Below are 144,179 nucleotides of genomic sequence, written 5' to 3' on the forward strand. Positions count from 1 at the left end.
CCAGTCTGTATTTCCCTAGATCTTCCTTTTTCCCTTTCTTAAATATGGGTACTATATTTACCCTTTTCCACTCATCTAGGACCTCTCCCAATCACCACAAGTTTTCAAAGATGATGGCCAGTGGCTCTACAATCACATCAGGCACCTCCCTCAGCACCCTTAGGTGCATCCTGTCTAGCCTTACAGACCTGAACATGTCCAGCTTTTCTAAATAGTCCCTAACCTGCTCTTTTGCCACAGTTGGCTGCTCACCTCCTCTCTAAACTGCGCTGCTAGGTGTAGTAGTCTGGGAGCTGACCTTGCCTGTGAAGACTGAGGTAAAAAAGGTATTGAGCACTTCAGCCTTTTCTGCATCCTCTGTCACAAGGTTGGCTCCCCCATTGAGTAAGGGACCAACACTTTCCCTGATCTTCCTTTTGTTACTGATATACTTGTAGAAACCCTTCTTGTTCACCTTCACGTCCCTTGCTGCCTGCAACTCCAATTGCAGTTTGGCCTTCCTTACTTCAGCCCTGTATGCCCAAGCAATACTCTTATACTCTTCCTTAGTTGTTTGTCCAATCTTCCACTTTTTATGAGCTTCCTTTTTGTGATTTACTTTACTGAAGAGTTCCCTGCTAAGCCAAGCTGGTCTTCTGCAACACTTGCTAGTCTAATTAGCATGCTTCAGCAGCCTCTGTTTTGCGTGTATCCAGCGTCCCCATGCTTTGAAATGGTGGTGGAGGCGCTTTAATTAAAGCTCATCAAACAAGCTTCAGTTAAAGCACCCCTGCCATCAATTTGAAACATGGGACACTGAATATACAAGAGGCTCTCAGAGCCACTCTAATTAAAGTGCTCCCCTCCCCACCCCTAAAGTATGTGTAAAGATGCCCTCAAATAGCAGATGCCATTAAAATCAATTCAATATTTAGACTTTCAGAAACCCATATTTAAGTTTTATAATTTTCTTTATAAATTTAATTATTCAGTTTCCTCATTATTGTGTAGATACAAATATTTTATTGTTTTATCCCTAATGATTTTCCTTTCTAATTTAACTACTTGTTCTATTTGTTTATAACCAGTATTACCAGGCTGACATTTTCAGGAGATTGGGCAGGGAGTAGGGAGGAGGAGGAAATAGGTGCAGGCAATTCAATAGAATTTGGACACCAAAGTATCTGAAAATCTCAACTGTAGAAAATGTTACCACTTGTTTCTGTTTAGCACAAACATAAACTACTCAGTAAATAAAGTATTTCATATATATAGATATACAGTTTGTATGCAGATGACCAGCTTTCATATAGATATAACATGCCTCCATTTCTGTTAAAGAATGTATCAATGTGCAAAATGTACCCAAACCTTAATTGAGATATACATTTTCTTTTAAAAGAAAAAACACAACCAACCAACCAAACTTCACCATTTGTATCAGGCATTAGAATTTCATCGTTCTTTGTCTCTTTTGGTTTTTTAATTAAAATGGCTTCCTCTAAAATGTAGCACAGCCCTAATGTAAATAGCCACTCTGTTTTAGTGCACTTATGGAAGTGGAGGTGGTGGTTGAATGAGAGTATTCTATTACCTGTGTGCAAGACATAGTAGTAGCTAGTAGTAGTAGCTAGTCACTTAATTCGAACTCACAAACATGCACAAGACAAATGCACCAAGAGCATCTGAAATTCTCTCTCTTTCTCTCTCTCTCTCTCAAATAGACCTGTACTCTTTGAATTCTCTGTGTGGGTGAAATCAAAGCACAGAACAAACACTGTTTTGATATGGCTTTGAAGGTGATAACAGCTTCTAACCGAGAAAAAGGAGGCTTTGGGTCTGCAAGAAAGCGATGATTGACATGACACAGCCCAAGAAAAGTTTACCTTTTAATGAGCATGCAGTAAGAACCTCTCAAAGAATGTTTTACTGAACAGAAGCATTCTAGTTACAGTAGTTTGCAATCCTTTCTTGCAGTCATCCACAGACCAACACCCATTCTTTTAAGCTACGGCATCTTTTGAACCAAATGAGCACACTTTCTGATCAAGATCCCTACAGAAGCAATTTTAGTTTGTCTAAGGATTATAACTTTTTATCCCTAGTACAAAGCTCTCTAGTAAATTCCTGTACTACTTTCCTCGGGTAGCAAAGCTTAGCTATGCATTCTTAGTAAACACTGAGATAAAGTGGGTAGGAGGGTTAAGTCAAATTTCAACAGGCTTTTTTTATTATATCTTTGCATTTCATAACCACTTGTGTGTGGTAGAAAACTTCAACATTGTCTGCGCAGTTATAAATCAAGCTTATGGAAAGAAAAGTGTATGCTCAAAATGCCATATATACTGTCCTGTTATGGAGAACAAGCTGCAAAAAATGGAAACGTTCATATTATTGTTTTAAAGGAACCTTGCACATATTCTATAATCTCTGCTTTGTGCACCTTTAGCTGATTTAGTACAACACAGACACTAAAGTAAAAAAAAAAAATGAAAAAGGATATTTCTGTCTTTTATAAAATGTTCTTCAAAAATATGAAAATAATTTTTCTAAGAATTTTAGCTTGTCCTGATTCCACTAGAAAAGGCAAAGAAACTTTTTCTCTGATAAGTAACCACTTTTTGCCCTTAATAGAGCAGATGACCCAGGTGGTGTCAGCAGTTTGCTAACTGGAAAAGGTAAAAAGTACCATGTGCATCGAGTTGCATAAAGAGGCACTCAAGGCATGTGCTTCCATAGAAGTCAAAGTAAGGACCTTCTTCAGTTCTCATTAAGTCCAGTTGGACTCTTTCAACTGGAGCTGGTCCTAGCTCTCTGATATAGTAATATTAATCTTACTCACAGATTTACCCTTTTGACACAGAATCCAAGAGGATAGTAAATTATTTTTTTAAATACTTGCAGTTATTTCCACTCTTCACATTTACATAGCAAATGTGGTTTGTAGAAACCTTTTGCACTCGGTGGAATAGAAGCTAAAGTACATGGGAGCTGCTCCATTTCCTTCAAAACATGGAGGAATGGGAAGATGCACGATGCTTCATATGAGGAACCTTTCATTCAAATAAAACACATCCATTGCTGGTTAGATGATGATTCAGGAAGAATGCTTAGATGCACATGTGTACACATTATAAGTGTTTCATTAGCAGTGACCACTGTTTGACCTGTATTTTAAACTGGGCATTAATATATTTTGCATATTTGGACACAACCCTGGTTCTCTGCCACATTTTCTTCATCTCTGAAATGGGGATAATGACACTGATTTGACAATGAACTACCCACAATAGTTGATAGTTGTAAGGCATGTTAAGTAAGACATTTTATAAGTGATGCTATGCTGGTTCCAGTGACAAAAACCATGGATTTAAAACTTAAAGTAGTTTTTGCAGTTGTGAAATACACTATCCAGCCCATTGCAGTTGTAAACCAACTGATATGGGACATAAACTGTTTCACAGCAGGTGTGTATACAGATGCCTATTAATGCACAGCAATAAGATCCAGAGCTTATCACTGCTGGGAGCATATCTGTATGTGAACTTGAGATTGCAGCACATTGAGCTGGGGTGGAGCAGCCCTGCCTGGCAGGTGACCCTGGGGGTCAGCCTTTCAGCCTGGGGCTGCTCCCTCTGGCTCAACACACTGTGGAGGGGCTGGCTGGGGCATGGGGGTGCTTCAGTGTGGGGCTAGCTGGCAGGCATCTCTCACGCAGAAGCACCCTCATGCCCCAGTCAGCTCCTTCTAGCTGTGCTGAAGCATCCTCATGCCCCATTTAGCCCCTCCAGAGTCTACACATATGCTGCTGTGGGGTTTTTCACTCCTCAGTAGGATAGTGCTTATAAATACAAGTACTGTTGGCTACAAATGTCCAACTCGGGATCCTTAAAATTCTAGTTTATTAGGCAGATTGAAACACTGTAATCATAAACCTTGGGGCTGGTCCCCCCACACACACACGCACACACATACACACACACACAGTAGCAGGCTACAGAGTCAGGTATACCTATCCTACAAGCGCTGGAGTCTGCCGTCGATGGCCAGTTGAGGCTTCTTTCAGCGTGGTGTTATCCTCCAGAAGGGGGTCACCGGCTGGTCCTTCTGGCTGGACAGGTCTGGTCGAGTTGGAGATCGAGATCAAGAGGGCGCCACTGAGGGTCACTTTTCACTGCCTTTTATCTGTCCCTGGCAGACTTGGGTGACTCCCCAGTTTTCAGGTTTGCCCAATCCAGGGGTCATTGACCCTCGTGGGACTTCCCCCCCCCCCTCGGTGGCTACTGGACAGCATCTGTCAGCCCCAGGGGTCGTCCGCATGTACGTGCAGGTTTGGGAGTCCGTTGATGAATTTAGAATAGGGCTCTGGGAGTGGTCGATCTGGAGATATTCAGCCCAAAAGTTGGTCTCTGGCATTGATTAACTCAGGCCAGGGCTTCTAGCCCTTGATCAGTGACGTTTAGAGATTTCCCAGTTGTTACATTGTCTTCTATTGAGTTCTTCCGTTGGTTGAGCTGCAGCTTCCAGGTGATAATTGCTGCCTGCTACTATGTTACACATTCAATCACTGATTCACTCGCTCTTTCAGGGGCCAGCCTAATACAGGGAAGAGCAGTTTGATTCCTGCCCTTGTTAACATTGTTACAATGTATAATTTACTTATGAAACTAAACATATTCAGTTGAAAGTTAAAAGGTGAGGAGTATAAAATATAAGCTACAAATGCCATGGCACACAAATAGATAAAAATACCAAACTACAAGGGGAGATACAAAATGCACACATACAAATTTTAAAATCTTGAAGTGAAAGAGAGAGGAAGGAAGAAAAGGTAGAAAAAGAGAAACATATCCAAAGAGGGGAGAGCAAATGCAGGCAGGAGGAAAAGGGGGCTTTCTGCTACAGTACTATCCTGCTGCGGAGTAAATTAGTTTACTCCAGCCTAATAGGGCTGCACATGTAAATGCCTAGTTGTTTACTGTACAGCTGATTAGTCTACTGCACAGTAAACATCTTGTGTAGATGTGCCCAACATCTCTCATTTTCAAAATGGGACATGCTTTGCTAACACAGAGCATCTATGGTTTTATTAAGTTTTCTGTCATGCCACAATCTTAATAAGGTCATTCTTTCCTTTATATGCAAAAACTTATTGTTCTCATTTGGGATGGACAAAGTCTTTTGAACGTTGCCAGATAAACTGGCAATTCCTCTAAGGATAATTTGGTGTTGAAACTCTGTCCATTTAGAAATTCAAAGGTGGAGGCAGGTTTGTTCCCTATTTTGACAAAGTACATAGATTGCCTTTCAGTAATCTTCTTGAACTGAAGCATTCATTAAGCATCTAAACTTCAATCTGGCATACAGCACTATTTCCAGTCTATGATAAGGTGTCAAAGATATTGTGAATTTCCTCTCCAGCATGTCTTATATTCTGACAATGCCTGAAAATGATAGATTGTCTTCAACTGCTTGCTCTGTTGTATGTTTTTCCCCATTTGAGTCATAGAAAGGGAAAAGTGTCATTGTGGTTTTTGCTGCACAGTAGTGTTCACAGTATATTAGTGAATTTTGCTTTTCTTTTGTATTCTCAGCTCTTTCTTTTATTTCAGTTGCTTTTTTAGCTTCCACGCTTAAAGGGTTTTACACTCCCTTTGAAATGTATGCACACAAGTGCCATTGAGGTTGAGAGATGTGCTTATACATGGAGAGCAGGATGGACAGAGGGCTGGAAACACAAAACAGTTTTTTCATACAGAAGTAGAGTTTTTCTTTTACTTTAACCACTCTCTTACTGCAAACCTATGTCCTATTAACAATAGCGTTATTGTGACCTTCTCCTTCTCCTGGCTTATATTTCCACTGGAGATGGAAAAACATTTTGTCCACAAAACATTTTTTTAGCAAACAAAATATATTGGATTTTGGGAATGTGTGCCAATTGGACCAAAGGTTTTGCTTTGGAAAATAATATTTAAAATGTGAAATGGCCAGTTTCAGTACCTTCTAAAAGCAAACATTGTCAGTTTTGTTTGAAATTACATTTTTTTTAAATTAAAAAGATAAAAGCTTAACATTAAAAATAAAATATGTAATAGAAGTGATAGAACATTGGATTCCCAGCTGCTGACTGTTATACCAGCTGTGCCCCAAAATACCTCTTACATGCTGCTGGTGGCTAGGACCTGAGATTTTTTGCTTTTCAATACAGACCTTCCTACCATAGTTCAGGGTTTTGTCAACTCAAGACTGGATCAGTGCAATGCACACTGGTGGTGTATTTCAATCAATCCAAAATAAAATCTTTTTCAAATTTGTATTTGTTGAAAAATTCAGGTTTTTATGGGCTTACATTCCAAAAATGCATATATTTTTTTATTTTAATTTTGAAATATCCCACTTCAATTCCCACTGATAATAGCATGACTCTGCACAGAACTGGGGCCCAATATGCTATAAATTGATTTTAATTTATGAGTAGTACAATGATCTACCACTGTGGAGGGATGAAAGAGTACTTTGTTGCCAGGTACCTTATGATAAATATGGATTGGGTTGCATAATTAATTATATGTAGTTTGTTGTGGGCAAGGAGCCCCATGAGGATGCTGGCACCCCACTGATACCTTATTTTAATGAGCACTCTTATATTCTCAGAGAAGGCTTCTAACTTGAATATAACTTTTTCCCTGATATAATTTTTTTTTTTTTTTACTACTCTATGGGTCAAAGGCTGCCCTTTCTCCTCATGTGTGCAGAAGGTCAAAAATGTCCAGGGACAGCTGTGGTAGTATCACATAGTGGGAACACTGAAAAAAAAATTCTGTGCAAGAATATTCCACATCTCTAGCATGAAGCAGTTTGATACATAGTCCCCATCTTTGATGCAGTAGGAAAAGGGTTTCAGGAATCCTTGGAATGTATATTCAGTTATATGAATAAACTGTTGGCAGGTAACTTGCTCTTGGCAGCAGTTCTCCTATAGAGGGGAGTAAACCTGGAGAGCAGCTGGTAAGATGGAGAGTAAATCCATGAGGTTTGCTCACACTTTGATGAGAAACCCCTGGGCCCTTCATCTGAGATTTCTCGCAGGAAGAAAATCCTCATAGCTAGCAAAGCACTAGGAAACTTTGGGATGAACTTGGGAAGTTTTTCACTTCTTTGTTTAGAAGGAGAATATAATCCATGGTGCCTGCAAAAAGTCTTGAGATTGATAGATGCTAAATTTCCTATATGTGCAAATTGTTATTAGTAGTAGTAATTGCTGATGATAATCAGGGTGAATAATAATTTTCATTATCCTACAAGGTCATAATGGAGAATGAAGGACACACAAATAGATGGTTGAAAGCAGGAGGAGGAGTGAAAATGGGTTTTCTCCATCCTATTAAATTAAATTTCCTGAAAGTGATAGAACATCGGATGCCCAGCTGCTGACTGTATACCAGCTGTGCCCAGGAATACCTCTTAGTCTGCTGTTGACTGGGAAGTGAGAATTGTTTCTTTTCAATACAGACCTTCCTGCCATGGTCCATGCTTTTGTCACCTCAAGATTGGATCAGTGCAATGCACTCTGGTGGTATGATGTTAGTAAATCTTGCAAATTAAGCAGGTTCAGAGGGCTTCAGTCCAACTAATAAGCAATCTTTTTAGTGTTCTGTGGTTTCTAGACTGGCTGGTTTCTAGGTTTATTTCAGGAACTGGATTTTTAGCCAGTATAGTCCTACACAGTATAGATCCTCTCGGCTTGAGAAACTATTTTTCACTTTGTGCCTCAGTAAAGGCACTTGAGTTGGATCTGTACCAGTTTAGAAGATAGGAGTCTGTGGTAAAATATTCTCTGTGAGGGGCTCAAACAAGCTACCTGTCCTGGTTGGACATAACCTTATTTGCTGATCTTCAGAGAACGCTTCCAGGGGTGTCATTAGAATTGGCTTCTGAGAGGGGAGCTGATGGGGATTACATCTGTTGGTGAAAAGGGTTATATTGTGCTGAATACTTACATTTTGTTGTTGTTTGTTTTTCTTGTAATACATGGCATCAAAACCCAAAGTCTGAGAGAGACTAGCCTTTGTTAGTTTCCTAGAAATCTACATTGACTTTAAAAAAACCCTTATTCCTTCTCTGCTTTTATTCCCCCCTCCACCTTTTTTTTACTCCATTCCTCCTTTCCCTCACACATTGAACTATTCTTCATAGATCATTTAGCAGGGTGAGCTCTTTTGTCTGCTCATAAGCTATTGCAGAAATTTGATGAAGATGTTCCTAAAGCTGTCGATTGTTCATAATTGTTTTTGAGTATTTTAAATGACTCTGTAGGGGCTGCGCAATCTTTTTGAAATATATTGCTTTGTGTTGGATGCTTTGAATTCTGTGTTTTCACTTGTGTATTTGGTCATTTAACCTAGCTTTTGCTTTTTTGCATAGATAAAACTAGAAGGAAGTTTTAATCAGAAATCTTCTCAGATGTTGTTTTTGTTCTCATTCCAGAGTGAATAAACTCTGCTTATTTTTTGAAATAGCCAATGAGCCAAAAAAAGAAAAAAGTAAAAGACAAATCTGTTTTTTGGGTTTTTCCCCCTAACTCTAACTGCCATTGATGCCCCTGTGAGACTGTACAGATTCCATGACAGGATCAGGGCCTCTTGCACCACAAGGCACGGATAGAAATCATGTTCAAATTCCAACCTAATTATCTGTAGCCATTCAGTCTTGTGACACTGTTGTTTTTCAGACTGAAAAGCTCTGCTTCCTCCCTAAGATTGCTTTGCATTCACACGATTACACAAGGAATCTCCCAAATCACCAACTCAACCCTAACTTAGGTGGATAAAAAACATTTCCAATGTGCTAAAGGAGTTGCTATTTGATGGACCAATTCTTTCAATATTCTAGAATGGAGATTATCCATTTTGTGATAGTAAATACTCTAAGTTTTTTTTACATATCAAATGTAGTATTTTCTTTAATCATGTTCTCATTGCATTTTGTACCCTACCAGTATGCTCAGTTACATCTTCATCGTTATTGAAGATGTATTCAGTTCTTAAATCATGCCTAGATTGACCTTTTTATTTCAGCACCCCATCTTCAGCATAAAGTGTCCTCTTCCTTCCTTGTTTTCCACTTCTTCCTTCCTTGTTTTCCTTTCTGACCAGAGGTGTTGTGCTATTTGTTTTAACACTCTTCACAAGATCAAGCTCAACTAAGCCTTTGGCCATTTTCACTTTATTCCTGCATTGCTTGACAATAGGAAGATCCTTACTGATCAGAAGGGAACCTGGTTTTCTCTGTTAAAAAAATCCCAAATTCTCTGATAAAACCCCCAAAACCTGTGTTTTTCTGCAATTAAAATGAAATGCCACTATATATATAGGTATCAGCTGAACACAATGTTTCATTGATATATTTACAATTTTAAAACAATATAAAAGCCTACCAGTGCCTCAATCACTATAATAAAATAAACCCTATCTGTTTTAGTATTTATTTTGGTTCTTGCATCAGGGAAAATCAGAGCTCCCCCTACTCACTTCCCTCACCATGATGCAGGTCCAGCTGCGGCTGTCTACTGCTTTGTGGTCCTAAGCTGCCCTGATATGCTCATGCCCTACCCATGCCCATGATGTTGCTCCTCACTCTCAAGTCACAGTCCCCTAAAGCCCCCCTGCCAGTGCCCATCACTCCTGACCCACAGTCCCCTAACCCCCCCCAGCCATGCTGGTACAGCTCACTTCCAACCTAGAGCCCCCTGGCCTTGCCAGTGCCCCTCTGTCCCAAGTCACAGTCCCCCACCCTGCTAGCTCTGCTGGTGCCCCTAACTCCCAACTGGCAGCTCCCCATCCTGACCAGTGCCCCTCACTCCCAAAGCAAACCTCCCCATCCCTGCCACCCCCATCCCCATTGGTGCCCCTCACTCCCAACCCCCTGGCCCTGCTGATGCCCGTCACTCCCAACTCACAGCCCCCCACCCCGCGCCGTGCTGGTGGCCCTCACTCCCAATCCACTGCCATCATTCCTACTGGTGCCCCTCACTCTCAATCCACAGGCCCCTGGCCCTGCCAGTGCCCCTCACTGCTGAACCCCAGCCCTCCATCTCCTCCATCCCTGTCAGTGCCCTGCACTGCTGACCCACAGCCCCAATCCCCACTGGTGCCTTTCACTCCCAACCCTCAGCCCCTTGCCCCCACCAGTACCCCTCCCAACCCCAACCACAGCCCTCCACCCCCCTCTCCCTTCCAGTGTCCCTCACTCCTGACCTGCAGCCCTTTGCCCCTCATGCCATGCCAGAGGGGGACTCCATCTGTTCCCCACCCCACTTGGCCCCCATGGACTCACAAGATGGTGGTCTATGGCAACATGGCAGGGATGGCCTGCAGCATGAGATGCATTCAGCGCACTGCTTCAAAGGGGAAAATCCATGTTTTCCATGAGAAAACGGAAAACCCAGATCCATGCTGATCAGTCCCATTTTCCATTACCTGTAGGTACTCTGCTTATTTCTCATGGCCTGTTTGAGATGCTTGTTCATCTATAGTGGCCTGTAGCCATCCCTAATATTTTTTTCCTAATTGGGATACAAACTCCTGTATATGTGCTTTTGCCATTTCAGATTGTTTATCTTGAATTTCATAAAATCAGGGTATAAAAATAGGTCATTGGCCTTTGGATATCTCACAAAGAAAGAAGATACATGTGAATGGGAATGAAGAGTTAACTGTAGCAGAAATAGTGAGTCCTTGGACAGTTTGGTATTCAGAACATGGGTGAAGGGATGTCTCTCACGAAACTCTGGAATAATTGGAAACAAAGATTTTAAAAGAGTCAGTCTCATTCCTACTCAGAGTTCAATGGCTGGTTGCAATGGGAACAAGCTTTTAGGGAACACAGTTTCAAGATTCTGTCTGCTTGTTGCCCAGAAAAGCCAGCGCTGGCCCTGATAAGCCTGGATGGGATCGGCTGCCAGCTGCTGGGTGCCTGAATGCTCTCAGCTGGCCCCCATTAGAGCATTTGTCATGCTGACTGCATCTAAGCAACAGCCCTTGTAGTGCCTAGTGGGCTTGCATCAAGACAGGGGCCCAAGAAGGATACAAATATTGCAAACTGTAGGCTAAATTATTATGTTTTTAAATCTGTAGTAATCCTTTTAATCCAGTTCTGATCCCTGCTGGCCTACAAGTCTGAACTACAATAAATCTTTGTTGGTGTTAGGTATGGGCAAACACATAGCAAATGGCAGTCCTTACTCCAATTTGTGCATCTGTTATAGGGAAGACTTTTGCAGATATTCTACTTATAAAGGGTGCTTAACATTTCATGGAAGATTCCTTTCAGTATCACATGCAGGGTTTCTACAGCATAATGTGCCATTTAATTACATTTAAAATAGTTCCACACTGTGTACCCCAGACTGAAATAATCTGAAGTACACCATCACATAGGCCCCAATGTCTATATCCCTCTCCATAATGGGCTGGCAATGGCAGAGTCCACCCACATAATTCTGGCCAGTGCTATCACAATTTCTTCCTGTGGCTATTTCCCTTTCTAAACCATTGCTCCCTGTCTTCAGGGGAGTTTTTTGCTTTTTTCTTTTTTATGAAGCTACACGATTGCTTATGCCCAGCTTCCTCCGTGTCTATAAATGTAAATCCCAAACTTAATAGGATGGTTTTAAAAATCAAACAGTTCTCATGACTCAGGTCAGGTTAGTAGAAGTTCTCCATCATGGGGGAAAATATGTCACAGTGGTTTTACCATTTATTTTATATTTTATAAAAGTGCAAATGAACAAACATATGAAATAATGGAGCAACATTGTAAATTAATTGCTATTCAAGAATAGACTTTAGGGAAATATTGCTTGGTTTCATGGATCTATTTATGAATAACAAAGATGGTAAAGAAAGAAGTAAACAAGTTGGCAAAGCTGTAAACTCTAGGAAGAGATAACATGCCTTATAATTCCGCATGAACTTTGATAAGTACACTACATCTAAACATGGCCTGAAGAGAAATGAAGAAAACAGTAAGTGTGACCCTTTTCATGATGGGGAATAGATGCTTCAGGCTTACATTGTTATATGTTTTGGAGAACGTTACACTCTGCTAAATGATTCCTTCTTAAATGGATTCAACCAGAGCAGTTGTCCGAGGCTACCATTTCGGATTTTTTTTTCCCCCCCTATCCTTATGTTTCATCCCTCCAACACTATCCTTGTGTTTGGAATCCTACACAATTGCTGTTTTGCTTTCCATTTTGCCTTTCTGGTCTCCTCCTTTCAATGATCTGTGAGCCCCAGCAGCGCTCTAAGCTCCTATCAGGTTGGGAAATACAAGGAAATAAAAGCCACATTAAGTATGCAAGACACTTACAGAAAATAAAAGACATTATTTAAATTTAGGCCTTATACTTGATCATGCAAGCCACCAAAACAATCACATAGATGCTGATTTGGGAGTGATAATGATATCTGAAATCTCTCATTTGCTAAAATATAGGCTAGACATGAAAAGCTAGGCATATTTCATTTAGGCTGTGGCATAATTTTAGGTATATTCAGAAATGCTAGATCTTACAATTTTTTTGGAGGTAGAGACAGGTGAAATAAAAAATATTTTTGGGGGAGCTGCTTTGATGTTTATTGGTGGTCTGATGTAGTGAAGTGGAAGTACTGGCTCTCTTCAGCATGTTCCTCATTGATAGGTGATACACAATGGACAATGAAGTGCATGTTTAATGCTACTACTTTTTCCTTGTAATCTCCAGGAAATTCATCTAGGGGATGTTAATGACTAAGCCTTCTGCCTTGAAAACTGATGAATATAAGCTGCTTCCTGTCTCATATGACAAGCACAAAACAGGTATGAATGCACTTTCCTAATACCTGCACTCAGGTTTCTTCTTTACCATATTCTCCAAGAAGCAGAAATGGAACTTAGATATACCGGCCTGAGCAATCACCAAATGGGAGATGCAGTCGGGCTTGCTCATGTCCCTGTGAACGTGGACATCACCCTGAACTTAATGCTACAGAACCTTTAGGCTTCAGTGAGCATATGTGGCACAGACATAATGCAATGAGCTTTCCAGTGTTCCTGAGACATGGATACATTTCCAGGGTTTGATTCCTTCCTCATTCCCATGAGTTGAATGAAGAAGTCCATTTCTGTCTATCACAGAGGGTAGAGGGAATAAGGTCTCCAGTTTTTTTTAAATTTTTAATTAAAAGATGTGTAGAACCTTAATTCCTGGCACATATCATCAGTGCACATTTGCATAGAATATTAGTGGCTAGAAAATAATCTTATTAGCCTCTTGTGAATAGGAATATTATGGAGGGCAGAGCTGTTAAATTTTATTTATTCATATCAATATATATTTTTATTCCCATACACACATGCATATGTAAATACAGCGCCCCCCCCCCCCCCAACCCCTGCAGGTTCCTGGTACAAATTAGTACAACAAAAACATTAGGTAACAGCTAGCTAGTAAATCCAGCAAAACTTAGCTCCTTACACTTCATCTATAAAGCTCCCCTCCATGCAGATCTGACCCCTGCCAAACCACTTCCTCTATATCAGCCTGAGCAAATAGGTGCACTTCGCAGCATGCCCTTAAGGTCAATAGAATATGACTCATTTCAGTGTATTCTGCAGATTTGAAAATGGTAAATATTTTAGTTTTATCTGTGAATTAGGTCTTTATTAGCTGAACCCTCTGTCAATATATCCCTCAACAATCTCCTTCTGCTCATTTGAAATTTACTACCATAACTTTATTGAAGTATAATTTGCCATGTATCTAAATCCAAGGCAATACTGTACAACACTATTTGTCAAGCTGGAACTCAGCTGAAAAATTCAAATCCAGCTTTCAACACCCATTGCCTCAGCATTCACAGTCAGGAATTCTGGGGTACTTGGACTGAGATCTTGATTTAGAGCAGCCTCTAATTATTTGGTCACAACCAAAGGAAATTGGTAATTGGCATTATAGTCATTTTATAAATTATCCTGTGTTTTGACTTTATGGACAAGTGAACAAACATGATGATTATTATTTAGTTGTTCCCCATATCCATGTATAGGACAGTTTCCAGGCAATACAGAGGACTTGGGAAGTGCCCTCTGTTGGAAGGGCACAATCACAAACACTGTCAACAAGCAAGGCTGTACTGATTTACCAAGTGTACTTTAGCTTAATTATTTGTAACGCTTAGCATATCCCAGGAAATGTTCTGTTGTTTGTGTAACCCCTCTTGTGAGAGGGTGCAGGTGAATGGTGACTCAGTTTCCCCAAGAATCTCAGTTTAATGGGATGGTACAAACAAGTTTGATTTATTTACACGTGTAAGCAGCCAAACAGCAAGCTGTAACCTAGCAGGGAAACCTGATAACAACACGACCCATTTCAACATTACAGCTTAAAGCTCTAACACCAACAGTCTCACAAGGGCATTTTGGGGTGAGAGTCTTCATACCGTGCACAGCCCCAGATATCCTAGATGACACAGGGATTTTCACTGCTCCACATCCCTATTGACTGCATTAACTTCTACGGCATTTTAAACACAACTCATTCAGGCCCTGCTTTGTGACAGCAGTCAGATTATCTCCTCAGCTGGAAAGCTGATCCTTTTCTCTGCTTCAATCAGACCTGGCTCCTGCATAATCTCTCTGGGGCCCTTTCAATGGTGCATGGAGCATATCAGGGAGCAAGGTCTCTTCCTCTGCTCATTCAACACTGGCTGGGGCAAAAAGACTCCACTTTGCAGCTCCTTTTTCCCCCACTTCCCCTCTTGCTAATGCTCAAAGTAGTCTGAGGGCTATAGTTCAACCCATCTCTCTGGATCTGGTTTTTCTGGGCTTGGAGTGACCTGACCTCTATCTGCTTAGCCCCTCACAACCCAGGGTTGGGGGGTTACATCTGTATTGCAGAAGTAATAAAGTTTTACTAATATGGGACACTGCTAGAGCTCTCTGCATGTAAACCTGTCCGGAGAGGTGAGTATGAACAACTGTAGCTTGTGTTAAGCTATGGTGCGTGCATAGTAGGATGATGTTTTTAATAAGATTCAGCCATGTCTGAGAGATGGGGGGGAAAAAGAGGCCAGATGCTTTGAAGTTGTAATTCAGAGTGGTTCCATCAAGCCAATTTAAACCACCTGAGGATCTGACCACAGATTTGTATCATACTTAATTACTTTAATATTTTTCTAGGCCTAACTCAGAAGGGCTGGGTACATTTTACTGTGTGGAAGAATTTTTATAATGCTAGAGTTTGGTAGAGATAGGATTGTGCAGGTGGGACCCCTGGCACAGCTTTACGAGCACTCATGGTGCTCTGGTGAGGTGCTGGAGGACTGGAAAAGGGCCAATGTAGTCCCCTTTTTCAAAAAAGGGAGGAAGGAGGACTCAGGAAACTATAGGCCCGTTAGTCTTACCTCAGTTCTGGGGAAGCTCTTTGAGAAAATTATCCAGGAGCACATCTGCGAGGGACCAGCAGGGAACATCATGCTTAGGGGCAACCAACATGGGTTCATTTGAGGCAGGTCCTGTCAGACCAACCTGGTAGCCTTCTACGACCAGGCCACAAAATCCTTGGATGCAGCTGTCACAATGGACGTAGTCTTTCTGGACTTTAGGAAGGCCTTTGACACTGTCTCTCACCCCATCCTCATTAAGAAATTAGGCAACTGTGGCGTCGATGCCTACACGGTCAGATGGGTCGCAAATTGGCTGGAGGGCCACATCCAGAGAGTGGTGGTGGATGGATCTTTTTTGACCTGGAGGGATGTGAGCAGTGTGGTCCCCTAGGGCTCAGTCCTCAGGCCTGTGCTGTTCAATATCTTCATCAGCGACTTGGACGAGGGCATGAAAAGCACCTTGTTCAAATTTGCGGATGACACTAGAATGTGGGGAGAAGTGGGCACGCTGGAGGAGAGGGACAGGCTGCAACTAGATCTAGACAGGTTACAGGCATGGGTAGATGAGAACAGGATGGGATTCAATACTGACAAGTACAAGGTACTGCACCTGGGGAGGAAGAACCAGCAGCATACCTACAGGCTGGGGATCTCCCTTCTCATCAGCAAAGAGGCAGAAAAGGATCTTGGTGTCATTATTCATTACAAAATGAACATGGGCCACCAATGTGGGGACGCGGTCAGGAAGGCTAACTGCACCTTGTCATGCATCCACAGATGCATCACGAGCAGGTCCAACTGAATGAGGCTGCATGCTCTCAGTTCATGGTCATCATGGGAGACTTCAACTACCCAGACATCTCATGGGATGAGCCAAATCTGATCAGTGACAAAGCTTCCTTATGTGCATGGATGAGCTTTACCTGTCCCAAGAAGTTTATGGGCCAACAAGAGGCAAGGTGCTGCTCGAGCTGGTACTGGCCAAAGGGGATGATCTAATTAGCAACCTAAGAATTGAACGGGAAGTTGGGTGACAGTGACCACGATTTGATCACTTTCACTACCCATCGCAAAGCTGGCAAATCGGCCAGCAATGCAGTAGTCCTCGACTTCGGGAAAGATAACTTTCATAAGATCAGGAGGCTTATTCTTGAGGCCCTGAGAGCCCATGATTTCACAGGGAGGGGAGTTCATGATGAGTGGTTGCTCCTTAAGGAGGTGATCCTAGAAGCACAACTGGGGAGTCCATCCCCAACTGTAGGAAAGGTGGTAAAAGGGCACAACAACCCCTTGGCTCAACAGGCAACTCATGGACCTCCTACATCTAAAAAGAGAGGCGTGTAATGGGTGGAAGACAGAAAACACTACTAACAAAGAATATACTGCATTGTTCTGCACTGGCAGGGAGCGAACTAGAAAAGCCAAGGCTGCAACTGAACTCCATCTGGCTACATGAATCAAGGACAATAAAAAGTCATTCTTCAGATATTTGGGGAGTTGAAAGAAAAAAAAGGACAACATTGAACCCTGGCTAAACCAGCTGGAGCAGCTGACTACCAACACCCAGGAAAAAGCCAATCTGCTTAATGATTACTTTGCATCGGTTTTTCACCAGCCCAAAAGGACCACCCTGCCTAATATGATGTGGGATGACCAGAGTAAAGATGAAAATATGTCCACCATTGGTGTGGATCTTGTGAGGGAGGATATTGAGAGGCTGGACCCCCCACAAATCAGCTGGTCTGGATAGATTGCACCCAAGAGTGGTAAAGGAACTGGCTGACATCATAGCACAGCCACTGGAGAGGATATTCGAGATCTTATGGTACTTGGGCAAAGTACCTGAAGATTGGAAGAGGGTCAATGTGGTTCCCATCTTCAACAAAGGGAGGAAAGAAGACCCGGGAAACTACAGGCCAATCAGTTTGGCATCAATCCCTGGAAAGATCTTAGAAAAAATTATCAAGGAAACTGTGGCAATGTACTTGCAGTGCCTGCCACTTTTAGGGCTGAGTTAGGCAGCCGGCAGGTACTTGATTGTGGCAGCCATTTTAGAACACTGTCTGCCTATATAAACACAGCGGTTTGCTGCTGCCGGCCCAGGCAGAAACATCGCCTGGCTGAGCTGCATGGAACATCTAGCAGGTAGGAGCTGGACACTCTTGGTCCTGGGCATAACCTAAAACTGTACCCTGCTGGGGAAGGGTGGCCTGGTGGGGCTCCTGGTGGTGCGGGAGCTCCCAGAAAATGCCAGACCAGTTACCTCCCTGGTGAAAGGCGAGGAGGGGTGCCTTAACCTCAGCCCCAATCTTCGGGTAGGCTTTGGAGGTAGTAGAGGGGCCAGGCACAGCTGTGGCCACCTGAGCCCATGGGGGGAGGGGGTGTAAGACCCTGGGGAGTGAGTGTAGTGCGGCCAGGCATGCCAAACAGAGTGCCACCTGAGCCTATGGGGGAGGGGGGGGTTGACCCTGAGACCCTGAGAGAGGGTGGCGTAGTGAGGCCCTAGGGAAGAGGGTTGAGTAGGGCTGAGGGTCAGCCTGAAGGGCAGCCCAAGAGGGTGTGCTGAGTACAGCTGTGGGACAGCCTGGAGGGCAGCACATGTGCCAACCCCAAGAGAAGGAGTCAGTTGTGAAGATGATGAGAGGACTCCAGGGTGCGGTGTGGTGCAGAGGCCCTAGAGAGGGCATAGTAGGAACCCCATGTGAGAAGACTAGGCCAAGGTATGTCTTTGGATGCCTGAGGCCATTGTTTGGGCTAGAGGTCAAGTAAGGGGGCTCAGTCAGAAGAGATAGGGGCAAGTCCTAACCCCGGGAAGTCCTCCACTGCTGGGAGGCTGAGTGTGGGTCAAAAGTAAGACCTGTAATTGAGCACAATGACCTGCTGCTCCAGGGGAGGAGTGAGAGTCCCTGTGAGACCCTGAAGCACCAGTCATGGTGTGGGTTAAGAACATCAGGTGGATGCTGTCTGCGAGGCATGGGCTGTGGTGTAGGGAAGGTCAGAGCTGCAGATAGCACTCCCTGGCTTTGGGGCATGTAATGGGCAGTCTGTTGCATTTACCATCCATTTATGAGAACACCAAAGTCATGGAGGGTGAGACAGGGCGGGTTGCCCCATAGAGACAGGTGGGCAGGCTGGCATGGGACCTAGATTTCCCCCTGTCAGAGAAACCATTCTTGACAGGCTAACACAAGGCAACATTCTGAGGGATAGCCAGCATAGGTTTGTTGCAGGGAGGTCTTGCTTGACCACTCTCATTTCCTTCTATGACCAGGTGATGTACCACCTGGACAAAAGGGAAGAGGTTGATGTCATATATTTGAACTTTAAAAAAGACTTTGACCTGGTGTCCCATGAAGACCTCATGGAAAAATTGGGCAACTGCAGCCTCAACTACTCCACAGTCCAATGGCTGGGGAGCTGGCTCCAAGGTTGGACCCAGAGAGTGATAGTTGATGGAACTGAATCAACATGGTACTCGGTGACTAATGGCATCCCCCAAGGTTCCATTCTCAGACCTATATTTAATGTCTTCATAAATGATCTGGACACTGGTGTCAAAAGCAGATTGGCCAGGTTTGCTGACAATACCAAACTTTGGGGATGAGTGTCCACACTTGAGGATAGGCTGGTGATCCAGGCTGACCTTGATAGGTTTGCAAGGTGGGCGGATGAAAACCTGATGGCATTCAATATGGGGAAATACAAGGTGCTCCACCTTCGGAATAAAAACCTGCATTACACTTATAGTCTTGGCAATGCTACACTCACTAGCACCATGACCGAAAGAGATTTGGGGGTCATGATTTACCATAATATGAATATGAGCCACCAATGTGATACCGCAGCTGACAAAGTGAACAAAACTCTGGCTTGCATCTACTGATGCATCTCGAGCAAGACCCAGGATGTCATCCTCCCACTGTACTTAGCCTTAGTGAGGTCACAGCTAGAGTACTGCATCCAGTTCTGGGATGCACAATTTAGGAGGGACATGGAGAAGCTTGAAAGTATCCCAAGGCAAGCCATGCACATGATCAGAGGGCAAGAGAACAGACCTTATGAATTGAGGCTGTGAGCTATGGGACTGTTCTGCTTGGAGAAGTGCAGGCTCAGGGGTAACTTGGTGGCAACCTATAAATATATAAGGTGTGCATCAGGATCTGGGGGAACACTTTTAAGAAACATTTGGACAATTATCTTGCTGGGATCCTTAGACTGTAGCTGACTTCCTGCCTCTTAGGCAGGGAGTTGGACCCGATGATCTTACGAGGTCCCTTCCAGCCCTAATGTCTATGAAATCTATGAAGAAAAAAGCTGGGAGTTAGGTTATTTGAAAGCTCTAAACTGTGAACCTTGAACTTATTTTACAAATGTATTGCAAGAGCAACAGAATTTTCTCTTTCTAAATGCAAGTTAAAGTGGATTAACAGCAATTATCACTGCACCTTTGTTAACATTCAGACTGGAATCCTAGATGAGGGGCAAAGAAAGAGCTATATAAAAGTAAACACAGGCACCCTGTTATTCTTGTGTTGAATTGAGACAAGCAGTACATAAAAGATATTTAACAATTTCTAGTCTTGGCAGAAACCCAAGATAAACACATGTAACAATTTTTAAGAGAAATATCTGACATGCTAGACCACATTAAGGTATGTAGTAAATAATAGGATGTTTTTCTGTACGTCATTCTAAGACTGATATTACAATTAGCAGAAATATTTAACCACATCTTATTTGGAACTTAGCTGGAATGGTTCATAACCCAGATTCAATCCCAACATAGCAGAGAGGCAAGAATATACAGTGTCTGTATGTGCATATGTGTATTGTTTCTTAAAATTTGATGTGTGAAGCCAAGCAGAAGGTGGCTGGGGAAGATCAGAAACTGAACTGCTACAGTGAAGCTGTGACAGAGTAGTTTTAAAGGACAATAGTGCTTTCTTTACTCTAATGAATTTTTTGGTTCAGTGTTAAAAGAAAGCAATAGATTCTGTGGTTCTTTTCTTCACAGAACAATACAAATAGTAGCACAGTTCACAATCAGATTTGAAGAGACTGTCACTATAAGGTGCTGAGACTACAGTTTATTAACCTAGTCAAAATTGCTTTCCTGTTTATCTTGTCTTCCTTCCTCCTCCCTCCCCCCATAAACAAATTTATTTGTTTTATCTATATATTGTTGCCTAGTATATTTAAATTATAAATGCTTTGATGCATGCAGCACCTAGCACATTGAAACCCAGGCGCCCAATTATAGTTCGTAGGGGTACAAATAATAGAAAATAATAGTAATGATCCTACTTTACCTTCTGTAGAGCTCAGTAAGGAGTGTGATCAAATGTCATACTGGGACTGTTTATTAGGCCATATTTTCACAAGCTCTCAGGAAGATTTTCAAAAGAGCTCACCTGCCGCTGAGGCACCAAAATTAAATGGTAAGAACTGTAGAACTCAGAATGTGGGGTGCTCCAGGCTGAGTACTGAATGATCCTAAAAATCTCTCCCTAAGGCTACATATAGACATTCAGGGAGGTTAGGGGGAGGATAGATTGAGTTAAAAATGGCCACTGAATCTAAGGTAAGTTGGGATGGAAGGGCTAGTGTGGGAGGCTTGGGGGAATCAGGGGAACAAGCAGGCTCCAGGGAGAGATGGAGAGGAACACAGGGTGGCAATCAGGGGGGCAAGTAGGGGCCACAGGAGGGATCAAGAAATGGGGTCCATGGGTTGGATTGAGAGGTCAGGAGAGGCCTGCAGGTAAATTGAGGTTCAGAGGGACTTGTGAGGTACACAGTGTGGATGGTGGGGCAATTGGGATCAATGGGGGGTTGGTGGGGTCCTGATGGGTTTGACAGGATCAGGGGGGTTGTGGGAGGATGGGGGGGGGATATCTCCCCCACCCTCCAGGACCAGCAGTTATTTTTAACTCCCTGACTGCCCTCAAACCCCAAACAAACACCCACCCCAGCAAACCAATACCCAATATCCCTCCTGCCCCTCCCCCCACCATGATTACTTCCTCAGCTCGCAGCATCAGTAAAGCAGCACTGGGAGCAGATGGCAATATGGGAGCTTCCTGGGCTCAGGGGGAGGGGTTGATCCATAGGGGGTTGTCCATTGAGGGGTGGGGAGAAGGGTGGGGTAAAAATAGCCTGGTAAAAATAGCCTGGTACCAGCAGGGTAGGTAGGAAAAGTGCAGCCCTGAAAATGGGACCAGGGCTTTCCCAGCTCTAGGGCTGCACTGCAACTGCACTGAAGTTCTGTTAGAAGGCCTCACCAGACTAATCTAAATTATACTGGGTGAACCATTTTAGACTTATCTAACTATCCTGAACTTCTGTACAATTCACACTAACTAGGGATCTAAGTGTAAGGTCTGCACCTGGGACAAGTAAGTTAGATTGGGTGGCTATTTTTAACACAATCTAATCTCCCCAGATGTTTGTATACACCCAAAATGTTACAGTAGGAACTGCTGGATTCTGAGCATCTTTGAGAATTTGGCCTCATTTTGGTGTTTAAATGGTAGCTGAGCTCTTGTTTTTTTCCCCTATACTTCACTTGGGAATGGTAAATACTTGAAAATATGCAGTGATTACTGATGATGAGGTGGGAGAAATTATAGTTTTTCAAAGGACTGAGGTCTTTCTCAATGAACCAATTTCAATACATCAATGAAAGACCACGCTAAACCATTGTATAACACTCAAGCAGATCCTTTCATGAAGTTCTCAAAAATATGGTTGTAGTTTGATTAAGTTTTCTTTTAAATTTGATCTAACCAAAGATTTTCTCATTAATGAGGCTTCATGCAAGTTTTATAGACAAGTACCTACAGTAAATCAAGAGATCTAGAGAAACTTAACTGAAATGGAGTAAACCTTTATTCTTTTTAAGATTTTCTCATTCACTAATACAAATCATGGTGTTTACAGGTAAATTGATTAATTGATACTAGTCAAATATATCAGCTGATGGAAGCACCTTATGAACTCTTCAGGATTCTATAATGTGCTGCATGTACTCTCATAATTTGCTGCTTCTGTATAGCTAAAGCTATTTTTTTCTTATAAATTGATTTATTCAATTTATAGACAAGAGAACTCCACTTGTTTTAATTAATATTTTTATATTGTGATTGAACCTGCAGTATGAATGTAAAATTGCATCTTGTGTGTGTTCCATTTGTTTCCAGTTAACTTTCAGCCATTTATAACTCAGATCTTCAGAGGTATGAAAGTCAAGCTATATCTGTTCCTTCTCAAATATAATCTCCAGTAATCCTACAACAAATTTTGTGTATTACAGCTGTAGATATGTTCAAAATAGAGGTATGGATTCAGAGGGTCAGGTTCTGTATACATCTCAGCTACAATTTAACAGTATCACTGCTCGTGCTGGTGCCAGGATCTCAACTGTTGCATGTAAAGGAAGGCTTTTAAATCCCAGAATGAAAATTGGAAAATGCCATTTTTCATTTAGTTTTAAATTAATCAAATTTGGTCCAAAATTCATAATTTATACTAAAAAAAACAGAACACAATTTTTTGCAAAATCCCTTTCATGGCAAGTATTTTACTTGAATGGGCACCATTTTGTGAAATAATCTAGAAAATATAAATCATAGTTTCACTTAAGATAAGGATTTGTTCTTTCTTGTGATCTGTGCATACAGTGAAGCAGCAGCCAAATTCAGGTCTTAAAGTTGTGCAGTCCTACTGTGGCCAGTAAGGACCTTGTTAGATCTATAATCTAGTGTTGTTTGGCTTCATGGAGCAGTCACACAATAAGGTGAAAAACCTGCTCTGACTGTCCTTCACCTACACTAGAGGCTTGGTGAGCAGGAGCAGGCACCCGTTTGCTGCTCCAGTTGGGCAGAGAGCAGACCCACCACCATGTCATAGATTCCTAGATTCCTAGATGTTTGGGTTGGAAGGGACCTCAGTAGATCATCGAATCCAACCCCCTGTCATGGGCAGGAAAGAGCACTGGGGTTAGATGACCCTAGCCAGGTACATGTGTAGCTTCCTCTTAAAGACCCCCAAGGTAGGGGAGAGTACCACCTCCTGGGAAGCCCATTCCAGATGTCAGTTTAAGCAAAACCAGAAAGACCCAGGGAAGCAGCTTCCCTGAGGATCTCTAGCCTTGCACTGAGAGTGAGGCCACCAGGCATAACCCCTGACAGCCCTGCTCTCAGCACAGAACTGCTGTGTCCATTTTAGCAAGACCACAGAGCTCCAGAGCTGCAGCCCAGAGGCCCAATCCTTTTTTCTCTGGAGCTCAGGCAGAGCCTGCTCCCTGTACCGCCACTAGAAGAAGCAAAGCTGGTCTAGGCCACAGCAGAAGGCACTGCAGCCACTGGGAGCTCTTGGGGGAGGAAAAAGGATCCATCCCCTTGGAGCTCAGGTTGCACCCAGCCAGCTGGCAGCCTGGCTGGAGGTGCGCAGGCCGATGGCTGCTGCCTGAGCTCCAGAGGAAAATGAATAGGGCCCCTCAGGGCTTAGAGCATTCTGGGATACTGGAGGACTTCAACTTGGGTGGAATAGCTGTGGGAAGTGGCCACACAATAATGAAACAGGAACAAAATTTGGTGGATTGGAGATAATCCTGTCTCGGAGTGGTATAACTCTAAGCTGAATAGCAAGTGCTTTTAGCCACTTACAAGGTATTAACATGCAACTAGTCCAAGGGTGAAAAGCTCCAGAACCTGCCTAAACTTACCATGTAAGAAGGCCCTAAGTGTACATACAAAGAAAAGAGATAAGACCAAGAAAGACAGAACAACAGCTAGAGCAGTCTTGAGGATATAAACACCTGAAAGGGGTGCTGCCTGATGATCAGAATGTGGTCACTGAAGATTAGTGATGAAGAGGTGGGAAAGTATTGCTGATGGCTACCCACCTCCACACTAATCTCTCACTTTGCTGAGCTTGCTGAACATCATATTGTCTCAGCTCTTAGGCTTTTGCTTTCTCTCTGATGTGGTTCCATGTAAAAGATCCAGCATCTCCCATTCTGTGCATCTTTTTATCACTCTGTCTGATGACTCTTGAGCCTGCTATGCTGCCATGGGAACCTGCATGAGACAGTAGGCTCCCATTACATTTATTCCCTTTCATCCCTTTTTGAAAATGAATTAAATGTATTCTGTTGAGGTTGGCATGAAAATGTGTCCTGACTCAAAAGGTTTGAAATGTGCAAGTTCTGATGTTCAGATATAAATCTATAAGCCAAAAATATGTATCCATGAAGGTTGACAGCCATAAATGCTGGCTTTTCAAAACTCATTAATTTATAAATTTATAAATATTTACATATGTGTATGATCACTACTGTCAGTAATTCTTATTTGCAAATTTAAAATAGCCTGAGATTAAAATACCTTAACTGCTGGGTTATGTATTGATTATCATGAAATCATCAAAATTATAGATTGTTAAAATCTGCTACTGTGGATCACCAAGGCCGCCTCCTGCCAACAGCCTTGCCTTGTCCAAGCTTACGTTGCCCAGGATATCCTAGAAGATGGGCAAAAGACTGAAGCTTAGTTGAAGAAACCAAACTTATGACCATAGGAACAAACTACTATTCTTGCAGTTTCACCATGTGTCTGTAAGTACTGAAAATAAGTACTCCACTCTTTCTGTTCGTACGTGCATTAGATATTCTTTATTTGATAAAAATATCCAAAAATAATTTGGCCCCTTTAGCATTCAGTATGGCTGCAGTGATACGAAGGAAAATTCTGATGCTAGAAGAAATAAGGGAGGAAGAGGTGAAATGCAGCTGTGGTGTACCAGGGAGGACAGGATGTTAAAGTTGCTCTACAACCTTTTATTAATACAATCATCTTTTCTGTGATCTACCTGCATTAGGTGGAGGTTATATTGTACATGGTGTTGTCCTAAAATACTTCCGATATTTCAGCCATCATTCAGGAAGTCCCTGTTGTACAAGTTCTAGAAAGCACTTCAATATGTAGTAGGAAATCCTCATCTTGTTGAAATTTGCATTATGTCATTTTACATGTGGTTATGTCTTGTGTCTAGTGATGCAATGTAACCTGATATAACCCCACTTGACATTATGCAACAAAAATGTCTCTTCTGCCATTCACCAAAAAGAACTGAACTGCAAAAAGCGTATATTTTGAGCTGGGAGATGGATCTTTAAAGTGGTATTTTGGAGTAGATACTTACCATGCCTAATTAGTGCATTGCGCAAATACAACAGGAGTTTGACTAAGAAAATATAATTTTTCATTTGTACACATGTGGCTTTTGGAGTTCTGCCATTTATTGCGATAGGGAGTTTATACTGAAAAGTAAATAATAGAAGTTTGTGTTTTAGCTCCACCTCTAATATGTGTCTGGATTGGAGAATGCAATAAAATAATCAAACCAAAAAATGCTGACAGCATCAGCAAGCTTTTAAAAAATTAAGACAATATTTAAATGATGCCAGTAAAATAATATCATTGTTTGTACTGAAATGACAAGGGACTTAACATCTAACTGGTGTATCTGGCAAATTTTGATATACAAAGTGGATACTGATACTCCCAGATGTGTCCATTCCATTATGGTTGTTGGCTTCATTCTAATAAAACGTCCAACATTTCAAGCACAAACTAATCAAGTGGTCCATTTTTTTTCCTTTATATTAAAGCAAAGGTCTGTGATTTGTAAGTCATTCCCTATCCTGTGTTCCACTGTCCCAAGCTGCATAATGTTGCCATAGCTGATGTTTTATAAGAATATTTGGGTTGGTTACACAGCAAGGACTTCTATGTTTCAGTTCTTTTTCTTCATCTTTCTGAAAGTCAAAGATTTCTCAAATACAGTAAAACACTTTGGGTTTCGCTACATTGGCTAGGCCACCATGTAGACTTCTTAAGCATTTACCATTTCATACCTGACAATCTGCCTATTTCTTTCTGCCTCTTTAAAAGCCTGGCTCAACAAACTGACTGTTTTCTCCATGTCAATGTGCCATGTTAAATAGTGTGGAAAGGATTTCACAACTGGTGAAATAGGAAAACAGCCTACTGTATCAAATAAGCTTAAGTATACATGGCTTAAACTGGAACTTCATATCCAAATACTGTCACAAATTCTGGAAAGGCCTGTGTTTGGACCTTACCGTTCTGACCATAAGATGCATTTTAAATTGCTTGAAATATGAGAGAATGACAATCTGCTTAATGATGTACATTCTTCAAATGGATGCCATAAAACAAGATTCAGTAGGGTTGGAGTAATGTTGTAGCTGTGGCTGTCCAGGAAACATATAAAAAGAAAAGTTGATGATATCTTGTATTGGACTAACTGTTGGGAAAGCTATTAGACAAGCTTTTGGGCATAAACCTATAGAAGGCCACTTTGTGCCTGAAAGCTTACCTAACATCACTCCTATTTGTATAGTTGGTCCAATAAAGCACATCACAATATGTTCTTGCATAACAACAATTTTTTTCTCATGAAGGGAAAAAAAAGATGAAAGAGTGCAACCATGGTCTTGTGGCTAAGGCACCAGACTGAGAATATTGAGACTGGGGTTCAGCTTCAAGTTTTACTTCAAACTTCTTGCATGACCTTGGACATATCATTTCCCCACCTGAATGATCGAAGTCATAATGCTTCCCTAACTCACATGCATGTACTTATGTGAGGTGCTCAAGCACTGTGATGAGCTCCAAAGAAAAAAACTATAAATAAATAAATTAAAAATTAGAACAGCTTCTGATTATAAGGGACAAATCCATGTGCATCTTAATTACTGTAATTGGCTCTCAGTTACTATGGTGATTGGTGGGAGCCCTAGAAATACCTTGGATAGATGACAGATGTTTTATCATACATGTATTGCCACTATTAGAGTTACAGCAACCCTGTTACAAACTCAGCATTTATTCATAACTTGTTCTTGCAATAAGAAATAGTGAAAGGTTGAAAACTACTGTAAATAGTCAGATATTTCAAATTCCTATTCAGCATTACATGCAGAGATTCTGTCTATTGTATCTTTGCCTCATCTGCTTTTTACAGATAGCATGCTAAAAGATTGTGAAAATCACAAAGCTAGGGTGGCCAGTACTCTAATTAATACACACTGTGTTTTCTAAAAAACTGTCCACGCGTATCCATGCTGGGTTGAACACTTTTTATTTGCGGATATCAGAATAAATAATGATCAAGGCAATGTATTTTACTTTATTTTTATTTATTAATTTGTCCCCAAACCTCACTCCAAAAATATCACTAGCTCCATAGAAATTCTGTGTCGCTCATCTAGGACTCTCCTCAAATTCTTATGCAAAGAGATGGTAGCATTGGCTAACAAAATTTGACTCCAGCTAACCAGAAACTGAAGCAAACTTTAGAATCAAAGAATCTTCATAGGTAATGAAGACTTCTTCATTGCTGGCTACTCCCTACCTTATATGTTAAAACGAATCCTGCTCAAGTACCTCTGTGGACTGCATGTGCACCAGAAAGATGTGGAGAAAGAGGCCTTAAAGGATTCTGGATTATATTGATACGCATTCTAGTTTATATTTTAATATATGGTATAACAAGACTGCTGCAAAACTCACAGGCAGATAACTGGACCTACAGTCTAAAAAATCCTATAAGGTGGTGGGGGGGAATACCTTTGGTCTCTTAGCTTTACACCTAAAGATTTCTGTAGATGACTTTTCATGCAATGCATACTACAGTCTCAGACAAAATTCATACTAAAGTTTCTAAGGAACATAGAAAGAAATGCAGATTGGGTATGTGTAGTTTTGGAAGTATTACTACATTGAATCTGTGGTAATATGGAAAATAAGTTGGTCTGTGTTTAAGATGGCTTATATTTTAATCATACTATAACAAGAGTGCTAGGAAAAATAAACATATCCACAATGTACACACAAAATTTGTGTTTATCCTGAACTATACTGAGATTAACAAACTGCCACTAAAATATGATCTGTCTTTGGACACTGCAATGAAAACTTTGATTTGCAGTGTGTAGTATTTAACAGTGCGAGTATCAGCAGCTTCTAAGAAGAACTGCAGCTGGTTTCATTTGCAGTATCAGAGCTGATTAATTTGTGCTATAGCCACGAAAACCCATAAATAAATAATGCACAGAACCCTTTCCCCCTCCACCCGCCTCCTCGATTTACAGAATTAAACATGCTGTTTCAGGGAATCTTAACCCGAACCCTATGCCAGTTGGAATCAAAAGCTTTTAGTTTTATGACTTGTCATCTTGTTTTTAAGCCCTGCACAACCATTCTTTGCATTGTGTTCTTTTAGTCTGACTTTTAAAGAACCTCCATTTATCCTCACTTGTCAAGCAAATTTATGGAACATATTTGTATAGGTGACTAATAATAATTGCAGAAAAATCAATTTCATATTTTAATTCATTTACAAAGTTTTGAACAGATTCGTAGAAGATTTCTGGCAAGGAAAAAATTCTTGTTTAGAGCATAGCAAACTTGTTCAGAGCATGCAGCTGTTTGCATTGTTTGTTTCTGTAAGACATCAACTGGCATACTTTAGGATTTTTGATTGTATAACAGTCTGCACAACCCACCATGCTGATTGGTCACATTCATTCATGAAAAATGTTCTTGGTTTTAAAGACTCAAGTTAAACTGTGGGTGCAGGGGACAGCAGAAATATTTTGAGAGCAAGTAGTTGTTATTTTCTTAAATTAAAATTGACAGTACTATTATGGTAATAGAAAAGGAACTAATCAGAATTGACGGGATTCTTTTAAATACCTTTTAAATATATATTGTTGCACTATAAGTTTTCATATAAATAAAATTATAAATATTTTGGGACAGCAATGAGCTATATAATGAAAAAAGACAAGTTCTGAATATTAATTTGCAGGCTTAGCTGAGATGGCTATTCACATTTTTCTTTTATTAGGCAACTGATTAGGATCAGGATTTTTTGTTTACATGCTGCATGAAATGTACCTGACAATTCAAAACCATGTAGTTATTGTGGTATATATTGTTCCATATTTTTGCTTATACAAATGATTGCTAAAGAAAGTATCAAATAATTTGCTTCTATTTCAAAAGCTTGTTAACCTTGGTGATCTCAGCTGGGAGCTTGCAAGTTATATTTGGGTTGACACAACATGGGTGCTAAAATCATGTCAGAATAAGGGCCTATATTACTTCTAGGAACAGTTAAATAACGGGGAAGTGATCTCCATCTTTCTTTCTGTTCCTTTGTAAACATGACAATAAATCTTACCTTGTGAGGTTTTTTCCTTCCATATAATGACATAACTACTATAATCCTGTCTGAAGTTGGGGCTGATTTTTGCACCATATGCCATATATATTTAGACACTAGTAAATGAATCTGAGTTCCTGTGTGTAATCCTCGTTTGCCTTCATGCAAGGAACATTAACAAGAAATCTCTCTCTCTCCGTAACACACACTTCATCATTTAAAAGTTTATTCCAAAGGCTTAACTGCTGAAGTACCCCACCCTCTAGCACCCCAGGCCCTCGGTAATTAAGTTCTCTTTTTTGACAGTTGAAAACATAAATGTAAAGCATATGCTCAAAAACCTAAGGAAAAGCTTTATGCAGGGAGCTCTAAAAGACTCAAAGAGTTAAAATTACAAAGCACAAACTGGAAAACAAAAAATATTAAGAAGAACAAACAAATAAAGCTGCAGTTCTAGCCAGAAGGTGTGTACTGTAGCTGTATTACTCATTGTGTGCCAAAATAACTTGTATGAAATATTACTAAAACAAGAAATATTGTTTAGTGAGATTTATAATTATCATCACTGTCTGTGCCACCTGTGTGTATCTATACATACATATGCATGTGTATATACATATTTGTATTTTTGCAATATGTGCATATTGTGGTAAAAAGCTTTACTGTTTATTTTGATATCTTACTTATAACCAGGGGTAGACATAGTTATACTTGTCTATAATTGAAAATGAATTTTAGTTCAAATTTAACTGTGATTTTTTTAAAAGATGATTTAATCTTTGCATCTTCCTTTACAATGGGGAAAATACTATGTAATGACAACCCAGTCAAACAAAGCTACCATCGTGTTGTTCAGTGCATGCAAGAGAAAGAGTTCTCTGGCTTGCTGAACTGGTCATGCTGCTGTTCTAAAAAATAAAGATGAGCCTCTTTAGGAATGCCACTTAACTTGATTTATAATGTGAAGTGCTAATGGAACTGAATCATAAAAATATCATGTGTTATCCGTACACTATACCCTGTTACCCTGTAGTCTTTTTTTTCGCTTGGCTAGAACTCTGGGTACAGTTTAAAATATTAACATTCACCACTAAAAATCTGATGCACTTTATCTAGCATGGCTTTAGCATCTAAAAAAAGTTTTCCTTTAAAGACGGTCACTGATACATGGAAATAAAAGAACCCTCTGTTTTTTGGGGGGAGGGTTTTCCCCCAGAACAACAACTGCCAGAATATAGCAGGGAATGTTTTAAGGGAAAAAAATCCTGGCTGTAAATGTGCACAATATTCCACATTATATACATGTCATTTCTGAGTACTGTTGGAACGATGCAGTGTCAAATCTGTATGACAGATTGAGGTGAAAGCTGGGAAGAGAGAGCCTGCAAAGAAACAGCCTTGACTGAGTCAGGCACCCTATAGAATTTATCCTGCAGGCTATAAGTAACCAGTTTCATCACATAAAAGGAGGAGTGGAACAGGGATAATTGTCTACTAATTTAACTATCTCATTTGGTCCTACTGTTATTCAAATTCTATTTAAGTGTAACAATGCCATCTAGTGATGAAAATCATAAATGATGCTTTCAACCCCATCACAGAGTAGGATGCCAAGTTACAGTTAGATGCTTAACTATTATAGAGCTGTTCCATTTAACATTTTGATGGTTAATCAGCTGTAACATCTAGAATACAAAGCAAACAAACATGAAACCCTGAACAAGTTTCCTACCTTCAGTTTTTTGACAGAAGAGACACCTTTGTATATGCGTAAACTCATGTAAGTTAAAACACCCACTGAGTCACCATTAGCCTGAGTACAGAGCTTGCAGAAGAAGCACCTGATATTTGTTTATTCAAGAGAGCTTTCAAATCAGTTCCACCTAAAAGTACACTTGTTTGTTTGATCCTTACTTTTCAAAAATATACTTTATAAAAGTACCTCTACTTAGATTACATACTAGGCACTTGTGGCCTCACCTGCTTTCATATTCTGTAAAATGAACAGGAGATCATTTTCGACTCAGCCCGTTATGCTCCCCTGAAGTTCTCTTTTCCTTTGCTTCTGAAGCAAATACTCTCATATTTCTTAAGTGCCTAGTAGCTCCCACTGATTTTGTATAAAACACCCTTGGAGTAGACGTAGTAAATTCCTGAGTTTTTTAAATTAATAATCTCAAGCAATAATAAATGTGCTTTCTGTATTCTTTCTCCGGGTCAATTGGGTGTTTGCATTTTACTACTACTGAAAGTTGGCAAAAAGATTGATTTTTCTTTCAGGTAGACCATATGTAGTGATTATAATCAGGAATAAAGACAAGAAATTATTCTTCTAAAAAGAGCCAGAATGGTTTTTCCTTCTTTATTTAAGCATTATTCATAAAATCCGTGTCCTAAAGTACTTTCTATAATTCAATAGCATAATGTGATATTTAGCCTTGGCTTCAGAAAGCTATCTATTGTTTAAATATATTGGGCCAGTTACTTTATTTTAAAGTAACTCATGGAAGTTCACTTTCTAAAATCCTTACTATTTTATTTCTAAAACTATGCACTAATACTTTTTATTTGTAAAAAATGCAAGCTATAAGAATTCTAAATGATTGTTTGTCAGCATTATCTCTGCCTCATTCAAGAGAGGAGTGAACACACTCCTTATTCAGCTTTCCTCCATACCACTCAGTCATACCATTTAAAAAAAAGGGAAAAAAACATATACTTTGAAGTACAGCTTGCAAGTCACCTAGTCACGTAAATTGGACTAAGTGGGGAACAAGTGCTGACGGTCCTCTATCATGAGCTCAACCACTGAAAGATGTCAGGAGGAAGATTCTAAGATAGGAAGCAGGTGCTGGGTCTGGAGCATAGGTATGGTACTGTTTTAGGACCTGCCACCAACCATCTGGAAAACTGCTAATTCCAGGTGGTCTTGTGGTTTGAAACGAAGTAGAATGTGTTGAAATAACTGGGCCATGATATTATTCCATTATATCTGTCTCATCTGGAGACAGATATAATGGAATAAGCATCATCTAGCTAGCTGTCAGACTAAGCTCAACTTTAGGTAGGCACTGGGGAAACACTATTGACCATTGATGTCTGATGAAATGAGGCATATAGCTCACGTGAGTGACATTGATATACAGATGGCACCTCGACATGCTTTGAATTCCCCTGTGAAATTAGTGTTAGGGGCTGTTACTTTCTGATTGTAACTGCCATGTTGTTGAATTCCAGTTTTTGGATACTGCTGTCTGACATTTTATCAGATCTGTAGTATGTGAATTTGCATTCACTGGCACAAAGAAAAGGCAGCCACAAAAAGATGCCCCTCAGGAACTCTTGTAATAAGATGTCCCCACTGGGCTCTGCAACACAGGAGAGTCTCCCCACAGGTCATCTTGCAGCTTTAGAATTACAAGAAGGGTCATGCCAACTGCATCCCTACTAGCAGGCAGGTGGTATTTGCACAGCTCGATGGAGCCATAGGCCTCCATTAGGGTTTTCATAGATTCATAGATTCATAGATGTTAGGGTCGGAAGGGACCTCAATAGATCATCGAGTCCGACCCCCTGCATAAGCAGGAAAGAGTGCTGGGTCTAGATGGCCCCAGCTAGATACTCATCTAACCTCCTCTTGAAGACCCCCAGGGTAGGGGAGAGCACCACCTCCCTTGGGAGCCCATTCTAGACCTTGGCCACTCGAACTGTGAAGAAGTTCTTCCTAATGTCCAATCTAAATCTGCTCTCTGCTAGCTTGTGGCCATTGTTTCTTGTAACCCCCGGGGGCGCCTTGGTGAATAAAACCTCACCAATTCCCTTCTGTACCCCCATGATGAACTTATAGGCAGCCACAAGGTCGCCTCTCAACCTTCTCTTGCGGAGGCTGAAAAGGTCCAGTTTCTCTAGTCTCTCCTCGTAGGGCTTGGTCTGCAGGCCCTTAACCATACCAGTGGCCCTTCTCTGGACCCTCTCCAGGTTATCCGCATCCTTCTTGAAGTGTGGCACCCAGAATTGCACGCAGTACTCCAACTGCAGTCTGACCAGCGCCCGATACAGGGGAAGTATCACCTCCTTGGACCTATTCGTCATGCATCTGCTGATGCACAATAAAGTGCCATTGGCTTTTTTGATGGCTTCGTCACACTGCCGACTCATGTTCATCTTGGAGTCCACTAGGACTCCAAGATCCCTTTCCACCTCTGTGCCACCCAGCAGGTCATTTCCTAGGCTGTAGGTGTGCTGGACATTTTTCCTCCCTAGGTGCAGCACTTTGCATTTCTCCTTGTTGAACTGCATCCTGTTGTTTTCTGCCCACTTGTCCAACCTGTCCAGGTCTGTCTGCAGCTGTTCCCTGCCCTCTGGCGTGTCCACATCTCCCCATAGCTTTGTGTCATCTGCAAACTTGGACAGAGTACATTTCACTCCCTCGTCCAAGTCACTGATGAAGACATTAAAGAGTATCGGTCCAAGGACCGAGCCCTGCGGGACCCCACTGACCACACCCTTGGTCATGGAGGGGTCCCACACCCTCGGGATAGCCCACACCCTCGGATGGAGCTCATCCGGGCCTGCCGACTTAAAGGCATCCAGTTCTTCCAAGTGACTCTGCACCATCTCAGGGTCTACGCATGGAAGTATGGCACCTTGCTGCTGCCTCTCTACAACTCCATGTAGATTACATGGATGTAAGATAGCAGTCCTAGAGAAAGGTCTCTGGCCTTGGTTTCAGAGCACAGTGCAACTGCATCCATTCTAATACAGATGGGCTTGTATTAGAATAATACAATTGGGTTGTATGGGCCCCTGAACACAATTAGAGCTGTAAAAAGCAGGGGGAAATGTTGCCTTTACATGTGCCTTGCTCACTTTGCAGGAAATGAATCGTGTATTTCTAAGATAAGCCTTAGGGTCAGGCTGGCTTAGTGCATTTTGAATGTGCAAGACTTTTGAGTCTTATACAAATTGCCATGAGAAAACTGCCTAGTGTTTTTCAGAAGAATAAATGAAGTCAGCATGTTCCCATGCATGTTTCGTTTTGATCCAGATGGCATTACCCCACAGTAAAACATTCCATTGGAAATTTTCCAACTATCTCTATAAATAATAATATTTTACTAGAGCAACCCAAATTTATGCCACACAAATCCCTGAAAACATCACTGATGAACTTTGTATGCCAGTGTGGGGCAAACTGACTTTACAACCATGACTTAAATAGGTCTAAACAGTCACAATAATCTCTCATGCACTCTTGTCACTATAGATGAGTTCATCACCATATTACATGAAAATAGTACTCCTTGAAAGAATAAATCATTTAATCCATACTGAGATTAGGATAGGGTATAGAACCAAACCCAATATAATGGAGGCTAACCTCATCCTTTTCTCCAACCCACCAGCTGGAAATAGCTGAGACTTTCTTTTTGTCATTATTTATTATTTTAAGATCTGCAAGAAGTACAGCTTCCTTAGAGAGGTAGAGGGATAAAATTAATGAAGCTGTAATGATTTTTTTATAGAAGTAGAAAGCAGAAGGCTGATGAGAACCTTTGGTTGTTGAAGAACACCTAAGCCAGAGCTGTAACTGTTTATGTGAACACTGATCTTGACTACAGATTTGGATTTAACCCTCATCTGTTCTCATGATCAACTGTTCTCCAAGCTCCTGCAAAAAAAGTGCCATTGTCTTAAATGTGATCTTTGCTCCCAGTTTGCATTGTGGCCTAGCCAAATGATGAGGCTGGCAATGGCAGCTACATCCAGCATATTGAAAAATAGTGTCATTGGCCACCTGTTGACTTTCCTTCTGCAGGTGCTCTTATGGACTAAGTGGTCAAGGTTATCCACCCCACCCTTGTTTTTATTGTAGCCATGGATGATGTCCGGCTTTCTTTCCTCTCCACCCACTGACAGGTCATGGTGCATACTTGACAGCAACAGCACAACTTTGGACTTCTTTGGAACATAAGAAACTAGGGTGAGTTCCCCATCAAAAGCAAAAGCAGAATGAAGGATGGTCATCCATTAGTTACCATGGATACTTGAAGTGGACATGAATGAGGTGTGAATGAATGCTGACCTTTCAGATGCATCCAACCAAAGTGACCAAACAGGTCTAGGCCTGCCATTTATACAGAAATTGCACTGGGGTAACAACTTACCCCAATGCGTTAACATGGGCTTGGGGTAAGTTGGTACCCCATATGGAAAAACACATCCATGCCTGAGGTAACATGTTACCCTGGGCAGTTTTTCATTCACAGAGAGCAAACCATTCATGTAAGTTGGCTGTTCTTTGGGGATATTGTGCACTGCGGTGCCAGTGATAATGTCTTAAAAAGAAAAAAAATTTGAATGAATTAACTTTAAGATACTGCACAAAATATGCATTTGGTGTAGGAAATTACCCCATGGGAATGTATGAAGGTTAACTCAACTTTGCAGCAATCTCAAAAAAAAACTTGCATTTCTCTGGCTTCTGTCTTTCTGTTAAAGAACAGTAGAAAGATAAATCTTGTCTTCAGTCAAGTGAACAACCTGTAGATTGAGAAGGTAGAACCTTATCAGCGCATGCTAATTATCTTTTAGCAATTGTTCTCCTTTGTGATTACTTACACCAGAATATTCAATAAAGATCTAAGTGGGGATTTCATAGAAAATAGTTAATAGATTTGGGGGGAAATAATTATTTTGAGTCAGTCTCTGATACTGGTTAAGTGTAATAGACTGCTACATGAGATGTGTTAGGGACAGAGATAGGATCAGAAGTACTAGACCAATAGATATAAATATTGCATGCTGAAGATAAAGCTACTAAAACATGGAAGAATATTTCCGGTTAGATCTCACAAAAAACTAAGTGGCTTAGTTTCCAGGAGGGAAATTACACAGAGCATGCTAAGGAATTCAAATAGTTTTTAAAGCATAGTTTTACCAAGAACATAAGAGCAATAGTTCTGCTCTTCCAGTTACTCCTAAAATTTACTTTTCTGCTTTTCTCTAAACATGCTAGACTCTTTATGGTTCTTTTGTTTCCTCCTATGCCCCTGCATGGCCTTCCACTTTGCTGTTAGCTCTTTCATTAATGACTTCTTTACCCCTATCCCTCCCAACACTTTTGAACTCACCTGACCTGAAGTTGACAACTAGAACTGATTAAACATTTTTGGAGACATTAAAACAAAATTATTGACAATTTTGCTAAGTTTTGACTATGCAGTAGAGTGATCTACCTTTTTAAAAAGTTCTGCATAACATTTTCTAACCAGCTCTTATGAGTTTCATTGGTGTCACTGAAACTAATCATGAATGCAGGATCAAGCACATACGTTTCTGCAGGACTGAGCCACTCATTCCCATTTTTGTAATTGCTTATACATTGTCTTCTGTTTTTGGAACAGCTGCTTTCATTTCATTCATTAAACATCCAGCTATTTACTCAAATCTCAATGTAAAACTCATGTATTCTAGCTTCCCATATCCAGCCTCCCACTGGTCTATCTCTCAGACCTCATACTTTGGCTAGCTGTTTTGAAACCATCTAGATTTGACTGCATACCGTTTAGGCCTGGAACTGCCTCTTTTGTGGTGTTATAGGATATCATATGTACCAGTATTGCTTTATGAGAACTACTGATTATTAAGAAACATTTCCTAGTATCTAATGCATTTGATTTCTAATGATACTTTTAAGATAATTTCCATTTGTTCTGATAAAAACTCTTGTAAGACAGTTTTTGATAAAAATAAAGATGAGACATCCATGTAATCTGCAAAGTGAAAAAAGTGAAATATACTGTGTAGAAGTATATTTTTTATGCTCTAGCTCCATCTAGCAATAATTCTAGGAAACTCATGAAAAACTAAATGCCCATATCGACTCATACTAAAAAATCTCAAACATCTTTAAATACTTCGATGGATTTAAAAGGAAAAATAATACTTCAAATACCATTTTCCCCAGAGTTTTTCCCAAGTTTTGATGTGCTGCATCCAATGCAGAAAAATTTGCAAAAAACAAATGTCTTAATTATATATCCATCCAGAATCTGACATGAACTTTTACCAAGATTCAAAAAAGTCCGGTTTTCAAACTTTTTTTCCCCTGCCCTCTGTCACATCTCAGGATTCACAAATTATTTTTTTTACCAACTACTGAGTTTTATCTGAGTATTCAGGATTCAGAAATGAATGTATGTAGTCTTATCTAGCCATTCATTGTTGGCAGGTTTATAAAAGTGCCCAATCATATATATCTAATTTATATTATGTTCTTAATTGGTCTCATACTTAGCTGCAGATACTTTTTTTTCCTTTAAAAATGTATAAACAAGAGCAATACCACCCATAAAAAACTTGTCTCCAACATTGTCCATTAAAAATCTCTGTCTCTCTGAAGTAGATTATTTTAGTCGTGTTCAATTCATTCACAGATATTGTGAGTACACTAACAAGAACAGTAACCTAAACCTATTATACCCATTGTTGGGGGGGGGGGGGGTAGGAATCCAATGATTGTGCTCTAATTCTAAATGGGAAATCATGGCATTTAAATAATGATAAAATTGTCACTGGAGCTTTTGAATGACACTGAGGAGTGTATTCCTTTTTCTTTTTTTTTTTTGCAAAGAACTGCTTTCAGATTGTGAAGAGATTAAAAAATCTGACCTTTAGCAGGAAATGAGCACACATGGAGCAAGCACCTAAAATCATCTTATTTGTAGACATATAGGTAGTGCTCTTACAACATCAAGGGAAAATTTTACATCAGAAACTTCATATACAAAGTTGATAAGAATGCTGTTCCCACAAAGAAGGAAAATAAATGCTCAAGGAAGTACAGTAAATAGATAGTAGATATATTCAGTTTTTAATTTCCATTCTCCAAAAACTTCTTTTAAGGTTTACCACCTGCTAGTTTAGAGTTGATTATAATAAATAATCGGGTTTGACTCTAAGATTTATTGTAACTTCCTGTAAATTAAGTAATGTAATTCAGTTAAATGTCTGTTGCCAGATAATATCTGTTGTGCAGAGGCAACTGATGTGAGCTGATTGTGGTGAATTGCAGTTCACTCTTATTAATTATATTTGATTAATGTTGTCTGAGATATGACACATATTTTCACTGCCAACAGGTTTCTTCAATAGAGATTTGGTTTTAAGTTGTTTTCAAACCAATGTTTTGTGAGGAAATATCTCCCTCTAGTGTTTATAGCCAATCTTTTTTTTCTCAATCAAATGCCTCACATTTGAAATACACTGGTGGTTTTATTATAACAGGTTTGAAAAATTGCTGAGATCCTTTTTACTGCTATCTTCTCCTGTTTTCATACTTGAACTCTATGGTTCTCTAAGACAGAGCTGTGACTGCTCCAGAGAAGGCCATCATGTATTTAGACAGCCAGGAGAATGAAGGGGAAAGTTACTTTTGGCTAAAGGTGTGTATGATATATTGAAAGACAGACTGTGGCCGATGTTAAAAAAAGGATTAAAATTAATGTTACTGATATGACTTACAGTTTGGTGACAGAACTAAGACCTTGTGAAAAACATTTTATCTGAAGTTGTTAGCATTTCGGATCCAAAGTGGATCTTTGAATTTCACATCATGGCAGTTAGGCAACAATTTCCCTTGGTTAGACATAAGGTAGCCTGAGGTATTTCAGATATAGACTCAGCAAGGAGTGGGACCAAAAAGCTCTTTTGCCATAGTCTCCCTGGATGACTCCTAAATAAATAGGGGACAACAGATTCATAGATTCATAGATGCTAGGGTCGGAAAGGACCTCAATAGATCATTGAGTCCGACCCCCTGCATAGGCAGGAAAGAGTGCTGGGTTCAGATGACCCCAGCTAGATGCTTATCTAACCTCCTCTTGAAGACCCCCAGGGTAGGGGAGAGCACCACCTCCCTTGGGAGCCCGTTCCAGACCTTGGCCACGCTAACTGTGAAGAAGTTCTTCCTAATGTCTAGTCTAAATCTGCTCTCTGCTAGCTTGTGGCCATTATTTCTTGTAACCTCCGGGGGCGCCTTGTTGAATAAAACCTCACCAATTCCCTTCTGTGCCCCCGTGATGAACTTATAGGCAGCCACAAGGTCGCCACTCAACCTTCTCTTGCAGAGGCTGAAGAGGTCCAGGTGCCCCAGTCTCTCCTCATAGGGCTTGGTCTGCAAGCCCTTATCCATATGAGTGGCCCTTCTCTGGACCCTCTCCAGGTTCTGTACATCCCTCTTGAAGTGCAGCGCCCAAAATTGCAGGCAGTACTCCAACTGTGGTCTGACCAGCGCCCGATAGAGGGGAAGTATCACCTCCTTGGTTCTGTTTGTCATGCATCTGCTGATGCACGATAAAGTGCCATTAGCTTTTCTGATGGCTTTGTCACACTGCCGACTCATGTTCATCTTGGAGTCCACTAGGACTCCAAGATCCCTTTCTGCTTCCGTTCCATCAAGCAGGTCATTTCCTAGGCAGTAGGTATGCTGGACATTTTTCCTCACTAGGTGCAGCACTTTGCATTTCTCCTTGTTGAATTGCATTCTGTTGTTTTCTGCCCATATGTCCAACCTGTCCAGGTCTGCTTGTAGTTGTTCCGTGCCCTCCAGTGTGTCCACTTCTCCCCACAGTTTTGTGTCATCTGCAAACTTGGACAGAGTACACTTCATTCCCTCATCCAAGTCACTGATGAAGCTATTGAAGAGTATCGGTCCAAGGACCGAGCCCTGCAGGACCCCACTGCCCACACCCTTCCAGGTCGATACCGACCCACCCACTACGACTCTCTGGGTGCAACCCTCTAGCCAATTTGCCACCTACTGGACCGTGTAGTCATCCAAGTCATAGCCTCTTAACTAGTTTACCAGTATGGGGTGGGATACCGTATCGAAGGACTTCCTGAAGTCTAAGTATACGACATCCACCCCTCCTCCTGTGTCCAGGTGTTTTGTAACCTGGTCATAAAAAGAAACTAGATTAGTCAGGCATGATCTACCTGCTACGAACCCAAACTGGTTTCCCCTCAGCATAATTTGTCCTGCCGGGCTCTCGCAAATGTAAGCCTTGATAATTTTTTCAAAGACTTTGCTTAGGATGGAGGTGAGACTGACTGGCCTATAGTTGCCTGTATCCTCCTTTCTCCCCTTCTTGAAAATGGGGACCACATTGGCCCTTTTCCAGTCTTCCGGGAACTGGCCCATGCACCATGACTGCCCAAATATTATCGCCAGTGGTTGCGCAATGATGTCAGCCAGTGCCTTCAGTACCCTCGGATGGAGCTCATCCAGGCCTGCCGACTTAAACGCATCCAGTTCCTCCAAGTGACTCTGCACCATCTCAGGGTCTACGCTTGGTAGTCTGGCGTCCTGCTGCTGCCTCTCTACAATCCCAGTGAGAGCCTTGTCCTGCCTCTCACTTAGGAACACTGAGGCAAAGAACTCGTTGAGGAGTTCAGCCTTGTCCCCCCTGTCCGTCACCAATTGCTTCTGCCCATTTAGTAGGGGTCCTATTCCACCCTGGGCCTTCCTTTTACTCCCTATATATCTAAAAAACAATTTCTTGTTGTCTTTTACTTGGGATGCCATCCTCAGCTCCATGGTAGCTTTGGCCCGTCTAACTGCCTCCCTACAAGCGTGAGCAGAGGAGGTATATTCGTCTTTGGTGATCTCTCCCTGTTGCCCTTTTTATATGCTCCCCTTTTAGTCCACAGTCTGCCCTGGATTTCTCTGGTCAGACAAGGAAGCCTCCTGGCCCCTTTCCCTCTTTTTCCTCTCATCGGGATCATCTCCCTCTGTGCCCGAAGGATCATTTCCTTAAGGTACAGCCACCCTTCCTGGGCTCCCATCTCTTCAAAACTCCTACTCTGCAGTGCTTCCTTGACTAATCTCCTGAGCTCCTTGAAATCAGCTTTCCTAAAGTCTAGCACTTTCACCCTACTAGTTACCTTACCCGCTCAACGTCTTATGATGAATTCTATTATTTGGTGATCACTGTCCCCCAGGTGACTACCAATCTGTAGGTCCCCTACCATATCATCCCCCATTGCCAATGCCAGGTCCAGTAAGGCATTCCCCCTAGTAGGATCGTGTACCTCCTGCATAAGGTGGAGGTCCTGTACGCAGGATAGGAACGTGCGTGAACGGTGGGACTTTGCTGTCTGTGTCTCCCAGCAAATGTCTGGGTAGTTTAGGTCCCCCATTTCTGACTGACTGTTACCTAGAAAAAATAAAATGAAGGCTCCATCTGTAATCTTGCACTTTGGAAGATCTCTGAAAAGAAAGGTGATGTTAAAGGCTGCTGATCCCTTCTATAGTATAAGGCCATAACAAATAAGTGGAGGTCCTGAGGCTGCTTCATGGGGAAAGGATTTTAGGGCTTGATGGGCAGAAAGAGTTCGTATGGAGATTCAAGAGAACATAGAACCTGTGGTGAGGGTTGGTCGATGAAATGTTTCATGATGCTTGTGGAAGTATCACTCCATATGCACATGGCTGCAGTATTAGAGTGCCGTCCTTATTCCTACTGACCCTACTTCATTAGTGGATGAGCACTGATAGGGGTTGGCTGCAGAGTGCTGTTAGCACAGAGATTGGATTATGATCCCACTTGACGTCTTGCTGCCATTCTGCTTCATATTAGAAGGCAAGAATATTACTGGCAAGCAGGAGATCCAAGTTCAGACATGAGATCATGTCACGACCATTTACCATTCTTGCATATGGTAAGCTGATACAGCATACTTAATACATACATTTTGTTGTCATGAGCCCCATAAAGTCTTTAAAACCCTCCACCCTGGAAATTAACTGCTCAGTTGGTAATGCTGTAGAAAACAGGTTGCAGGGTCATCTGGGCTAGGTTTCAAAATGGTTGAAACTGGTTTAAGATAAGCCTGATACTGCATTCAACCAGGTTTAACTAATTTGGATCAAAACAGTTTATGCAACGTTTTTTCCCAAACCCCTTCCTACTTAAAGTTAAATCACAGTCCTCCAGCATCCCAGTATGCTTTGGAGTCCTGAGCTGGGCTGTGCTGTCTGCTTCAGAGAGTAGGGCTGGCCCTGCCCCTCTGCTCCTTAGCTGGAGCAGTGACAGCTGACTGAATCAGTGGTGCATGAGGCAAGTACAGCTGGGGGTGCAGCCCAGTCTACAGGGGGCACTGACCTCCACCAAGCAAACCCCAGCTGGGGTCTGGGGCCAGGGGGAAGGTTAAACACCCCTTCCCCTGTTCAAATTTGCTGCTGGCTGCAACTGTGGACTACAAATCCCAGAGGCTCCTGGAAGCAGGAAGAGGAAGTGATGAGCAATCCTGCAGAATCCTGTTGCTCTGATTTTGGACTGCAAATTCCAGAGACCTCGGGGGCAGCAGGAAGAGGAAATGAACATACAGCCAGAGAGCCAGGCTCTAGCACCTCCCCCGCCCCTGACTTTCTGGCCTGAGCCAGTTGCAGGCATGTGGCTGCATTTCCTCAATCAGAGGTAAAATATTTGTTCATTTCTGTTTCAGTTTAACCTGTGTAGTTTAGACTAACTTGCAAAGACTGAATCGATTCAGCCTTGGGCTTTTTGACTGTGTGTACTTAGCTCTTGTCAGCTTCTGTACAAATGGCTGTCAGGTGGTGGAGCTGGAAAGAGAAAGCACAGGACTGGGACAAGGGTATACCTTATTGCTGTTGATAGAGTGACCTAGTTCAGGGGCTGATGTAGGAAGCAGACTGTGAACTGAAAGAGAAGCCTGTATTGAGTAGAATCATGATCTGTGTGGTGTGTGAGAAATGACTTCCAGGCAGCATTTTGGGATGCAGCACGCTGAGCTCTTTCTGCATCATCACAGATGGAAGGTACTTTGCTTTGAAACTACTAAACTGGGGCTAGATTTTCGGGAAATGTAATGGAAATGTTGGAAAAGTCAATGGAGTTAAGGAGTATGACTCTGGTTTATTAGGGTGGTAGAGAAAAAGTTTCTCACTTCCTGGCCTCTTTCTGAACAGGCTCTTTTACTAATTGTGTTTTCTCCATCCAGTAGGTCTGTCTAAAGGCAGTGTTTATTTCTGGCATTCAATCCCACCTATGTGAAAGGAGAGCAAGTAGTTTAGTCCTAGTGGGAAGAAAGCAGGGTTTTCTCTGGCTTAAAGCTTGTGATCTGCTGACTGAACAGAAGGTGCCTTGGTGTAGAACAATGACATTTGCAAGGAGTGATTCTAATGTATCTTAGCATCTGTGAGCTCATGCAAACCTGCAAATCTAACCGGGGATTTTCCGTTTACAATAATATTATTATTGAACCATTTCACATAGCTTTTGTGATTGATTGTTCATATGAAATATACAGTAAGATTGAAAATTAGGCTATTTGAAAAAATGCTCTGGAATACCCCATGGATAAATGGACTTACATGGGGAAAACTGTAATTGGAGTAATCGAATGCTATTACCTGCCATTAATTTCTGAAGTTATTTCACTTACAGTATGAAAGTGTTTGGCATGTTAGCACTTTAAGTTAAGTGTCTGAAACGTGCATTTAATTTAGATTTAATAACACCATTTTTCCTTATGAAAACGGAGTCAATTATTGAAAGCATTTCTTGAGGTTTAGCAATTATTTAAGAGGTGCATTTACTGTAAAGTAATTAACTCAAATGACATGTTCATGAAAGTAGTATATTTAAAACAAATTTAAATATTTGTTGTTAAAAGGAAATATTTAGTGCCATTATAATTTGATAATATTCAAATTCATTGTCTATAGTAAACTTAGTAACATTTACTAATGTAGTTCATGCATATTTTTAAGGACCTTGAAGACAAAAATGTAAGAACTATTTCTAGCTTGGATGTAACTAATTTGGAGCAGTATTTTTTTTTCTGAAAACTGGTGAAACATTTAAACATCTCACACAGTATTAATCTTTTTTTTTTTTTCCCAAAAGCCAAATCTACAGTTGTCTACAAAAGCAAAATCTACAGGCTGAAGGGGTTGTTAGTTCTGGGATGTGGAGACTCTTTGCATCTAAATTGCTTGTTTATGTTGAATTAGCCCCTGTTGTTACAAGCCCAAAGTTGTGGTTTTATCCTTTGACTGTTCAGTTCAATAAACCAGTTTGGTGGTCTCAATCCATTTGTACACTGGGAGTAGTTGATGCATGTGTTGGCAGCCTTAAGAGCCTTGACACACTGATATGGAAAAGTAAATGCTAAGGTTAAGGCTAAAATCTTGTTCCTGAAGATTTAATGTTTCAGTTAATCCAAATTTGGCTGACAATATTGCAGAAGTGATTAAAGTATATCTAGAGATAGTTTTAAAACTATTACTCTTTTGTTCACTTTCTGATGAGAAATGTTACTCCTCCCTTCCATCACTAGGCAGAACTATCACCATTTCAGTGAGGCTAACAGACCTCCTACTAGCAGAAAAAACTAGGAACGACAGATGGGCTTTGAGGTTTGAGATCTGTTGCTCAAGTGGGTTGAACTGCATATTTAGGGGACCGTTCTCTGTTTCTTATACAGCGTAAATCTGGGAACAGTGAGCAAAAGGCGTATTACCTGAACTAACATGGAAGACAGTCTCTGAGAGAGCCAGGCCCTAAGCAAGTGGTATAGAACCTCTTAGGTAACCATTCGGGACTAATGAATGAAATACCCTGTTCAGGAGATTGCACTGGAACAAGTCAAATGAATGCTGTTCCTTGGTTACATCTTTTTTCTGTCTGCCCTCTACAGGCCCTTTGCGGTCATATTGGTTTTCTCTTTGTGCCTGTAGGCTTTGTAGTTATTGTTAGTAATGGATGTTTTTCCTTGTTGTCTTCAGTCCTGATTACTCTAATCCCCATGATCATTTTACCGGTTTTCCTATCCTTTTGTGTTGCTTTCCGTCATTCTCATTTAGTATCTTCTCCTGATAAGACCCTTGTTTTCAGCTTGCAACAAAGAAACACCTGTTGAAAGAAATGAAGCAGGTGTTCAGGTTTTGCAGAGGTACTTGTTTCTTTACTGCAGGAAGTCAGAAAAGATTTAGGGAAGCTGGAAAAAAATGACTTATGCAGGAAGTATCACTGCTTGAAGAATGACAGATATTTCAGGAAAACAAAATTTGCACATCACCTGGAAATATTCCAATGGCTACTAGTAGTATTGTGACCATTGATTGAGAACAGAAACAGAGAAAGATGTCTTACAAAATGTGATTTTTCCCATAAGACAAAGCTGGCTTTGATATCTGTACACACCTGTTATACAGATATGTCCCCATAATTTTTTTTTTTTTTACGCCTTAGAAAGTGTGGCTATATACTTTCAAGCACATGCATAAACATAACTAGCAGTGTCAATCATCCTCTAGTCTTCAGTCAAGAATAACTACATAAAGGTCAAAATGAGCTTCAAAACTTAATGAATCAGTATTGCCATATCCTCTACTGCTGGGGTTCACAATACTAACTGGAGAATAGGCTGTATAAACAAATTAAAAAACTAAAAATGCATATCAAGAGAACATGAATTGACAACACATTGTGAAAGATCTTTTGATTTCTTATGGAGGAACTTATCTTTAAGAAGCTATTCTGAAGCACTGGCAAATGTCTGGCAAATAAATCATCAAAAGTAAAAAATTTGGCTTGGCCTAAACCCCCCTTCTCCCATGTATAGATGGAGATTAATGCCCCTGATGAAATAATCCACAGGGATCTAGCTGGAGTTGGTCCTGCTCTGAGCAGGGGGTTGGACTAGATGACCTCCTGAGGTCCCTTCCACCCCTAATTTTCTATGATTCTGTGGGTTTGCATGACATTTTAGAGCAGCCTCCCTTCTTGCACAGATGTGGAAACAGCTTATAAAGAGCCAGCCAGTGTTACTGGTAAGGATGAAGTCAGGTAAAGACTGTCACAGATGACTCTCTCAACTTCCCCTTCCCTGAGAATAAAGAGTGATTGGTGACAATTCAGTCCCTGCACAAACCCAGCAGTAAATGCTCTACATAGCCTTAAATGTTCTCCTCCCAACCAAACATGTCTTTGGACAACTGTGGTCAAGTTTGGTAGTTGGGCAAGTTAAGAAATTAAGCAATCTAGAAACACAGAAAGTTTTCAAAAAACAAAAAGCAAACCAACAAACAACCCTCCTCCCCCTCCCCCCCCCCCAAAAAAAAATTCAATTTGCTTGAGCATCAAAGGAAATTTCTTGAAACGCAACTTGGGAGTACAGCCAGCCCACAGCAGTCAGGATTTGACCTTAGAGGGTCACAAACAAGGGGTGAGGAAAGGAAAAGTCAGAAGGCAGAGTTGTGTAAGGGACTGGGATATAAGCATGTAAGGGACTCTATTACATGCTAGGGAGGAGTCAGGAACAGGAGGCAGGGATCCAGACCAGAGCCATTAGACAGGAGGTCTGAAGCAAGCACCTGTATCTTTACAGAACCTGGATGTGGGCTAAGCTAAGGTACAAATCAGGAGCTGACTATCAGAAGATAAGGTCCTAGAAACACAGAGGTCAAGGAGCCAGCAAGGTAGTCTGAAAGTACTGGGGTGTAGACTGAGGACTGGAACAAGAAGTCAGCTGGTAGAAATTAATAGGCAGGTATCAGGAACAAGGCTAAAGCCACCAAGCAGGACAAATAGAACAAGAAACCAAGAACAAACAGGCAGGAACCAGGACCTGGGAAACTAAGAATAGGGTCTCAGCAGTCAAAGGCTAGACAGGAAAGCATCTGTCTTGTTGAGTAACCTGCTGGGCACAGAAACAGATGTTCCTCATAAGCAGTCAACCATGCCTGTGTAGGCAACTGAGGCCAGCTAGTGGTAGTTAGACCACTGGCAGCCATGGCCACAATATTTGGCCATAACTGGGGCAATTTAGCCTGTTTGCTGCCTGACTCCTGACAAAAACACTGCCAGGTTTTCAGATTAGTGACTCTTGACTCAACCACAACCCATAGAACCTAAGTATTTTATCATTTTTGTGGCCAGACTAAAGAATAGGAAGAAGAAAGCCACAATTAAGCCATGTCCATAGGATGGATTCACAGAAGTTTAGGGCTGGAAGGGACCTTGTGAGATCATCGGGTCCAACCACCACCCCCCCAGCACCAAAGACTGCTGGGGTCAAATAACACCAGGAAGGTGTGCATCCAGTCTCCTTTTGAAGATCTCTAGGGTAGGTGCCTGCACCACCCCTGCTGGGAGTCCATTCCAGAGTCTGGTCACACAAACCGTGAAGAAGTTTTTTTCCTTATACCCAGTCTGAAACCTTCTTCTAGGAGTTTATGACTGTTGCTCCTGGTTTTCCCCTGGGGCACTTTGGTGAACAGTTGTTTGCCTAGCTCCTGATGGTCTCCCAGCCTATTTTTAAGCTGCCATCAAATTCTCCCAAAGTCTTCTCTGTTTCTAGGTTGAACAGTCCCATATCTGTCAGTCTTTCCTTGTATGGCTTGCTCTTCAGATGTCTAATCATACAAGTGGCTCTTCTCTGGACTCTCTTAAGCTTCTCCACATCCTTCTTGAAGTGTGGCACCCAGAACTGGCCTCACCAATGCCGAGTATAGCAGGAGAATAACTTTCTTAGTTTTGCTTGAGATGCATCAGTTGATGTATCACACTGGTGGTTCATATTCATTTTATGGTCAATTATGACCCCCAGATCTCTTTCAGATGTGGTGCTACCTAGCACAGCACCACCAAACCTGTAAGTTTGTTACAGATTTTTCCTGCCCAGAGGGAGCACTTTACACTTCTCCGTGTTGAACAGCATCTGGTTCTGGTCTGCCCATCCAACTAATTTGTCTAGGTCTGCCTGGATTGTCAGCCTACCTTGATGCATGGCTGTACTTCCCCAAAGCTTAGTGTCATCGGCGAACTTTGCCAGTGTGCTTTTTACCACCACATCCAGATCATTTAGATGTTGAAAGCCACTGGTGCAAGTACTTGAACCCTGGGAGACCCCACTGGCTACCTTTCACCAGGTTGACACAGGTCCTAATTCAGGTTCTAAAATTTCTCTGAAAAGGAGCTTCTGTGAAAAATGTTTCTAGAGCTTGTAAGACAGAAGGATATCAGCAAAAAAGTCTAAAGGACATAGAAGACTGTTTATTAGAAAGCTTGGAAAGTAGCTAAATCTGCAAAGAGATTTATGTCAAATCTGCATAACAAGCTTCACTGTAGAAGAGCAACTATTTAGGGAGGGAAGGAGAGAAGGAAACCATTCATGAAAACAGAGCACAGAGGGGGCATAGAAAAGAATGATCAGTAACATAATGGGAGTGTCAGCAGTGCTGGGCATAAATACAGCATTTTTGGGCAGCATAAGATTTCATTTTTTTGATTTGAAGTTTTTGAAACTTTTCATTAAAAAAACAAAACAAAACAAACCCCCCCCCCCCCAAACCTGTACTCTTTCCTCCCCACCAAATAGAAGAATGCTTGGGAGGAGAGGAAATTAATAAAGAAAAAAGAATATTCCTTTAAAAAAAAAAATTGTTTCTATTTTTTTTTTTTAAGTGAAACTGTTAGTTGCTCTTTGAAAGTAACACTTCCTCTGCTGACCTCATGTGACTACAGAGGCCTGATCTGCATCAAGGAAGTGAATAGCAAAACTCTTATTGACTTTGGTAATGCCAGATTAATACCTAAGTGTTAAGACTCCCAGTGAAATTAATGAATGATAGCACTATTGAAAAACTGATACCAAAGCACTATTGAAAAATCTAAGTTTGTATGATTTATGGAGGAACACAGTTAAAATAACTCAGTGGCCAGCAAGCTATTTAAGCCACAGGCCAGAACACAGCTCCAGTCCAATATAGGCCAAGTATCTTCCACACATCAGCTCCCAGCCTGCTGCTTCTCAGCTAGGGCATGAGCACAGCATCCAGCTGGTGGGCAGTTATACTGGGACCAGGAAGCCAGAAACTGCATCTATGCTGCTGCCCGTTCTGCAACACAGCTGGAAAGTGGATAGGGGAGAGAGAAGCAGCAGTATCAGGGACGCACCTTCTACCTGTCCAGCCCTAGCACAACTGGCCCAACTCCCCACCAGCTGGAAGCTATATCATGGCACAGCCAGGGGAAAGCTAGGGGGCTGGGGGAGGGGACATGAAGTAGCAGTGTCAAAGGTACAGCTCCTTGTAGTTTAGCACCTGTGTGGACACAGATACAGGCATAGGCAAGGTCCAGGGGCTCCACTGACCAGATACTGTGGCTCTGCAGATTGTATGTTGCCAACCCCCAAATTAAGTCTTTATACTCTATAACTTAGTCAGACAGGCATTGCAAATCAGAACCACGCTTAGGGTGCAGACAGAAGTGCAGCTCCCAGCTGTAACTCAGAACCTTTCCTGCAAAGCGTTATGCATTACAATGTTACCCCAGACCAAACAGAAGTTCACTGTTGGTTCCAGGGTGGAAGGGAAACTAGGTGCAGGTTGGGAGCCTGCAGCCAGGTTCCCATAGCAATGTCCACAGCTCACTGCCATGGGAGGGGAAGGAAGGCAGCAGAGGGAGCTCATTGTTGGGTCTCCCAGCTGGTGCTGACAGGAGGGGTGGATGAGTTGTAATTCCCATTCTGAAAGCAAGGACAGGCTGGGAGTTCTGCAGACAAAAGTTACAGAAGATACTACATTTTGAAACAACTTCATCTGGTACCTTATGCAATACAGGTCAGATTTTCACCTGATTGGCCATTTTTTAAACTGTCTGCAGCCATGCACTTGAGTTTGGTTGTTGCTATAAACTGCTTTCTATGGCCAGATAGGGAAAAATTGTCACTTCTGACTGTACCCTTGATTCTGAAGAGAGTGGAGATGAAATAAAGATGTGCTTTTTTTTACCTATTATTTTTTCTAATCACTACAGGATAATCCAAGTTATTATATCTCTGTGTTTATAGAATAAGTCATAAAATAAACTGCACCTATGTTATCTCAATATATTAAACTTTGACCACAGTTTATGGTGAACTTATGCTAACTTTGAAAAGAAATGTATGCGGTAGTGCTTTGCTCAATCACTTTTTGCGCTGTCTTATGCAGTATGTAGATAAATATTACAACATGAAAACATTGATGTGGAATAAGGTTTCCAACTAACTATATAAGTTTTAGACAGCAGCATTAATCACAATAGGTAGAACTACGGTGACTTTATTCAAGCCTTCCCAAACAAAGAGCATATTGAATAATTTGTCATGAGTAACACATGACATAAATGTTAGTTTTCAGATGATGAACCATCTGTGAACTGTTAACTATTTTATTGCAATTATTAATCATGCTAAATTAGTCTCCATATAATGTGAGCAAAGAATTTTGAAGTGTCTGAGTAGTTTGTTGAAAGTATTCAATAGACAATATATGATTTTTTTGTTTTGTTTTGTTTAAGACATGTTATATAACATGAGTTGGTTTCCTTGTTGCATTAGCATAATTCTTAATCTATTATTTCTGGTGTATATACATGTAAGCACAAAGTCAGAGCTCATTTTGTATTCCTATTCTAACTTAAAAAAAAAATTAATTTGCTCAGTATTCTTGTCAGAATACATGTTATCTTGTTCAAATATTCAGAAGCCAAATGCTGAAGGGGTACACATACATTTCAAATAAATTCATTAATACATTTGAATAAGTGATCATAGAACAATGTGGTAGTATTTATTGCCTAGAGCTGGGTAAACATTCAAACCAAAGGGTATATTGTTTTATGCTATATATTTCATTTATTAGGCCTCTCTACATGTGCAGGTAAAAACACAATTGAATCTAATGCACAATTTGCACAATTGTGCCTCCTGCCATGCCACGTGCATGGCAGGAGGCAGGATTGTAGGATCGTACATTAGATTCCATCGTGTCTTACTGCTGGTGCAGGGGGAGCCCAGGCTATGTCTGCACCAGCAAGAAGCAGGTGCCTGTGGATGGGAGCCCCATGCACCCGAGTTGAGGGGCTCTGAGCCACAGGGGTGCCCCATGCATCCCTGGGGCTAGAGGATCCCTGCTGTAGGGATCTCCCTGCCCCAGAGTTGCAGGGAAAGTCCTAGGGCTGGAGGATCACTAGAGGGGTGATTCACTCTACTCCAGGGGTGCAGGGAACCCCAAGAGATCAAGGATTGCCTCAGGATGATCCTCCAGCTCAGGAGTTTCCCCAGACCTTTGAACCCTGAGGATCCAGCTGCTTCAATCCCTAGGGCTTCGGGGTCTTCCACTGGGCATGGTGCACCTCTGTGGCTGGGAGTGCTGTCCACTGATGGGGTTCCCAGCTGCAGGGGAGACCCTGTTACATATGCAAACTAAAGCTCTATAGCAGCCAGCTATAAAGTTACTGCTCATTTTTGAGGTCTGATTTTATAGCTGCTTGGAGCTTTTCATTGAGAGAGCTATTTTGCATGTGTAGCTGGTCTCCAGGTAATTGCACAATTAGCCAGTTAATATGGCAATAGCTGTAATGTGTAGATGGGGCCTTAGGGTTTTACAACTGGGTTTCATTTTAGTTGAAGCTAAAAATTAGAGAGAGTTTACTGAAAGAGTCTGTTTAAAACAGTTCTATCATTTATTTTCCAGCCTAGGATACTGTTCACCCAGTGGGTTGTTGTTTTTTTAGTTTAGTTTTTGGCCTCTATAGCAAATGTTGTGTGTTGTTTCCCTGTTCTTTGTTAGAAATTGTTGCATTAGTGGACATAGTGCTTCTTTGGATGCCTTATAGAAGTTCAGTTCACTGCTGCTCTGCTACTGTTTCTCTTCACACTGAAAATGTGCAGAAATATCACCCAGAGATGAGAGTTTCACCATGATTTCTCACCACTCTTTGAAAAGGCAAGGGTAGTTGGTTGGCATAGAAATCTGACAGAATTGGTTGGCAGAGTTAGTGCCTGAAGGAATCCACTGGGGGGAGCTCTAACCAAAATGATAAAATCACTTAAGAGTAAACACTCTTCATTGTGTCCAACTTAGCCCTTACTTGAAGTAAAAATGTTTTTTCGTAACACCTTAGTTTTTCTGTTTGCTGTAGAAACAAACACTGTCACTGGAAAAGAGCTGCCCAAACCACTGATATGTGTATATAATCAGTTTTCTAGAAGAAAAGTTATTGAGTTGTGTTGGTGTGGATGCCATAGGAATTGAACACTTAATGTATTAATGCTACTCTGTAAGGGCATTGTATTGTATTAAGAATCAGCAGTAGAGAGGCATAGTAAAGGTAAAGCTCATTGACATAAAATAGTTTAGGTCATAACTCTGCAATGGCAACCTTTACAGGTCTCATGACTTTTCCTTCATAGATCTAGCCCGTGTCATCTACACGGCAGAGTTGTGTAGAGCAGCAATGCCCAAGTGCAATCTAGGAAAGATTACACCTTGTGCTTCTTCCTTTCAAGAAATATATCTGATTTCTCCCTCAAAATAATATTTGAAGTTATTCCTTCCTCTTTGTACAGGGTAGATCTTCAGTGGTGTCTCTTTCAGTATCATAACGTTGCCCTTGACATAACTTCACATCTATATTGATGATGTATGTCTAGCCATACTAGTTAACTATCCGATCCAGAAGAGGATCCCTTTCTTTTCATGTTACAAAAAAAACACCCCCATCTCTCTGTAGTTTGTTTTGAGAGAATTTTATTCTAACTCTTTATAAATATAAATCAAAGTAAGGTATAGAAGGGACCTGTAACAGTTCTCAGAGTGGGCTTTACTGCTTAAAATTGGCCCATGAATGCTTTGTTGGATATCTGTTAGTACCTGGATTTTCTCTATTAGCACAGCTATTTGGTGTGGGTGCAATTAAAAAAAAAAAGCCTCCGTTAAAATGAAAAAATGAAAAAATAAAAATAAAAAAGCAATTAAAAAGCAATTGAATATAAAAAAGCAATTAAATTGAAAGGCAATTAAAAAAAACCAAACCTCCATTTCTAACATCTAAGAATTCCATTGGCCAGTGGCATAAACCAAATTATTTGTTTTTTCTTGGGAAAGTATCCTTTTTAACCATAATTGCTCTATGTACTGATTTTAATCAAATGACCTTTCTATTCATATTTAACTTCAGGAGTCTTTCATTTCATTCAGAATTCTTAGTAATAATTTTGAGGACCAGTTTTGATATGGACTGTGGATTATTATCCTGGAAACTGACTGCCTCATAACAAAATAATTTTAGGCTATATTCTTTCAAAATATTCTTTTCTGCAGTTACACCCAGTGATCACTGAGTGGCACTGCAACCATAGGTTCTACCTTTTGATTACATAAAATAGTTGCATGTGGCACCTCCTTCAACATATGCTTTGGTCCATCATTTGGCTGTTAGTGGACAACTTGAAGTATTTATTTTCTTGAGTGTATTTTGTTGTCTCTACTTAGTTTTTGGAGTTGTAGAATATTATACTGGGCCAGCTAACACAGCCCATTGTGCTATCTGGAAAGCAACTAAGAATGAAACAGCAGGCTTCGAAAGGGAAGGGAAAATATAAAACCCAACCTGACCTAGCTTTCTCCAAATTCAGCTTTGTTGAAATTTAGTACAAAAGAGGATATGAGCAGACTGCATAATCTAGAGGCTATTAATGCAGACCCTGACTGAACTTGGCTTCATGGCATATTTAATGCATATAAAGCCCAAATAGATATCACTATCTAAGGGCTTGCTATATACACGTTTTGTATTGGGTTTAGCTTAATGCATTTTGTTAATCTGGTTAATGTAAAGTATTAGTACTGTATGCTTGTACTATTTAAAAATGGTGGTTTTAACTGGTATATCTATGCTAGCAATTTGTATAAATGAAGCTAAACTAGTTTTTAAATCAGTACAACAGCTGTGTATAGGCAAGTCCAAATAGCTCCAGTGAAGACTATGCTTTCATCTGTTTTCAGATTTTCAACTATCTGTCCATAGTTAATATAAATAGCATGTTACTGTAAATCACAGTTGGGCACACGGCTTTCAGTACTACAAGGTATTGGGTACTTCTGTCAGTGATATAAGTGAAATTAGTTATAAACATTGTAATGCTGCAGAGGAATTGTAGCTCAGGAGTCTCATGCTCCCAGTCACCTCTACATGGGCAACTGGTGACACCTGTGTCAGAAGCGGCATGTTTCCCCCCACCCCCCCCAGCAGCCAGTCAGTACCTGGGGGAGGTTCCCCACAACTGATCACACCAACTGGAAGTGCCAGCAATGCTTCACCTGGTGCACCGGACGGTGTTTGCAGGGGGCGGGGGCACTGGGTCTCCTGCCTGCCCCTGCTGCCCATCGCCCAAGTGAGGACTGCTGCCTGTCAGGGGCTGCACCAGTGCTCTCAGGGGGTGAACGTGCACCCCCATGTACACCCTCTATGCATCACCACTGCACCTCTATAATAATTTCAGGCACCCTGACTGGACTGTATCTCCCATGATACAGAACTATTAATGTAATATTTTGCTGTTTTTCAGAAGGCACCTATCTCACTGCTAAGAAATCTCCATAGTGGTGCAGGGAAAGGACTGTTATTTCAAATAATCTCTTAGGGCCTTGTTATATATTACACTTAGCACATGCTAATTTGAATTGGTGTTTAAAATTAACATTTGCTTTGAGCAGTCACACAGTAAAGGTTCATGTCCTCATAACATGCAGGGCTCTGACCTGCCCTTAGAGGGCTGGCAAGCAGGGATGAAGCTAGGAGCGAAGTTCGCTCTGTACCTTGGCCTTTAGAGCAAATGAGCTAGGCAAGCATGTGGCCCAGACTGTGGGAAGCCAGGGGCTGGCATGATACCATTGGGCTTCCAGCCCCTGCCTGCCCTCCTTGGGTCCCCGCTGCCCCCTGCTCCCCTGGATCTAGCCTATTTTCCTCCCCCACCCCATTAGCCCAGATCAAGCCAGCTGCTGTCCCCCCCATTCCTCTACCCCCAGGGCTCCCTCCCTGTTCCTTAGGGTTCCGTCTCTGCTCCCTGGCCCTCATGGCTCACCCTGCCCCCCTGTGATCCCTGTCTCACTGTCACTGTTGGTACTGTCCTGGAGGAGCAGGCAGGGAAGTGGAACCTGCTTGCCTGGCCATTGCTACTGTCACTGGTGCTCTTGGGGCTGAGCCCAGCCCAGAAAGCAGTGGCGGTGCTGGCAGAGGGCAGGTTGCTCTTCCCTGCTTGCTCTTCTGAACAGTGCCAGGAGCTGTAGGCGAGCTAGGAGCTGCCAGGGGGGTGGTGACCGGGAATGGGGGAAGTGGGCCCAGTCTGGGGATATGCGGCAGCCTGGCCCAATCTGGTTTGGTGGCAGGGGTGAGTGGCACAGTGTGACGGGCCCAATCCAGGCTGGTGGGGACAGGTGTTACAGTGCTGCAGGCCTGATCCAGGCTGGGGGAGGCAAGTAATGTGGTGCTGCAGACCTGATCTAGGCAGGGGTTTGCTGGCCATACACCTGCTTACCTGGATTGGCCCAGCCCACAGATCAGGTGCCACCCACCTCTCTCCACCTGTACTGGGTTTACCACACCATCTGCCCCTCCAGTATCCAGCTCACCATGCTGCCCCCCTCCCACTAGCCCACTGTCACAACCCAAAGTTGTGATTTTTTTGTTTGTGTGTGCTTCAACACTGCTAAATTATTTTCCCGCTAAATTGCAGCTTCCTTGCATGGTGGAGTTTTCTGCTGCAGAAGAGAATCCCAGTGCAACGGAGAATTTCCCACCAATTTGAAGCTTTCTTTGCATGGTGTATTTCTTTTTGTATCTAAGAAATGCTCGGTGCAAGGAGTTCCCGCCATTTGTATGAGAATTTGTGCCACATTATTGGCCGGTTCTAAAATATGCACGTGGTGGCTAGCGATTGGCTTGCTAGCCGTATAAGAAGCTTGTGTGGTTTCCGCCCAAGTTGGAGAGAAATGGGAGGACTCCACGAACACCAGGAGGAGGAGACTTCACGCTGTGTGAAGATCTCTAAGCACTGCGGATCCTCACGGACCCAACACATTTCTTAAAAGGCATCAGAGGCCTGAACAGCCTCTGGCCTCTCCCCGTCACTGATAGATTCCTAGACGTATCCCTTCCTGCACGAGAAACTACCGAACCCACAGAGCTTCAACAACTCCAGGGGAAAGAACAAATTTGTCGTAGTCCTCTAATGAGGATTTAAGCAGAGCTGTACCTGGAAAACTGTCCAGCCTACACTACGACCACCGTTGGTGTAAGTAAACAATCTTTAAATCAACCACTACGTGTCCGTGACTAATTCTAGCTTGCCTGTGGTCTTCTCCGACCCTGCGTGCCCGGGCTGCTGGCCACGGCCCGCGCGCGCAAAACGGGCCTGGGTCACTCCCGGCCCACACACCCACAATGGGCTAGCCCCCCCCCCACACCCCATACTTCTGGATTGAGCCCACTCCCCCCTATACACCAGATCCCTGCTCACCACCCCCTAGCAGCTCCTGACTTGCCTGCAATTCCCAGCAATGTCCTGGTTAAGCAAGCTGGGGAAAGGAATGCATCTAGTGCTGGTGCTGGCACCAGTGTCATCACTGCTGTCGGGGCTGGGATCAGCCTGGAGAGCTGCAGCAGCTTGGCAGCGGTGGCAACCAAGCAGGCGGGTTCCGTTTCCTTGCCTGCTTCCCTGGGACAGCTCAAGTAGTGCAGGTAAACCAGTGGACATGGGGCAGGGGCGGAAGAAGACTTTCAAGGGGGACAAAGGAGGAGTCCTGAGAGGTGGGGGGATGGGGGCAGAGGTGGAGTCCTGAGGGGCAGAGAAGGAACCCTTGGGCAAGGGGATGGGGAGGAGCTCCAGGTCTTTGAGCAATAGTGGTTTTAGAATAGCAATATGAGCTGCCTAAAACCAGTTAGAGGTAATCCTCAATGGAAGAAGATTATCTTTGAGCCACTCAGAGGAACCTTAGCATGCATTTCCCTGCCCTAATGTGTGGACACTCCTTGTTTAAAGGTCCTTAACACAAATTGAAGTTAACCCTTACAGGGTTTTTTTTCTCAGTAGAGAGTTGGCACAAGTGTGTTAAGATTGTACCTTCCATCCTCCTTCGGGGCCAACTTTGTGCTCTGCTTTCTTCTACTTCAGGCTGGAAACCACTCTGTAGGAAGATACTTTTGTCTGCATGTTGAATATGCCTCTGTCATTAGCGCTGCCTCATTCTCAACTGAGATGAGACCACAGTCAATTAAAATTGATTACATACCTCCTTCGTTGTGACAAAGTAATACCAACAGATGTTAAACATGCAGTCATCTCAAATTCATACATAATTTCAAATTGACAGAAACCATATTTTTTCAGTGAATATAAAAATATTAAAAATGGTAGACACATGCATGCAAGGTTTGAAAACTGTTCTGTGTATTTAACTCCTTCTGCCTCAGAGACGCTCACTTGTTAACTAAGTTCTACTTTGCTGAATATATGACTTCCAGTACATCTTTCAAGCCTGTGCTCAAGATTAAACATAAAACTATATGCATTTAAAATTATTAAGATTCCAAAATAACTGTCTTAAAATTTAAGACATTCCAGAATTCAAGTGCCCCGTGTAACATTAATTTGCCCCCCACATCCCGTTATATGCATACCTTTTAATTGCATGATCCCATACTGTTTTACTACTGTGTTATTTCCTGATGTCTGTGGCCAGGTGGTAGACTTTGAATATACTTCATCTTACAAGCTGAAGAGTCCTAGGACTGCAGACAATGTGGAAATCTGAGGATTTAAGGAGTAGTCTTTGAAAGTTTGGGAAATATAGACTTCAGAAACAAAATCAGTGGCAAGTCCTTATTCAGTGCCATCATTGCTGTCCTTCAGCCTTCAGGAGTCAAAATGTGGTGACAGTTTTCAAAATATTAAAATGCAGTAAATGGGGAATTTAAAGGAAAATGGGCGGTAAGTATTTAAGTATACTGTTACAGTGACACTCACACTAATGGTCCTAGCATTGCATAAAAAACCTTGCAAATATTGGTTACGAGTACCAAAGAAATGAACTTTTTCACGTTGCAGGTTAGGTTTCTTTGGGGTTAGCTGTGCAAAGGAAGAGAACAGAGCTGGAAGACTGACTTATTGTACTGACTCCCAGGGTTTTAAGTATACTCACAAAGTCAAAACCTCTTTGGCCTAATAAATGTTATTAATAATAACAGCTGAAAAGTAGAATTATGTCTAGTGACTTACTGTAAAATCAAATGTTCTGTACACTATATGAAAAGCCCCACAGAAGTATTGTACAAAATGCTTGTAGCCTTATACTTTAGCCAAATCATGCAGATCATGTTCTAAAAAATGCAAAAATATTTTCAGAAACAATCTTATAGCATGGGCTATAAGTAATTTTATGTTCTCCTAGAACCAAATCCTGTAGCTAGACAAAATGCTCATTGATTTCACAGGCTTTTTTGCTTTAGTAAGGACATGTGGCTGGGGTCCTCAAAGATAATCACATTATTGATAGGGATCTACTCCTGGTTAATGAGTAGAGGCAACTCTGGCTCAGCTTTCCTAAAATCCTCATTTTTTGGTGCTCTTCACATTTACATTCCTCTCCACTGTCATGACCAGGTCTTAGAGCAAGAGTGGCTTTAGAATAGCTCCAGTGTATAGGGGCAAAGAGCTATCTTAATTAGACTCCTCTAATCCTGTGCCCAGTAAGTGAGTGCGGTTTAATAAACAAACAGACCAGAAAAGTAATAGGAAAAAATGAGTAAATGGGAGTAGGTACAATTCATATTCATGGTAATGATCCTTTCTCCTTCCTTAATAATGGGGGTTAACAGTCCCTCTTTTCTTGACTCCTGTTCTTGCAAAATATAAGTAGTGATTGTAAAGAACAGAAATAAGGGTAATGCCTCACTTCTAAAATCCTGGATTCTTGAGGGGTTTGATTTGGGTAGGAGAAATATTTTTTTTTTTCTCTCTGGCCATTCCCTTGTGAGTAAATCTCCTCAAAAAAAAATCCAAGAAGTTGGTCCTTACTCCCACAGCACTCTGTGATGTATCGAAAAGCCAGGCAGCTTATGTATGTTTTTCTTTGTTTGTTTTAGTATTTCTATAGCACTTTTATCTTATTGTCCAGAAGAAGGCAGATGATCCTAAATGGCAAAATATGTACACACTTAAGCTGTCCCCTCTTTGCTCAGGGGAAAATAGAAAATGTTCTGCAACATAGCTTCCATTTTTCTATTATGTACTTTTTATGAACAATTAATTCCTGCTGTTGTATACTAACCCTGTTGTTGAGGCAGTAACAGATGGAAAAGAGGCATTCCTAGGCTAATTGCAGAGGTTGGCCTGGCCTGGCCTGGCAGTTGCTGCAATGGGAAGATGTTGCTTTGAAAGCAATACAAAACACATCTCTGATCTTTACTAATCTGGTTGAAGCATTAAATGAGAATCTGGAGAGAGACTTCCTATGCAATGTCCAATAGCGTTGCCAGTTGGGTTATGACCAAAATGGAGCATTTAGGACAGAAAGTCAAAAGGAGATTATATATGCTTTGCTTGTCACATGAGCATACATTATAGTGACTGTTTTTATCATATAAAGACTATTTCTTTCAGGACAGTAATAAGTCTTTTGATAGACTAACACAATTTAGCTAATCTTTGCTCTTTGTTAGTACCCAATCCTTTGTAGTAACTTCCATAATGCATAACACCAGTATTTTTGCCTCTATTACTTGCATATCCACTCTGTATCTTTGTATGAAACATCCCTTCAGGTTCTTTGCTGCTTTTTTAAGTATGATCTTTCTTACTATATTTAAGATGTTTGTATGAGAATAAGAAAAGATGTGCACGTCACCTGTACATGTGTGGGTTTTTTGTGGGGGATGGGATGGGGGGGGGGAGGAGGTGGGTAATTTTTCAATGTACACTAAACATGTTAAACTTGTTTAGACATTTTGTTTTATCCTCTGCTCATTTTCTTATTTTAGTGGCATACATAACCTAAAATAGTGGTTTTTCAAAGTGAATGGAACTTTAATATAATCCAAGAGACCAGTTAATTGTTTCATTCTAGAAACTTGCTATATTTATTTTCCACTATTTTACTGACAGAGCTAATACAGTTTTTATGCTTCTCCCTGTCATCTAGGCTTTGGTAGAGAGGAGTGCATTATTACTTTAGTGTTTTCTTCAGTGACCCCTACCCATTTAACTTTCATTTAAGTATTTTTCACTTTTTTATAACACCTGTGAACTCCTCAAGAAAAAGTAATTAAGTTAGAACAGTATGGGCAGTATATGTCCAAAAGGCCATTTCCTAGCTAAGTAACTTTCATTTTTGACATTTACTTGGTATGCAATCCTACACTGAACACAATATTGACATGTGCAATCCTACATGACTACTGAGCATGCATAGTAGGCTGTGTTCTGGCCAGGCAGATATACAGCTCTTGATGTGCATGTGCTAGGCAAACATGTATCACAAAATTGTATCTGTCAAAACCCATGATGTGGGACCAGAGAGAGGCAGGCCCTTATGTATTTTAGCCACAAAGGTAGGCAGGACGGGATGAAAAAGGAAAAAAAAAAAACAATGAGGACTAGTTCATTTTTTAGTCCCAATAGCTGAATGGTTATAAAATTACATCAGGCAAAATCCAAGGGAGTGGGAGCCCTCCTTCCTACATTTTAGCCTCAATCATGGTTAGGGCACTTGCCCATTTTACACAATGACTATTAAATGCAAGGTGTAGCATCCAAGCTTATATTACATTTATCTTCTGGCCCTTAAGACCTATATGATAATGGTTTTAATTTCCAAGTTGATCATAGGTTGTAAATTCATGGTCAGATTCTCAGCGTAGCTCCACTGAGGTGAATATTGGTAGAGAGATAGTAGATATAAATTGATATCAACTGGAGGGGGGGGGGGGTACAACCCAACCTGGCCTGAAGTATTTAAGTATGTAGTTTTGGTTTTGCTTTTTTCCTCAAAAAATTAAATATTTTTAAAGACTTATTTCTAAATGATCACAGTCATGTGGAGGTTTTGAACAATTATTAATTCTCTTGAAATAGTGGAAACATTATTCAATCTAGAATGATGTCAAAATAGAGATAATATACCTTGTTTGATTAAACTCCATGTCTGGTAGGTGTTGTAGGACTTTGGTCCCTTTTTGACTGGTGCCTTATTCCCCAGCAACATCAGGTTGAGATTCAGGTTTGGCACTACCTATGTGGTTTGGTTGCTGCTCCTACTCACCTGCTACACCTCTTTTTTTTTTTTTTTTTTTTGAAGACGGTTCCCAATAGGTGGCCCATGGGATCTCACACTTGGGTTTCTTCATGGGGCTCCAACCTCACCTTTACCTCACCCTTACCACATCCACGGCCGAGGCGGACTCTGCTCTTTGCAGGTCCTGCTCTCAGATGATCCTGTCTCATCCATGCTGCCTGCCTCCAAGGGTCGGCGACCTTTTGGCCATCAGTCTTCTGAAGGCCATCCTTCGTCTATGGACCGTGGCCTTGGCCCCAGTTCTGGGTTAACTATAAACTTAGGAATACAATGAACAGAAGCGGTCAGCATCCACTGATGGGTCCCTGGGATCTTGTCTCCTGGGCCCGTTATCCCACTTGGGGCTGCTTGCTGGGCCTCTGCCAGCTCTCTTCTTTGGGTCCCCACACCTTCCCACCTTGGCCCCATCTGACCGGAGGCTGGGCTGTCTGGGTCCCACCAGCTGGTGCTGCCCTTCTCTCTCTCTGTCTCTGTCTCCCTGCACTCCGTGGTTTCTCCAGCTTATCTCTCTGGAGAGGCTCCTGATTTGAGCTAGAATCTCCCCCTCACTGTGCTCTGTGGTACTCTGCAATCCTCTATCTGCCACACTGCCCAAGAGTGCCAGCAGTCCCTCAGTGCTGGTGGCCCCTCTGTGCCACTGTCCGCCGTGTCTCCCGGTACTCCCCTTGCAACTCCGACTGCCCGTGCTGGCATCTCCCTGGCAGTGTTCCCTGGCATCCCTCCACTCCTGGGGCTTGGTTTCCCCGGGTTGCCTACCAGCGTCTCCCCCTCTGCCTCCAGCTGAGTCTTCAGCTACCTTTTTGAGCAGCCCGTGCCTTTCTCTGGCCACGTCCTCTTCCCCCTTGATTTGCAGGCTCAGGCGGCTCCTAAACTGCCGCACCTGCTCTCCCCATCTCAGCATCTCTTCCCAGCTGTCGCTCCTTGCTGCACCTGCCTTGAGTATTACAGCCAGTTACGGGGGCTTTCTCTTCCCTTCTCACACTCCATATGATAAACTTTTCACATAAATGTTATCTTCAATATTTACTTACAAAATTCTAATTAATGAGGGTGTAAATCTCTGCAGTATATAAATCAAGAGTCATCTTCTAACAGGACACTTAAAATTTCCTCATCCTTTAATACAGAATAACATCACTACCCTAGAACTTAACATTGTTTAAATAAAACCCTCCCAGGAATGGGATAACTCTTGATTCCGTGGAGCAGATAGCATGATTGCAAGCGCTATATAAATAGATGTATACACATTTGCGGAAGAAGGCAAGCCCTTGGAAATGCACAAAATCCAAATGTACACAAGATTGAGAATGCACCCTAATCAACTGGCAGTGGTTAGAAATGTAGCATGTGCTGACTTGGTGTCATGCTCAGCTGTGCGCATCCCGGTCTAGGGGTCACCCAGGGTCTGGAGAAGCAGTTAAGATCTAAAGGGAGGGTATGGAGACATGTAGGGAAGCCAGGAGTTCTGTCTGGGCAGTCAATTTTGAGATCCAGAGAGTCAGGCAGAGCATGAGTTCAGGAAGCTAGCTGAGTCAGGTATCCAGGAGATCAAACCAGAGTCTGGTCAGAGAGCCAAAGGATCAGGCCAAACTCAGGGTATATAAGCAAATTGGACTGGATATCTGGAGAATCTGTCAGAGAGCTTTGCACAAGCCAGGGGCACAGCACCCTAGGTACAAGGTTGAGCCTTGTTGGCCAGACACTTCCCTTCTGGGCCAGGGGTTTATATTGTAAAGAGTAAAGGGTACTTTTACCATGACTGACCACTCTGGAGGCAGGGAGTGGGTGTATGGCTAGGCCCAGATGTGGGGTTTTGGCCACCTAAGTCTGCCCTGGCATGCTACTAAGGAGGTAGCAGACGGGGATGACTGGCTGTGCCTGTCTGGCCAAGACCCCAGGTTCAAAGCCATTGCCTGATACATGTGGTAGAAGAGCCCAAGTATTCAGAACTTGTACCCTCAGTTACTGCAGGATGCCAGACAATGAGATGGTAGAAAATCCTCTTAAAATCTATTCATTCAGGTCTAATGTTAAAACAACATAATCTTTAATAAAATATTGCTTTTTGGTTTGATTATTTGTTTAAAATCATCCAACCACAGATGTTACCTATTGTACAATAGAAATGTCAACAGCAATATGGTACCATGCATTAGGGTCCCTTGGTTAGGGCATCTAAGTCTACCTTATGTGCTTTAATACAGTTCGTATTAGCCTGGGAAATCTCTCTGAAAAAAGGAAATCCAAAAGGTATAATTTAAATGTGGTTTGCAGGAGGGCTATTATGAACATGTTCAGTAGAAACCATGTGGAGTGATTCTGTGGAATGAATTTTATATCAAATTGTGTATAAGTTATAAAATATAATTGTCATTTTAGTAGATGAATTGGGTGTTCATATTTTGAAGTGTCCCAGGAAATTATACTGATTTACAGGTGGGGGGGTAGGGTGGGGGGGATGGTAGTTAGCGTGGCAACTCTTTTAAAGCAAAATCTGCTGCCCTCAGAACTAACCACATTCAATTAATTTGATTTATGTTGCATTTAGTAAGGGCAGTATCTTAACAGTGTACCAGTCTCACATTGTGAGCGTATGGCAGCACTGACATGTCTGCTAGTGAGTGGCTGTGTTCAAGTAACACAATTGCAATTCTATTAGTTACCACAATTTCTGCTGAAAAATATACCTGTTACTTTGGAAATGTGAGGGTAATATAATTCTTCTTTAACAATGTAGAGAAAAAACACCTAAAAAATATTTTTTGTGATAACAAAATGTCGTATCTGCCATGCAATATGAAGCAATTGGCTAATAGGAAGTTTTAGTTTCATTGCATATCTAGATTTGGGGTATGTACAGACATTAGATTTAGATTGACCTAACTAGGGTTAGATTTATCTAAGTGCCAAACTACACATATGTTTGGGGAGTTCAGAGCTAACTTAGTTCACTTAAGGGCATGTAGATTGGACTAACCTGTGCCTGATCTAACTGAACATAGATACACATTTGGAGCACAGCCTGGGGACTGGAATAGCCCAGCCACTCTCCCCAGCTCAGGAGCTGCACTTTTCCTACCTCCCAAACCTAGACTAACAAATGCCTTCCCCACAATCCTGCCTGCCTCTTCCTCCCATCCTGATTTAGGTCACATTCTGGACATGGCTTCTAGCACTGGTGACCACGTGCACAAGTGGGGACCTGACTTCTGATCATGAGGCTTAAAGCAAACTGCATGATCATAGATCAGGGCCCTGGAACATCTGGACATGTCCTCGGTGATTAACATAGAGCTTGGCTGAGAGAACAACTACTTACGTTAATTAATCTGATAATAAAGTTTCTCCCTCACCATAGTCTGAGCTGCCAGGGCTGTTGCATCTGCCACACCTACTTTTTCTAAATCCTAGCTCTGCCTATATTTATTGCCACATGTCTGGGAGCAGAATAGAGTGTGGCCTGGCTTTATACATCTAAATGTAACTTAACTATGTAATAACTAAAGTAGAATTTTGTCCCATGAATTATGATATGCACAATTTTTACTGTTTTTTCATTTTGCAAGGGGTGATTCATGTCTCATTGTCTATATCCAAATCTATTAATATTAATGCAAGCACGTGCTATAAATGAGTAATTATGGACATGCAATAAGCACTGCTGACTATCCTATCAGCTCTAGGTGTCTCATAGGTTTGTACCATTTGGTAAGTTTTTTTGTTTTTTTTGTTTTTTTTTAAACACAGATGGAGGACCTCTCTGCCAAGATTACTTATTTCTTGATGGTTATTCAAGTTACATCCTTTCTGCATGTTTTCATGTAGTAGGAGCAGCAGAGATCTGCATATCATCCTATAGAATAACCATGCCCATTTTTACCCCTCTTTGATCTTTGTGCTATAGCACAATTGCAGGCTGCCATATCTCATGTATATATTGTACAACTAAAACATTGAATTTACAAAAGCTGAATCCTCAGCATGCACTGTAATTGCTCTGCATAGTTTCTCTATACTAGCAGAACTTTACAGGACATATGCAATACTTGGAATGACTAGAATCATTACTTGGAAAATATCAGATGTATGTAAATGTATTGCTCTATATATAGTTTTCATTTAACAGAGAATGCTGCAACCTGCATACATGTTGAAACTTCTCCCAAACAAGTGTGGTTTTTCAATATATTGAAGGTGAACAAAGAGTAATCACGTTAAGGTTAAAATATTTCAAAATTCACTCTTCATTTTCCCACAGAGACCAATTATTTTTAATATTTAAATTGGTCCCCCCCCAAATTTATTTGAAAATATTGTAACACTTTAGCAGAGAGAATTATAATTCATTCCCGTAGGATTTAATTATAGATAAATGAATATTCCAGTGTCCTGCCTGTGTTGCCCTAAAGAATTTTTCAAGCAAAATGTGTAAGCAAAATAAAAATATAATCACCTTGCAATTTGAAATGCATTGTTCCAGATTTGAGAAAAGTAATTTGTATCAAGGAAATAAACTTGGACAGTATACAGAAAAATATCAAATAGATTTTCAAGATCAAAGATACAAAGTGGACCCTATTTCCAAAAATATTTTCATTTTCTTTCAGTCAGTCTGTATTTAAAAACACTCTTCTGTGAGGAGAACAAAAAGATATAATTATGAAAGACAACTATCAAAGTCGTATTTTAGTCGGATTCCTTAGCCTCATCAAAAATAATAATCCCAGTTTATCATAATAAGGCTCAACTCAATAGAATATGCGGCTTTTCCGATCTCAGAAGAGGATTTATGTCTAAGTTTCTTTCATCTCCAAGTAACTCTCTAAATGGTTCTGAAACCCATGGAGAATCTTTTCCCCCTCCAGTTCTAAACCAATAACTATTGTGTGACCTTTAGGCCAACAGATATTTAATAAAAGATTGCTGGGTATGTAAAAAGGAATAGGAGGAGACCAACAGCACAAGAGCTGAATGTTTTCCTTTTATTAAATTTCTGTTTAAAAGAGTCTCCCATTACCTTGCACTGAAAAGCATGAAGTTTAGGAAGGAAGGGAGTTGCATCCAATTGCCCAGAAATTGTGTTTGGAGCAAGACCCAATGTTACAGGAATGGTACCATCTCAGACATTGTTTATGAATGGATATGACCTCAATTCACTATGATTTTGAGTGGGTTCATGCTGAACTCTTCACAAAGGTTTTGCTAATGGTCAGTTAAGTTTTACTTAGTAGCTAGACTTTCATACCAAAACATATCTCATAATGGTCAGCAATAGCTGCAAATCTAAAAGTTTGGTGCGTGTGTCAACCCCTAACATTCCTGTCTATATACAGTATACGGCAGATCCATAGCAGTTAAAGTTCATTTTTAGGTATGGGGCAATGGAATCTTCCAGTAGCACTAATGCCACCAAAACAAACACTTGGCAGCTGTTCAACAATCCATGTTCAGTATTCTGGAAGTAATTTGGGAAATCAAAGCCACATTTTTTTCTAATAAGATAAGGAACATGTACAGGGTTTTTTAGCATTCTAAAGCAATATTTTGGTAGGTAAATAGTTAAATCCTTCTCACTTTAGTCATAGACTCAAAGTGCACATCTACATGAGACACTACGGTGACATAATGTCAGCGAGCACGAACCGTGATGCCGATGCTACTGTGCAGTAGGGTTGAAAATGACCCATGTGCCACTGGGACTGTGCAATAATGGTGGTTACTGTGCAGTCATTTAGTACTTGCTTTAGCTAAGCACTTCACAAGCTAAGCAAGTACTAAATGACTGTGCAATAACAACTGAACAGTTAGGTGCATGTATAGATGTGCCCATAGAGAAGCAGGGCTGGAAGGAACCTCCAGACATCATCTAGTCCAACTCCCTTCCTCAGGCAAGATCATCTGTATTTAAACCATCCGATACAAATCCATAATTTAAACTCTTTGGGAAGCAACTGTCAACCATAACACAACACCTTAACCTGCTACAAGTAAAGCAGGGGAGCCATAGTAGCCAATATCTTGCTTCTATAAAAGATGGTTAATGTATGCTTACAGAGATCCCAGGTAGAGGGCCATGCCCTTGCCATAGAGGAAGGCAAAACCCCCCACAACCCATACCAATCTGACCATGAGGTAAAATCTTTTCTGACCCCAAATATGACAATCAGTCTGACCCTGAGCAGAGGCAAGACACTTTAGCCAGAACCTCTGGCTTTAAATCCCCAAAGAAGCATCGGCACACCCAGTTCGAAGTCCCCAGCCCTGGCTGCAGCCAACACTCAATGCTTCTGAGGGAGGCTTTAAACACCTTGACACATGTAACAGAAAACGTGGGGAGGAGACAACCAGCCAAGCTCAGAAGCATGGGAAAATCCGTAGAAGAACACAGGCATAGCTACTCCTATATCATCCCTGACCAGTGGTTGTCCAGTCTCTTCTTGAAGACCCCAACTCATGGAGAGTCCACAAAATCCCTAAGCAGTAGGGCTTTGCTAAACAAGCTGTATTCGATTCAGATTTGGATTCAGCCTGAACCGGGGGACAGTGATTCGATTAGTTGATTCAGATAACTGTCCAGATTCAATTTGGCCGAATCCAAATCAAAGATTTGATGCTGATTTGGAGAATCAGCAGTTTGGCCATAGACACAGCTTAAAATTTTTTTTCTACATACTTTGAGGTGCCAGGCGCGGCTCATGAACACTGCAATGGTGGGGTGGATGGAGCTGTTGGCTACAAAGGACCAACTCATGGGATCATAATACATTCTAGTTTATTGGATGGGATGTAAAGTTACCAATAAAATCATAAATACAAACTTTGAGTTATGGGTGTTACTGGTCACCTTAGCACGTGTGCACACGTGCACACACACTCATTTAAACCCATGTAGTAAAGTGTACAGTGGCTGCTGTAGTGATTGTAAGCACTGATGTCAGTATATCTACCTATCCGTGGCCCTGGAGTCTGCTGTTGATGGTCAGCTCCCTTCAAGGTGATGTCTTCTCTGGAAGGGGGTCGCCTGCTTGTCCTTCTGTCTCAGTAGGTCAGGTGCTGGATGAAAGCGTGCCACTGAGAGTCACGTCTTTTATCCCTTTCTGGCACATTTGTGTAATCCCCCAGCATCATTTTGGCTACCCAACCCAGAGGTTGCTGTCCCACGTGGGTCTTGAGTAGCACCTGACAGCTGTTAGTCACAGGGGTCTCTGCCTGCTGGTACCTGAAGTTTTGGGAGTCCACCCTTGACTTATTGACTTAATGGCTGTATTGTCATGGGTTACAGGAATCAGTTCTTTACCTTGATTAGCTTAAAATGGAGTTCCTTTGGCTAGGCTATTGTCTACTGATGATCATCATTCACTCAACAGATTTTATCACTTTACAATTACAGTTTCAATGCAGTTTTAACAGTGGTCCAGGGTATAACTTCATCCTACAGGAAGTAAGAGTTTAAAAGTATAAAATATAAAGATGAGACAGATGAAATATGAAAATGCACCGTGAGACATATAGAAAAATGCAATGTGAGGTAGTGAGGGTCAAAGGCTACTGGGGACAGTAAGTGAGTTAGGTTAGCACAGGATGTATTTACAGTATTTACTGTGGATATTTTAGTTCTTTTGTTTTCTGTAGTGACACAGCTTAATTGATATGTAGATGTAGTTTCTAGGTTTCTCCTACAGAAAGCCACTTCAGCTTTCTGGCTGTCTCTGAGTCTTGCCACACGCATGCAGTGAGCGTTCTAGGTCTCTGCCAATACTGAGAAGGAAAAGAAAAGTGCAAAATGGGGAAGGGGGTGCAGGCAAGAAGGGACTTCTGATTATATCCATGTCCAGAAGGGAAATGTATAAAGGGGGCTTTCTGCTACATAGCATCCCATAGGAGCGCAGGGGACCTGACCTCCCTATATCCCCCAGTCTTGGCGATCAGCCATGGGGGGGACCCCAGGTGCCCCCCAGACCCAGGAAGCACTAGTCACCGAGCAGGGGGGTGGGGGGGGTCCCCTGTGTGCTCTGCAGTGGGCCCGGAAATGGACCAGAAGTGCTTCAGTTCAGAGCAATTAAAGGATTTCCTGATTCAGTTCACATTTGGAGATTTGGCCGCCGAATCAGGCTGACTCAAATCAGTGACTGAAACTGTGCACAGCCGTACTAAGCAGTCTATTCCATGAGAGTGAATTGTATTATCAATTTTTGGTAAAGTCATTGCTGTAAGACCATTAGGATTTGGGCCATATAATATTTGTTTATAATAATAAATACCAGTTTTCATATAAAAAATAATATGCCAGTTTTTTGGAAGAAAGTAAAAGTAATAATGCTAAATTAGATTCAAATGGACTTAGAAGCATTCTAATTTAAGAGCCAAAATGTAAACTTTGTTAAGCTGCTTATGTCTTACTAATGTGTAGATTTTGAATATGTGTCGTGGATGGTTATCTTTTAAAATCAGTTCATCTGCATGTATGTTTACTTGAAAATGAAAGTTCACAACACATCAGCATAATAAAGGTCATAGTAAATCCCTGGGATTGGCTGAAGCATCACGGAGTAACTTCCTAGGCACCTTTATGTCCTTGTTCTTCCTATTCATCAGTGATGAACATTCTTTTTTATTTTGGACATGGAGAAACATTTATATGAGCAAGAAAAGATAACCACAAAGGGGAAGATTTTGCAGTTTAATGAAAAAGTGCTTTGAACCATGAATTGCAACACATAATTTTTGAGATTGTGTATGAGCTTACCTATATTTATTTAAGTACCAAACCCTTAAATAAAAATAATTTAATTTAACTTCTTTAAAAGTTTGATTTAATTTTGTGTGTTTCCTGCAGGTGGCTATGAGATCATTCTAAATGCAAATAGGGACAGAGAGTAGAGCATCAATTACAAAGACATATTTTCCCTTTAGTCAGAAGCTTTATACTGTACCTGACTGATGTCTGAGTTTCACATAAGGTCATATTAACAGTTTGGGTGTTTTGGGCTTGCTTTTTTTTTTTTTTTTTTCTTGAAGGTATGAAAGGCCTTCTAGAGCCTTTTATTTTATTACCTATAGGTAATAAATTGAACTGTTAAAATTGGGGAAGGGTAAACTCATTTATTTAGATCATGCAGTTGGAGGTTGAGCACTGTTGGGAACAAAGTACAAAAATTCAATAAAAATGGGGTAAAATGGGTAGAGAGAAGAAAATGCAATTAAGAGTGGGTAGGACAAATGAAGCATCGAGTGGAAAGAAATAAAATTAATTGCAGAGGTCATGTCTACATGAGATGCTGACTGCACAGTAGCTGAAAATACTGTGCAATAGCATGTCGCAGCATGAACAGTGCTAATATGCTGCTGTGCAGTCTTATTAGGCCAAGTGTGCAGTAGCATCACCTAAAAGACCTTCTCTGGTGCTACTGTGGAGTAACTCTGGTTACTGAACATTTATTTAGTACTTTCTAATGCAAAGTACTAAATTTAGTACTTTCTAATATAAGTACTAAATAAATGTGCAGTAATGACTGCATAGTAACTTCTTGTGTAGATGTGTATAGAATATCATTACTTTTTTATAGTGGTAAAGTGGTAAAGATTTTATTACTGACTACTTCACTCTATGTACTTTCTCTAGAGGTTCTATGGCAGTTTTATATTGCTTTTGGTACCGAAATACTTAAGTGCCTTCCCATATCGTAGTAGGTGTTGAGACCTAACACCTGTCACCTGCCTTTGTCATGCCTGTCTTGTGTCCCTAAGTTCAATGATTTGTTGATCTGTTGGGAATCTTCTTTTTCTAGTACTGAATATGGATATTCATTTTAGCACTTTGTCTTTTGAAGAATAGAGAGAAGGCACAACCTTATGTTTAAGGTGCTGGGCTGAAACCTGTAAGAGGTGGGTTCCCTTTCTGACTGCTCCTGTTGTCATTGGGAACTGTAACATCTGGCAGCAATACTATGTAATTTGGAGGACTGAGCACAAGGTCAATATCTGAGCTGCTGTGAAAGCTTTCAACCAAATGAGGTGTGTGACTAAGTTTAATTAGAAAACGCTCTTTGACAAAATCCCAGATGCTTGTAGGAAAAGGTTGGTTTTGATTATTTTTTGTTTAAAAAAAAAAAAAAAAAGTTAAAAATTTCCAGATCCTCTGTTTAGGCAGTTTGTTGTTTGAAATTACTTTTCATTCAGAAATGCAAGTTAATTTAAAGTTTACTTGCAATTACCTTTAATGCATGTGAGGCACTCAAGTCTTTGGTGATGAGTTCCACAGAAAAGAAAATGAATAATTACAGGTTTTGGATAATGTGTAGTAAAGACAGCAGGGGTCCACAACATGTGATGCAGTTAAAATACTGAACGGCTGTCTCTTTCCCTGAGCTGAATCCATGCAGCACAGTGGAAAAATAGTATGGGAACATGTCACCAAAATTTTATTTTGTGCTTGGTTTTGTAATTTACCAGCTTTTAAAATATTTCTATGTAACAGTACATGCACATGCTTAAAGTTATAACACCCACAGACGCACCAGGTTATGTATTGTGTGTGTTTTGTATGGGCAAGATGACCCCTGTTGTTCTGGCCACGTGCTCAGCTCACCGAAAGCTGGGGCCTGTATCTGACCAAAATATGTAAAACCCTTTGTCCTCATTGGGCAGAGGAAGCGGGGGATTCTTTGGGCAGATTGGTTGGGAGAGAGACTAAAATGTGGCCCTCCCTGATTGGGAAAGGCTTGGGTGATGTCACACCCGGTGCATAAGAACAACTCTCTAACATTTTGAGGGACACTTTCTCCTGGGGCTGCTGAGAGCTGCACAGCTGAATTGGGAGCCAGAAAACCTGCTCCCCATGTGTGGGGGCCTCCTTCCCTCTTCACTAGAGAGGCAAGCAAACACTATTTGAAGGGAAAGCCTCAGGTAGAGGAAGAGAGAGTCTGTTTTGGAGTTTGAGACTACTATTTCCTCCCCCCCGCTTTTTTTTAAAGTGAGTTAATGCCATTGGGGTCTTTTTCAGGGATGGTTTTTGGCACTTTTATCTGATAGGTGATTCAATCAGCTATTAGATAAATGCACCAAATAGCACCGCTGAAGTATCTGATCTATACAGATGCTGTGGAGCTGGGACAAACTAATGTGATGTTTCTTCTGGTAAATTGTGGTTTCTGGTTTGTTGGGCTTTTTTAACATAGTTTTAAGCATGTTTTTTTGTTTTGTTTTGGGTTTTTCTTTGTAAGCAGACTAAATACCCAAAGTTGATATTATATGGTTACCTAAGTATTGTTTAAGCACATCTTGGTGAAGTAGGATTTGACTTTAAGGCCCCAGTCCTGCAAATATATATGCATCTGCTTTATCACTGAAAGTAATCCCACTAAGATCAAGGGATTTATGGTAGTTAAGTTAAATGCATGACTAATGGTTGACAGAACAGCCCATTAGAAATATAATGATGATTACACAGGAAGATTTATGTCAGACTGGGACCTGAATCCAGATCTCCTGAGATCTCAGGCATATTTTGTAAACAAAGACACCCTTTCTCTTCTTACTTGCCATTGGATCTTTTCTATCCTTGGGTGGTTACAAAACAGGGAGGCTGTGGAATAGACTGCCTAGGGAAATTGTAGACTCCCCATCACTGGAGGTGTTCAAGAAGAGGTTGCACAGCCACTGCTCAGGGATGTTCTAGGCTTAGCTATGTCTATATTCTTCTATGGGTATAAATTTCTGGGCTTTTTCTGGTTGCCACATCAGGCTGGGAGGGAATCCTCCCTGCTGCTGCTATGTTAGTTTTTTTAGTTGTGGACTTTTTAAGTCTTCCTCAGAGGTATTGGGTTTTGACTGCAGCCAAGGCTGGGAATTTTGAACTGGGATGTGCCAGTGCTTCTGCTGGAACTTAAAGCCAAAGGTTTCTGGCTAGTGGGTCTTGTCCTTCCACTCAGGGTGAGACCGATTTGCCATATTTCATATTGGGAAGGAATTTTACCAAGGGTCAGATTGACATTGACTGTGGGTTTTTTATCTTCCTCTGCAGTGGGAAGTGTGGCCATCTTCCTGTGATCTCTTAAGTACATCTGTAACAACCTTTGCAGCAGCAGGATGTTGGCCACCGTGGCCCCCCTGCTCTACCTGTGGCAGTTTAAGGCGTTATGTCTTGTGTTGGGTTAGGGTTGACTGTAGTTTTGCTAAGAGGCTAGACAATGGATTTGTATGAGATGGCTTGCATAGGGATGATTCTGCCTCAGGTGGGGCGCATCCACATGAGTGTGCACGTGCCTCTTGCCCTGCCTCAAACTCCTTTGAGGTGGGGTAACAGGCATGTACGGGAACAAAAAAATGTTCCCCACGCTGCAAGTTTGAAGCACGGGGAGAAAATTAGACCCCTGGAAATTCAGGGGTCTAAAAAAATCTATGTTTAAAAAAGCGGAGCCTCCCTGAGGCAACCGGAGGCTGGGTCCTCCATGGAGATGCTCTGGCTGCCAGAGCATCTCTATGGTTGGCCCCTTGCCCTGGTGCTGAAACACATGGCCAGCCAGACCTGCATGTTTCAGCACCAGGGCTCCATTGCTGGTGAGTAAGGGGTCAGGGGGACTGGAGGAGGGGACGGAGGACCATATGGGGGACCCCCAATAGCCCTGCCCACTCCCTGACCCCTGCCAGGGCCGGCACCTCCCCCCGCCAGCCCCCCTCTGCCCTGACCCCTGCCGTGGCTGGTCCTTCCTCCCACCAGCCCACAAAGGCCAACCCTGCAACCGCAGTCCACTGGCAGCTGGCACAGAGGGGCAGATGCCTCTACTAGCTCTGCAGTCCCCATTCGAGTCTGGCAGGTCACAGCCAGGCAGCAGCCCCCACTGCCAGACTGCTGCACTGGGTAGAGGGTACAGGGAATGCTCAGGGCTGCTTCAGCAGTGCAGCTGGCACAAGGGGTAGCATCCCCAGGTACCAATTGGCTGGGGCCCAGAAGCTCCTGAGTGTGAATAGCCCTGAGCAACTTGCCAGGACAGCTTTTTATACAGCACAGGTGCTGGCCCTGGGCTCTAGCTCCCCCTGGCTGAAGATCTGGGAGGAGCCAGGCAGGGTTATTTTGCCCCAAGTGGCACAATTTGCTCCACAACAAAGTGCATATCTGAGCACGTGCGCTGAAGCAAAAAGCCCTGGCTCAAATTTGCACCACTTCTATTTGAGCTGCTGCAAGCACGCATGCTTGCATGTGTGGATGCGCCCATGGGGATTAGAGAAGATGACCTCTCAACATGCCTTCCAGCCTTACTTCTCTTTGACTCTGTAACACTGTAATTGGATTTGTTCAACACATTCACAGCATATGTAGTTTGCTCTTCCTGTTGACACAGTCCTTTTTTTCCTCCTTTAGAGCATCTCCTTTTTTTTAAAGTATTTTACTTCTTTTGAAGTATTCTAAAAATATCACATCACCTAATCAACTGGATATAGTAGAATAACATAGGTCCACTTTTATTTTGTTGCCTCTTTATTTAAATACCAATTTTCTCTACAAAATTATGCCTAGTGAAACTTAGAGCTACGGAATACTGCTGTTAAATTTGAAAATGTCTATGTGACTTTCTCTATTATGCACTTTACCCACCCCTTTTCTGATCCTTCTTTAATATTTTCTAGCCATTTATTCAGCGACATTTTATACAAAACCTAACAGATATAGGTGCTGTCCTTTTATGCTTAGTTTCTGTTTTTAATACCCACTTGAAAGTCGACCATTATTATTTCTAAAATCAAACTTCTTCAAAAGTTAGTTCATTCCTAAGTTTTTGACCTCCTGTACTACTTAATGTCCAGCATATGACTGAACAAAGGAAATATAGTAGGGTAGATTTTTGATTGACACCAGTGCTAATCTAAGACCAAATTTCTTCAATTTAATTTTAGCAGAGCAATATGAACCATCAGAAAGGTCATGTTTGATGAGAATTGGCTTCAGAGGAAACCATGGCTCATGAATAATATTCTTCTATAAAAAGAACTGGAAATTGCTGTGAGTGCTAGCAAGAGGGAAAAAATGAACACCAGTGTTTGCTATGGTAGACTAATGTAACTGAACTAAATGGTACTATTTTTTTACCAGCTATTTTGTTATGTCATCTACACCTCTTCTTCCTCCTCCCTCCCCCCATACATATGCAGAACATAATTGTTTTAGCATAGGTGGTTTATCTAGATTGACCAACTTTAAAAAATAACCTTGATCTTACTCATATCTGGTATAAGCTAGTGATCTCAGCTTCTCAAGAATTTGGCGGAAACTCTCTGTTCTCAGATATGCTAGGTTTAGTGGCTCGGAGGGAGAATTGCTTCAATAGTTGTCTAGATTATTGCAAAAACAGAGCAGAAAGTAAGGTAGAAATGCCTCCAAGGAAATTAGTTACTGATAATTTGTATACTTATTTGAAGTATCAAAAGGGAATAGGATCCAAGAAGCAAAAAGTCACAAATTTGAACTTTTATTTCCATACTGTCTAAAGTAACTTTGCTTCAAACAGATATTTAATTTTATTACAGGATGTTGCTAATTGTTTTGCCTCTTGAACAATAACCCAAAAAGAGAGAGAGACCCAGCACAGACTACAAGTATACTGAGTTATTAACATCTCTATAAATCAGATTGGGATAGCAAATTTTCAAATGTGTAATCAAATTATGATACAAAGAATGCATATGAGACTACAAAAGAATTATTTTGGTCCTAACCTATGACCCACTGATACAGAAAATATATAGATATCCTTTTTAGGTCATTTTCTCAAATCTAAAAGTAACTTGCATCATGAGATAGAAATATAAGTGTACATGTTAACTGACATTATACTAATTTATACAGAGGAAATATAGGAGCTAGGAACCAGGCCCTATTCTACCTATTAGGTGCCTGAATGTGATCCTGTTTCACTGTCCTTAAGTCAAAAAGATCAGCAAGCAGGAGGGGAAATGATTCATCTTTTGTATTAACTGTTTTTTGGGGACATGAACAGGGTGGAATAGGTACCTAAGGTACCTAGATGCCTAATGCATAAAAGGATTAGGACTTTTTCTCTAAAAATGGCAAGATTCTATGAATGAACATTTTCATGCTCACAGTTGCCCAAAAGCAATTTATCAGTCTGTGATGAGTAAATAGAAGTTGACAGCTTAACTCTTGAGCAGGGGAGGGGGGAGATTTAGAGATGATAAATTGTTGGTAATACTCAAGAAAAATGAATGCTAACCAGGATCCTTATTTCTGTACTTCTATATAGAAATATAATCATTTTGGAATAATATACCTGAATGTGAATCAGTAGACACCAGAAACTTTTAAGTTGCTATTTGTAACTGTTATTTAAACCAAGCAACAATTAATATTAAAATGGGAAATTACAGGTTATGAAATATAAGCCGTATTACTGGCCGGTCTTTTAAAGGTTGGTGGCCAGCAGAGTAACAAAGGAAACAAATAGCAGACAAGGTTATTTGGGTAAATCTGATATATTTTATTAGACCAACTGAAATAGTTGGAAAAATTCTTCTTAGCAAGCTTTCAGGTATAAATACCCTTCCTCGGGCTGAGGAAACATCACGAGTTAGTGTGTGCTGTTCCTGGATGGAATGAATAGTAAAGAAGCCAGAGGCTGGTATGCATGCAAGAAAGCCAGGCTTGGATGCCATCCTGGTGTGGTAGGGTGGGGTCTGGAAAGTCCTTGGGGGTTTGCCTGGTTGGGGGTGCTAAAAATAGCCCAGCCAGGATTGGGAGGGGTGTGACTACCACAACCCTGGGGATGGGGTGAGTGGCTGGGTTTTTCCAGCCCTCAGGCTGCACTGCAACTTGATCTAAGTTAGCGCACTTCTTCAGGGGAGTTAACTTAGATCAGGCATGCCATTTTTTTGGCCAGATTAAACTTCCAGAATACTTGCATGATTGGGCATTTAGTTTGACCTAATCCTGGTTAGGTTGATCTAAATATAACACCTGTATGTACCCTAAGAGTTTAAGTCAAATACCAAGATTTTAGAATAACTACTTGGTTTTATCTAACCATTTATCTGATAATTATTTATTTTTCTTCTTACCCACTTTCCCCTATTATCCCTGCCTTATCCACAAGTATGCTGCTTTTTTAAACTCAATACCTTATTATTAAGTGAAAATGTGCCTCTAAAATAATATCCCTACAACTGCTTTCTTTGATTTTCAGTCAACCTTGTCTGGACCCTTTTCAGAATTTCATTTGGCTAAATCTATACCTGGGGTTAAGTTTGAACAATGTATCTGTTTCAGCTTTGTCATCATTCTATGCAACCTCTTCTGCCTTTAAATCATTCTATTGGAAATTATGATAAAGTACTTGTCAATCAGGGGAGCCACAGAATTTGCCTGGTGACCATCCCAGAAATTTCACTGCTCAACATTATTTAATTGCTGGGGAAAAACTAATGAGAATTGAAACACTTCATGAAGATGGTGTTCTGGTAGTTAGCATATAACTAAGTAAAACAACTATGGAAGTGTAAAAGGGGGGTGGATTATTTTGGAAGTTCTTTGCATATAATTATCCATGTTATGATGTTACAGTATGCCATCTGTACTGTATTACAGTATGTACACTTTCTGTAAATTATACCACTCTTACAAACTGTTACACAGTGTTTGGTCTCTTCTTTGTAACGTCTCATTCAAGTGAGTGCTTTGTAAAAAAAATGAAAAAAGCAATAACCAAATACCATTTTCAAATCTGAGAGAGGTCAACAAATCTCTGATCTGTGGTAAGAGTGGTGCATAAAAAAGACTTGTCTGAGTATTATGAATTGATACTCCAGAACGTTGACCCATTGTTGATGGGACACAGGTGTTCTGAAACTGGCTTCTCCAAATAATGAGCAGTGCAGAGGTAAAATGAAAAAGTTAACACTGACAAAATAAATCAATGTTAGAAAGTCAAGTTTTCTTTTAAATGGAGAGAGTTTTTGTTGTACTCCACACTGAGGAACTCCACAACACCATGAGGAGATGACAGGACCTATTGCTACTATGATGTATTTCTTTTCAGGTTTCATTAGCACTTTAGTAAAATCTAAGAATTAAGAGTGTAAAGCAAGTTGGAGCATTCTTGGCTTCTTTGGCAATATAAATGAACACTCCAACTGCTAATCAGCTTGGGAACAAATATTAATACCAGGTAGCACTTTGAATTAGATGTGCTAAATAAGCATTTAACAAATAATCACAACAGATAGCTTTTGCTTGTTAACTAAGTAGTACAAATTGTAAATAACTGTCTTTATTAGTTGATTAATTGATTGATTGTGATAACTATGGACATGATTCAGCAAAAGCACTAAATTTGTGGCTGCTGACTCTGGGCAGCTGAAGTACCTGGATTATGTGGTTCAGTTGCCATAGAGATGATTTACTGAACTGTTCTCCAATTAGGAACTGTGCAGGGAACGATCGCAGGACCAACCCTTTTTGTCTTTCTCTTTTTTGACCCATCCTTTTTACCTGTGGTCCTCATCACATAAGGCATCTCATATCAGTGAACTGACCTTCTGTTTCTAGGTATTTTCCCTACCTGAAAGTACTTACCCATGTGACAATTAAATAATCTTCCTGCAGTCCTTTTTACAAAGCACTAAGTAGCCAGGGGGAAAAGTCCAAGACCATTTGGAGAGTTAAAGAATTTATTATTCACTAATTACAACGCAGTAGCCTCTAAGGACATGTCCACACGAGCACGCACGTGCCTCTTGCCCTGCCTCAAACCCCTTTCAGGTGGGGCAACAGGCACATGTGGGAACAAAAAAATGTTTCCCGTGCTGCAACCTTGCAGCGTGGGGAGAAAATTAGACCCCTGGATATCCAAGGGTCAAAAAAAAGTGAAACATAAACAAGCGGGGGAACTGGAGGCTGGGTGATCCATAGAGATGCTCTGTCTGCCAGAGCATCTTTATGGTTGCCTGTTGCCCTGGTGCTGAAATATGTGGCCAGCCAGGCTGCATGTTTCAGCATCAGGGCTCTGGTGCTGGTGAGTAAGGGGTTGGGGGAGCTGGAGGAGGGAGGAAGGGACTGCAGGGGGGACCCCCTATGGCCCTGCCCACTCTGCCAGCCCCCCCGAGCCCCCAACCCCTGCTGCAGCTGGCCCCTCCCCCCAAAACCCCCACCCCTGCCCCCCCACCCCATACTTAAAAAACAAAAACAAACCCACAACCCCCCCCCCCAAAAAAAACCCGACACTTACCTGCAGCTGTGGTCTGGCTGACTGGGGCCCTGCCAGCACAGTGCGGGGCAGGCTGACAGCCCCAGTGGCCCCAGCCCAGGCCCTCCTGCCCCTCTGCTTTACTGTGCTGCCCTGGATGAACTAGCACTCCAGCTTGCACTAAACACCTATGACTTAGTGGGGCTAATGGAAACCTGGTGGGATTCATCCCATGACTGGGCGGTACATATTGAGGGCTATAGATTGTACAGAAAGGACAGGGTGGGGAAGAAAGGGGGAGGGGTTATGCTCTATGTTAGTGAGCAATATACGTCAACCCTCATCAAGATGGAATCCAAGGATGAGGAAGTAGAAGGATTGTGGGTTAGGCTACATGGGGGGCAAGGAGAAAGGGATTTGGTGGTAGGGGTCTGCTACAGACCCCCCCACATCAAGGGGAAGAAAGAGATTCGGGACTCCTGAGGCAACTCTCGGAGACCATAAAAGCTAAAGAGGCGGTAGTCATGGGGGACCTAAACTACCCGGACATCTGCTGGGAGACACAGACGGCAAAGGTCCACTGCTCATACAGGTTTCTAACCTGTGTACAGGACCTCCACCTGACGCAGGAGGTACACGGTCCCACTAGGGGGAATGCCATACTGGATCTGGTATTGGCAATGGGAGATGACATGGTAGCGGACCTCCAGATCGTTAACTATCTGGGGGACAGTGATCACCTAATAATAGAATACACCATAAGATGTCGAGTGGTTAAGGTAACTAGTAGGGTGAAAGTGCTAGACTTTAGGAAAGCTGATTTCAATGAACTCAGTACTGGACGCACTGGACGCACTCAGAAGGACACACTGCAGAGTAGGAGATTTGAAGAGATGGAAGCCCATGAAGGGTGGCTGTGCCTTAAGGAAACGATCCTTCGGGCACAAAGCAAGACGATCCCCGAGCGAGGCAAAAGAGGGAAAGGGGCCAGGAGGCTTCCATGGCTGACCAGAGAAATCCAGGGCAGCCTAAGGGCCAAAAGGGGAGCACATAAAAAGTGGAAACAGGGAGAGATCACCAAAGATGAATATACCTCCTCTGCTCGTGCTTGCAGGGAGGCAGTTAGACAGGCCAAAGCTACCATGGAGCTGAGGATGGCAACCCAAGTAAAAAACAACAAGAAATTTTTTTTTAGATATATAGGGAGTAAAAGGAAGGCCCAGGGAGGAATAGGACCCCTGCTAAATGGGCAGAAACAATTGGTGACAGACAGGGGGGACAAGGCTGAACTCCTCAATGAGTTCTTTGCCTCAGTGTTCCTAAGTGAGGGGCACGACAAGTCTCTCACTGGGGTTGTAGAGAGGCAGCAGCAAGGTGCCAGACTTCCATGCGTAGACCCTGAGATGGTGCAGAGTCACTTGGAAGAACTGGATGCCTTTAAGTCGGCAGGCCCGGATGAGCTCCATCTGAGGGTGCTGAAGGCACTGGCTGACATCATTGCAGAGCCACTGGCAGGAATATTTGAATGCTCATGGCGCATGGGCCAAGTCCTGGAGGACTGGAAAAGGGCCAACGTGGTCCCCATTTTCAAAAAGGGGAGGAAGGAAGACACGGGCAACTATAGGCCAGTCAGTCTCACCTCCATCCTTGGCAAAGTCTTTGAAAAAATTATCAAGGCTCACATTTGTGATAGCCCGGCAGGACAAATTATGCTGAGGGGAAATCAGCATGGGTTCGTGGCAGGCAGATCGTGCCTGACCAATCTAGTTTCTTTTCATGATCAAGTTACGAAACGCCTGGACACAGGAGGAGGGGTGGATGTCGTATACTTAAACTTCAGGAAGGCCTTCAATACGGTATCCCACCCCATACTGGTGAACAAGTTAAGAGGCTGTGACTTGGATGACCACACAGTCTGGTGGGTGGCGAATTGGCTGGAGGGTCGCACCCAGAGAGTCGTGGTGGATGAGTCGGTTTCGACCTGGAAGGATGTGGGCAGTGGGGTCCCTCAGGGCTCGGTCCTGGAACCGATACTCTTTAATGTCTTCATCAGCGACTTGGACGAGGGAGTGAAATGTACTCTGTCCAAGTTTGCAGATGACACAAAGCTATGGGGGGATGTAGACACGCCGGAGGCCAGGGAACAGCTGCAAGCAGACCTGGACAGGTTGGACAAGTGGGCAGAAAACAACAGAATGCAATTCAACAAGGAGAAATGCAAAGTGCTGCACCTAGGGAGGAAAAATGTCCAGCACACCTACAGCCTAGGGAATGACCTGCTGGGTGGCACAGAGGTGGAAAGATGAACATGAGTCGGCAGTGTGACGAAGCCATCAAAAAAGCCAATGGCACTTTATCGTGCATCAGCAGATGCATGACAAATAGGTCCAAGGAGGTGATACTTCCCCTCTATCGGGCGCTGGTCAGACCGCAGTTGGAGTACTGCGTGCAATTCTGGGCGCCGCAATTCAAGAGGGATGTGGATAACCTGGAGAGGGTCCAGAGAAGGGCCACTCATATGGTTAAGGGCCTGCAGACCAAGCCCTACGAGGAGAGACTAGAGAAACTGGATCTTTTCAGCCTCCGCAAGAGAAGGTTGAGAGGCGACCTTGTGGCCGCCTGTAAGTTCATCACGGGGGCACAGAAGGGAATTGGTGAGTATTTATTCACCAAGGCACCCCCGGGGGTTACAAGAAATAATGGCCACAAGCTAGCAGAGAGCAGATTTAGACTGGATATTAGGAAGAACTTCTTCATAGTTCGAGGGGCCTGGGCTCCCAAGGGAGGCGGTGCTCTCCCCTACCCTGGGGGTCTTCAAGAGGAGGTTAGATGAGCATCTAGCTGGGGTCATCTAGACCCAGCACTCTTTCCTGCTCATGCAGGTGGTCGGACTCGATGATCTATTGAGGTCCCTTCCAACCCTAACATCTATGAAATATCTGTGGAGTCCCCCCACCCCTTCTAAGGTAAGCAGAGGCTTTTTTTCCCATTTTTTTTCTGTTCTTTTTCTGGTGTGGGGGTTAAGTGATTGTGCCTGGGGTTGTGGGGGTAGCTTGGGGGCTTGGGGGTGCAAATTGGGGGGTGGGGCTGGGTGGGGAAACCCTTGGGGGTGTCTGGGAGAGTGGGGGGGTGAGGCTGGGTGGGGCAGCCATTGGGGGGGCTGCAGCAGCTGGTGGGGGATAGAGCCAGGTGAGGCAACAATCAGGGGGCTGGGGTGGGGCATGTGGGCCTTCCGGGGGGGGGGTTAGCCCCTGTCAGGGCCATTTGGCCCCTTATGTGGGGGCTGATTCCCCTGTTGGGGGGGCCATAGCCCTTGTGTGGAGGCCATCACCCTGTGGGAGGGCAGCAAAATATGTATTCATGAAACCTGTATTTAGAGTTCACTTTATTATTGTGTGAAGAGACTTGCTTTAATACTGTAGATATATCAATAAATCATTGTCCAACTGATTGAGCACGCTCTCTCTCTCTCTCTTTATACTGGTCTTTTGTTTTACTTGTGGAGGAACATGGATTTGGGAGTATTTTAGAGCGTGATTTTGGGATTTTTTTTAACAGGGATTTTTCAGTTTTCCAGTAGGGAACACCAGAATTCCTGCTAGGGAGGCCAGTGGCAGGACCCTGCTTGCTCAGAGCTGGCACCTTCAACCCATCTGGCTGTGGCTGACCTCCTGGCCAAATGGAGCCAGGAGGACATGCTTTGACAGTTCAAAGCAGGCCACCACACCTGGAACATCTTCCGGGTGATAGCTGCCCAGATGGCCGGGCAGGGGGCACAAATGGCAGTAGTGCCGCACAAAGGCCAACCCTGCAACTGCAGTTCACTGGCAGCTGGCCCAGAGGGGCAGATGCCTCTGTTAGCTCTGCAGTCCCCATCCGAGTCCGGCAGGTCACAGCCAGGCAGCAGCCCCCACTGCCAGACTGCTGCACTGGGGAGATGGTGCAGGGAACTCTCAGGGCTGCTTCAGCAGTGCAGCTGGCACAAGGGGTAGTGTCCCCAGATACCAGTTGTCTGGGCCTCAGAAGCTCCTGAGAGCTAGTAGCCCTGAGCTACTTACCAGGGAGGCTTTTTATACTGTTAGGGCCCAGACAGGGCAGCTTTTTATACTGCTGGAGACAGCACAAGTGCTGGCCCCAGGCTCTAGCTCCCCCTGGCAGCAGATCCAGGAGGAGCCAGGCCGGGTTATTTTGCTCCAAGTGGCACAATTTGCTCCACAACAAAGTGCATGTCTGAGCACATGCGCTGAGGCAAAAAGCCCCAGCTCAAATTTGCACTGCATCTATTCGAGCTGCTGCAAGCACATGTGTTTGCATGTGTGGATGCTCTGTAAAGGTTTTGTTAGAGTTTCTCCCTCTGCCATCCCTCTCCTCTCCCTCATGGTACTCTGTGAAGAATATTGTCCCCATGCTCAAAGAGTTTTGTCCTCTAGAAAGAAGTGATGAGAACAAGTGAAAAGAGAACATGCAGATGTAGTGTCATTAATGTACTGCACAAGTGGCTACAGCCGATCTCAGGGTCAGCAGTGACTTACACTAATGTTCTGCTCCATGCTCCCAGAATATCGTGAATACAACTGTGGATCTTGTTGATAGAGTCAAGACAGCGATGAAGCTGGTCCAAAGAGTTAAAAGGTCACACAACCAACCATGCATCTGAGAAAACATTGAAGCAGAAAACACAGAAGGGGCCCTCTGGATTTGGTAGGTAAAGAACAGATCTTTAATCTGAGACAGAAGTTAAATTCAGCTCGGGTTCTGTTAAATTAAATGAGTTTGGCAGCCTTAAAAGGATCCCCAGTGCACAAATGCAAACAGAAATTTTAGTTTTTTTTCTACAAAATAGCTGCAATCTCTTTTCTTTTCCACAGTCTGTGGCATCCTAGGCAGATTGATTCACCTCTCATCCCTGAAGGAGGTAGTATTTCATGGCCAAAAGGTGCTGTAAATCAATGAATATAAAGAATTATTTTTACTCTGTATTCATGATATTCTATAAAATAAGTAATGAACTGCAACATCAGTCCTCCCCCCACCCCCAACCTCTTCATGTTGTAATAGCTGTTCTTTATATCTGAAGATAAAGATTTTATGAAAAGCCTGACCAGATTCCTGTCTAAAGAAAGACACCATAAAGGTCAAAAAAGATAAAAGTAGGTGAATCCATTCATGCCTGACTTGCAAATTTATCAAAAGTCATAGAGAGGAGACCTTGTAACTTCCAAATAAATGCACCCTACGAAAGAGAGAATCTTCACCCCCATAGAGCACCAAGCATCAGATGTGGAACTGTTCATTTTCAAACAAGTGCACATGCTGTGCAGTGTAGTTCATCCAGGCAGAAATGTGAAAGGTTCAAAACCCCAAATGGTTTGAATATAATTTGAGCAAAATGACATTTCAGTTCTTCCTTAAAAAAAAAAAAAAGGGAGGGAGGGGGCGTTGAAAATGAAGTACAAAGCAGATACTCTGAGTGCCACTTTAAAAAGCAAGCCTGTCTTTTTCCATTGGCGTGGAATATACAATGCATATTCTATTGATATTCACCCACTGCTTCCACTTCCTGAGCTGTCATGAGCTCCTTTGGCATCATAGGCAGAGCATGGGTTTGTGTGGGAGAGGGGTCGGGGGATGGGGACAGTAGTACATAATCCTCCCAAATAAAACAAGCCTTCAAGCAACAAATAGATAAACAAAACCAAAATCTTTCTGCCCTGTTCTGGGCACTAGCAGGGGAGCCCTTTGGCTCTAACCCGATCATAGCAGCCTGATTATTATTTTTCTGTTTCAGCCCATTTACTTGTTTAGCCTTCTCACACACATTTTTTGTCCCCACTTCTTGAGGTCCCATGATGTTGTGAAGGTGCCAATGTGAATAGACTAGGTCAGTGTTTTAGATGGTCTCTTATGTTTGTACAGCCAACCAATATAGCCTAAGCAAATGCAGTATCATGGTGGGGATATTTTTGCAAAATACATTTCTGAGAAACCTACATTTTATTCCAATGTAGAATGAAAACAAGTCTTGAAACTTCAAAATATTCTGTGAAACTGAATTCTTGTTTCCTGATTAGTCCTGCTCCTGGGTAATACTTATATGGCCTCTCAATTCTTCCTTCCCTTCCATGGGATGATGTACAACTGATACATGCCTTGGTCGTAGGTAAGTCCTACGAGTAGTGCAAAATGAACCCAATGTGCAACCTAAGGGCAGACAAATGCTGTCATCTTAAAGGAGCTGCACTGTTCCAATTCAGCATTTATGGTTACCTCCTTGGAAACGGAGTTTCCTTTTGGTAAAGAAATTGAGAAAAAATGTCACCAGGTGGTAACTGAGGGCACAGGGCAAATGAAGCCTTACACTTCCCTGTAACTAGTGTAATCCAAACATCCTGCTACTGTCATTTCTAAGTCTTTTAGTTTTACAGAACTAACCTCCTCCCCTTTGTTATATAGTAGTTATACTGCACCAGCATAACCTTCAGATTTCATCATAGCAGGAGAGAAGGATGGAGGGTTATATGGCAAGTTAACTTTTACTGCAGCTCTATGACTTTCCCTTTTTCATAGTCCCAAATACAAAGGAGGCATGGAGCCCCATCATACAGCCAACTGTCCTCACAACTGACTGGGCCACTGAAGAGCTGTTGTGCAGCATAAACAATATGTTTTGCTGCTGCATACTCTGGGGATGGGCTTTGTTTTCACATGGGATGAAACAAAAGCAGGGCTGGAAGGGACCATACAAGGTCATCTAGTCTAACCCCCTGCTTAAAGCAGGATCATCCCTGATTTTTACCATCCCAGCTCTTTCAGGCTTTCCTCAAGTGTCTTGCCTTCCAGGCTCCTAAATATTTTTGTTGCTCTATACTGGACTCATTCCAGTCTGTTCACATCCTTTTTGAAGTGTGGTCCCTGAACTGGATACAGTACTCCAGGTGAGGCCTCACTAGTGCTGAACAGAGCAGAAAAATCGCATCCTTTGATTTGCAGAAATGCTCCTGTTAATACAACTCAGTATTCTGTTGTTTTTTTGCAACAAGAACATATTGTCGGCTTATTCAGCATATGGTCTACTATAACCCCCTAGATCCTTTTCTGCAGTATTATAGCCTAGTCAGTTTTTCCCTTGTCTGTATTTCTGCATGCAATTATTCTGTCCCAAATGCAGGACTTTGCAGTTGTCCTTGTTGAATATCATCTGATGGGTTTGTGAACTATTTTCCAGTCTATCAAGGTCATTTTGGATCCTAGCCCTACTCTTCAGAGTATCTGCAACTCCATCCAAGGAAATCAGGTTGGTCAGGTATGACTTGCTCTTGGTTAAGCCATGCTGGCTGTTCCTGATTACCATCTCTTCTACATGCTTCACAACCAATTCCTTGAGGACCTGCTTCATGATCTTTCCCAGCTGACTGATCTGCAGCTCCCTGGATCCTCCTTCTTTCTGTTTTTAATCGTGGGTCTTATGTATGTTCCCTTTTCCAGACACCCAGGACCTCATCTGACCTCCACAAGTTCTCAACTGGATAACCAATGGCTCTGAAATTACCTCAGCCAATTCCTTCAGCATCCCTAGGGTGCATCCCATTGAGGCTGTTTGTCTTCAAATATTTTGAAGGGCTGACATAAAAAGCAGGGAAAGAACCTTTTCTCTTTTGCTGCAGAGAGGAGGATGCCACACAATGGCATGAAGTTGCATCAAAGTTGGTTTATGTTGAACTTGAAGAAAAACTTCTTTAGTGTTTAAAATAGTAAGGCAGTGGAGTAGACTGCTTAAGGAAATTGTGGACTCTCATCACTGGACTATTCAAGAGGAGGTTGGACAGCCACTGGTTGGGGATGATCTAGGCAAAGCTAGGCCTGTGTTCTACTATGGATATTTCCTATGCTTCTGGGCTTTGCTGGTTGCCCCTGCCTCACTTTCTGCCACATGTCAGGATATTTTCAAGCCTCCCTCAGAGGCATTGGGTGTTTGTTACAGCCAAAGGTAGGGATTTTGACTGTGGCTCCTGCTGAAGCCAAAGCTGGAGGTTCCTGGCTAGGGGGCCTTGTCTCTCCACTCAGGGTCAGACTGATCACCATATTTGGGGTCAGGAAGGCATTTTACCCCATGGTCATATTGGTATGGATTGTGGAGGTTTTAGTCTTCCCCTATAGACAGAGGAGTGGCCTGCTATCTGTGATCTCTTGAGAATATATTAGCAACCTTTTATAGAAGCAAGACATTGGATGCCTTGGTTCCCGTGCTTTACCGATAGCAGGTTAGGGTGTTATGTCTGTGTTTTTTGTCAGGGTTGATGGGAGTCTTACTTAGTTTAGATTATAGAGCATTAGGATAGCTTGGATAGGGTGATCTAGTCCAATGGGGTTGGACTAAATGACTCTGGAGGTCCTTTTCAGCCCTACTTGATTCAAGACAGACTCGAGGGGAACGCCTCCAGACCTAAGGTTGAGGAGGACCAGGTTTGAGTGCTTCTGGAGGGGCTGGACATGTTCAAGTCAGCAGGTCCAGATGCTCTCCACCCCAGGGTGATGAAGAAGCTAGCAGGGGTTATTGCAGGGCCCTTGGCATGGCTTTACGAGCGCTCGTGGTGCTCGGGCCAGGTGCCAGATGATTGGAAGATAGCCAACGTGGTCCCCATCTTTAAAAAAGGGAGGAGGGAGACCTGGGCAACTATAGGTCGGTCAGTCTTACCTCAATCTCAACACTGAGAGGGTCCAGAGGAGGGCCACCCGCATGATCCGGGGACAGCAGGGCAGAGGCTACGGGACCTAAGCCTGTTCAGCCTTCACAAGAGAAGGCTGAGGGGGGACCTGTTGACTGTCTATAAACTCACTAGGGGGGACCAGAAGGGTTTGGGGGAGACCTTGTTTCCTCTAGCGTCCCCTGGGATAACAAGGAATAACGGCCACAAGTTGTTGGAGAGTAGGTTTAGATTAGACATCCGTAAGAACTACTTCACAGTCAGGGCAGCTAGGATCTGGAACCGACTTCCAAGGGAAGTGGTGCTGGCTCCTACCCTGGGGGTCTTTAAGAAGCGGCTTGATGCCTACCTGGCTGGGGTCATTTGAGCCCAGTTTTCCTCCTTTCCCAGGCAGGGGGCCGAAGTTGAAGATCTACAAGGTCCCTTCCGGCCCTACTTCTATGATTCTATAATACTTCTCTATGATTCTCTTTCCCTATCTTTGCTGCCAACTGCAGTTGTCATCTAGTAGCCACTCCCATTTACATAGACTGAAGCTAAAAAGTCACTAAGTACTTCAGCCTTCTCTTCATTCTCCATAACTACATTGTCTTCCACGTTCTGTAAGATGTCTACGGTTTCTCTGGTCTTGTTCTTATTTGACATACAAAAATAATTTTACAAGTATTGACTTTCATGTCTCTTGCCTGGTGTATCTCAAATTGTGCCTTGACCTTCCTAATTTTCTTCCTGCATGTCTGTGTGATCCTCTTGTGTTCCTCCATAGTACTATGACCAAGCTTCCTCCACTTTTTATAAGATTCCTTTTTGGGTTTCAATTTCTTGGAGAGACAGCTCTCTATTCAGTCTGGCCTCTACTTGCACTTTCCATTCTTTGATTGCATCAGGATAGGGCACAGGAGCAAGCCTTAAGGAGGCCTTAAAGTACAGCCAATTCTCTTGGATTCTTTTTCCCCTCAGACTTGCCTCCTATGGGGTCATGCTCACCAGTTCCTTGAGTTGGTTAAAGTCTGGCTTTTCATTTTGGGGTCACTATCACCAAAGTTACATTCCACCTTCACATTTTCAACCAATTCCTCCCAGTTTTTGAATATTAAGTCAAGAAGACCCCCCTCCCCCCACCCCAGCTGGCCTCTCTAACATCTGTATGAAAAAAATGTATCCCCAACACTCCTGGAATTTTCTGGACTGCTCATGTACTGCTGCATTTCCCTTCCAGTAGATGTCCCAATAATTAAAGTCCCCCATGAGAACCAAGTCCTGTGATTTAGAAGCTTCTGTCAATTGTATAATAAGGCTTCATCCATCTCCCTGGTTTGGTGACCACAGTGACATCCCCTGCTGCTCTCCCCTCTGACCTTTACCCAGAGTCTTTCAACAGGTCTACCTTCCACTTTGTAATGCACCTCTGAACATGGGTACAGTGCCTTTATGTATAGGAAACTGCCTTCTTTTTATTTTTTTTCTTCCTTCTGCCTATCCTTCCTGAACAAGCTATACTCATCAATGGCCATACTCATCATGTGAACTATCTCACTATGTCTCCATAATCCTAATTATATAATAATTTTGTGGTTTTACTAGGATCTCTAAGACTTCCTGTTCCCCATACTTTTTCATTAATGTATAAACAGATATCTAACTTAGAAGTGTTTTCAGGGAGACGATAGGACACTAAGGTTTCCATTATTGGAAGCTTTCCCTTACTAAGTTTTTTATTTTTATTTATTTATTTTATTCAGATCTCTAAGTTCTTTACTAGCCTCCTGGGTTTTTGTCTACATCCCCTGGTGAACCTAGCTTTAAGACTCCCTTCACTGAATTAGCAAGCCTTTTATGTAAAGAGACTCTTTCATCTTTGCTAGATGGACCTCATCTCTTCCCAGCAGTCCATCTTCTTGGAACCACACCCCATGGCTGAAGAAGCCTAAGTCCTGCTGGCAACACCATCTCTCTATCTAAATGTTAACCGTCAGGTGTGTCTGCTCCGAGCCGGGCCTTTATCCTAGAATGGAAGTACTGATACGAACATCTCCTGGGCCCCTGACCCCTTCATCCTTGCTGTGTGGCCACTTTTGATCTGCCCAGTATCATTACTGTCCACATGGATGAGCAGTATGGGATGGTAGTCAGAGGGCTAGATGAGTCCATGGTGTCTCGGATGCAGACTCCTGGGTAGGCCTCTGAGCCAATAGGCCAGGCCAGGCCAGGCCAAAAGATGGATGCCCCACAGCAGGGAGTAGCCAACTGCCACCACCTGTCACTTCTTGCAGCAGTGCTCTTGATCCTTCCTGTCTCTAGGTGTGTATGGCTTGGCCTCTTCTCCTGTTGGAGTGGGCTTCTTCATCCAATGTCAGGGTTTCATACCTGTTCTCCAGCTGGACAGCTGCAGGTCAGTACCTAAAGCTGAATATGGCAGAGGAACACAATACAGCTATTACATGATTGGGTGTGAATTAATGCATCTTTCTGGGCCCTATGTCAATATTTTAGGTGAATATTTCTGTTGAGATTAGCCTTAAAAATGTGTAAGCACTTAAAGCCAGACCTTCCTACATGCAGTAGTAAATATATATGGTTCTAAAAATAGGATGTAATGTGCTAGCTACGGATGATCTGATTAAAATAACTTCCCTTGACAAGATTAGCTTAGCTGGATAAGCATATAAACCTTATACAATGAAATGCACATACATCTGAAAAACAAAAGTTTTTAGTAACATGCTGATAATTTTATATTGCACAGTGGCACCTCTTATGATTAGAATTTTCATGTTGCGTCATAAAAGTCAGGGCTATATAACTATCTATATAGCTGAATGGCAGCTAGACACACTAATGAACTTTACGCGTTCATCGGTGCTTGGGGCAACTACTGAAGTCTTATTTCATCTAGGAGGAAAATGAAACAATTTGTTGTCCCTTAGCATTAGTATCTTTGAAGATCAATGACAAGGATAGGATCTTAATTCAATTACAGCTTGAAAATTTTCAACCCATTTAATTTTATATTAAAAAGGAAAGAACTAGATCCAAATAATTTATCAGAGAATAAATTCATGCTAGTGGTTTCCACCAAGGCATTCTGAAGTTTTGGGAGATACTCAGACTTCACTGAATTTTGGATCAGACTTGATGATAGCAGGGAGAGCTTGATTTTTATGATTATCACTCTACAAATGATATATGGCAGTCAGAAATAAATAAATTTGGGTAAATAAAATGAGAGACAGAAAGCAAATAAATTGAATCAAATCAGTTTTAATATTAGTTGATGCTAAGGTCATCATATATATATGAGACCTACAAGTTAAATGTGTAATGACCTTAGCATCAACTAATATTAAAACTGATTTGATTCAATTTATTTGCTTTCTGTCACTCATTTTATTTATATAGGAAAGTGTAATAGGGTGGTCTGTACCTTTTTAAGAAGGAAGAGTCAACCCTGTTGTGAGATCCCAGCTGCGGGGCATTTGGATAATGAGGGGGAGTGTCCCACTGGGAGCTAGAAAAAACCCAGGGGAAAGAGCAGAAAGGAAACAAACAGCGAGGGAATAGTTTATAAACAAGCTTCCTACCAAGGAGAGGCCAGGCTGATTTTAGTTTTACCAAATGATTTGAAATTTCAAAACATGTTTTCATTCTACACTACAGCAAAACATAGGTTTCTGAGAAAGTTGTTTTGCAAAAATAACCCCCACCCTGATACAAGACTTTCTTAGGGTTATATTAGATCAGGCTTGTCCAACATATGGCCCGCAGGTCACCATGCAGCCCTCCAAGCTGTTTTCTGAGGCCCGAGGTGCTGCGATGGGAAACAAAAGTAAATACTGTACTTTTGTTTCAGGGGGGTGATATGATGCCGCTTCCTGTGAGGTCTTTGAATATGGCTTGCCAGTCCACTGGGTGATAACAAGTTCATGATCTGGCCCCACATTCAAAAAGGTTGGACACCCCTGTATTAGATGGATGTATATGTGAGAGATGGTCTAAAATAGTGACCTAGTCTATTCACATTGACACCTTCACCACAACACATGGCCTTTAAGAAGTGGGGCAGAGGGGGGGGACAAAGGGAGTGTGAGAAGGAACTTTTCTTTACAAAACAAATAAATGGTCTGGAATATTAAAATACCATTCAGAGGCGTATCAGATACCTTTCCTTCACTTTTGGCTATATACGTGCTGCTCCTTTGAGATGCAGGTTTGTTGGTTGTAGCTGTGTTGGTTTAGGAACATAGGTAGGCAAGGTTCTTTGGGTAAATGTGATATCTTTTATTAGATCAACTGAATAGTTGGAAAAACATTATTTGCAAGTTTTCAGGCACAAATACCCTTCATCAGGCATAAGGAGTCTCTCCAGAGTCTCCCTGGGCATTTATACATATACTTTTTTCCAGCGATGTGCCAAAGATCCACTTCTTTGGAGCAGACTCAATTAGTCAGGTCTGCTTTGCATGCAAGCCGAGGTGACCTGCACTGCACTGTGTGCAGTTGTATAAGTGGCAAAATGTGCGTAACACATAGAACATGGCAGTGGTGCACTTTTGAACTAAAGCACCTCCAAGGTGTTGTAATTCAAAAGCACACCGCCACCATTTTCTCAGTGCTGATGTGCATTTTGCCGCTTATACAACTGCATGTGTTGCAGCGTCGGGTGCTTTTCATAGCACTGGGCACTGTGACGCATGCATGTGTAAAAATGCCCCCTATGCCTGACAAAGGGTGTTTGTGCCCAAAAGCTGGTAAAGAGCTCCTTTAAGATATTATTAGGTTGTCCTTTGCTTGCACACTAAGTTAGTCTTGTTACTACCCCTAGTGGCCTATGTAGGACCCAGGCATGTTTTAGTTGTACATCATCCTATGAAAGGAGAGGAAAAAAATGAGTGGAGGAAGGATAAGATGAAGTTTCAGCAACCTACAGAGAAGCAATTTATTTGACAATACAGAAACACTACTGCTTATTTTTTTTTGTTAAACAATTGAATAACAAATTCACATTTTTGTCCACAAATTAATGAGTCACTAAGTCAGGAATTAACTTTCGTCGAAGCACTTACTGCCAACAATGAAAAGGAACAAACAAACAAAAAAATCCCAACGGCAACAACCCCTCCCCCACCCCAGGTAGATTTTTATCTGCTGCTAACAAAGTAACTTTAATGAGTTTAGAACAAATTGTTTGGCAGCCTTTCTTGAATGTTTGAATTTAGAATTTGGTGTTTATTACAGCAGTAGCAGTCCTGGGTAACTTTACTGAAGCATGTGGTATTACTTGCGTTTCATCTCATTGTAACAGAGGAGAATTTGATGATTTTATCTAAACTACTGCACCAGAGTGTATAATTAGTGTCATTATTTCAGTTGCATTTAAGTCAGGCATATTCACATAATGTAAACCTCAGATTATAGAAAGGACCAAAATGGTCTTGTGCACTTCTTAATGCCACCATCTCACGAACCCCTGGGTGGGATTCATTATCCGCTGGGTGGGATTTGTTATCAGCAGAATGCTGAGGTAGAGTCATTTGCACTATTTTACCTTTGTGTGTTTGGGATGAGGTGATGGGCAAGAGGCTGAGCAGCCCCTTAAGTTGCAGAAAGGGTCTTCAAGATGACCGGGAATGGCAAGTTTGGACTGCTTTGTCCCTTTTTGATCTCTTCAATCTACCTTTGCCTCTCTCAGCAATGCCCTCTTTTCTTCACCCTTTCCCTAACCTTTGTATTTAAATTCCTTTCTACTTCTCTGAAAATTAATTAATCACATCTGACAAAGTAGTCTGCAGCCTACAAAAGATCATGCCTCGCTAAACAAGTTAATGTAGAAAGTTCCACTTTGCCCTGCCTTCTGCTTAACTTCAGGCTAACATGGCTAACTACTGCTGTAGTATTTTATAGATATGTAATGAAATTTTACTGTTGGAGTCCAGACTCAAAAGACTTCCCCCTTTTATTAATAGTCGGGGGCATTTATAAACATGGTCTGGGAGGCAGGGTGGGGTGCTTTAATTAACGTGGCTCCGAGAGCTACGCTAATTAAAGTGCCTGGAGCGTTACATGTATCAGTGTCCCGGTGCTGAAAAACAGCGGCAGGGGCTCTTTAACTAAAGCTCATTGAACAAGGTTTACTTAAAGTGCTCCTGCCACCATTTTTCTGCACAGGGACACTGATACACATGACACCTGGAGCCTGCTGGAGCACAGAAATTACCACTCTGGCAGGCTTGATTAATTACAGTGTGTTGTAATTATAGGACATTGGAGCAACTTCCCTGCATGTGTATAGGAGCAATATATTCCAACATGCCTTACTAACATATGTGCTTTTCACAGGGTTGTTAACACCTTCCTAATAAATTATACTTCTTGTCCAAGAGAAACAGTTGTAGCAATTTCCTCTTTTTAACAAGCTCCGTGGCTGCATGCTCACTGGATGCAGGATGCACGTCCTCTTTATATTCTAAGACATACCCTTTGAAGACAGGTATAACTTATCTCTTCCTTTTTCTCTTCCCTCACATACATAAGAACAAGACATAATAGTGCATCACCACGGAAATAGAAGGTTAGAAGTCTGGTCCACAAATATAATAAACAAAAAAGAGCTTCTGGAAACAATTCTGCTGTTACAGGTTACCTATAAAACATTTAAAGTCTTTGCAATGTTATGCCATCATAAAGTTAGAACAGTTTCAGAGCAGTCACAGGTAAAGGCTTAATGCTGTGTTAGATTTGCATGGACAAAAGCTCCCTCCTTCCTCTGGGGTGTGAGAGGAGGGGAAAGGTGGCATGTAGCTCAGATGCACAGAAACCACTTTCTGGCTTCCCAGTGGCAATGCATATGAGGCACACGGGGTGCACATGCACCCTCTGAGAGTGCTGGTGCACCCCCTGACAGGCCATGCTCCCCATTAGGTGATGGGTGGGGGGGCAGGCAGGAGTGCCAGTGCCCCCCCCCCCCAAGCAGCGGCCGGGAGTGGGCGCACCGGATGAAGCGCCACGGCCAATTCTGGGACCAGCGTGGCCAAGACCCCTCCTCCACCCCTGCCACTGGTCACTGACTGGTTACACGTGACCCCCCCTGACTAAGGTGGCACTGGTCTAGTCACCTATATGACTTCCCTCACCCAGCAGGCACCAGCTGGAACCATGGGTGAGAAGGGAAAAGCCTTGGAAAAAAAGATTATTTTAAATGAGTAGACCAGGGAGAAATAAAGAGAAAAGCAGTAGGAAAAAAGAATAATAATAATAATAAAACAGAACAAAAATATTCATGTGTTTCACTGAATTGGGATTGGCTTGGGGTGGGAGGAGAGGGAGTTGGGTTAGCACTTGCACCAGGGTAGGGCTGAGACCCAGCAGGCTCACTGTGTGCATGCTACAGTGGAGCAGGAGTTGGGTTAGCACTCACACTGTCAGAACTGAGACCCAGTGGGCTTGCTGTATGCATGCCACACCAGGGCAGAGCTGAGACCAAGGGAGAGATTACACATTAGAGTTAGCAAGTGATAATCCTAAGGAATGTTAGTTGGTGTCAAGATTAACAAGTGCTAGTCATTAATCACACATTCAGAGTTAATACCTTCTCTAATGTGCACTGCTCAGATCTGCCGCTAAAAGGCTGGTGAGCTGGGGCATGCAGGTGTGCTCCACACATGCCCTGCTCACCAGCTGTCTAGTCTAGCTGCAGTATCGGCCCTCCAAATCACTTGGATTACCCGTGCTCCCCTCATCCAGTGACGGATCCCTTCTACACCCCTGGATCAGCCCCACTATCCCCTAATTGGTTCCTCTGTTACTGGATCACTGCCCTGCCACCCTAATTGGCCCAAAAGAGGTAGTTGTAGCAGTAGCGGGCAGTAGTAGTTGCTGCTTCTAGGCTGCCTGCAGCCTGTGCCACCCCCACACACCTGGATGCAGGCCCCAAAACTGCCTGAAGTTCCTAACTCGCCTGACACCTTCTCTGCTTTCCCTTCAGTTGCAGGGCCTGGCATGGCCTGGATATGGGCATGTTAGGGAGGCATGGTCTACAGGGTCTCCAGGAGGAGGCAGAGGGGGAACCCCTCCACCAGAACTTCTACTACTCATGGGCTGATTTCAGGCAACAGGGCAGTGATCCATGGGTGGAGGGACTGATTGGGGGCCAGAGGGGGCAATTGTGGTGGCAGGGGAGCAATCTGGAAGTGAGGGGGGAGCAGAAGCCCAGCAACTCCCGACCCTGTCCTCTCCCTCTTTCTCCCCATCTCCAATCCTTCCCCCTCACCTCTTCTGCATGTTCCCTACACTGGCTCCCCTACTCTCCTTCACCCCTTTTCTCTTCTTCCACATTCACCCATTCCCACCCACCTATTATTTGACTGTTCCCAGCTGTGAGCCCTGGGCTGTAGAGTCCTGGATGATATCTAGTCCACCTGGGAGCAGTGCCTCTTGGGATACTGGAGGACTGGAGTGTCCGATCTATACAGGTACTGCAGAGCTGGGTCAAAGTAACATGCTGCTTCTTTCAGTAAAGTGCATGGGTGTTTGGGGTTTTTTTTAACACCTGCAAGCAGTCTTAGAGGGTACTAAATATGGGTAGTAACTCATTTTTAATGGGTGAATGCTCTTGTTTTTTAAGAGCCATTATGATGTTTTAAGGTAACCTATAACACTACCCTTAACCTCAAAATAACTAAAGTTTTAAGGACTATTGTATTTAAGTAGTCCCTTTAAGATAGACATTGGATAACTCATCATGTTTATAGTGTATGAAATTGGAAAGGCTCCAAGTTTTCTTGGCTAGCCATTGACTTTTTTTTAATCAGATTTTCTGCAGTTGAATTGTGCAGAAAGTAGCCTTCCTGTGTGGGAGTCTCCTGTGTAGTTAGTTTCATTTGTTAACTTTGCCATTATCAACACTTCAAAGATTCTTTCAGACCATTTTCTTTCATATGGAGCTTTCTTCCCATCCCATTTCATTATGATCTTGCCCAAGGCTGCAACTAGGAATAATGAGATTAGTTTCATGCATTTCAGCCCATATTTCCTTTTAAACAGCAAGCTTAAAATGGCCACTATTGGATCCTTGGGAAAATGTGTTTGGCTAATAATGTAGAACAATTCAGGCATTGGATTAATACTGTCACCTAGATATATGAACCATATTTCTTTCTGCTTGTGTGGATTATTGCAATATGGAGCTCAGGCTACAGCAGATCTTAAGCCTAAATTTTTTTTCTACAATTCTTTGTGAAGAGATCTTAGTACCTTCTCTCTCATGCTCATGAACCACTCTACTTTTCCATAATGAAGTGCCTGAAGTGCAAGTTTAATACCTCCCTTCTTCTAACAAATTATTATTTTAGTGAAGCTATCACTTTTGAAACTTCTTCATACAGATTCACTCATCTGACTTTTTCTAATCATAAGGTGTAGGCCAAATTTATCTTCCTTATTCAAGCAAAATAGCTGGTGAACTTGAAAGTAGTTTTGCCTGAACAAATAATGGAAGATTTAGCTCCATGATTGATACACAAAGTTCCTAGCTTTTATTCAAAGAAGGATAGTTATTTTAATTGTTGAGTTTATCTGTTCAATGGAATAATGCATAGGAGATAAACGACACAAAAAAATCAACCAACCAAGCTCCAAAACTTGAAGACTTTAATACTCTCCTAGTCACAAACCTTCAGTAGCTAGGTCCCAACAGCTAGTTCCCAGCAGAGTTGTTTATATAAGTTGGGCACACTTGAGCTTCAGGAAAAGGATGCATCTGAGTCCCAGCCTCCAAGACCAGGTAACTGTAAAGCCAAAATAAACCTTATAATAATCATAAACAAAGTGAACAAGGATGGAATTGGAACAAATGGCCAAAAGTAACCTCTAAGTGACGTAACCTGGCATTCAAAGTTTCCAGTATAAATATTCCACTCAGTAAATTCTCTGAGCATTTAAGTTAACAGCAAGGATGTCATTTGGGATCTGCAAGGAGAATTTTGTCCTAATAGAAGTAGGTAGAGAGAAAAAGATATAACACAGGTGCTAGAAGAATAAAAATGAGAACATCATCCTTAAAGACCAAGTTTTTTTTGTGGTATCTTTTATTGGACCAACTGTATAGTTGGAAGAGCTGTTGGACAAGCCTCCAAGTATCTGATACCTTCCCTCAGGTCTGAAGGATTTAACCAAACACAGATTTAGCTCTCCCAATGCTACAGTTGATTCAATAAAAGGTATCACAAAAAAGTCTCTCTCAACATCTCCTGCACCACAGTTACAATACACTCCAACCTTACTACAATGTTCTTAGACGTATTTTCTTGTAGGAGAACATAAGATAAATTTAAAAATACTATGTGGATTTCATATCTTTATAGATAATATCACATTTTAATATGGTTAAGTTGATAGATTTGGATGCATTTTCCTGTGAGACAAATTATATAATTTCTTATTTCTGTAATTTTCATTAATTCACTACCTCACTAAAATGTATGAGGAAAGCATAAAGGTACCTATCTGAAGTAAAGTCAACTTTGTCTAATTTAACTTATTCATTGAATGACAGACTCTGAATGCATAGTCTGGTTTGAATTTCAAGTACCTGGGGAAAGCTGTATTACTTCTAGCACATAGTGGAAAGAGCATGGTGTGGTTTTACATATCTGTGGTAGTTGCTTAGTGCAAGGCAATCAATTTTTTTTTAGCCTGTCATACAACTTAATGAGGGAAACTGTAATGATTTCCTATGGCTCAGAAGTTTCTCTCCTACTGTTCGAACCCAGTGGAATTTTCATACTGTGTATCAAAGCTAGCAGGCTTCACAACAGAAAGTTATTAAAAATGGAGAAGAATGACAAGTGATGGTTTATTACCAGACCTAACTAAGGAATCAGGGTATATCTATAAAATAAGTACTTAATTTGGCCAGTCAGAAATATACTTATTAAAATGACCTGTTTTGCTGTAGATGTTATAGTTTCCAAGTTTAGCTAGTATAGATACTTTAAAATATATTGAACTACACAAAGCTTTTTTGAGAATGTAAACCAGGTTCTGTGAAATTACCTTCCATTTTTAATTGCTTAAGTTTTACTAAGATGTATTCAGAGTTTTGAATTAGAAGTACATTTAGAATAATGTATGTATCATCTTGGAATCTAATGGTAGTTATTACTAAGAGCTGACAATTCACTTGCAACAATATGAAGAACAAAACCTGAAAGTAGTTATTTCCCTTTTTATAGCACAAGAAACAAAAAATGCACTCCAAGACTTATTATGGACTACAGTCAAAGGTAATAAACTCTTTTATACTAAATAATGTTTAAGATGGCTTATAACATGAAAAGGGCATTTGACTAAAAATAATTTAGTGGTTGTGCACTACACAGGAAAAGTAAAGGTTAAATCCTGGCTCATCAGGTGTTTTGCTGTTTGCTTCAGTCTTTAGGAAGGGTTTGAACAGGGAGAGAGAGGAAATATTACATGCTTGGGCTTTGAGGCACAGCAGCTGAATTATGGGTCAACTGGAGGAATACGGTGTGGGCATCAGAGAGTTTAGAGAACAGTATTTTGCTTAGAACTGCTTGAAAAAAAATTTAATGCAAAACTTTGAAAATTTCACGTTGTCTGAATGACAGGCAATGTTCTTTAGTCTAATCTTTTATTAGACCAACTCAAATAGCTGGAAAAATTCTTCTTAGCAAGCTTCGGGCACAAACACCCTTTGTCAGGCTGTTGTCTGAATGTAATTCATTTTTTCACTTTTTAAATTTCCTAGTCAAACTTCACTATGAGTTTTCAGGATGTCTCTCCCTAGTCTCACTTCTTCAGTGTCTCTTCTTTTTCCATCCACATGATATAGTATAGGAAACATGGGTACCCATGTCTAATCAGCAACCTACCCTGTTTAATAATCCATTTATCATTAGAGTTGAAGGCTTCCACATTCATTTCATTCAAAGCAGGGTTCTGAAGTATACCAAAGATAAGTCTTTTTTCCCCTGTGTTTCTGATGTTGTTGTAGGGGTTCTACAAAAGGGCTGATTCTTCTCTCATTTCTATTAGTCTTACACTCCATTAGTTCAGCTAAATGATTCCTGAATTACACTGATATGAGAGAATTGAGCCCAACTAGCTAAACCAAGTGGTGTATAAATGGTAAAACTATGCTGTAGTTATTTTGGATGAGTTCAAACTAGGGTAATTTTCATACTGAAGGAGATATTGTAGTAGGATAAACAATTAACAGGAAAATATAGGGAAAAGTGTGCTGGGGAAGGAGTGTTTGTTTAATCTGCATTTTCTGGTATTGACATTTAATTAGTTTTCCTCCTGATAACTCTTCCCTTGGATCAGCATATCTATCTAGCAACACCCCTAATGGCTATATATATATTTTATAGCCAAATTAACTGCAATTGTATCCCTCTGTGCCTATGATCTGTTCACATGTACCATGAATCTCTGTTTTTATTCCTGGTAATTTTAGTTTAACCAGATTTTAATGGAACCATACTTGGTCATACAAAAACTGAATTTTGCCAATGCAAGGTCAAATAGCTTTCCTAGCTTTATTTCACTTGGTATTTTTTAAAATCTACTCTCCTTAGTAAAGTACTTGGTGTAGCCATTATCAAGGAAATAATATGGGAGCTTTGAGCTAAATTACAAAATAGATGAAAAATTAAAGGCCCCTCTTTGTAGTCAGTTTAAAATTCCTTCCAATTCAGTGCTGAATAAATGGCATCCTAACTGTCAGTCAGAGTGGGCATTGCTTCATCAGAACAGACAAATGGAACATCCTATTTGGAGATTGGAAAAAGACAAGTTATAACTTTTTCCCAGTTGAAATGTTAATTGAAGTGCATTCTTGTTAAATAACTTATTCTTAAATCCCACAAGTAGGCAGTAACTCTAGATTAAAGGTCCATTTCTTATGCATTCTTTAAATGGGAAGTGTCCCTCAGAATTTTACCATTTACTTTCCATTGTTCACCAGGTGAACCCCCAAATAGCTGGCTCTCCTCTTGACACAAAAGTTGGCAACAGAAGGCAGGGCAGATTAACAGTAAATGGTCATCTCATTTTGCAGCAGAATACTTCATTGTGACTTTCAGCATCATCAGTTCTTTGACATTAACTTGGTTTTGAGTGATTAGATGTGTGTGTGTGTGTGTGTGTGTGTGTGTGTGTGTGTGTGTGTGTGGTCAGTGTAATAGGGACTTAGGCAGGAGCCCTGTTACTGAGTCAGGTCAGACAGGATGACCTGACACTGCACCCCACCAGGTGGAAAGAATCATGCACCGGGGTTGTGGCAGCGAGACACCACCACAGGCTCCCAAAAGGGAGTGAGCAGACCCCACGAGCCCCATACCCCGGGAGCAGACCCCCAATAGGGATGACTCACCTCCTGCCGGGCAGCTGGAACAGGAGCCACGACTGTGATCACAGCTGCACGAACCGGCATTACGCTGGCTGTTTAATCAACTGTTTCTGGTGCAGGAAACAGTTGGACCAATCCCGGCAGCCGTACTGGCTGCTGTGGGAAAGTTTAAAAGCCCTGTCATAACTAGGGCGGGGAGGGAGCCGGAGAAGGAGAACGCGGGCCGACAGCTCAGTGGGCGTGCCGCAGCTCCCACAGGCAACCCCAGGAAGGTCTTTAAGCCCCCTGCCGGAGGCAAAGCAGGGGCATCCCTCCACTTCCCGTCAGAAATGGAGGCCGGGGAGGCAGGGGAGTCCCTTGCAGACAGCAGGAGGGAGGAAGCATTTGAGCCCCCTGGAGGAGGCGGGGGTAGAGGAGGCAGTCCTCTGCAGCCCTCTCCTCCACAGGGGAATATTTTTTTTTAAATTAAGATAAACCCCAAGGAAGGGGAAAAAGCCACCGCAACCAAGAAGGTGGGCCCTGGGCCACCCTACAGGGCCAAAGATCATTATTGATAGACATCCACCAGGTTGGCGAGTGGACAGGGCGTAGGGGAGGCAGAGCCCCGTGGAACATCACGCCAAACAACCGTAAGTACTGCCGGCCATTGGGAGAGCCCCCCTGGGAAGATCTGTACTGGGAAAAAACCCTCTCCTAGTTGTTTTTCATCAAAGTCGTGGCAGGAAAGTCAAGGGGAGGGGCTACACCCCGACAAGCCAGGTGGCACAAAGGGCACAAAACGCCACAGGGGTGAAGACTGGGTGATTAGCCCACTATGGCTGGTATAAATTCGGCGGCAGGGCATAGGCATTTTGCGTTTGGGCACCACAAGATTTACATGAGGCAACCAAGACACAAAATAAAGGAGTGCAAGGAGCCAGACTCGTGACACTGCAGCACACTGGGACCATGGGATGCTGGATGGTGGAGGATCGGCCACAGGACTAGGTACTTACCTGGAAATGGCAGTGGCTCTGGTGATTCCAGGGAAGAGCCGTGGCTCTTTGAAGTGGCTCAGTGGGAAGCTGGGAGAGAAGTGGAGGTCCCCTGAGGTGAGAGGCAGCCAGAAGAGCTAGAATGAGCCCCTGTTCAGTAGGGTAAAGGGCAACCATGAGCGTGATGGCACAGACAGCAAGGGAGCAGCAAGGATCACTCCTGGCACACTGCATAAACTGAAGACGTGGAGAACACACCATGCTAATGAGGTAATTAGTGACCAGAATTGTAATGGTTACTATGCATCTTTGAGGCACCTGGTGCCATTTCCCTTATCGGCAGCCTGGGCTTCCCTCACTAGTGAAGTGTAACTAGTGAGGCTCTTGCTGTTCACCAAATATCCTGCTGGTCAATAAAGCTAGGGTGTGAGAAATCGCTGCTTGGGTGGCTTTACTAATTCTGTGTGGAGCAATATCACTGAATCCCTCTTGTTATCTTTCCAATCTAAGTCATGGCAGGTGAGTGCAGAGGAAGACAAAGTTAGCAACCACAACCCGCCCACAGTCAGCACAATACTTTTGGCATAAAAAAACCCATTTAATTCTAGGAGGTAATATTGGAGTGATGCTGTAGCCATGATGGTCCAGGAAATATGCAAGAGGCAAAGATTTCTGTGGGTGATTTATCTTTTGTTGAACCAGCTGTATGGTTGGGGTGGACTTAGGTCCTGTTGAATGTTAGATGTAGGACATGTTAACTGTACTTAAAACATGAGTGTCCACATGTTCAAGCAATAAAACCATGTGCTAAGTATGATCATATTGTAGCAAAGTTATATTTTTTGTGGGAGGAGTTTCTCCAGATCATATAAGGTAACACGTTGGACTGTTCTACAGAGGTTAATGAGTTCAAGACTCTGGTGCAGTATAGGGGTTTGAACTGGCAAACGGGTGACTGTCGAGCCCCAGCACTACATCAAAGCTGGTTCAAGGCTGCCAGCAGCAAAGACCTGGCTTGCCCTGTAGATCCAGAGATAGGTTTGGATCCAGTGACTAGAGTGGCACTCTCTCCTGGGCTTGGCTTACCATGCCTCCTTCTGCCTAAGACGCATCTCTCCCTAGCATGCCAGGCACTACCTGGCTAGGCATTGTTGGGAACATGGAAGGGAGGTTGTGGGCTCCAGGCATGGGGTTGCAGTTCCTCATGGGCAGATGTATGAGTTGTGGCACCCAATGCTAGGGTGAGTGTCTGGAAGGTGGGGGTGGGGGGAGAAGTACAGCTGGCTCCAGCCCTGTCCAGAGCAAGCTGAAACTGAGGTACAGATTACCATACAACACTGTACATTCTAACTTTTCATACAGCAAGGTAATTCTTCTTACCATCTAAATAAAATATATATGCTGAGTGTTCCATGCAACTATGCCCTTAGAGAAGCTTTATGAATACAGTGTATTCTCAAAGACTTGAAGAAGCATGAACTACATTAAAAAGTTTCCCTAAGTCTCTCCCAGCCATGCATTTGGCCCAGTACAAGAGATCACCTACAAAAATCCCTGCCTTCTCCTAATGGGTAGCAGTATTGAAGTGTTAGCTTGTATCATAAAAAATAACTTTGTAAGCAAGTCACATTTATGGATGAGAATAAAACTAGAAGAGGACACAAGCTGATCACAAACTGAAGCTGGGAAGAAATTTCCTCCAAGAAATGCTGTTCCATTGGGAGCATTATGGGACTTAGTATTCCTGTGAAGCATCTTGCATTAATCACTATTGGTGAAACTAGTTTCTATGGGCCTGTTCCAATAAGAAGAAAATACATTTTGAAGGTGAAATTCTTTTCTTAGCCATACTAGCCTCAATTTGTAGCAACACCAATTACTTCAGTAGATTGTTACAATATGTGGACTCCAAACAGCTATATGTGCTCTACAAACAGCAAGCCATGTGTTGTGTTACCTACTCGTCCTTGGCATTCCTGGCTAGGCACTTTCACTTCTTGTATCTGATCTGGTTGACTGATCCTGAAGGATAACTACCTAATTCTTTTTAATTTCATTTAAAACTTTGAAAATTTTGTATGCTAAAGCTAAAATATAAAACATAGTTTGTTAATGAGAAGCTGGGATTACTATTCCAGTGGAAGCCATCATTATAAATTTGAGTTTCTTGGTAACAACAAAATGGATATTCTTTAGTTCCATTGTTTTCAGTGAAGATATCACTATCAGACTTTATGAAATGACTTAAGTAGAATTTCACATTACATATTTATTGATTTCATCTTTTTGAATGCAGATGCGTTGTTGTACTTGCTTGGTTATACAGTTAATATTATATCTACCACTCATTTTAGTGGACAAAGTGCTACAACATGGTTGCTATCACATGCAATAAATACATCTTTACCATAACATTAGAAATTAATATTTCTAATATCGAAAAAGTGTCTATATCATTCCCTCTACACATTACCTGGTCAATCACACCTTAAGTGTAATCAGCCAGAGAACAATGCCACTGTCATGAGCCTTGTAAGGTGTGGGGCTTGTAGCAGTGTTGCCCATGCTGCTCTCACTGTGAGCCCCACTGCTGATACAATCTGGAGGACAGGGAATACTGCCAACATGGTGAGCCCTGCACCTCACAAGGGTCACAGCAATGACAGTGTTCTCCTCACTGTCACCACTCTGAACCCCACATCCCCTGCTGCGAGTCCTGCTGCCGCTGCTGTGAGCCCTGCAGTAGAAGTTGGCTGTGAGGCTTCCACAGATTAATTCCAGAAGCCAGATTGGTATATTTCTCAAATAGAGAGGAATTAATTTCTGCAAGTATGATAATAAATAAGTTCCCGTGATGTCATTGTATAAAGAACATTCTAATAAATAGTGGATATTATCTTCCAAGGCTCCTAGACAGATTGGGCAATATCTTTTAGCCCTTGGAATGGAAAATTTACATCCAGCCAGGACAGCTGTGGGCATGTTTGGTCCTGATTCTAGTCCAAGAGGATTGCCATTTATTATTGAGATCCATCTGTAAATACCTTTCTCCCCCCCCCACCCCCCCAACCTAATTTTCAAAGAGTGGGGGCAGCATCCTGCTGTGAGCTCCTCCAAGCCCTGTCAGCTGCAGGACTCGGCCACAGGAGCCAGGGCAGGGGGAGCTTGGGATTGTGATGTCACAATGGGATCTAATGCAGGATTTCACAATTGTGCCTTCTGCCACATGTGTGGCATGTGGATTGTGCGTTAAATCCAATTGCGCCTTTTCACTGCACATGTAGAGGGGCCCTAAATGTCAGCTTTGTTGCATAAAAGACATTTCTGTGGGAAGAACATTCCTAGAATGTATATCAGTAGAGCTTTGTTCATATTCACACTCTGCAGGGGCCCATCATAATTTTTTGTAATAATTGGGAGTACCTTGTGAATCTGGTTGATGTAGCTGTTTCAAACATCTACTGACAAGTAGTCTCTCCAGAATTTACTAATTGCTTCTACCAGTTTCTCTTCATTAAAGTGATCTGCCTCCAGTTGAACATAACTCTTAAACACATTCCCTGCCAAGTCTACAAAATTAGAATTTGGGGACCCCTTGGTAGGGCAATTATTGTGTACACATACTGCAAGAGCATATTGAAACTATCCTCTAATGGATGCCTTTAGAAAATAAGAGGATTTTCTTCCAAATGGATAAACAGTATCTTCAGGAGTTAATTTTCTACTCTGGACAGGCGAGGGACTTCTGACTAGTTTTGTTCCATCAGCCTTTAGAGAATAGAATCTGCTTAAGCCATGGTTACTACTCATGAAAAAGAAAAACAATGCATTTAATGAAAATCAAATTGGGTATACAAACCTACTCTACTGCCATCCAGTCTACTGGATGCAAGGCCATTTTGTTTTGTGGGCTTAAGTGCCATGCTATTCTCAGCCCCCTTTACTCTGTGAACTTAAAACAATTTAAATGAATCAGCCTATTTATTAATGAATAAGAATTGAATTGGCATATAAGCTCATGATTTTATAAATGCTATAGCAAATTCCTTATATAGCCTCTTTGGCAAACAGTTGCTCTGTAATTCACATTTATAGGTGCAAGTAATATTATGATACACAGATATAATGTTCTTACACTCATTTATCAGTGGAAAAAACTGAGACACAGATGTTAAGACAAATAATTTTACAAGTGATAATAAACCAACATAAATTGAAATCTTGTGTTCAGCCCACTAAAAATTAGGGCCTACATCTATATTAAGAGTCTTAAATAAATTACATAAACTTCAATGAGAATTTACGGTGTTCAGTGCTGAGAAATAAAATTAGATCTAATTTTAGGCAAACTATTTTTATAATTTTTATATATTTTGATAATTGTTTTTATGGAATATTGATAGGATATTGGTGTAAATGACGTCCACAAGTTACAAATTTTATTATTATTAAGGATTCTGGCTAAATGCCATGCTCCCAAAGATGACATAATGTGTCATGGCATATAACCAGAATATAAATAAGTTTGAACAAAGTAACCGAACTACAAATATTATACTAAAAATAGAGCCCACCAACATAAAAACATTATTAATATAAATATAGTAGTAAATCAAGACATAAATCTATAATATTGTTGTACACAGATCCACAATTGAGACGATAAAATCAAATCTAATGTTAAAATATATCACTCATATCAGTAATAAAGGATATTTAACTCTAATCGCCTCAGCCTTGTAAGCAAAAATTGCAAGACAGTTTACTACATTTGGATCTGTTTGCTGTACAAGCCAGATTAATTCCTCTCTATTTGAGAAATGTATCAATTTCTGCAAGTATGGTAATAAATAGGTTCCCGTGATGTCATTGTATAAAGAACATTCTGATACATAGTGAATATTATCTTCTAAGACTCCTAGACAGACTGGGCAACATCTTTTAGCCCTTGGAATGGAAAATGTACATCCATCCAGGGCAGCTGTGGGCATCTGTTTGGTCCTGATTCTAGTCAAAGAGGATTGCCATTTATATTGAGATCCTTCTGTAAATACCTTTCTTTCCCCCCCAACCTAATTTTCAAAGAGTATATAAAGAGGCAGTGCAAGGAGCCCTAGCCACTGCAAAATCATTCTGCCTGGCAATATCTCATATCCTCTGGAAAACCTGAACCTTTTCTATGGGGGAGAAAGATTTTTCATTATCTTTGAGATAGTATCCTGTCCCAGAAAGTGCAAAAGTGCAGGAAAGAAAAACTAACCAGGGTGATTGGAGAGGAGGTGGCTTCCACAAGTTAAAACTGAAAGTCCGTTTAAAAAAACCAAGACAAACAAACAGTAAACAGAAGCCATATATCCTCTCTCTCAGTTATGAGTTTTAGCCATAGGCCATCCTATACTGCACTGTACATTGTGAGGTGTGTAGCCCAAGGGTAGCTGGATACAAAGCTTATTTTGCTTTATTTAATTTGGTTGCTTTTGTTATATTGACTTATTGGGGGGAAAAAAGCTCAACCTGTGCTTGAACAGATGTTCAACATACTATATATATAAAATTGAATTTTGATTTGGGCACATGATTTTCCTGGACTATTGGAAAAGGGAAAATATAGTGCCCATCTTTAAAAAAGGGAAGAAGGAGGATCTGAGGAACTACAGACAGGTCAGCTTACCTTAGTCACTGGAAAAATTATGGAACAAGTCCTCAAGGAATCCATTTATAAGCACTTGGGGCATCTATACACATGCTCTAGGGTCAGGGGTTGAGGTATTTTTTTTAATTAGAGCAGCTCTCAGCATCTCATGTTCAGCATCCCACATCTCAAAATGGTGGCAGGGGTACTTTCAGTAAAGCTCATATAATGCACCCCTGCCATCATTTTGAAACATGGGATGCTGAATATGCAAGATGCTGCAGCACGCTGGGGCAATGTGATTAGAACACTCCAGCAGACTCACTTAATCTGAGCAGATTAATCGAGTCTGCTCTGATGCACGTTGTAATCGGAACACGTTGGAGCATGTGTATACGCACCCCTGGGGGAGAAGAAAATGATTAGGGACAGTCAGCATGGAATCACCTTGTGCAAGTCATGCCTGACCAACCTGATTGCCTTCTATGATGAGCTGAATGGCTCTGTAGATGTAAAGGGAGCAATGGACATGATATACCTTGACTTTAGCAAGGCTTTTGATATGGTCTCCCACACCATTCTTGCAGGCAAGCTAAGCAAATATGGTTTGGACTGTAAGGTGGATAGAAAATTGGCTGGATCATCTGGCTCAGGGGGTAGTAGTCAATGACTACAGTAGTAGTCAATGACTACATGTCTTGTTGGTAGGTACTATCAAGTGGAGTGACCCAGGGTTTGGACTTGAAGCAGGTTTTGTTCCATATTTTCATAAATGGCCTGGAAGATATGATGGTGCACCCACAGCAAGCTTGGAGATGACACCAAGCTGGGGCGAGTGGTAGATACACTGGAGAGTAGGGCTAGGATTCAGAGACCTCAACAAATTGGAAGATTGGACCAAACGAAATCTCATGAGTTAAGTACAAAGTCCTGCTCTTAGGACAGAACAGTCCCATGGGGACTGACTGGATATGCAGCAGCTCTTCAGAAAAGGACATGGGGGTGACAATAAGCTGAATATGAGCCAATAGCATGCCCTTTTTGTGAAGAAGGTGAACGGCATACTGGGCTGCATTAGTAGGAGTGTTACCAGCAGACTGAGGAAAGTGACAAGTGACTTTTCCCCCTCTATTCAGCACTATGAGGCCACGTCTAAAGTGTCCAGTTTTGTGCCCCCCACTACAGAAAGGATGTGGACAAACTGGAAACACTAAAGCAGAGAGAAATGAAAATGGTTAGGGGGTTGGGGCACATGGCTTCTGAGGAGAGGCTGAGAGAACTGGGCTGATTTAGCCTAGAGAAGAGAAAACTGAGAAGGGATTTAATAGCAGCCTTCAACTACCTGAGGGAGGGTTTGAAAGAGGATAGAGCTGGCCTGTTCTCAGTGGTGGCAGATGACAGAACAAGGCACAACAGGCTCAAGTTGCAGCAAGGGAAGTTTAGGTTAGATATTAGGAAAATTTTTTTATGAGAAGGGTAGTAAAGCACTGGAACAGGTTACCTAGAGAGGTGGTGGACTCTCTATCCATGGAGGCTTTTAAGACCTAGCTAGACAAAGCCTTGACTGGGGTGATCTAGTTGAGAATGGTCCTGCTTTGAGCAGGGATTGGACTAGAACTAGATGGCCTCCTGAGGTCCCTTCCAACCCTAATTTTCTATGAATCTGTGAATTTTTTTATTTTTTTTTTAGAAAATTCAGTCAGCATTCAAAGCAGAGAAAAAGGTAATACAATCTAGCACCGTAACTAGACTGAGTTCATTAGAGTGTAAAATGGTACGTTAAGCAGTTAAGGGTACTATGTGAGAAAACAAAAATTGAATAGATTACCCTGTACTTTTCAGTTTGTAATGGATTTCAGTTGTATTCCTATTGTGGGTTTTTGGTTTTTTTTTTTTCTCTTTCAGTTGTTCAGGAGAAGTGTGCATGTTTTAGGGTATTTGGAAACTTGGCAGTGGTTGGGAGGGGAAGATGTTTGCTACTTTACCTTTGTGATGTTGTTTTCCACCCTCCATTTATCTTTCAATACCTAAAGTTATAATTTCTGTCCTTTTGCCTGTCAGAGAATGGTGTTCTATTGAAATCATTTCCCAGAGATCACAATTTATTATATACAAGCCTTGGAAAGATGCAGGAACAGAGAGGGAAAATACAACTTGTTTCAAGAGTTTACTTAAGAAGGAATTGATGCTAACCCCCTCAGATAATTTCAATAGTAACTATATTACTATTGGATACTAGCTTTAAAAAAATGTAATTGCCAGATCACTCTCTAAATGTGTTCCAAAGTAAAAAAAAAATGAGTTTTTCATTGAGGATCTAGTTAATACCAAGGTTGCAATTGGCCCAGTCAAATCATTATTAGATTGAAAACTGTGCTTGCCTTCTTAAGTGTTCTCTCATAAAAATGAATCTTCCCAAAAATCAATCCTGTTTTGTGTTTCAATAAAGAAATACTTTTAAAAATTTAATTATCTTACAGTACTTTAAAATGATCTCTACAATGAAACTACAACAAATAAAAAAAGAAAGAATAAAATTTGCTAGATAAAAAGGCAGATCATTGATTAGTCAACCTTGCTCATAGTGGCTCGCATCTAAGGGGACAAATGGGCTAGTGTTAAACTTATTACACAACTCATCATTTTTAATTATACACTTCCAGCTGTGTGAATAGTGATTTCTACTGCATCCTTCAGTTGCTGCAAGATATATGAGAACAGCAGTTAAGAACATTATTAATCTGGCCATGAAACAAACAAGTTCAAGCACCACCTACTTTGTTACAAAACAAAAACAAAACAAGGCGTAGGAATCAGTAGAGTGATGTAGTATACTGAATGTACCAAATTAGTATCTGTCGGTGAGAGAATGAATAAGTAATGCCATATATAAAGGTTGATTTCTATGGTTAACCTTTGAAATGCAGCTCATAGTTGTGACTGGAATTATTGCCATCTGATAATCTTTTTCAATTTGTTGGTGGGTTATGCTATAAAATAGTTGGTGGCTTTTGTCTACAAAGGAAATGAGTTAATGTTGTGGGCTCTCACTTTTTATTTTTAGCTAAGTTTATATAGAAATTTAACTGAATAAATTTAACTTTACCAGTAACAATGTATGCCTGCATGCCCACACATGCATATGTGGATATTCAAATATAAAAAGCTAAGTAAAAATGGAATTAAGGCTGTTCATGTCCATTTCCAAATGGCACAAACACTAAAAATACAGAAACTCCTTCATCTTTTCTCCAATTCAGAAAAATATTAAATAAGGTGGGCAATGCTGTTGGAAAAAGGAGCTCCAAATTACATGCAATTATTACATGCTTTTGTTAATAGAATATCTGGATTTAATGAAAATATGATATGCTTCTATTGAGCCAGAAAAGGAACTTGGTCTTCTACTCCACAGTGAACCTGCCTCATCCTGGGCAACTTGCACTGAATCATGGCAGAGATTTTACTGGTGCACCCATCATGTTCAGCAACACTTGTGTTGCTGATAAAATATTGAGTTAAGCATAATAGCTAATGGTTTGTGGCTGTTTTTCTGGGTACGTGCAGGTGAATAAAAGTGCATGTCTGTTTGAGTATTGAGGCCCATGGAGAGAGAGAGAGAAATTGCAGTGGTGCCATCTCTCATTTGATATGTTATCCAGTGCTTTTAAATACTGGCAATGACTCAGTTTGACTACATTCTTTGGCAGTTTTGCTCTGGTAAATGTTTTTTGCCCCTGAAAGAAACTTTTGCATGTACATGTTCATCTGACTCTGCTAGTCATTGTCCTTCAATCAGTATGCATCTAGCTGGGGTCATCTAGACCCAGCACTCTTTCCTGCCTATGCAGGGGGTCAGACTCGATCTATTGAGGTCCCTTTCGACCCTAACATCTATGAATCTATAGCAGAGGGCCTCATGCAAGGCAGAAGACATGCATAAAGTCCTATAGGAAATCTGTCCAAAGTTAAACATATCTTTGTGCTATCTCCCAGCACCATAGAATGTACCCATAAAAGACAGCAAAGGCAATGGAGGAAAGGTCATCAGGGTTTGGTTTTGATTTTTACCAGAAAACTGTAAAACTTGTAAGGGCTCCATATTAAAATAATAGGAAACATGCAGGGATACAGAAAAGAACAATCCCATGGTGTACACACAGTATGCACACTGTATACAGGTAACTACTATGAGATTAAGGTTATAACAGGGGGATCGGGAATCTAATGATGGTAGAAAGATAATTACTGGTAGAAAGATCAAGCCAATTGTGATGTCTGAGAAGCTCTAGGTATGCACATAGTTTTACAGTACCAGGATCCTATGCACTAGTAAGATTCTTCCAAGAAAGGGGAGGCACTTTTTATGCTACTATTATCTCTGTCTCACAGAGGTGGTGAGTGGATGTTCAGGTGCATTGCATGACTGCTCACTTTTCCTAGTTGGCCAGAAATACAGTTACACTGGGCATGTCTACACAAGATGCTTAACTGTGCAGTTGCTTGGTTTAATGCACAGTGAGCATGCACCTCTACACATGTGCACGCTTACTGCACAGTAAAAATTGCTGATCGCAGTTAGTTACCATACAGTTATGCATGTATAGATGCAACCCGGGATCAAGTTTGCTTCCTTGCTGCTACAGGCCCAGCCTAGGGCTAGCCCCAGGACTTCAGGCTGAGAGCCTCTCCTGCCCCAGGGCTGGGCTGCCTCTATGGCAGCCTCTGCCTCAGGCCTTTAAAAGCCTACAGGCACTCAGAGGCCTGAAACACACCAACGGGGAACCTGAGGCCACTCCAGGAGCCTGTGCTCCCCTGGGCAGGCTGCAAGCCAGCTGCCCTAGCCTACCTGCACCCAATGCTGCTATCTCCCTGTACTGCCACATGGCTGCCAGACCCACACCATCCAAGCTTCATCCAGGCCTGCCAGTCCCCAGGCCTAGCTGCAGGCAGTTTCTGGCTGCTGTGCCCAGCTCCACCTGCCCGCAGCCCTGAGATTGTAGGTGCTGTGGGGCATGGCCTCTGCTGTGCAACTGCCAGTATTGTGCTGGATCCCTGCACTGGGCAATCCAGACAGCTCTCCAGGCCTGGCAGCACAGGGACAGCCACACAGGGGCCCAGACTGCTGGTGCTGGACCCACAATGGCATCCACCTCATCTGCAGCCATGCCCACACCTGTACCCTCCACTCAGGGCCTCAACTGGTCACAGGAGGAGATTGTGATCTTGTGCCACTATGGGGTGAGGTGGAAGTGCAGTGCCAATTCAAGTGGGGTGGGTACTCCAATGCCCACATCTGAGGGGTTGTCAGCCTGGATGCAGGAGCGTGGGCACAACTGGTCAGTGTGGCAGTATCACATAAAGGTGAAGGCCTTGCAGGCACAGTGGATTTCTATCATTGACCACAATTGTTGGTCAATGAATGCCTGTAAGAGCATGCTCTTTATGCAGCAACTGACAGACGTACTCATGCCCTTGGACCCAGGCCACAGCCATAATGTCTATAGCAGCATGGGTGGTCTGCCCAAGCCCCCGCAGTGGCCTGGCACCCAACTGGTCACTGGGGAGGGCCCCATGGGCATCCAGCAGCCCATCCCACTGAGCTCCCTGGCTGCACCCTCCATGAGCAGCTCAGGGAGCCCAAGGCAGTGCCTGCCGGATCAGCTCTCCAGCCCCTGCCCCAGTCCCCACCATGTCATGGCTGGCTGCACCTCTGCTGGCCAGCAGTGCCAGCTCCCCCAGAGGGGTGGGGGCTGACTGGGCACCCATCTGCCACACTCCACCATCCAAGGACACTGCCCAGAGCTGCACCCCATCAATGACAACCGTGACTGCGTGGAGCCACCAGCCATGCCAGCCCTGGCCACATGGTAAGCCCCACACTGGGGGGAGGGCTTTCCACCAGGCCCACCAGCACTCCCCTGGCCCCAGGTTCCCTCCCCCACATGCAGGGGGGCAGAAGACAGTGCCATAGGTGAGTGTTCCATGCCCCCACACCTCGGGTCTGTCCCACACCAAGGAATGCATCAATGCTGGCAGCAATGTCCTCCTTGGCTGCAGGGGACAGGGACATGTAGTGCAGCCACAGGTAGCCCTTCAAGCCATGGCAGAGGTTGCCAGGCTTTTCCCCTGCATTATTGTAGCTTCAGGGTTCTGTATGAGATGCTACGGTGTGCCCAGGGGACCATAGCCTTAGTACCAGCGGGGTGCAGGGAGCTCAGTGGAATGGGCTGCTGGATGCTTGTGGGGCCCTCCCCCAGCACTCAGCACCCTGCCATCCCCAGAGGAGTGAGCAGGGATGGGGGCACAGCTAGCAGTCCCCTGGGCTTACCTGCCAGGCTGACTTACCATGGTCCCTGGCTGCCTGGTCCTATGTGAGGCCAGGCAGCACACGGCCTCTGGTAAAGAGCATGTTATCTCTGAAATGTTGCAAACTCTCACAAGCAACTTCTTTCTTATGGCTCTGCAGGTCCTGGAGCTGCATGCAGGGATGAGGTGATCCTTGGCAGCCATGATGCAGCATCATGGTCACCACCACGCACAGCCAGGGCCCTGTGGATGCACTGGCTTCTCCAGATGAGGACCCTGGATAGGAACCTCCTCCTGAACCACATGGTCACAGCATTGGAGGACCAGCTGGAGGATGCTTGGGCTTTGTGGGCAGAGGACATGGCCTGCCAGGACAGCTGGTGGGTAGAAGATGTTGTCCACAAGGTGTAGGACTGGGAGTTCTGGGCTCTGCTTCTGGCTCGAGCATGAGCAGGTGGAGGTCCTGCAGGAATAAAATTCCATACTGGGCCCAGGCACTGCAGGCCATGGATGATTACTGATGGATACTGGACATTATTCTGACCCTGGCCATTGTGTTCGTGCCACCCGCTGCCTGGCCCGAACCCTAGTGCCACCTGGCCCCTGGTAGCCAGCCACCACCCAGCAGCAGGCCCCTGCCTGGGCCTGGGAGGAGTTCCTGCACTGCCTCCATTAGCCAGTATCCCCATGTCTGGTACCTGTCCTGGATTTGGTGCCACCCACCCCCTCCTGTTTGGGCCCAGCCCTGCCACTCACCCTGGCTCTACACAGAAGCAAAGCCAGAGCTGCCTGTAGTGGGTTCAAAACCGCATGCCAGCCCTGATGGCCCTGGACACTGTGCGCCAGAGGGGAAGCTGCCCATGCTTGGAGACCACTAATTGCTATTGCCCCTGGGCAAGCCCCCCTCCTATTGTGCTCACTATAATCTGTGAACCTGCAGGGGATTGGCCAGAGGCTAAGGTGCTGGCTACCTGTCCCCAGGCTCTTCCCCTAATCACCTCCTCTCCATAGCTCCCAATCCTGGGGTAGCATACAAAGGACCAAAGTTTTCACTGGGAAGAAGGTGTTTTATTGTTGGTGGGTGAGTTGGGTGCTGGAAGCGCTCTGTTTGTTGGGGAAGAAGGGGGGTTCTGTCTGATGTGAAGGAAATAAAAACTTTCTTGTGAGAAGTGTCTGCAGTGAGTGTGGTGCTAGGGGTAAGCAGAGGGGGGCGGGGTCCCTAGGTGGCAGGGAAGATGGGCTAAAGTGGGAAGTGTTGGAGGAAGTGGTTGGCCAGTGCCTTCCATACCTGATGCCCTGGTCCCTGCTGGTGGGTGCAGGGCTCTCCTGGGAACTCAGTGTGGGGGTGAGCTGCTGCTGCCACAGGTGGTGCTCCAGCTTCCAGGTGTCCTCCAGCTGCCAGGTGTCCTCCGTGCACCATGCCTCCTCCACGCAGGCCTCACAGAAGAGCTCTCCCCAGGCCTCGCAGATGTTATGCAGCTCACAGGCTGTGATGATGACCCAGGGAGATTGTCCTTGGTGATCTTGAGGAGGATGGTAAGGATGTACCAGCAACCCTTGAGGCGACCAAAGATGAATTCCACCAGGGTGCTGTTCCAGCCCAAGAAATGGTTAAAGTGGGTCTGGTGGGGGTCCAGGTGGCCAGTGTAGGGCTGCATGAGCCAGGCAGGACTGGGTAGGTGGGGTACCCAAAGAAGACGGTGAGACCCCAGCATAAAATGCCCACTCTCCACCAGGCCTGGCAAGTCGGAGTTCCAGAAGATGTGGGCATTGTGGGCGCTGCCCACTCAGCCGGCGCTCATGTATGTGAAGGCCCTATGGTGGTCCATGACAGTCTGAAGCAGCATGGAGCAAAAGCCCCTCCGGCTATAGTAGGGTTGGTCTCCATGGGGTGAGCAGCTGATGGGGATGTGGGTCCCACTGAGGCCTCTGATGCACTGGGGGAGTCCCAGGACATGAACCGCACAGGAAGTCATGTATGCAGAGCATGGTGTCCTCCAGCATGTCTTGGAGGGTACTGCACACCTCCAGGATGGCCTCCTAAGCAGTAGCCTTGCCCACACCAAATAGGTGGCTGATGTACCACAGGGTGGCAGGCATAGCCAGCTTCTGCAGGGTGTGGACCAGGTGGATGTCTGCAGGGAAGGGTGGCTGCATACCACTGTTCTGCTGCTCCAAGTGGGGTCAGAGCTGCACCAGGAGATCCCAGAAGATGGCCCAGGTCATGCAGAAGGCCTCTATATATGTGATCTGCTGGTTGAAGTGACCTGCTAGTTGAAGTGACCAGCGCACTCAGCTCCTACCGGCCCACCATGCAGGCCTATGGCCATCTTGCCCTCCTGGTTCCCCCAAGGGCAGCTACCCACTACCTGGGGCCTCTAGCCACTGTTCATTGTCCCAGGTGTGCTGGAAGACGTGCCACCACCAGCCTTGGCTGGCCTGGCAGGCCCAGATGCAGCAGGGCTGGAGGCCCAGGAGAGCTTCAGTGGCCCCAGCAGTGGCATCCTGGAGCCCATTGGTGGAGGAGCCTGCTGGAGTCTGACCAGGTTGATGGGGTGGAGAAAGCAGGTGTGTGGTGGTGGCCCTTGCATGGTGGCCTGGCAGGCAGTCACTGCCCTTAGGGGAGCCAAAAGGGGCAAGACGGCCATCGGCCAGGTCATGCTCAGCACAGTGGGCCAGTAGGAGCTGAGTGTGCTGGTCACTTCCAGGTGCAGGGGCTGGAGCAGCCATAGCATGGGGAAGCACAGGTCAGGAGGAGAGCACTGCCACATGCTGTCCCTGTGCTGGGCACCCTGCTGGCCAGAGAGAGTGAGCGGGGCTGCCTTTTGAAGAGGATTGCCAGCTGCTGGTAGTTGCAGCTGGAGCTTGCAGCTTCCCCCAGTGGTGGCAGGGCTCTATTGCATGGCCCTGGGTAGCAGGAGCAGATTGGCAGCAAATCTACTCCCACTTCCCTGCACATGTAGATGCTTGCCTGGCACTGTTTACTCGTAAGTAATTTACTCACAAGTAAACTGGTGCTGCTGCATGAAATGCATGTGTAGGCATGCTCAATGTATTTGAATTTAGTTTAGATCAGGCATTAAAACTACAAAAGAAAGATTAGTTTAATTTATATATGTATCTATATGTGTGCTTGCTATCCAGGTGCTTTTGCTTTGGTGTCCCTGGATCATTTCCCTGAAGAAAGTCTCTTGCTAAAGGCTTCATCTCTGAAGGAATTATTTTACTGCTATGTAATATAAAAATATTCCATCTGGGTGCTGAGGAACCTACAAACATGTCCTTGTAGCATTCCATGGTATCCTCTCTGGCTAGAAAGTCTTCATCATTAATCTTGAGTGTCTAACTACTACAAAACTGAATTAGAAAGACAACCCATGAAGCAGTGATGTATTAACCTCTCAGTCTGAATGACAAAGACTGAGGACAAGAGCAAACAATTACCATCATCCAGAGGTAAAACCTCAAAAGGGGAGAGCATTCAAGCTGAGGGATATTTTTAGCAATCTTGCATGTTTGGTTTATTTTACGTGTTGGAATGTTTTGTTATAATGCACAAATTGTTGTCTACCTACTTGGGGCATATGCAAAGTTCATTAGATACAATGAATCTTTTGCAAGATTTGACCTCGGTATTCAGGAATCCCAGCAGAGGCAAAGTTTTTACTTCCCTTGGATAGGAAGAGCAAGGGAGAAACCTTTTCGGCTAAAGGAAACAGAATGGGCCAGATTCTGGCTTTTTTGCAACAATCATTTTTTGTAAGCTTACTTCTCTATTATCTGGTATTTATGACAGAATTTTCCAACATTACTACTCTAAAAATATGCAACTCTTACACTATTACGGGATCAGGAAGAAAACCCTTATCTCTAAGAACTACATATAAATAAGGGTTACTTGATGACAGTAGGTAGGCCAAGGTGGTGTTTTAAAGACTAACTGGTTCAAACAGGCATGAGTTTTAGTAAGCACCAGTCTGCATTGTCGGGTGCTATTAATGGACTGACAGAGAAAGGCTTTCATATAGAAGGGAAAAGGACAGAGGAAGGGATGCTTCTAAGAGAGGAAATAGGTGGATTGACTAGATCAATTGAGATACAAGATAGTTAACACCTAGAAAGACGACACCTAGAGGAACACCAGAATTAACAGCCAGTCCAGGTAATGGGATAAGAATCTATCATTTCTGTTGAGATTATGGTTAATATAATCCAGTCTGTGGATAATTTTCAGTTGTGCAATTTCTGATTCAAGTTGTTTTTTAACGTTTTTGTTTTAAAGGACAGTTACTCTGAGATATTGGGGGTTATGTTTCATATGTTTGGTAATCTATGGATGTTGGTGCCCAGAGATATGACATCCACAGTAGCTGATTTGGTGTTTGTTGGAAGTTTGCCAATGGTGTCTAGGCAGACAAGGTTCTTTGGGTGAATCTGATATCTTTTATTAGACCAACTAAATAGTTGGAGAACAATTTTTAAGAAAGCTTTTGTGCTCAAAAACCCTTGTTCAGGCTAAGGAAGTTTCGGCAGTTGGTGTGCGCTCTTCCTGGACGGAACGCAAGGTAAAAAAGCCAGAGACTGAGCTGGTCTGCATACAAGACAGGAAGTCAGTGAAAATGTAGATTGAGGAGTCAATGGATGAGAGACAGGCTGGGTGGGGGGGAAAGAAGGGGGTGAATAGTGGAGAAGTACCTGGGAAGTCAGCTGTCAGGCAGCTTATAATGTGTCATAAATCCAATGTCTATATTTAGTCCATGATTTTTTAGTATCCAGGAGGCTGATGAAGTGGAGTTCATAGGCTCATCTCTGAGAAGTGTTTTGTAAGTTTCCTTTGAGGATCAGGACTCAGAAATTGGGGAGAGAGTGGTTTTCTTGTAAGAAATGTGCCCCCACAGGTAATTGTGTATTCCTGTCTTTGATAGATTTCCAGTGTGCGTTCATTCTGGTGCACAGTTGTTGTTTGGTCTCTTCTATGTATTTTCCATCAGGGCATTTGGTGTGGTGCACTAGATGAGATATATTACATTTCTGCAGGTGCAGCTGTAAGGTCCAGGAATGCTGATGGCTCTCTTGTGGGGTGTAGTGATTGTGGGGGTGGTGGAGATGCGTTGGCATGTTTTGCATTTCATGTCATAGCATGGTCTGGATCCATTCAGTGTGTTCTGGGTCTGAGGAAGTTTCCTTCTGGTGATGGGGTTGGCGAGGTTTGGTGCTTGTTTAAAAGCTAGGATGGGTGGCTCTGGGAAGATCTCTTTAAGAATAGGGTCTCTTTCTAGCATGAGTTGCAATTGTTTGAGGATTTGCCATATGGTTTCGAGGGAGGGGTGATATGTCATAACCAGTGGTGTGACATATCACCCCTATGTTGTCTAATTTCTTGAAAAAAAACTGTGGTGTTCTTAAAATAGCTGGCAGCTCTGGTGGCAAATGGGAATTGTATATGACAGTACAGAACACTGACTGTGGCTCTAAAAGTCAGACAGCAAATACTCTTGTGTTACCATCACCTTCTGATCTTTAGGACTTCAGCTATGACAAGCTGGGCATGTTGAATCAGAAGAACTTGGGATGAAATAAGTAGCAGTGGCATGTGGTCTTTGCCTTTGGTTATCTTGTCCAAAATACTGCCAGAATCCACCATTTTTTTTTATATCTTGAAGTGTATAGTGAGAGTAAACTCCATCTTTGTTTTGGTGTGGTAAAAAGTAATTGCCTTGTATTCTATTTACTGTGGTCCCCTGGCAGCCATGAGTTCAGATTGGTTTTTCTCGCTTTCTCAGTACCCCACTCTTCATTATCTACACATCATATACTCTGTACCAATAGGAAAATCTTTAAGGGTGGCCAAATAATAATTCATTCAACTATGAATGATTTTATAGGTATGCAGATTGCATCATAGACCAAGGTCTTGTTTTACAAACAAGTGGGAAAGCAACAGCAAACTTGTAATCTCTGGATAACTAAAGGGGAGATGCCAACAGCCTCTGAATATCAGAAAGAGAAAGAAACCAAGGGAAATGGAAAATTGCTCTTGGGAGGGCTATATTTACTGGGAATTCAGGCAATTGGTGTTATTTCCTCATATAATTTTAAAGCAATTGTGGCCACTGAAGGCTTTCTAAATTTGATGCATATATGGCAAATTCTGCAAGATGAAGCCCAGTCTGCTGTAAAATACTGGCTCTCAATTACTGCTGAAATAAGAAGCACGATTGTCCTTGAACTAGATATAGCATCTAGACCAATATATTTTGGCATTGTAACAGAGGCTGGCAGGGTGGCACTTGGGGGGTGTGCTAGTCCCTTTGAATGCATAGTATTTACAGATTCACTAGCTGTTACGAACTCCATTCAGCAAACAGCTGAACCTTCATGGGCTTCTTTTTAATTGGCAGCTCAAGCATAATGCAGGAAACAAATGTTATATTTAGAGCTATGAAGAATTCTGTATTATGAAAAATAAGAATGTACGACGCAACACAAATGAACACTGTATATGCCATATTTCTCTAGACCTGGGTATTATCCTGTTTCATACAGGAAACCTTATTACATATTTAGAGCTGTAAATTATATGCAACCTTAAAAAGCATGTATAAACCTCTAGAAAAAGTGAACTTTTAATTGCTCTTCAGTAATAATGAACAAAGTATGAGGAAGTATAGGTTGGATGAATGGACTGTAAGATGGATAGAAAGTTGGCTGGGTTGTCAGTGTCAACAAGTAGTAATCAACGGCTCAATGTCTAGTTGGCAGCCAGTATCAAGTCGAGTGCCCCAGGAGTCAGGGCTGGGGCCGGTTCTGTTCAATATCTTCATTGATGATAATGATCTGGAAGATGGGATGGAGTATACCCTCAGCAAGTTGCAGATGATACCAAGATACGGGGTGTAATAGATACACTGGAGGTTAGGGCTAGGATGCAGTGACCTAGACAAATTGGAGGATTGGGCCAAAAGAAATCTCATGAGGTTCAACAAGGAAAAATGTCAAGTCCTACACTGAGGACAGAAGAATCACATGCACCACTACAGCCTGGGGGCTGACAGGGTAAGCAGCAGCTTTGTAGAAAAGGACCTGGCAGTAAGCTGGATATGAGTCAGCAGTGTGCCCTCGTTGCCAAGAAGGTTAACAGCATACTAGGCTGCATTACTAGGAGCATTGCCAGCAGATCAAGGGAAGTAATTATTCCCCTCTATTCTGCACTGCAAAGGCTACATCTGGAGTACTATGTCCAGTATTCGAGGCTATATCTGGAGTACTATGTCCACTGCGGAGGCCACATCTGGAGTACTATGTCCCCCTACTATAGAAAGGATGTGGACAAGTTGGAGAGAGTCCAGTGGAGGACAATGAAAATGTGGCATGTGGTTGGAACTTTAAATAATTAAGTTGAATCTAGTATAGAATATTTCAACATGAATTTAATGATTTGATCTCTGTCTTCTAGAAAGTAGCTGCATGACTCCATTTTTTAATGTTCCTGGCTGACAAAAGTGAATTAACTTTGTATGCCCTGAGCGTGAGAGAGGTAAAGGTGAAGGAGTGAGTGAAAGGTGAATGGGAGTTTTCACATGAGTACAAGGAGAAAGGATGTAATTGTTTATGTAAGCAACAAGGCACCAGATGTGTACCAAACGGCTGAAGAATCCCTTTGAGCCCAGGGGCACAAAGGAGATAATGGAAGAAGGAATGCTGCCATGTGGGCAACAAGAACACTTCAAGGCCAAGACCCATTTTTACGACTAGGGTGACCTCATGTTGAGATAAGAAGATGGTTGTGAAACAACTGTTAAAACACAGACTAAACATGGAAAAACCTCACAATACTGAACAAAGACTGGCAAACACTATAAAAGGGAAACCCAAATGATGCCAAGGAGGTGAACTTTCTGTCTTCCTTTCCAGAGCACAGACGCATCTGTTTTCAGCCCACTCCAGCTGCTATCTTCCACCAACATCATCAGCATAATCATCTCATCTACTCAATGAGCACAGGGTTGGCCACCCTGTGCTAACATTGAGCAACTATTACTGGAAACTGTAACTGGTGTCTTTGTATGCATGGAATGGTTGTTCTGTGTGTGTGTGTGTGTGTGTGTGTGTGTGTGTGTGTGTGTGATGATGTGTATGATAATCAGTGTGTGTTTGTATGGATGGTGTGTCAGAACCTCTATGTCTACTTCTTGTAATCAATAAACACGGCTTTTTGCCTTATCCCCCTTTATAAAGTCTCGCTTGTGATTTGAGCAATTGGCAATTTGTGTAACAAAAATATTGAGGGGGCTGGGGCACATGACTTGTAAGGAAAGGCTGACGGAACTGGGCTTATTTAGTCTAGAGAAGAGAAGACTGAGAAGGGATTTAATAGCAGCCTTCAACTACCTAAAGGGGGGTTTGAAAGAGGATAGAGCTAGACTGTTCTCACTGGTGACAGATGACAGAACAAGAAGCAATGGTCTCAGGTTGCAGCAAGAGAAGTTTAAGTTGGATATCAGGAAAAACTTTCTCAGTAGGAGGGTTGTGAAGCACTGGAACAAGAGAGGTTGCGGAATCTCCATTCCTGGAGGTTTTTAAGGCCCTGCTTGACAGAGCCTTGGATGAAATGATCTACTTGGGCATAGTCCTGCTTTAAGCAGGAGGCTGGACCTGATTGTTGCCCCTAGAATTCCTTTTAGCAGAGACCTGCAAGGATTGACACAACCCCTCATCCAATTTGGGATCAAGTGAACTTTTAATAGTAACCCCTAAGCTTCTTGCAAGTATTCTTCCTTGCAAAACGACTTGGCAAGCAGTTCCTTCAGGTGTCACAGCAGTGACCTTCGGTGGTACCAGCTTCAGATCTTCTGCTGGGTGTGTGGGATGTTAGTTTCTGGATTCCTCGTTGTTCAAACAAGAAGTCCAAGGCTGCTCCTGTCTCCCCAGGCTGGCAACACTGAACACACATGTTCCTTTGTTTGTCCATCACTTCGGTAACTTTTCTCATCCCAAATTGTCCAATCCTCTGGCTCTGTGCCAAGCATTCCTTATATGGTGCACCAATCCCCTAGCACTGTGCCAGCCACATTTGTTATAGGGAAGCTGCTGTCCCTTGCTCACCCAGTGCCCAATCACAGTACTTATATCTCCCAGTGCCACAGAAGGTGCTCAGTTCAATTTTGTTGCTTAGTTCTGGGAAGGCCTGGACTATAGCTAAAAGCCTTAGCATAAAACAGTTTGCCCACTACACTATCCTCAGAGGTTTTTAAGGCCCTGCCTGACAAAGCCCTGGCTGCAATGATCTACTTGGACATGGTTCTGCTTTGAGCAGGAGGTTGGACTAGATGACCTCTTGAGGTCCCTTCCAACCTCAACTTTCTATGATTCTATGACTCTATAAAAAGTTATAAATACCTCATGATACTTAAGATACTCATGATCATGAGCGATTAAGTCGGGTGACTCCTTCAGAACAGCCTGAATAGAAATGCCAATGCTGCTAATGGGCAGGTTGTTTTAAACTTTAGGTGGAGCAGGAATCATAGCAGAATGCAATCACACCCCAGTCTTCCCATCTGCTCCTGATGGACTCTGCCCCTCCCTTCATGCAGCTGCTGGAGGGAAGACAGCAAAAAGAAGCAGCTGCTTTCTTACAACATCTGCATGCCTCTACTACCCTGGGCAGAAAATCAACCTCCCTACATAAGACATGCTCCCTAAACTTGGATGCTTAATTTTTGGGAATAGGGCATTTGTGATATGCAAATAACTACAGCACCTGTTCTGCCCAAATGGAGACTATGTAGTACAAATACACTCTTATTACAGAAGTCTTGCTAATTTTTATTATTATTGTAAATCTCTCACAGTATTTCTAAGGTCAATGCCATCAGCAGTTTCTTGACTGGACCCTGAACTAGTTTGGGAGCATACTAAAGCTTTGATCACTGTTACAATTTGTTCCCAGAATTAATGATGATTCCTAATATTCTGCTAGGCACTCCTACTATTTTAGCACATTTTTTTAACCTAGAAGGACATTTATTATTTTGCTTCTTTTAATCAGGACCACACATAGCACAGACCAGGTTCCTCATTATGGAGCCACCAAGATTACTTTCTTGTAAAAAAAAAAAATTAAAATTAAAAATCCACTGACATGCCTATAGTTTCAACAATATTTTTTCTTTCTGAGTTGTGCTATATGCTCTTCAAAGATGTATTTCCATTTGTTTATTACAAACATTATTATTTCACTGAATTACTCCTTTGGGGCCTCTTTTTATGAACTGCTATTAAAAAATATAGGTTCATCAGTTTTCACTATACCTTTCATATTCTTATCTAGATGGGTCAGTGCTTTTATACCCCACTTTATGATAACATCACATTTAGATTTTATATTCTCTCATTACAGGTAAATCTGGATGTACCCACGAATATCTTTATTGCCTTTTTATGGATCTTTTTTATCCCTCTTTTGTGTTTTTTATGGAATGACAACAAACTGGGAAGCAGTGTTTAATCAATATGATGCCTTTTATAATGCATTTTGTAATCTTTATACCTGTGTTTTATCTGTGTTTTATAAGTATATGCTGGCGAAACATCTTCATTCTGTCAACTACATCATTTCTAAGTCTCTTTCCTCAGAGGACTCTACTCTACAGGTTCTGAGCTCATCAGCATGTATAAAACATTCAGACTATTTTTACCAGCATAATTATCTAATACTTAACTTGGACTTCATCTGTCATTTTCTTTCTCAACCTCCGAATTATTTATACTCTCTAGAATTTGGTGGGTTTTTTTAATAATCAATGTAGTGTGTTTTATTTTTATATTAATATTTACTGAAATGTTTGGTGCTTTGAATTTTTTAAAACTAATGAAATAATCAAAGCAGACCAATTTTTAATGGCAATTCTTTTGAACAATACAGTAAAAGCTTTGTCTTTGTCTTGAAATCATCGAACAGCTTTTTATCATCTTTTCTCAGAAACTTTAATCTGTCCTGGTGCTTCTGTTACATGTGCAAATTTTCAGTCACATTTTTAATTGAATGCTGTGCATAGTTAATGCACCATTGTGCAACATACAATGTGTGCCATATTCTAGTATACCATGGTTTACACAATGACAGACCTAATTCCCTATGAAATCAAGAAGCAGAACATACATTTTCATCTAGGAAAGCTGTTAAAGGTTAACATAAACTACTTTAATTTGCAATGTGATGCACAGAAAAAGTCAGTCTATATCGGGTAGGAAAATGAAGCTGTGTCCATATCCTCATTAATAGGAAATGGTATTGTCCATCTCTTCACTAGAATAGAATAGTTTGGATTTCTGTTCTCATTATCTTATGTTCTCATTTAAAAATTTCACCAAAAGCATAGATTAATTTTGTACTGTCTCTCTACTCTAATCTTTGTTATGCTAATAAGCATGAAGAAAGAATACAAGCATCATCAAACATGAGAATTTATAATGATGATGAAAAATGGTAGACAATTAACACATAATTGTACTCATTCTACATTTTAATGACTATTTTAAAATCTGAACTATGTAGCTATAAATTTAATGCAACAGCATATATAGTATGTATAATACAAGCATATGAGTAACTTTTGAACTGGGTTTAAATATTTTTGTTTGGACTTTAATGGCTTTACTTAATAGCAAAACATTTGAACTACTGTATCAACTCAATGCCATATGAAAATAAAGTAGAAGCTTTCAACTCATATATATTTTAATAAAATTAAGTTTCAATTTAAAATTATAAAATAGAGCTAATGATCAAGATTCTAACTGGTGTTTGGTTGTTCATTGGTATTCTAACTGGTCACATACGTTGCTATGAATAGTAGCATTTACTATAATAATATGTAAAAGCATGTGATCAGTGAGGAAGGAACTGTCATTCAAGAATTGGTCTGTACAGATGTTTAACAAGCTCACTCAGCACAAATCTGTAGTCTACTGAGACAGACAGATGCTTATGCCTCTGCCTATAAAACCATCTAAATTAATTGAAGCAATATTTCAGTGCTCCCAAATTTAGAAAAAATCCCCCCCATTCCAAAAAATTCAAAAAGTTGATTTTTCATTCTAATTCATAAATGTCAGTGCTTCAAGACATCAGAATTTTTCCACACATTGTAAATTCTGGTTCCCAGCTAACTACAAATGTATACATACAAGTTATCTTAAAATGGTTATTTTCCTTTCAAGATTTGAAGGAGTGACAGAAGTCAGCAAGAGGTGGATAAGGAAATAGACATTTTTTCAGGTTTCTAGTTACCCAGCCCTCAGCTACCAACAAGCAAATAAAAATATCCAGGGTTGCTGATTCTGTATTATAATGGTAAATGAACCGATTCTTCAGTTCATGGAAGAGGAATGTTCTGAAGAGTTATAATGTTGCCAGTATATTTGATGATGTGCCAGCTGTAAGCTTAACATTGTTCCTGTTCAGAGTGGCTGTAGTGGCTATATTTGTATTTATATTATTATAATATTATAATTGTTATATAATATATATATATTATATATTGTTAAATTTATATTATTTATATATAAAGAATACATCTATATATCATTATAGCATTAAGTGTGTCAGAGATTTAATTTGCTGGGAAAGAAAAATTTTTACCCCCATTCCTCACATGCTGACCACATTCTCCAGTATTCTTCCAGTTAGTCTCTAAGAATGTCTCCTCTACATGTTACAACTCTTCTGCAATTTGCTGGTTAATTGTGCAGTTAAAGTGAGACCAGCTACACATGTATAGTACCTATCATGCCATAAAAGGGCCCAACCAGCTATAAAGTTAGACCTTGAAAATGTACACTAACTTTATAGCTGGGTGCTATCCAGCTTTAATTTGCACATGTATCAGGCTCTCCTCTGCAGCTTGAAACTCTAGCTGCTGACTGGGATCAGCTACAGGGGTGTGCCAGGCCTAGCCGGGGCAGGGAGTCCTCTCGAACCCTGCAGCACCTGGAGCCTGTGGGATTCTGAGTCTTAGAAGCTGCAGGGCACATCTGTGATCTCACAGCCCCAGCAAGGCATGGGGCACCCCTGAGGCTGGGAGATCACAGCAGCTGAGATCTCCCAGCTGCAGGGAGCTCTATGCATCCCCACAGCTGAGAGACCCAGGTAGCTGCTATCTTCCAGGCATAGGGTGCATACCATAGCCCCCATGGCTGGGAGACCACAGTCCTGCAGTTGTCAGGGCTCATAGTCCTGGCTATACCCCAAACATAGCCAGGATTGCAATTCTCAGCAACTGCAGGGTTCACAGCCACAGCTCTGCATGTTGGTGCAGCCAGGACTGCCAGTCTCAGCAGCTGATAAGACTCACAGCCCTGGCTGCTTCTGGGGCACAGCTGGCAGAGCAACTTCCCTATTTGCCAGTGCAGAGTGAGCCCAGGATGGTGATCCCAGGCTCTCCCTGTATTGGTAATAAGGCATGATAGGTTCTTATGCTGGATCCCCCAATCATGCCTCCTGCCTCTATGGTATGGCAGGAATTGCAAATATGTGGATCATGTGTTAGATCCTATTGCACCTTTACCTACATGTGGAGGAGGGGGCTAAGGTGCCACTCTGCTCTACCTTTGGCCTGACTTCAGACTAGCACGGCTAGCCACCTTTCTACAATATTCTTCAATGTATACCCTGAAAGAGCATTCTGCAGTCCCATAAATACTGAAACAGGATACAGACCAAGCCACAGGCTTTGCAATTGTCCACAAAATCTCCCATTCCATATGTCTGCAGTGTGAAAGTAGCCTCTTCTCTCAGAGAGTAAGGATGCTAAAGGTAGTAGCCCCAGCCCCACTCCTTCCACGCTCTGGTGACCTCTAAATCACGGGCGGGCAAAGCCGGCCCACAGGCTGGATTGGACCTGCAGTGGACTCCATTTCCCAGTAGCCCCTGCCTACATCACTGTGGCTGATTTCCATGGAGAGCCCAGCAGCAGTGGGCTGTGACAGTGTGAAGCCAGGTTTTCCATGGAGACTGGCCCAAGCAACGCTGGAAGGGTGCACGGCTGGGCAGGGAGCTGCCCCAGGGCCAGGGTTGGGCTCTTGCAGCAGTGATAAAGTGGTCCAGAGCCAAGGAGGATCTGCAATCTTCTGCCCGCATGCCCCGGGCAAAACGCCGCAGCAATGCAGGCAGGGGCAGCTGCCAGCCGGATCTGCCATTTTCCCCACCTCCGTTCTAAGCAGTCTTGAGAAGGTGGGCCTATGGTGAGATTAATCTCTCCCTTTTCCCTGGCACTGAAAAAAGTGCTTGAGGGGCTTCCACAGGAAAGAAATATCCCCTCTTTTCTGCAATGATACGTTTAGGTAGGGGAGACCACAACAGTCTTTATTGCTACTGCATCAGGTTTGAAGATGTGGATACTGGCCTTTGGAATGGAAGTATCCCAGTGCCTTGTGGGGACCTGCATGTATCATTGTTAGAGAGGAATAGCTACAGCTACTTCACTTCACCCTCCTCTTCTTTCCGTATCTACTTAGACAGATCTAGAGAACTTAGGCAAGGCAAGTTGCTAAGCAACCAGATTACTCTGCTGCTTCTCCCTGTATCAGACACCACAAAGAACTGTCTAACCTTGAGGGAAGATTTTGAAACATTTTCTTGTATTCCTCATCAGCAAATCTCTGTACAGCTCAGAATTTTACCACATGTAACATAAATCACATATTAAAAGTTGAGGTGGGAGGTCCTGCATATGATTTTATAGCTGATTTCAACTGACCTTTAAGTTGGATGCAATGTAAAGAAACCCTGAGAACATTTTGACATAATTCTTCGCTTTTAGGCTGGGTGGGAAAGGGGACTATTCTGTTGGTCAGTAATCAAATAAGACCAACCTTAGAGATTTTTTAAATATATCTAATATTGGCTACCTACACCAGCAAGCTTTTAGAGGCACTAAAGACCCACACTTGCCAACGGCACAGACTGGGGCTATGATGAATACCTGAGTTTGGTTTCCTTAGCCTGGAACAAACTTGTCTGAAATGGAACTATAAGACATGAGTTTTCATTTATTTAAGAATATGGAAATCATCTTTCAAGCTTATTGGGGGGGGGGGGGGGAGGGAACTAGTCCTATGGTTCCTCCATTCAGAAGCCTTTCTCGTGACTTTTGTCATGACTCTGTTCTCTTTCTTTCATTGCATTTTGCCTCTTTAGTGGTGTATAGCAATTCAGTCAGACCTAGAAATAATTACACATAAAGACCTGAATCAACAAAATAAACACAAATGAAAATATGGTATATCCATTATGGCTCACATATTACCCCAAGTCTGAGCTGCAGAAAGCCCCCACAGAAGGGTGTGAAGTTCTCTACAACAGGTCAGGATATAAAGGGAGCATACATGGGATTTCTTTGCCTTGTCTTGTCTTGTCTTGTTGCTGTTGACCCAAGTTATTTGGTGACTCTTTGCACCCAGATTGAGATTAGATTGGGCCACAGGAAGTGGGGTAAATTGAGGACTACATAGGTGTATCAGACACATGAGCATTGTAGACCCAAGGTAGCAGTAATAACTATGGGAAAATGTCACTGCTACTCATTAATCAGAAGTTTATCTGGGGTATGTGCTGGAAGAATCCACCTTTATTTCTGTAGTTTCAACCTGTTCCAAAATGTTTTATTGGAGAAAATCAAATCTCATTAAGCATTATAGAGCTGGGAAATAGATTAAATGAGAAGCTTTAAATATTTAATCATTCTTGTATATAAAATAAATAACTAATGAATAGAAAATGCATGGTAAACATCCTCTTTTCATTTGTAATTTAGAAATGAAAAATAAGTTCATTATCTAGTCTGACTTGATTACTTGCTGAGATTTCATATTTGAATTGAAAATAAAATGACTAACTTATAAAAGTGAAGCTGTTCTATTTAACCTATAGGAGATTCCATCTTTTAGCTAAGAATATTTTTAATTTCCATCTGACACACTAAATAGCTATCTGCAATGCAGATAGGGCTGTATTTGCATGCAAAACCTGAATGTTGTCATCTTCTTTCTGTAATGGTTTTGATACAGTCCCCTTGTACAGACTCATTAACTGCAGAGCATATCTTAGAAAAGTCTAAGTGAAGCATCTCTGGGTGTGATGCTCCAGATCTTCCAAAGGCCTTTGATCATTTTGTTTTACACAGTGTTTTCCCACTTGGCAGAGGGTATTGCCTTGGTCACATTGAGTTAATCCCTCAGTAAATGCAGTCAGTGCAACTTAATTTGAAAAAAAAAGGATGATGATAATAAGCTTAACTTCCAGACAGTGCAGCTTCATTTAAAGAAATACATTTGGGAATGTGAATTAGTTTGCAGGTTTGAAAACTCAGGTCTCTGTGGAAAAGCATAAACATTTTTGCGGGGTTCTTGGGATATTTATTTTCTGAGTTTAAAAACCCATAAAATAAACATTCTGACAGTAGAAAGTTTGAATTATTAGTCAGCACGTTTTTGAATAATCATGCATTAGCAAAGCAGATGTCTTGCATGGATGGAGTGTTTTTGAAATGTCAGTGTTCCTGTGCTTCGAAAAAAGATTCTGTGTGTGCTTAAATTAGGATTATTGAAACAATAGGAAATATTTAGTTGTTACTTAAATAAAGAGAGATGTTTCTCAATCTGTTATGATAGATGTTATGGCAAGATCAGTCTAATGGCTGTCAGGCACCTGTTCTTGATTTAGAGAATGAAAATGATTAATTTATAAACATTCATATGGTACTCATCTCAAATATGTCAAACAGTAAAAGCCGTGTTATCCGGCACCTAACAAGCCGACATGCTCTACTAACTGGCATGCTGGCTTGTAAGGTAAAGTGAAACTGAAAGTGCCCACCGTGGCACTTACGGTTTCTCTGAGCCCCCATGGCCTGGGGCAAAGTAGCCTGTGTGGCTGAGCCCCCATGGCCTGGGGGCATAACAGGCTGTGCGGGGCCTACCTCCCTGTCCTGTGAAGCCTGCAGGGCCTGTGGGAGGGGCGGCAATACCCTGGACACGGTGGGAGAAGTGGCGGCCCGAACAGACAAGGACACCTGTTCAGGCCGCTCAATTTACCGGCATATTTTGTTATCTGGCATCCCCCATTCCTGGGGGATACCAGAGCTTTTACTGTATGTATTTTTCACAACCATCATCATTTTATTCATTATTATTTGATTCATTTTATTTTTAGTTGATCATGCTTGAAGAGTTTGGAGCACACATGGTAATTAATTCTAGATTTAAATCTGTTTAACTTTTCTGCATAGTTTGTGGGCCTTAAGGATATAACTGCAGATTTAAAAGGTTTAGACATTCGTATATCATTCTTGTAAAATGGAGAGGATAATCATGTTTTATTTTTAAATACAGTACCGTATTTAACTGATTGTAGCATTATATTCAAATAATTGTTAATTAATATGAGTATAGTAGGTTTTGTTTGCCTAATAAATAAACCTTAAACTGCAGTCCTCCAAGATGTGTACACATCTAACTCCCAGTTTTGAGGGTCTAGTCCTTAGCACATGGTATTTTTAAGTATAGAAGCATCTACATAGAGAAGGAAAAATCATTATCCATTCTCAAAATGTCTAGATGACGAAATTCCAATGTAGGAAACTAAAATAAATTGCCCTGGGATCAGTGATTTGGTTTAGATCTTGCTTTTATATACAATCCACTACATTGTGAAGCCTTTCTAAATAGTTTTATATAAGCAGGTTAACATATGTACAGGGAAAACTCTTATTATTTAGAAGACCATCACCAAAGTCCTCATTAGATTCAAACACTTCTGACTGAGGAAGAACCAAAGGTTTCTAGACTCGTTTATCCCATGTCTCTTCTCTTTCTTGTGATTTGACATATTCATCTTGTAGTCCATGTATGGACACTCAGTTTCTTCTGGAAGAGCTGCTGCTGTCCCAAGAAAACCATGACTGTACAGATTTTTCTCCTAAAGTAAAAATGGCCATTCCAGGAGAAAAATAACCCAGGAACAAACAGGCCTAAATTACTCCCAGGAGACTTTCTCCTGGGAGAGTGTATGTCTGTACACATTGTCTTCTGAGAGAAGCTGCAGAACAGTCCTCCAGCATCCCAGAGTGCTTTGCATTTGCCCCCTCCTTCCACGGAGACAGTGTATTGCTCATTGGATTCTGCTGCTCCAGCCCAGGGAGCAGAACAACTCCGCCTTCATAATCCCATATTGTGCTGCAAGGAGACAGTGTCCCTGAACATTTTGGTTCAGCTAATTGGGACAGTGTGCTGTTCTGTCATCTGTCTCCAGGCTGAATGAGGGAATCTGCAGAGCATGATGTGATGTGTGCACAGGGGCCCCCTGTTTGTGCAGCATTAACACTGCAAGATCTCTGTTCTTCAGACGTTCAGTGTTTGAATGTCTCTCTAGTCTCTTTCTATGACCAGGTTATGAAACACCTGGACACAGGAGGAGGGGTGGATGTCGTATACTTAGACTTCAGGAAGGCCTTCGATACGGTATCCCACCCCATACTGGTGAACAAGTTAAGAGGCTGTGACGTGGATGACTACACAGTCCGGTTGGTGGCGAATTGGCTAGAGGGCAGCACCCATAGAGTCATGGTGGATGGGTCGGTCTCGACCTGGAAGGGTGTGGGCAGTGGGGTCCCGCAGGGCTCGGTCCTTGGACCGATACTCTTTAATGTCTTCATCAGTGACTTGGACGAGGGAGTGAAATGTACTCTGTCCAAGTTTGCAGATGACACAAAGCTATGGGGAGATGTGGACACGCTGGAGGGCAGGGAACAGCTGCAGGCAGACCTGGACAGGTTGGACAAGTGGGCAGAAAACAACAGAATGCAATTCAACAAGGAGAAATGCAAAGTGCTGCACCTAGGGAGGAAAAATGTCCAGCACACCTACAGCCTAGGGAATGACCTGCTGGGTGGCACAGAGGTGGAAAGGGATCTTGGAGTCCTAGTGGACTCCAAGATGAACATGAGCCGGCAGTGTGACGAAGCCATCAAAAAAGCCAATAGCACTTTATCGTGCATCAGCAGATGCATGACGACTAGGTCCAAGGAGGTGATACTTCCCCTCTATCGGGCACTGGTCAGACCGCAGTTGGAGTACTGCGTGCAATTCTGGGCACCACACTTCAAGAAGGATGCGGATAACCTGGAGAGGGTCCAGAGAAGGACTAGAGAAACTGGACCTTTTCAGCCTCCGCAAGAGAAGGTTGAGATGTGACCTTGTGGCTGCCTTTAAGTTCATCATGGGGGCACAGAAGGGAATTGGTGAGTATTTATTCACCAAGGAGCCCCCGGGGGTTACAAGAAACAATGGCCACAAGCTAGCAAAGAGCAGATTTAGACTAGACATTAGGAAGAACTTCTTCACAGTTCGAGTGGCCAAGGTCTGGAACGGGCTCCCAAGGGAGGTGGTGCTCTCCCCTACCCCGGGGGTCTTCAAGAGGAGGTTAGATGAGCATCTAGCTGGGATCATCTAGACCCAGCACTCTTTCCTGCTTATGCAGGGGGTCGGACTCGATGATCTATTGAGGTCCCTTCTGACCCTAACGTCTATGAATCTATGAATCTAGGTATCTTTGGAAGCATCTACACATGCTATTAATATGCCTTAGGGTTACTGTGCAGTAAAATAAGGCACAGTAAGATTTCCATAGGAATACATCTACACATGGGCCTGTTCAGAGCAAATTTGCTACTGATAGGAGGAGTTCAGTGCAGGGTTGCACCTGCCCTGCTTTGCCCCCCTACAGTCACCAGAGGAAGCTCCAGGCTTCCCTGGGTCCCAGCTCCAGACTGGCAGGGGGCACTGGGGTCAGACCTGGGCTCCCAGGGGTGGGGGATGCTGTCCAGGCAGCTGCCTACCAGCCCTCTGCCATGATCTGCAGGGGGTGGGGGGCAGTGAGCTGTCCAGACTCCCAGGCGGCTGCTTCCCAGTCCCTTGCCCCCTACAGATTGGGGCACAGGGCTGGCAGGCAGCCACCTGGGAGGCTGGACAGTTCTCCTGCTCCCTGCTGCCTGGGCTGACCAGGATCATTTTGCTCCCCATCAGCTGTTTACACCTGCACTACTGCACTGTACTTAAAGTGCGATTAATCTAGTACCTGTATGTACAGGTACTAGCTAACCGGACATTAGACTAATTTACTGCCCAGTAATTGCTGCACACATATAGATGGTGATTAATCTAATTAGATTAATCTAATGCTCAGTAAAGTGTCTTGTGTAGACATATCCTCTAAGTTTTTTTTCTCCCAGGAAAACAAACCTGAGAGAATGCTGTCAGATCATTTCAACACATGTATGCAGACATAGAATGAAAGGACCCCAATAGGATGAACTGGAAAGCAAGATACTGTATTATATAGCATCACTCTAGGAGAATCTGAGTGCATATACATGAGACACTTTACTGCAAAGTAGCCTAGTTTACTATGCAGTAAGTATGCACATCTACATGTGCACACACTTATTGTGCAGTAAACTTTGCTACTCGCTAGTAAATTTGCTACCTGCAAATGCAAGTAGCAAATTTTCTTGTGAGTAGTTACTGGGCAGTAACAATTGTGTAGATGCCAACCAGGAGCCTCTCCTGCCCCAGGACTGGGAGCCTTTATGGCAGCCCCAGCCACAGGCCCTTTAAAAGCCTGCAGGCATTTTGAGCCCTGGGGTACAACAACATCGTCTCTTGGCCTCTGCTTCTCCTGCACAGGCTACGGGCTACCTGTGCCAGCTTGCCTGCACCATGATATTGTTTGCCTGGCATTACAGTGCTGCACAGCTGCCAGGACTCTGCTTTCTAGCCCTGCAGGCTCCTGACAGGACAGCCAGCTCCTGGCTACTGAGGCCAGCACCACCTGCCCACAGCTAACCCCCAACAGCCTACCTGAACCCTTCAGGTGCTGCAGGACACCACCTCACCATGCAGCTCCTAGTTCCAGGCCATGCCCCAGCACTGGACACTGCAGGGAGATGCCCAGGCCTAGTAGTACAGGGACATCCATGCAGAAGCCCAGAGAGCTGGCATGGGAGTCCTGATGGCATTATTGCCAATACCATATACCACCACCCAGGGCCCCAGCTGGTCAGAGGAGGAGACTGGTGACCTCATGGTGCTGTGGGGTGAGGCAGAGGTGCAACAGCAGTTCACATGGGGTGGGCACTCCCACATGCACATCTATGAGGGGCTATCAGGCTGGATGCAGAAGCATGGGCACGACCAGTCAGTGTGGCAGTGCCACATAAAGGTTAAAGTCATTCGGGCAAAGTGGGTCACATCAATGACCATAATCATCAGTCAGGGAGTGCCCACAAGTCCATACTCTCTATGTGGCAACTGGATGCCATCCTTGTGCCCCAGAACCCAGGCCACAGCCATGTTGTGTACAGCAACAGAGGCAGCCTGCCTAATCCCGTGCTGCAGACTGGGACCCATGGTGATGTGTCACTGAGGGAAGGCCCCTTGGGGTGCCAGCAGCCCATCCTGCTGAGCTCCCCACCCCCATCCTCTACCAGCAGATCAAGGGAAGCCTGGGACAGTGCCTGCCCTGGCAGCTCTGCAGTCTCAGCCTCAGTCATAAGGCACAGCTGGCCATGTCACCACTGACTGCCAGCAGTGCCAGCTCCTCTCCAGGGGGGACTCTTGGCCAGGCACCCACACAACACACCCCACTGCCCTACAAATCCTTCAGAAGCTGTACGCCATCAGCACCAGCCGAGACTGACCAGAACCACTGGGCATGCCAGCCCCACTCACATAGTAAGCCCCACACTGGAGGGAGGGCCTGCCCTGGCCCTGGCCCCTGCCCCAGCCCCAGTCCTGGCCCCACCTCCATGCCCAACCTGGCTATGTTCCCCTGACCCCCAGGTTTTCTTCCACAGTATGCAGGGAAGCAGGAGATGGTACAAAACTTTTTTGAGCAGCCAATGCCCCTGCAGCTAGGTGGACATGGGCCTCTCACATGCCAATGAACATGTTGATGCCAGTGGTGATGTCCACCTCAGCTGTGAGGGCAAGAATGTGTACAACCACAGGTAGCCCTCCAGTGGTGGCAGCAGTTAGGAGGCAACTTGGGCTTACCCTCCACACTGTTAAAGCTTGTGGTCCCATGCCAGGTGCACAGGTGTGCCTGGGGCACCATGGTGATTATCATTAGCAGGGTGTAATGGGTTGGGCACCTCTCAGTCTGTACAAACTGCTCCTTGTGTAGCACCCAGGACACACACAGCGGGGGCATGCTTGGGGTGTAGATCTGCCATATGGTGGGGAGGAGGCTGGCCCCGGGATGCCTCCCCAGAGAGGTCCCCTGAAGGGAGGACAGAGGCACAGGCAGCTCCACGTGTGTCATCTGGGAGTCCTGCACCCTCTAGCGTGGGCATTGTGAGCTTGGTGGCATCACTGAAGACCATCTGGGCTGCAGGAAGAGAAGTAGGGGCAGTGGGGTCTGGAGCCACAGCGGCAAGTGCTGGCAGGAGCCTTGCCTGTCTTGGTCTGGGAATGGGGCAAGGGAGGCAGGCTGCCTCCACGCAGCACCCAGCAGCCTGCTGACCCCTGGGTAGCAAACAGGGATGGGGGGGGGGATGGGCTTGGCTGGCATGTGCCTGGGCCCAGGCCTACCTGGCCAATTTACCATGGTCCATGGGCACCCATGCACACCTGACCCCTGATCTAAGGTCAGGCAGTGCACAGGTCCCTGGTACAGAGAATGTTATCTCAGAAATATTTCAAACTCTCATAAGCAGCTTCTTTCTTATGGCTTTGCAGGCCCTGCGGCTGCACATTGGGTAGAGATTGAAGTTGGCAGCTGGGATGTGTCCTCAGGGTCACTGCCACCCACAACAATGGAGTGAAAGCGCCTCTGGCTGTAGCAGGGGTGGTCACTGTGGGGTAGGTATGTGACAGGGATTTGGGTCCCATCCAGGGCCCTGATGCACTGGTGGAATCCTAGGGCATGGAACCCTACCACCACCTCCAGGGGGTTGTGCATGGAGAGCACAGTGTGCCCTATCACATCATAGACAGTGCTGTACACTTCCAGGATGGCTTCTCCAGCAGTGACCTTGCCTGTGTCAAAGAGTGGTCCATGAAGTGGAGGCTGGCGGACATGGCCATCTTTAGCAGGGTGATGGCGAGCTGGGTGTGTACAGGGAGAGGCTGCTGCATGGTGGTGTCCTATCACTCCAGGTGTGGGTGAAGCTACTCCAGGAGGTCCAGGAATATGACCTGGGTCATGGAGAATGCTTCTAACCACTGCTCATCATCCCAGATAGACTGGACAATGTGCAGCCACCAGTCCTGGCTGCTCCTGGCCAAAAATGCAGCTGGGAGCAGGGAGTAGGGCTGCCTTTTCAAGATGGCCTTTGGCCTTAGGCACCTGCAGCTCCCCCAGGTGGCCGTACGGTGCCCATTGCAGGGCCCCTGGAAGCAGGAGTAGTTTACTGCCATGAGCAGCAAATCTGCTCTCATTTCCCTGCATGTGTAGACTCCTGCTCGAGAGTGTTTACTGATGAGTAGTTTACTTGCAATTAAATTGGCCCTGCATCAAATGCATGTGTAGACACACCCTCTGGGTCCTTAACTTGGACAAATATATGAAGCACTATTAGTTGTTTTCCCTAAAATTATGAGGTTGATCATTTCATAGATAAGTCAAGAACTCCAGTATAAATCAATGCAACTCCTTTTTAAACCATCTGAAGATCTGGACTGTTAACTTTTCCTAAGAGTCTGACACAATTTCATTGTAGAAATGGAGAGAACAAAATGTAAGAATACAGAAGTTCAAATATTGTAAGCACTTGAGACAATTTGAATATGATGCTGTCAGGATGATAGGCTGACTGTTGAAAGGAAGGAAAGTAAAAGTAACAGTGATAAGAACAAACTCTCCTTTTCAGAATTGTCAATACATACTTTGTTCTTAATATCTTCAAGAAATGATATATATATACAATCTGTCTTATATTAATAAAACTATACATAATTTTGCATGGTGTGTGTATGTGTGTGTATAAAACATGCAGTGAAGACATCATAATCTTAAGAACTATGCACATATCTCATGTGCAATTAATATAAACACAAAAGTGGCAGAGAAATGCTGATTTAGAGTTGTTGTTTTAATTCAATACTAAACAGGAAAAACTGTGAATCATTTAATTAACCTGTTTGATTATTTGTGTGGTCTAGATCTTCCTGTTATGTTATTTCAACTATAATGTTCTGCTCATTAATTTGGCCAATGTAAAGGTTTCCTAGCAACACACTCTGGATAAACTGTACTACTTCATCTCTTGGGGGCTTTAAAATAATCTGCAAAGCTGTATATATATTCGCACACAAAGGTTTTACTTTTTACAACTCTATTATGTCTACAACTGTTAAAGTATTTCCAGTTTTTGTAATAATATTTTTAGATTAAAATATTCAGATGGCATATGAATTACTTTGTAGGTCTTTACAATTTTATTTATTTTTCTCTAAACAACCAAGAGACAAACTTGTCCTGATCATTTACCCTTAAAACTGCTAGGATCTTAAAATTGAACATGTTACCCATTTCTCTTGAGCATTAGAAAAAATAATATACAGTAGCCTCCCTATTTGGTAGAATTAATATTTCTAAAAATTATTCTCTAGGTTTCTGTGTAAATTGCAAACACTTTTTTATTTCATTACTTCTGAGGTAAAAGAATCAAAGTTTGCATCCAAGTAAGCATGGATATATGTTTTCCTAGGAAACACCCATGCTACATGCCCGCTGGCACATAGCAGTTTACCCTAGGTGGGGTAGTGGAGACTGGGGCAAGCACCCTTGCCTGGGGACCTCAGAGAGTTGCAGCCATGTCAAGAAGTCTGGACAGAAGGTGGAGCATGGCTCTGGCCAGCCAGGCTCTGGTTCTGGGTGGCACATACTGCTGTCACGTGTGCTGCCCAGCTTTTTTTTTTTTTTGGAATGTTTCTTTTTTACCCTGGGAGATCCTAGATCTTATCTGCTGATCTCTGGTAGAAACTACAACCATAGTAGCAGAAGGCCAGGGCTAACAGGGCTAAGTCCTCCATGCCTCCGACTGTAGGGCAGCAGTGGCAGTGCAGAGGACCTCAGGGCAGCCAGGTGCAGGCTCCAGGCAGCTGCAGCAGGGAACATGCACAGACACTGACACACAGCTGCAGCCTATGTGCAACCAGGATTTCAGCCTGGCCGCATATGAAGCACTACCCATGACAGCAGGCAAGTCTGTAAAGGGGAAGGGGCATGGGGGGTTGCAGATCAAGGCCCCACAGTGGGGAGGCAGTGGGGCAGGGACAGGGGCTGGGGTGAATGGGGCCTCAGAGTGGGTCATAGGATGTACAGAGTTTGGGCAGTTTGTCCAGGACTGCAGGGAGGCTCCCGCCACTGTGCTTATCTTGGGTGAGGCATGTGCCCCCCAGATTTGTGCATGGGGCAGAGGCAGACTGCCTGCTGCATGCTGGGCTCTATTCCCCACTTCTTCTGCCTCGGGAGCCATGCAAAACCATGTGCCTGTCACTGCTGGGCAAACAGAAGATGTGGCAGAGCCTGGCAGCGGCTGGAACATACATTACACAGCTCCTGAAGAAGCAGCAGTGGGGCACAGAGCCCCAGCCCACAGCTGCAGCCCATCTCCACCCCACACACAAATCTGGGGAACACGTGCCCCCCCCCATGCCTCCCCCGCATTATGTGCACTGGTGGGAGCCCCCTGTACTCCTAGATGAGCCACCTGGGCTCTGACCATCCCACAACATGCCTTGGGGCCCCATTCACCGTAGGCCTTGTCCCTGCCCTGCTCCCTCCCTCACTGTGGGGGCCTCAATCTGTCCCCCTGCTTCCCTTCCACAGACTTACCTGCTGGGCAGTGTGTGTGTGTGTGTGTGTGTGTGTGTGTGTGTGTATACGCACTCAGCTCCCCCAAATAATACTTTCTTCCTCTGCCTATGGCTACAACATTTGAAGCACTGAATATGTGGACGTGGTCTGGCCTTTGGATTCTGTCTTTATGGTCTAAAGTGGGGATGGTAGGTCTTGTTTAGTTGACAACTCCACCATGCTCTTGTCTAGGTGTATGCTTCAAAGGTCTTAGTGTAGTGGTCACAAAACTCCACAAAATCCATCAGGCTCCTGATTAGACCTCTTATGTGTACACCATCATCCAGAGGATCAATGGTTGCCTGCTGGTTCTGGATATATTTGCATGGCGGTGAAGTATAACTCATTTACATTTTGTTGTAGATTTATGCTTACAAAAAACAAAGATAGAACTGGACTAGTACTGTACCATTGTAGATACAGGCCTTGTACTAACGTTCAGTTTCTCCTGGGAGAGGTACTGCTCTCCCAGAAAAAATCAGAAGTATACAGATTTTCAGACTTTTTCTTTCAGAGTAAAAATGGCCATTCCAGGAGGAAAATAACTCAGGACTCACCAGAGTTAAATGACTTCTGAGAGAGTTTCTCCTGGGAAACCAAATGCCTGCACATGCTGTGGCTTCTCCCAAAAGAGAAAATAGTCCTCCAGGAAACCCCACCTCCTCCCTGGGAGACAACGTGTCACTTGCTAGACTCTGTGACTCCAACAGAGTCCAGAATATGCCCCTTTCACAGTCTCCACATTGTTCTGCAGGGAAACACAGGTTGAGCATGGGCAGTCTGGGTCAACCAGTCAGGCTGCTCTATGCTGTATGTATTCTGTCACCTGTCACCAGGCAAACTAAAGAAACCTGCAGAGCACAATGAGATGTATGTACAGATCCCCTCCACTCCCTTCTCCACTTTCCCTAGCTCAGGGGTGGGCAAAATGCGGCCCACAGGTCCCCTACAAAATTTAGGAAATTAATATATATCTGCCCCTGGCTGCCTGTCATGTGGCCCTCAATGGCTTGTCAAAACTCTGTAAGCGGCCCTCTGCCTGAAATAATTGCCTGCCCCTGCCTTAGCTTCACAGTGTCCACACTGCGAACTCTCCAGTCGTCAGGGCGTCAGCACACGAGGCTCTGGATAAGTTTCTTTATCAGGAGAACAAACCTGGGAGAATTCTCCCAGATTACTTGAATGTGTATACATGGTCATAGGTTGTCTGTAGCTTAGCCAGGATAGCCATTTGCTCAAAGCAAAGAAGTTTTTATGTGCTCTCTCCCCATCTAATTGTAAAATGTTGTCATATCTACCTTATGCAGTTACCCCAGAATGTTTGGTCATCTGTTCACTCTAAAACCTGGTGCAGAAAACTGATGTAAATGTGCTGTGTGTCCAGGCCCTATGTCACATACATGCACCAATGCTGCAGTTTTCTGTGGGAGCTGGACCCTAGAGAACCCCCATAGCAAACAGCACCCAACAGGCTCAGGGTAACAAGGTTACATCAAATAAATAAACAAGACTGTTCTCCTCTACTATTTATGTTAAAATCAACAATGGCTAGGAAGTAGGAAGCTGATCAGTTATTGGGTCACTCACTAGTGGAATCATGGTCATTTTTTCAAGGCCTGCATATTATAAAATGTGTTGGGTTCTGTTTGTGATATTCTTAAAGCTCAAGGTAACTGTTGTGATGTCTGGCTCTTAATATATGGTTAAAATACAACTCCATTTAAACTCCCCTTTGCTTAGGGAAATAGTAGCTTTCAATTTCCTTGAGAAGACTTCTTTCCTACATTTAGGTTACTGTTTTGTTGAAAAGCTCCTAAATCCAAGCTATTGACTGAATGTTAATCTACTTGACCTTATAACTGATCCTTATTGTTAGTTGTACTTGTAACAAAGGACTCCAATAAACATCGTGCTCAGCAGAAGTCTTGTCTGTACCATCAACACATGAAAACAGTACTGAACCCAGTGAAAAACTGAGGAGTTGAGGCAGCCACCAGCCAGTCCCAGAGTCTTTTGTATTGTAGATGAGGCAAAATGAGGGACATGGAAACACCAATGAAAAAGTAGATGGAACCATAGCTAGAATATCTGTATGCCTGTCTCCCACTCAGGCAGTGCTTGCTAAAGTACATCAGAATGCTGCTTAGAAATGTGTATTTATACAGGAGGAGCAGACTGCCAGAGAACCCTGGACAGAGAAATGCTTATTGGAGTCAGAGCTTATTGGACCCTAGGTAAGGCTGCTGGTGCCATCCCAATGCTGGCCTACTGCCCCCGAGGTAACTTGCCACACACCAAAGCACATGTGTCATGGGTGTTATCTGAGGACAAGTAGCTGTGGTGCAAAGTGCACAACTGCTACTTGTCCCTGGGGAACCAAATGTCCACACTCATCTGGAGGTGCCCATAATGGGCATCCTGGAAATTCCAGGCTGGGGGGCACAGTCTGGCTGGGAATTGGAGCAATGTGGAGCACCTTGCAGACAGGCAGGCACTGCTACCTGCCTGCCATGCAACCTCTTCCCCACTGACTTTTGTTGCAGGGGCAGTCTCACAGATTTCCTGGATGATGTCCTGAATTTCTGTATGGTCAGCCTATATAAAGTGCAATGCAATGCCAAGAAACCTGAAAATTAGGTGCTATGCATCTCAAATAGGGCACCCAAAATCAGTGGGATTATTTTCCTTATTGCTTGTGTCTCTGTTTCTCAGTGATAAAATGGGAATAACAGCACTCCCTAAACTCACAAAGGTGTTTTGAAAATTAATTTAATGTTTATGGAGAGTTCAAATACTACAGTGATGAGTGTCAGAAAAAAGCTAACAAAGTAATTAGTAATTTTTTTTCTAGACAGGGTTTGCGTAATAGTTGGTAAATAAGGCATAGGACTACCCATTGGTCAAAAGTGCATGAAAATATAGAATAACTGTTTATTAAGTGATCCTCATTCTTCCTGTGTGCAAAATGATTTGGAGGTCCTAAGAGGAAACAAGTAGTATATGATTATCAGGGATCTGAGTTTTCTGTTTGCTGTAGAAAAACATGGAAAAACATGCATTTTCTCCTTTAACAGAGAAAAACACAGATTTTCTCCTTTAAAGGAGAAAAACATGGGAAACCATGGGTTTCCCTTTGCAGGCTGGCAGAGTTTCAGTCTTCCAGGGGCTGTTTGGGGCTGGGGGAAGTTGGACATAAGGCGCAC

At 42.8% G+C, this 144,179-nt stretch overlaps 1 long non-coding RNA gene across 1 annotated transcript; it reads left to right on the forward strand.

The window, feature by feature from the left end:
• Positions 1-42,900: 42,900 nt before the first annotated feature.
• On the forward strand, positions 42,901-116,193 carry LOC132249906 (uncharacterized). Its single transcript, XR_009461383.1, has 3 exons — positions 42,901-43,144; positions 100,000-100,050; positions 115,216-116,193. It is a non-coding gene; the product is annotated as an uncharacterized LOC132249906 (long non-coding RNA).
• Positions 116,194-144,179: the final 27,986 nt, after the last annotated feature.

This window comes from Alligator mississippiensis, chromosome 4 (genome assembly GCF_030867095.1).
Source record: "Alligator mississippiensis isolate rAllMis1 chromosome 4, rAllMis1, whole genome shotgun sequence".
Classification (NCBI taxonomy): Eukaryota; Metazoa; Chordata; order Crocodylia; family Alligatoridae; genus Alligator; species Alligator mississippiensis.